The sequence below is a fragment of the Schistocerca piceifrons genome, chromosome 3, assembly GCF_021461385.2.
Source record: "Schistocerca piceifrons isolate TAMUIC-IGC-003096 chromosome 3, iqSchPice1.1, whole genome shotgun sequence".
NCBI lineage: Eukaryota > Metazoa > Arthropoda > Insecta > Orthoptera > Acrididae > Schistocerca > Schistocerca piceifrons.
The window spans coordinates 351299276-351443454 of record NC_060140.1 but is presented as its reverse complement, the minus strand read 5'-3'; positions in this window follow the sequence as shown (position 1 = coordinate 351443454).

Sequence of the window (144179 nt, the reverse complement as noted above, 5' to 3'; positions counted from 1 at the left end):
CAACAACCTTTAGAAGCATCGAGGCCTACGAGGAAGATAGGCCGTGGCGCGTACGACACAGCACATGACACCGCTGGTCTTAGGAGTATGAGTACCAGCAGCCGTCTACAGAAGGGGGCGAGTAACTATTCCAGACGAGTTTCACAACACTAGCCGACAACATTTTACTTTTTTTTGGAAACTGGCACGAAAACTGCGAATCTTTTTTTTTATCCAGTACACTGGTAACAAAAATGTTAATGATAATCCAAGATTAGCTCTCGTTTTAAGTTTATGACAACTTTACGTTATTGCCTATATAAGTTAATGCATGCGTTTACCTTGGCATTACCCTTGGAGGAAGCTAACGGGAAGTGCAGCTGCTTTTCCTGGCGTTTGAAGTTTTCTGCAGGTCCCCCCTTATATTTTCGCCTCACTAAGACGTAGCAATTTCTCGCGCAAATAGAGAAATCCTTTCCCGGTTACGCCCACGGCCTAAGCGCAGTAACATGAAGAGCAGGGAGAATTATGTGCTTGGATTCGTCAAGTGCTTCGTGCATAACATTGTGAGGTCCTGGTTCAAGTGGCTGACGCTGACCTGATTAATGTCCAGCAATAATCAGCCACCACTGATACACTCCACTTTCCATGTCGGAAATTTGCTAGTAGAAGCGTTCTCCGTGTTCGTCGGTTACAGCACCATAGTTGTCAGTAAAGAAGTCCAAGTGGGAATCTAGGAGATGTAACTTCAAGAACACGTTGCACTCGAGTGTACTGTAGCAGTGCAGAAGATTTTCCAGAAGATCCTTATAGTTTTCTATCCTTTTATTTTCCAGAAAGTTTGTTGACACTTGAACAAAGGCATCGCAAGCTGACTTTTCACCACGTGTCAGGACGGTGTTTTACAGTTTGCATATCTGGGGACCCACGAAAATCCCCCCTTATATTTTCGCCTCACTAAGACGTAGCAATTTCTCGCGCAAATAGAGAAATGCTTTCCCAGTTACGCCCACGGCCTAAACGAAGTAACATGAAGAGCAGGGAGAATTATGTGCTTGGATTCGACAAGTGCTTCGTGCACAACATTGTGAGGTCCTGGTTCAAGTGGCTGACGTTTAGGCCAATCTTACTTGTTATAATGAAGTGCTTTGGCGTGGCTACCCCGGAGGCACAGGAAGCAACAGAATTTAGTATAGATCTGGTGTAGCCCAAGTAATATGCCTATGACTTTCAGATCCCCGGAAATCCCCCGTTTAACTTATCATAGTTCAACAGCAACAACAACTATTGTTTCATGTTACCATGTGTTTGTTTCATGTAACGTGCATACCCAATCGGAATTGGTGGTAACACGTTGCCATTATGCAGTAGCACACACTTGAGACTTACTTTGCAGGAGTCAATGAACAACCTCCACTGATCACTTTTATAATCAGTCCCAATAGCTATCATTAATCCCTGTACTTCGATGCAAAATGCGAAGTTCTTTTAGCTTTCAAAAAATGAAGGGAATTGCATATGCCTGTTACGGAAAGGAGTCATATTTACCGTCTTATCAAGATAATAGCGCTGTTGTTTTGATGCCAACAGTTTAGCTTTACTTTTAGGCAATCTCAGATCTCTCACTAGATTGTTAAGTTCACATTGTTATTTGGTGAATCTCTGTACACTCATCGTTACAGACACAATCAGGATCTTTCGAAGAACTGGGTTTCGAAGACGATGGTGCACTACTACCGTCCTCATCACTCTCGCAATCAGGTGGGACAGAAACAGGCAGTCCGTCTCAGTGAGGGACTGACCGCATGGCCGACAGTATGTTAGGATATGTCAAAAAAGACTTTTCTTCTTGGAAGTACCATGTGTTAATGGAGTTGTCATACAAAAATTACACATGGTTCGATGATTCTCGCCAGATCATGGATATTTGCAGAGCCCGCGTAAAATCTTTTACGATTCAACAGCGAATGAAGACTCGAGACACAAGGTATGCAACATACATGAGGAACCCAGGGCTTGTCCTGGTCCTCGATTTCACAGCCAAAGTACAATCTGTACGCTTTCCTAATATATGGTGCTATTGGCCTCCTTTACGATTTCAATGCAGCCTGTCAGCAAATGTAGCAAAAATTGTCAGCATTGTCTACACATTTGCGAGGCATGTTAAATCACAGGAATTACGATGAGCACATGTGCTAACTACACCTCAGTAACACCTTCTTCCAGCTCCCGAATAGAAGACAACTTATAACGGACTGAAACTACGCCTAAATAAAACATGCTCCGCTCCTCCCTTCCTCTTCTCCTTCCCCGTGTAAGAACGAGCTCGCACTCTTCAGATTTACCAGATATATAATGCACTTTGCTTCTTTTGGCAGTATAATCGTATGAACTACTTCAGCTCCCTAAATACTAATTGGTAAGGTTCGCCTTTGGAAAATATTTAGAGATGAAAGTCGTTTAATACTGTTGTGATTCAAGATTTCTTTCCACTTCTGTATCGTAAATGTACTAATTTTGGCTCATCATCCTTCTGACTGGTTTGATGCGGCCCGCCACAAATTCCTCTCCTGTGAAAACCATTTCATCTAAGAGCAGCACATGCAACCTACGTCCTCAATTATTTGCTGGATCTATTCCAGTTTCTTCGTTCCGCTACAGTTTTTCGCTCCACAGCTGTCTCCAGTACCATGAAAGCTATTCCCTGAGTTTAGCACATATTCTACCATCCTGTCCCTTCTTGTTGTCAGTGTCTCCCACACATTCCTTTCCTCGACGATTCTGCGGAGAACTTCTTCACTGCATAACTTATCAGTCTATCTAATTTTTCAACATTCTTCTGTAACACCGCATCACAAATGCTTCGATTTTCTCACAGTCCACTTTTACTACCATACAATTCTGTGCTCCAAAAGTACTTTCTCAGAACTTTCTTCCTCAGATTAAGGCTCTGTTTGATATTAGTAGACTTCTCTCGGTCAGGAATGTCCTTTTTGGCAGCGTTGTTCTGTTTTTTATGGCCTCCTTGCTCCGTCCGTCATGGGTCATTTAGCTGCCTAGGAATCAGAATTCTTGACCTTCAGCTGCTTCGTATCAACCAGTCCTAATGTTAGGTTTCTCGATGTTCTCATTTCTGCTATTTTTCATTACTTTCTCCTTTCTTTGGTTTACTCTCAATCCATATTCTGTGCTCATTAGACTTCATTCCTTTCACCAGATCCTGTAATTCTTCCTCACTTTCGCTGAGGATAACAATGTCATCAACGAATCTTGTAATTGATATCATTTCACCTTGAATTTTAATTCCACTCTTGAACCTCTCTTTTATTTCCGCCCGCATCTCGTGGTCGTGCGGTAGCGTTCTCGCTTCCCACGCCCGGGTTCCCGGGTTCGATTCCCGGCGGGGTCAGGGATTTTCTCTGCCTCGTGATGGCTGGGTGTTGTGTGCTGTCCTTAGGTTAGTTAGGTTTAAGTAGTTCTAAGTTCTAGGGGACTTATGACCACAGCAGTTGAGTCCCATAGTGCTCAGAGCCATTTGAACCATTTTTTTTTATTTCCGTCATTGGTACTTTGATGTATCGGATTAACAGTAGGGGCGAAAGACTACATCCCTGTCTTACATCCTTTTTAATCCGAGCACTTCCTTCTTGGTCTTCCACTCTTATTTTTCCCCTTAGGTTATTGTATATATTGCATAGTACCCGTCTTTCCCTACAGCTTAAAGCTATTTTTCTCGGAATTTCGAACAACTTGCGCCATTTGACATTGTCGAACGCTTTTTCCAGGTCGACAAATCCTACGAATGTGTCTTGATTTTTCTTTATTCTTGCTTCCATTACCAACCGCAACGTCAGAATTGCCTCCCTGCTGCTTTTATCTTTCCTAAAGCCAAACTGATCGTCATCTAACACATCCTCAATTTTATTTTCCATTCTCCTGTACATTATTCTTGTCAGCAACATGGGTGCATGAGCTGTTAAGCTTATTGTGCGATAATTCTCGCACTCGTCGGCTATTACAATCTTCTGAATTGTGTGGATGAAGTTTTCCCGAAAGTCAGATGCTATATCGCTAGACTTGTGCATTCAACACACGAACGTGAATAGTCGTTTTGTTGCCACTTTCCCCAAACATTTCAGAAACTCTGATGGAATGTTATCTATTCCTCCTGCGATATTTGATTTGAAGTCTTCCAAAGCTCTTTTAAATTATGATTCTAATAATTGATATGCTATCTCTTCTCTATTGACTCCTGTTTCGTCTTCTATCGCATCATCAGACATATACTTCCCCTCATAAAGACCTACAGTGTTCCATTTACACCTAACCACTCTCCTTCTCTGAACTTAAAAATGAAATTCCCATTGCACTCTTAATGTAACTGCCCCCGATTTTAGTTTCTCCGAAGGCTTATTTCACTTTTATATACGCTGAGTCAATCCATCGACGATAATTTCCTTTTCGATTTCTTCACATTTTTCATGCAGCTATTTCGCCTTAGCTTCCACGCACTTCCTAATTAGTTTATTCCTAAGCAACTTGCATTTCTGTGTTCCTGAATTTCCCTGAAGATTTTTGTTGTTCCTCCTGTCATCGACGAATTTAAGTATTTTTTCTGTTAACCGTAGCTTCTTCGCAGTTGCTCTACCTACAGTTTTCTTTCCAACTTCTGTGACTGCTCTTTTTAGAAATGTCCTTTCCTCTTCAACTGAACTGCCTACTGAGCTATTCCCTATTGCACTTTCTATTGCCTAATAGAAATACAAGAGTATCTCTTCAGTCCTTAGTTCTTCCGTACCCCCTGCAGGCCGGGTGACCGAGTGGTTCTAGGCGCTTCAGTCTGGAACCGCGCGATCGCTACGGTCGCTGGTTCAAATCCTGCCTCGGGCATGGATGTGTGTGATGTCTTTAGGTTAGTTAGGTTCCAGTAGTTCTGAGTTCTAGGGGACTGATGACCTCACATGTTAAGTCCCATAGTGCTCAGAGCCATTTGAACCATCTTCTGTGACCCACTTATTTGTGCACTGATTTTTCTTTCCTGACTAGTTTTTTTAAACTTTAGCCTACCCTCTATCACTACTAAATTGTGACCTGAGTCATCTGCTTATGGGTATGCATTACAATCCAGTATCTGATTTCGGAATCTCTGCCTCACCGTAATAAAATGCAACTGAAATTTTCTCGTATCTCTCGTATTTTCATAGTGTACCTCCTCCTCTTGTGATTCGTGAACAGAGTGTCCGCTATTACTAGCTGAAATTTATTGCAGAAGTCAGATAACCTTTCTCCTCTTTCATTCCTAACGCCAGTCCCGTATTCTCCCATTACCTTTTCTTCTACTCCTTCCTCTACAACCGCATTCCATTCCCCCCTCACTATTATATTTTCGTCCCCCTTTACGCATATACTTTCTCTATCTCCTCCTCTTCATCTTGTGACGTCGGCATGTATACCTGAACTATTGTTGTTGGTGCTGGTTTGTGCCGATTTTGATAACAACCCTATCACTGAACTGTTCACAGTAACTCACTCTCTGCCCTACCTTCCTATTCATAACGAATCCTGTTCCCTATATATCATTATTGTTGCTGTTGTTACCCTCTACCCATCGGATCAGGAATCCCTGTCTTCTTTCCATTTTGCTTCACTGACCCAAAATATATCTAGACTAAGCCTTAGCATTTCCATTTTCAGATTTGCTAAGTTTTCTACCACGGACAAATTTCTGACATATTATGCGTCGAAGAAGAATATCTTTTCGTTGATTTTCAGTCTTTTTCTCATGGTCATCTCCACCTTGTCAGCCCCCTCCCGGAGATCTGAAAAGTGGTAGTCCGTAATCTTTCGCCAATGGAGAGATCATCATGTCACATTTTCAGTTACAGGCCACGTCGCCTGTGGAAACACATTATGTGCCGTTAATGCAGTGGTGTCCATTGCCTTCTGCATTCTCACGCCGTTGAGCATTGATGATTCTTTGCCTTTGGGGGCAGATTCCCTCCCGAAGGGCAAGAGAGTGCATTGAACTTCTGTCCGCTCCTCCGCCTCTTCGACAATGCCTTTGGCTGAATGTGGTGTGACCCCTTATGCTGGGAGTCTTAGGCTCCCACTGTTGATGATTTTTATTTGAAATTTAGACTGTAGTGGCGTTCGTACCCGGGACCGAGGACGTTTTGGTTACTAATCGAAAACGGTACCCCTAAAGAACGAATTCTTCCCTCTACGTTTCCTAAAGCCAAACTGACTGCCATATAACACATTCTCAGTTTTTTTCCATTCTTCTACACATTATTCTTGTCAGCAGCTTGGATGCACGAGCTGTTAAGCTGATTAAGCGATAATTCTCGCACTTGTAAGCTCTTGCAGTCTTCGGAACTGTGTAGATGATGTTTTTCCGAAAGCCAGATGTTATATCGCTAGACTCAAACAGTCTACACACCAACGTGAATAGGCGGTTTGCTGCCACTACCCCATTGATTTCAGAATTTCTGATGGAACGTAATGTATCCCTTCTGCCTTGTTTGCTGCTAAGTCTTCCAAAAATCTTTTAAGTTCTGATTCTAATATGGATCCCCTACCTCTTCTATTTTGACTCGTGTTTCTCCTTCTGTCACTCATCAGTCAAGTCTCCCCCTCATAGACGCCCTAACTGTACTCTTTTCGCTTATCTACTCTCTCGCCTAATTTAACAGTGGAATTTCCATTGCTTTCTCAATGTTACCACCCTTGTATTAAATTTCTTCTAAGGCTGTTTTGACTTTTCCCTATGCTGAGTCAGTCATTCCGAGAATCATTTCTTCTTCGATTTCTTCCCTTTTTCATGTACCAATTTCGCATTTGTGTCCCTACACTTCGTGTTTCTGTCAGTCCTAAGTGAACTGTACTTCTGTATACCTGAATTTCCCTGAACATTTTTGTGCTTTCTTCTTTTATCGATCAACTGCAGTATTTCTTCTGTTACCCATAGTTTCCTACCAATTACTTTCGTTGTACCTATGTTTCTCATTCCATCTTTTGCGATTGCTCTTTTTAGATATTTATAATGTTACTTAAAATCCGTCTTGATTGCAAACTTTTTTTATTATTCGTATGACCGGTTTCGGTTCATTCAGAACCATCTTCAGATCTGATATTTCAGTTACAGGAGTAACCCGTCCAAATCCAGCAACTTTCACATGTGACGTAGCATGTGAAAGTTGCTGGATTTGGACGGGTCACATGTGACGTAGCATGTGAAAGTTGCTGGATTTGGACGGGTTACTCCTGTAACTGAAATATCAGATCTGAAGATGGTTCTGAATGAACCGAAACCGGTCATATGAATAATAAAAAAAATTTGCAATCAAGACGGATTTTAAGTAACATTATAAAATCACTGATTGCTGTTATCCCATAAGACAATATGTCTGTTTTTGCAAACATTTTAGATATGTCCATTTCTCTTCAACTGAACTGCTTACCAAGCTTATCGCAATATATATAGCCACGTAGAACTTCAAATGTATATCTTCATTCCCTAATAATTTCATATCCCACTTCTTTGTACACTGACTCTTCTTGACTAGTTTTTCAAACTTCAGCCAATTCTGTATCACTATTTAATTGTGATATGAGTCCATATCTACTCATGGGTACGCCTTACAATCCAATATCTGATTTGGTATCTCTGCCTCACTATGATATAATCCAGCCGAAATTTTCCCGTATCTGCCGGCCTTCTCTTAGTATACCTCCTCCTCTCGTGATTCTTGAACAGAGTGTTCGCTATTATTAGCTGAAATTTATTGCATAACCCAACTAATCTCTCTCCTCTTTCGTTCCTAGCGCCAATCCATTATTCTCCCATAATCCTTTCTCCTACTCGTTCCCAGTATTACATTTTTGTCCCCCTTTACGTAGTGAATTACAAGAGCAATATCCTCATATACTTTCTGTATCTCTTCACCTTCAGCTTGAGACGCAGGCATGTACCCCTGAACTACTGTTACCGATGTTGGGTTGTTATCGATTCTGATGAGAACAACCCTACACTGAAATGTTCACAGTAACTCACTCTCTGCCCTGCTTTCCTGTTCCTAACAAATCCTACTCCCGTTAGACCATTTCCTGATGCTGTTGATATCACCCTCTACTCACCTGACCATAAATCCTTGTCTTCTATCCATTTTTCTTTACTGACCCCTCCTGTATCTAGATAGAGCCTATGAATTTCCCTTTCCAGGTTTTCTAGCTTTTCTACTACGTTAAAACTTCTCACATTCAGTGCTCCGACTCGTGAAACGTTCGCCCTTCATTGGTTATTGCAATTTTTTTCATGGTGTCCTCCTCTTGGCAGTCATCTCCTGGAGATTCGAATGATTGTCTAGTCCGTTATCTTAAGTCAATCATGACATTTTTCCAGTTACAAGCAACATCTCTTGTGGATACACATTATGTGTCTTTAATGCAGTAGTTTCCGTTGCCTTTATCATCCACGTGCCGTTGATCACTGCTGATTGTTCTGCCGTAATAGCAAGAGAGTACCCGAAACAATGTCCGCTCTTTCGCCTTCTTCGATAAGGCCGTTTGCTGAATGAAGGTGACTCCTTATGCCGGAAATCTTCGGCCGCCATTGCTGATGATTTTTATTAAAAATATAAGCACTGGCGTGGCTTGAATGCAGGACCAAGGACGTTTCAATTACTGATGAACGACGCTACCATTTTTTTATGGCCGTGGACCTATCTCCTTATCTAACTAAGTGTAATCTCCAAAAAGAAAAGGAATGAAAATCAAATCTAACCTACTTGGCACTGCCACTTTAACGCTCTCATAAAAGAAGGAAAGAACTATCCCTCTTCAGGCATGGCCCCTAACTGTTTCCAGAAATACTCTCAAGGCGATAGGTTCCACGGATCTACGTTTTACTTATTTCTTTATTTTTAATTACATGATTATAAGTAGCTAGTGAGTGCCAAAGAAAACGCTACAAAACCGAATGTTAGAATAAAAATATGATTCAAAATATCAACTAACTTGCAATTTAGGCTATTCTGCCTTTGACGTGATGCTCTATGATCCATCACACTGAGCCTGGCACTCCCCAACTACTGAGGGCGTGGGGGGGGGGGGGGGGGGGTATACGGTACCTCGGTATGAGCGTTTTGCAGATATCGCCAGTAATCAAGCTCCACTTTCTCCCCTTCGCCGAAGATGTAGTCGATTAGCCGATTGTCACTCCCCTGAATCATGTAAGCGCATTATATTTGACAAGGGGATATTAATAGTCATCCGCACGCAGAAGGGACTCAAGGTCAATCACGTCAGGTAATACACAGAGGTAAAGAGGTAACAAGCTAAGATCTTCTGCGTCAGTCGCCAAACGCTGGGCGACGACACACACGTAAAGTGATGTTTATTGGTGTCCAGGAGGCAACAGTCGGGACAAAGTGGGGAGTCCATTAATCCGATTGCGCGGAGCCGATGTCTTGTCGCATATTTTTTGTTGGTGACTTGATACCACATTGTGCGCGTGGTGGTTGGCAGAAAGTGGTGGTGTATCGTTTTCCACAACTGCCATTGGCAGTCGGTACTTACTTTATGCCATGTTATGCAGGGCTACCTGCAGAAAGGTAGTGTAAAAATCTTTTGCTTCAGCGGATGCGTTGCGGGGAGATCCGAGGCCACATAGCTGTATTCCGGAATGAATGTCGATACATTGGAGAGCCGCGTTGCGACTTGCAGCACCGACACCGGCGGGACGTGAGAGACCGGCATCAGGACCTCTATAGACGTGAGAGAGAAAAAATGGTTCAAATGGCTCTGAGCACTATGGGACTTAACAACCGAGGTCATCAGTCCCCTAGAACCTAGAACTACTTAAACCTAACAAACCTAAGGACATCACACATACCCATGCCCGAGGCAGGATTCTAACCTGCGACCGTAGCGCTCGCGAGGTTCCAGACTGAAGCGCCTAGAACCGCTCGACCACACCGGCCGGCTGAGAGAGACACATTGACTTGACTATCGTTTCCACATATTTCTCACACAAAGGGCAGCCGCCTGTGTTCGGACGTTAACCAGTTCCAGCCCTCCATCACGTAGGGGCCGGCGGAGGGTGTCATAATGTACTTTAAATACATGTCCTGTTGATAGGAAATAACCGAAGGCTGCCTGAAGTGTGCGACCTATCGCAGCTGGTAGGAGGAGGACATGTGCCACGTGATTGAATTTTGATGCGATGTTGAGTTTCAGGTATTCCACACGATGCAGCTGGTTTAAGTTCTGGAGCAGGTTCTGGGACATCATCGAGCGTACAATCTGTAGTAACCGTCGATAGTTTGCAGCGGCCGATCCGTGTACACCCTTTATAAACATGACTCCCAAATATCTGATTTCAGTTACTGTCTGGAGTGGGGCGACAGCACCCGACCTGAGATCACGCGCAGTATCCAGCACTGCAGACTTGTTGATCTGCATCGCTGTTTAGTACACTGCACACTTCATCAGCGGAAAGAATCAGCAGTAGCAGGTCGTCGGTGTACACCATATAGCAGAAGGTGATGTCCTGCAGGGTGATGCCAGACAGCCTGTGGTTGAGACCCCAGGGAATGGCTCGAGTGTGATTGCATAAAGGTATGTGCAAAGATAGCAATCTTGGCGTAGAAACCTCTTGATGGGTGCTGGGCCCATCATCCATCTGTTGACATGGATCTGAGAGCAGGCTGCTGGCAGAAGGCGCTGCAGATTGTCGTTGAGCCTGGGAGGAAATCTCATATTCTCCATCACCTGTAGGAAGAAGTTATGGTGCACTCTATCAAAGGCAGAATTGAAATCGATGGAGACGATCGTCGTTCGCAGGTGGCATGGCGAGGCATTCGCTATTAAGTCCCTCAAGCCACAGGTGTCCATTTGTATGCTGATGTCTCGCCCCTTGACGTCTATTCTGGGGCAAGAATCATTGGCAAAGTCGTCTTAACGTGGGCTGCCAAAAGCCTGGCGAAGATCCTGTAATCATAATTCAACATTATATGTGGCCAATAGTCACTAACTGATTGCCCTCCTGCTGGCATGTGTACTGGTATGAGAAGTCCTTCGATGAAGGATGGTGGTATTGTGTTTAGTCCAGGGACATTAGTTCTCAGAACACTATAATCCAGTGGGGCATCATGATGTCACAGAAGGTCCAGTAAAACTCAACTTGTAATCCATCAGGCCCTGGAGACTTACTGATGGCACCTTTGGCAAAGGAGTTCTCCATCTCCACAACGAGATTTCCTCGATTAATGCTATTGCAGTTGACCGGTCGCGAGTGTGTGACACCTACTGTAACGCTTCCACAGTGGCCTTGTCGTCTACGGCACTTCCCTGGTAAAGATGACGATAATTATCCTCCGTGGCTTTCATTATGGTTGCTTGGATCGTACAGGAGCGACCTTCTTGCTTTGTAAGGTACGTGGTTAACTGTAGGTGGTAGCAGTACACGTCCACCAAAATGTAGTGCACCATGGGGACCTCTGCATCTGTTTGGTCGTATCGTCATGAGCAGACTATGGCGCCTTCTAAGTGGCTCTTCGTCAACGATAATACGTGAGCCTTGACTTCGTGTCATTCTCATTGTCTGGCTAGCGATGGGAGTAGAGCATAGGGGTCCCTGAGCACCACATAGTAAAAGCCTAGGGTCTGCCGGTGCCACGCACCTTTGTCCTTGCCCAACAGTATAAGTGTCTTGCGGATTGCTGGTTTGGTGTAGAGAGCCACCACGCCAAATTCGAGTGGTATCGGACTTGCCAACGGCAGTCTGAGAAATGGAGGTATGTTGCATTAACCTTACAAAGGCTGTTACTATGCCAGGCTTTTTGAGGGTGGAGATGCAAATTTAGATGTAGCCAGGGGGTTAGAAAATGTCAGATGCCATCGTTCGCCCGCCAGCAATCCCTGTGTAAGAGTAAGACCTTGTGACCTCACCGAATGACTTGTAAGATGCGTTTGTCTAGAGCTGTCGCCATGTATCTTTCCTCAAACGTTACACAAGTGAAGATCGTGAACTATCATACCCAGTTCCGGAAAAGGCGTGTAGTGCGGAATTTGGTCCTTGGGAAGAAAAACGCCACTTAAATCGCCGGCGAAGACACTGTGTTCATATCACCCTAGAAAGAGGGGGACAGTGCCAGCGGAGTAGAACCTGGTCCAGTCACAATGTTTGGTGGTTCCTGACGGTACATAAACATTAATGATCGAATGTCAAGTAACGTGATCACTAATCCTCGTGGGAGGAGAAAGATGTGATGTCTGTGGCTTCGACACCATCAAGCACTAAAATCGCCACCCTGGTGTCTACGGGACCACCTGGTGTCACGTGTATTGCATAACCATAAACGTTCGGGAGTGCGGTCTTTCGCACTTCTTACAGGAACGCGAAATCGATTCCTGTGGATCGTATAGTTCCTCTCAGAAGTTGGATCTTGGCAGGAGAGTTAATCATGTTGATATTCATCGTGGCCGGGCCGTAAGCCAGGCGGTGTGGTGGTTGGGCAGCATTATCCATGATGATGGTGAAGAGAAACAGGTGTCGCGATTGACATCACACCCCACCGAACGCAAACCTCCCGGTGTTGTTCAGAGCTCAGCGGGTCCCAGATCGGGGTCCCGTCAGTCTTGACGTGAGCGCAGAAGTTCGTTCATGTTTCATAAGGTCGAGGTGGTTGCTAGAAACGGACTGAGCAGCTTCCCTGTCTGCTTTGGAACATTCGTGTTGATCACTGGTAAATAGATTACACCTGCCCAGCCGTGTGTTCTGTTGGGGTATAGCCAGTGACAACGGCGTCAGCCTAACGGGCTGCGTTCTGCAGGATCACTTCTTCTTCTTCCTGCGAGTGGGAACTTCCGTGTTTTGACGTGGTCCTATAGTATTGTTTGCGGAGTTTTGGAGAAAGCTGTTTTCGTGTGTGGCCCTCCATGTCAGACAATGGCATACTAATGCCTCAATGGCACAAAGGTTTCCATTGGGAGATAAGCGCATCGATTTCCACCCCACTGGCGGCGGTGTCTGCAGTGTCTGGTGGTACTGATAGCGTTGAATGGAGTTCTGTCACTGGCCAGTCTGACCTTTTAGCCCAGTGTCAGTCTGTGGATGGTGGTTCTGGTACTGCAACGTTTGTCTTTTGCCTCTGGATAGACAGAGAGGTCGTGAGCGCCACCGCGTAAGTTATTGGGAGGATTGTCGGCGTTGGTGGTGGTGCAACGTCCTGCGGTGGGAGTTGTGTGATCAGACGTTGAAGACACTCAGAACACAAGTGACCTCCTTTGCCGCATCCGGAGTATGTTTGAAGCTGGCCATCATAAATAGCTATGGCACGGCATCCTCATATTTGAAGGTATGAGGAGGGTAAGTGCCGTCAGAGTTCAGTACGCACCTGGCGTACCTAGTTGAGGACCAGACATGTCTTCAGTTGGGTCCACTTTTCTGTCACGTGTTTGTGTACTGTAGCTTAGGGAAGGAGCGCCGCCACGACGTCTGCCGCCAGAAGTTCGAAGGGTAGTTTGAATATGTTTGTAGTCCACAGTTCCAGTCAGGCGTGAGCAACCTCGTCATTGTCAACGTTGCCATCTGCATATCAGAAACATAGTTCTTGTTTCATGTCTCGTAGAATCCTGTTGCATGTAACACTGTTAATAAGTTTCACATGAATCATGTTACTTACTAGGAAAAAGTGGATGTTGGCAATGTCAGAAGCCGGGATCTTGGCCTCTTCCTTTAAAAAGGGCTCGACATCGAGTGCTTTTGGCCTAGCAAAGTCGTGACTTTCGGTATTGATTCACCATGATCTTGTCGGCTACAGAGTCACGTTTGTGCGGGCCGAAGAAAGTAAACACAGCGAACGTGCCTGTGCTGCAAGCAGAAACGCACAGCACGTCCACTTCCCTCATCCGCTAAAGCCATACTGCCCCTAGACCACAGGTTCTTTGAACTACTGTTATCGGAAGAATAGCTACAGGATTGGGAAACAGAGTGGTGTGCTCATCACATAGGTACATACAATGGCCTCGCTCAAAGCGGTACGGGTACCATACAGCTGCACATACTTCACACCTATTCTGCTGCGAGGCAACGGGCCCCAAGAGTCAATGGCCAAGACCTACAAAGGCCTAGTCGATAGATTAGGGTGCAATTCATCTTTCTTCTAAACATCTTAAGGTTCTGCATTTTGACAAATAAGACATGTTTTTTAAAGTATCTGTACCTTCTTTTGTACGTTGTTGAAATAACGATACTCAACTATCTTCTGAGCACACTTTATCACCCTAAAATGGCCCCAGGCATTTTTTGTGTACCATACGAGCCTATTTTTAGCCTCAGATGGTGTGCAAACACACCAAGCATCTGAATCTGTGTGCCTCCTGTAAAATAGAACACTGTTATGGATTTTGAAATGGCAACTGAACTTCAGAAGTGGTTGTCTTGTGATAATTGTGTAACTTTTATCCAGTCAGGGTCAAAATTTTGCATACTGACCATGTTTCAATATAGGTGCATTAAATAATGCCTCTTAGTTTCACCTTTCATGAATTACACCTTAACCCTTGCAATATCAGGAAGAAGAGATATTTTGAGCACGCCTGTCAAAAATGTTGAAATCTAGTCAGTTACTTTAGATTTTAAAATTTTGTAAAACATATTTACTGTCTTTAACTATGGTACATGATAGAAGAATTCATTATTTTAAATTTCTCAGTCCGACTTAAACCAAAAATTTATGTTTTAGTAGTGTATGTTACTTTCCCGGTGAATATCATGTTCAATATTTTTAGTTTCAGAATATTACTTATAAGTTAGGATCTCTTTGAATAGAAAATTTTGTGGGGAAGGCTAACTAAAGACTCCGTTTTATTATCTACTAAGGAGACTGCCAACACTACGCTTGTCCGTCCTCTTAGAATACTGCTGTGTGGCGTTTGATCCTTACCAGATAGGACTGACGGAGTACATCGAAAAAGTTCAAAGAAGGACAGCACGTTTTGTATTATCGCGAAATATGGGAGAGAGTGTCACTGAAATGATACAAGATTTGAGTTGGACTTCCTTTACAGAAAGGTGTTTTTCGTTGCGACGGAATCTTCTCACGAAATTCCAATCACCAACTTTCTCCACCGAATGCGAAAATATTTTGTTGACACCAACCTACATAGGGAGAAACGATCACCACGATAAATTAAGGGAAATCAGAGCTCGTACGGAAAGATATACACTAGGTGTTCATTCTTTCCGCGAGCTATACGAGTTTGGAATAATACAGAATTGCGAACCCTCTGCCAGGCACTTAAAAGTGATCTGCAGAGTATCCATGTAGATGTAGATTTTTGTGGGTAAAAGTCAACAACAATTATTGAAATCTGGATTTTTATATTTTTTTTAGAGTGAGCACAGCACGTCCACTTCGCTCAGCCGCTAAAGCCGCACTGTCCCTAGACTACAGGTTCTTTGTATTACCGTTATCAGAAGAATAGCTTCAGGGTTGCGAAACAGAAGGGTGTGCTCATCACATAGCTACATATAGCTATGGTAGTAGATAATAGTAGACATTATAAAAAGTACTTTGACATTGCTTCGAGTGTGCTAAAAGATATTTTCATGCTCAGGACACTACTAACACATCTGTACATATCTGAAAAGTATATTGGTAACATAGGTTAACAACTGTTAGCGAATTTTACATTTTTCATTTTTTTTAAATGGGCATAAAGTACCCCCCTCCCCCAAACTCAGTAATGCACACTGTGGAAGATGCTTTGGTATTGCTTCAGATAATGCCATCACATGGACGTATGTTATTCAGCCCTCCTGGAAAAACAAGGGACTGCATTGCCCAACACATTGTCCAGTCCCAGGACGTGAGTAATTTCAAAAGTATACTCATGTAATGCAAGTGACTATCACGTAAGTATAGTGTGTAATAGCATGTATATGAGCAAAAAACTTAGTGCTTTGTGGTCACAACATCCTTCATATGCTAAATAGTAGTGAAATCTTTTAAAGGTCCACACTACCTGTAGCACTTCCAGCTCCACAGTCATGTATGGCTTTTCGTAGCATATGGGGATTCTACTTCCAAAATAAATCTTTGAACTACATGGTTTACCATCTATTTACCATTTACCCTGTGTATCTGATGGAGAAATGCAACTAACCCAACATTTGAATCACCAGTGGCTAGACAAAAGTCTTGGCTCATGACAGGGTGATTTAGCAACTTAACCTTGCAAAGCGCTTGTTTAATGATTTCGAATTTACTCTTATACTCACCCAACCAATACCATTCATTGACCTACTTTATTGCTTCCTTTAGACTTGCTGTATCTATTTCACGCAACGTATTTTTAATATTGTTTGAAGTTTTTATGTTTTGATTGAGTACGAAGTTATTTCTCAGAGTAATAACACAAATAGTAGTTTCAATATCTAGCGTTAAAAGGTTTTGCTTTTCACATTTAACCAAATATAACATTCATGATGATAATTTATGGCAATGTTTGCCGACAAGATAAAGAATGCAACCTTTAACACTAGATTGCGTACTCACGACAGTTCTCCTTGGCCGTTTTTTTTTGGTACGACTTAGAAAGAGTGAAAAATTAATGAATGATCGCCGATGCGTCGGTTCTCGATTGTGTTCAGGAGACGTACAGATTGATTGCGCGAAAATAGTTTCTCAAATGACCTCTTAACCCGGATTGCTTTCACGCAATCAGACTCTTCAATGAAATTACCCAAGGGACCTATTTGAATAATAAAAAAATTGGAGATGAATGCAAAACAGTGAAATTTTGTAAAAAAAAGTTGTCAGATGGGAAATTGAACATATTAATGGTCTCCCAAATACAATCGAGACACCGCGATAAAGAGCGAACCTGTAACAAAGTTCATTTAAAGATAAACATTATTTGTGGTTAATTTAAAGAAAAGAATAAGCATAGATTTTCTGTACAGTGAAGCATCAATATATTCTCAAAGAACAAAGGCGTTAAACTATAAACATCAACAAATTTACAATGAATACAAACTTACATTTTTTTGTTTTTCTCATACATGGAGCAGTCCAACAATCGCTTCTTTTGTATGTGCGATATTTTGTAAAAATTAAATGTCCTGGCGCGCGCGTAAGTATTTTTTTATGATCAAAAGGTTTACAAAAGCGTTTTTTTTTTCTTGGTGATAACGTGGTTTTTCACACTAAATGAAATATAACTTGTAGCGGTTCTACACAACACGTCTTAACAACTCGGCGACCAAACATCGAAGGTAATGAAGTACATGATAACATATCGGCGACCAGAAGTACAACTAACTATAAAGACTCTAGAATTGTCATAACAAATGAAAAATTGTTCTTTCTTCTGTTTCGCAGCTTCTTGCTATCAAGCGCTGCGGCGATGATTTTAAATATCTGCGCCCAGCGAGTCATAGTGTTTAAAAGTACCTTTTAAACGCTGGCCGCGCGTCTTGGTATAGGCGCACGTTATAAACAGATTTCGTTTCTTTACTCTGGCGTTGTTATGCTTAGTATCATTACAAACTACAGCTCGATGGCTGTCCTTTTCTCATATGCAAAATGTCTGAAATCCAATAATATCACAAATAGTAATAATAAAGATGATGATGATGATGACAATGACGATAATGATCAGTGCTTGATTTGTGATGGTACACTGTACTAGTACATCTGATGAAAAACAAATCAGAACTGCAGATTCTGAGTTGTGTTAGAACCGAACTTTATTTTTTACCAAGACAGATGTATTCACATTCTTAAAATGCTCAGAAGAGTATTAACTAACGTTTTAAGAACTCTACATTTCAACAATACCTCCTGGGAGGTCACAGTAATTGAACCACTTTTTTTACAAATCAAGCACTGAGAATGATAAAGTGATAATAATAATAATTAAGTAATAGTTAAAAATGGAGTTATATATATTTGTAAATGTACTACGTCTCAGCAACGATGTTACTTGAGAGACTACATTCATTTGTATTGGCTAAAGAAAAGTTTAGTAAGAAGAATTAACGCTGGCTAGCCGATATTCAATAGTAAGAGGCATTTCAAACTGATTTCTAAAGGAGAGGGCTATGGGCACTGAAAGCTACCCTGATTTGGGACTGAAGTCGTACTGCAGGTTCTGCCTTGGGCGTCATTGTGATCCTGGTCACACATTCACATTCTGTAACACACTACTCGCATTCACATCTTCCGCAACAGGAGACACACTCGCTAGCACTTCGTTATTCACATTGACACTGCTGTGGTATTTCTGTTAAGAATGACCAATAGTTATGAGCATATTTTTTTCAGTAGCTGAGTAGCTGTAGCATCAGCATCTGCGAAATTTTGTAGTACTTTTTGAAGTGTGTGCATGTGTTCAAACCTGAAGACAGTGGCTGTTAATAAATCAACGAACATATAACTCACTCAAGGAGCTCAGCTCCTAACACTCTATCAAAAGTGCAGATAAATACTCCGGAACTCGCATTGGTAATGAAAGCATGTACCCAAAACTGGTTAACTCCATCCAGAAAATAAAAATGCTGTACATTTACAGGATTCCTCAGCTACTGCTCCCTGCCAATACAAGGGTTTGTGCTCTATACTGGACAACTATCTGATTGTGAAACACTTGGATTTTTTCATCAACAATTCTTATTGGAAACAGTGTTCGATTTATAGCTCATGCATCGAGCACAAGACATATGAGAGCATACTGAAAAAATAGTGCCTCCATTTTTTTAAAATGAAAAATCTCTTAAGGATTTTTAGATAAATAAAGGTTACTAACATCCTACCTCCTTGCTCTTTATGTCTACATATGTTCAGCTCTCTGTCGCTAGAGCTCTGAATCATATTGTGTAACATGGTGGTGTGTAACACAACTATGTCAGCATGTGAAAAACAGTGCGCTGTAGTCAAGTTTCGAATTCGAAGAGTCATTCACACATGGAGAACCCTCTCTTTCAGCGTTACAAATATAATCTCACACATGAATACTGTTATATCTGCAACAACGTCTTACGTTCACTATCACCGATCATCCTCAGTACAGTCCTGACTTCGCCCCATCTGATTTCCATCTATTTCCAAAATTTGAAGAACACCTTCAAGGACTTCAGCCTGATACTGATGAAGTGCTGAAAGCAGCAGTGAGGTTGTGACTCCGTCAACAAAGTGAAACATTCTAAAGTGACGGTATCGACAAACTGGTATCTTGTTGGGATAAACGTGTTCATTGCCAGGGGGACTATGACGAGAAATTAATATATAGACATGAATAATAAAAGTGGAGAAAGTTAATAACGTTTGTTTTATTTCACAAACTTTGAAAGTTTTATCATAAAAAATGTGCAGGCCTCACTTTCCAGTATGCTGTTGTACATTCTCTCCATGGTCCACTATTGCCACAAAAGGAGTACTGTAGGGATTCCTGGATAGTTCAATGATCCATTTAGTTTGTTGATTTGTTATAATCTAGACTGGTGTGTACCTCTACCGTGGTCACTCGACGATTGCAGTTTCTTGATCTGTGTTCATGCCTTTCGTTCTGACTGTCTTCCGAGCACCGATTTTATTGGCGATTGTCGTGGTAGTGACCTCATTTATTTCCTACATCACGACTGTGTGCCCATACCGCCTTTCATGGTGCTGACTGTGTCTATGTGAACGTGAACATTCATTCGACCTATGCCACTAGCAGCATTTTTGTGTGTTGTCCGAGCGCTCGGAAAGTCGATTGTAACTGTCTCAGGACTGAGTGTGACGGGCATGTGGAATTCGCTGCCCTTGCAGCCTCATGTATTAGATCTATGACATCTAAAAACATCTAAAAGCGATAAAAATGAGTCAAGGTCATCTTCAGGTACATTGATTGACTACTCAGTTATATCCATGGGCAACTTCGCCTTCAGTATTCTGAGAACATCGCAGTTGGAGACTGCCGAATATTTGGTGTTATTCAAGTACTTCTCCAAGCAGTTGTGTCAGCTGCCTTGTCTTTCGTTATGTGCCTTGGGGTTGAACGTCTCTTTGCGCTCATGCCCAGGACTTAGACAAGAAAGAGTTTTCAGATTCCTCATATGAGGGACAGATGCGAACAGCTTCTGTAGCGCAGAGAGTCATATAACATTGTACGAAAAACACTCACGTATTTTATTTTCTGGAACTCGTAACGCGAGCGTGGTAATATGCCGTGGAAGGCACGAATAAACGCGATCGGGTGAATTGTCTGCGTGTTCGGATTAAATATATTTAACCGATGATGTTTAATCAAGTTTTCTCCATTACCGCATTCGCCTTTAAAGGAATGGTGGATAAACTGTAGATTGCTTCACTTCCGCCTATAACAGCTGACAGCTGTTGCGATTTTTTCGATGAGATTCACGAAGCTACAAGACGATTCACATTAAATGAGTCATCATCAGACGCTTCTGATAAAGTGTCTAATTCTATGATCTGACGTATAAGGTTTCAAATGCTTCAGATGGTTCTGAGCACTATGGGACTTAACATCTATGGTCATCAGTCGTATAAGGTTTAACTCCTGCTTAAATGTGGTTAGAGTCTTTTTCCCACTCACTAAAACTAGATGTGAATGAAACTTTAATCTCTACTATTTGCTTACTTAGAGATTTTACTTGAGCATCTTGCTCTGTTTTAATAGTCTTTACTTGGTTGGTAACAATTTCACCAACACATTTGTCCGTTTCTACTCTTTGGGAACGCAACTCATGTTCGACAGTTTGCTTTACCTGTTTGTCTCTGTCGCCTAACCGTCAACCTGCATCAGTTTTAAAACATTGCTGATGCAGCTTAGATTGATCGGCAATAATTTACTTCTGATCAGGAGACATGTTTTCTGCTTTATCCGCAAGGTCTAATTGCGACTTACACTATCAACAGACGGCTTCTCTATTATTATTATTATTATTATTATTATTACTATTATTATTTTTACAACCATTCAGTTTGTCCTGCGCCGAATTAATTCTCTTCTGGTTTCGTCCAGAGCAGGAAGAACAGTTTTCATGGCTGCAATAAGCATAGTCACTTTCTTTAACATCTCACTAATCTGACTAACTGGATCTACGGAGGGATTTTCCTCGTTATCAGACTCCGTTTTGAATAAATATAGCCGCGCGGAATGGCTGCGCGGTTTAAGGCGCCATGCCACGGATTGGACTCCCCTCCCGCCGGAGGTTCGAGTCCTCCCTTGGGCATGGGTGTGTGTATTTTGTTCTTAGCATGGTTAGTTTCAGTTAGTTTAAGAAGTGTGTAAGTCTAGGGACCGAGGACCTCAGCAGTTTGGTCCCTTAGGAATTCACACACATTTGAATATTTTTGAATAAACACGAAAATTTAACTTCCCACGCTGAGTGATAATAGCCCAAAATGATGTTCTATCTATTTAAAAGGCACTATCTAGATTTAATACCTACTACCACATAATGACTGCCAAGATTTGAAGAGAGAAACTGCGAGCGCTTCGCACTCACAAGACTATACGTTGACAAATGACTGCCATCTCACAAATCACTAAGCTTTGTACACTCCTGGAAATGGAAAAAAGAACACATTGACACCGGTGTGTCAGACCCACCATACTTGCTCCGGACACTGCGAGAGGGCTGTACAAGCAATGATCACACGCACGGCACAGCGGACACACCAGGAACCGCGGTGTTGGCCGTCGAATGGCGCTAGCTGCGCAGCATTTGTGCACCGCCGCCGTCAGTGTCGGCCAGTTTGCCGTGGCATACGGAGCTCCATCGCAGTCTTTAACACTGGTAGCATGCCGCGACAGCGTGGACGTGAACCGTATGTGCAGCTGACGGACTTTGAGCGAGGGCGTATAGTGGGCATGCGGGAGGCCAGGTGGACGTACCGCCGAATTGCTCAACACGTGGGGCGATGTTGTCGCCAGTGGTCGGCGGAAGGTGCACGTGCCCGTCGACCTGGGACCGGACCGCAGCGACGCACGGATGCACGCCAAGACCGTAGGATCCTACGCAGTGCCGTAGGGGACCGCACCGCCACTTCCCAGCAAATTAGGGACACTGTTGCTCCTGGGGTATCGGCGAGGACCATTCGCAACCGTCTCCATGAAGCTGGGCTACGGTCCCGCACACCGTTAGGCCGTCTTCCGCTCACGCCCCAACATCGTGCAGCCCGCCTCCAGTGGTGTCGCGACAGGCGTGAATGGAGGGACGAATGGAGACGTGTCGTCTTCAGCGATGAGAGTCGCTTCTGCCTTGGTGCCAATGATGGTCGTATGCGTGTTTGGCGCCGTGCAGGTGAGCGCCACAATCAGGACTGCATACGACCGAGGCACACAGGGCCAACACCCGGCATCATGGTGTGGGGAGCGATCTCCTACACTGGCCGTACACCACTGGTGATCGTCGAGGGGACACTGAATAGTGCACGGTACATCCAAACCGTCATCGAACCCATCGTTCTACCATTCCTAGACCGGCAAGGGAACTTGCTGTTCCAACAGGACAATGCACGTCCGCATGTATCCCGTGCCACCCAACGTGCTCTAGAAGGTGTAAGTCAACTACCCTGGCCAGCAAGATCTCCGGATCTGTCCCCCACTGAGCATGTTTGGGACTGGATGAAGCGTCGTCTCACGCGGTCTGCACGTCCAGCACGAACGCTGGTCCAACTGAGGCGCCAGGTGGAAATGGCATGGCAAGCCGTTCCACAGGACTACATCCAGCATCTCTACGATCGTCTCCATGGGAGAATAGCAGCCTGCATTGCTGCGAAAGGTGGATATACACTGTACTAGTGCCGACATTGTGCATGCTCTGTTGCCTGTGTCTATGTGCCTGTGGTTCTGTCAGTGTGATCATGTGATGTATCTGACCCCAGGAATGTGTCAATAAAGTTTCCCCTTCCTGGGACAATGAATTCACGGTGTTCTTATTTCAATTTCCAGGAGTGTATTATGTGAACTGTAAACTTCCTGCACATTAAAATTTAGAGTTAATACTACCATATGCAGGGAACTAGCTATTGAAGAAAGGGAAAGCATACACTTTTTCTTTCTTTATCCACTGGCTCTGTCATGTGCGACCTGGATCTTCTTCACGTCCTAGTATATTCTGTGCCTCTTATTGAGGTGGTTTTCATGAAACAAAGGAAAACAGTAAAATTAAGTCTTTTAAACGGTCTCCATTATGGCCTCTCAATGACGGTAAAAATATCATTACGACTTCGGTTGGGCTCATGCTTAAAGGTGATGTGATACAACAGAGATAAAAATCTTATCTCTGCAAACATGCAGATATTTCGTGAAAGTAAAAATCTTAGTACTTCAGGACAACTAACCGCTTGTCGCTGCAAATATTATTATATCAAATAAATGACCGTGATCAGTTATATTGAGGTAGAAATTGCACGTAATACTTGCAACAACGCGGTCTACAGAGAAGTAACCGTACCTTTGTCTGTACTTGCAAGTCGGAGCTACTTAAATCGCAACACACGGGAAATGACGCCACAACCCTGCTTGTTAAGCATGGGTGCAATGATTAGTAATGATATACGTCATGTTAGCTACCACTGAATAGTTCTTAAATTAGTTTTTACATTTTTTGTAACTTCTTTAATTCAGCACAATACACTGTTAGTAGTCTACTACGGCTTCCTAACGCCTCCCCCAGCTTATATTCGCTTTAGCAGTGTAAACTGTTACAAGTTCCAAGCAGAAATCATTCGGAGCTGCGTGATCCACGTCTAACTCCTAATAGAGACGCCAGAACAAGAAGATCGAAAATGGCGTGGGAGGTCCCATGTTCTAGAATAACAGAGACCAATGAGAACACGTCTCTGATTATAGCTCATTAGGCTAATTGATTTTCATTTAGTATTTTTACAGATAGTATAACATTATCAATGTTGTGCACCTAAAATAGCGTTGATATACTTTTGTCTTACAGTCTTATACATCTGTTCTTTTTTCTTTAATCCAAAAGCAGATACCTGTTTCGTAGTAAGTCGGACGTTCATTTCTTAGAAAAATACCTTTTAACTCAGCACTGATAAACTCAACTTACTTTTGACCTTTTTCTGTCGGGGTTTATTATTTCAGCTCTATATTTCGGAATACTTTCGAGAGGTAAGGTTTCCATTCTAACAAAAAATGCGAAAACAATAGTTTACTTCGAAACGAAGTAGTGCGATACAGTACATGAGCTCAGTACCCCGTGATCTATTTCCTTACACTTATGTAAAAGAATAATGAATAAAGCCTTCCAAACACTTTGCCATCTATCCATGTCCACCCAAAATAAGTCAGTGTTTAACTATCTTATTTCTACTCTACCACTGTTAATCATCAACAAAATATATTATTCAGCTACAGTTTACTCCAGCGATCCAGAAAAAAATCACTTTAATCGTACATACACATTATCAAATTATATTTCAACTCCATTATGTATTAACCACCTAACAATGCTTCAGGTCATTACAGCAGCCTAACAAAACGAAGGGCCACCTATTCTTTCAATTATAACAACATTCAAATTATTACAAATACTGAAGTCTTTTTTAAAAAATGGGCTGACGAAATTCCGTTAATATCTTTTTTTCTCCTAAATACGCCCGTTTATCTATGATGGTGAAAGCTCCCGGCCCCTGCTAGTCATCAGAACACTTGCTAGAGCCCGGTCTCTCATTTCCTCCACGCACTCCGCATCGGAGATGAACGACCACATTTAAATTAACTGAAAAACACGTATTGTCAAGTAAACATGGACCTCGGAGTATTGGAAGAAATATGAGAAGGAACTTTTAATCACAGATCTTCCCAATACTTTTCACTAAAGGCACACGTTTCCGAGTAGGCTTCTTTGGAAAAGTATGACTTCACATACCCTTCACTTAATGTATATTTTCTCTTCAAATGATATTTATTAAACTGTAATAGATGAAGATCTTAGATGCTAGTTAACTATATGCTTCCTGGACAACTGATTCTCACGATGGTTACTGTAACTCATCGTCTTGTATCTAAGCAGAATGTCTGTTCATTAATATTTGTTGCACCTCTCATGTGGTAGGTAGAGGAAAGAGATGAGAACGCCCTGTTGACATCTGTACAACTGATACGAAGAAGTTAAAAGCTGCTTTGAAAGCTACGAGGAGCAGCAACACCTTTCTTGCGCAGAGAAAGTCATCAGTGCTGTTTTAAATCCTATATAAATCCTATGAAACTGTACGCTCTATACATTATTTAATTTATTTGCAAGAGAATAAAGTAGAATTTCGAATATAAGTTTGGTGGTGTCTCCCTTCAGGATGTAGATTACACTCTACTATTACCGCAAAGAAATAAAAAAATATCAAGCTCAATTTTGACAATATACTTCCATGCATACAATGGGCGAAATAAATGCATGACTGAAGCAGTAGTTATTAACGATGATCAGAAGGGTAGCATGTAACTTGAACATAAACAGTATTTTAACTTTTCGTGAGCCACAGTCGAAGTTCTCTCTCTTTATTGATGTGTACTGAACCGAAAATTGTTAACTTGTAAACCAAAGCATAGTATTCGGTTAGTCAATAACAAGCCACACTAAGCAATGAAACAAGATTTCTATTAAGGCCGTAGAATGTAATTTGGAACCAGAGAAGCAATTTTCTCCCATTTAATTCGAAGATCTCAATAAATGTTCCATGTATCGAAAATTTCGCACATCTGCGTATCAGCGGAAGAGAAGTACGACTCCGAAATCAGGCCGTACTTACAAAATACGAAGTTTCTCAGTTCTATTCTACGTACATTCGGAGATCTCCAACGGCCCCGAGCCGTAAGAAACTTCTCAGAACATTCCTTTCCAGAAGAAACTTTCAGTCACTAATACCAGTATTTCCCTATAAATCCGTGTTGCAAACTGTAGAAGGGAATTTTTCGAGAAAAGAAAAACTCCGCAGCTATAAAAGAATAAGGGCTGCATCTAAACGTACTGACAAGAAATATTTAACTGCTCTTGTAGAACCCTGAATGATTTAAGAAGGATAAAAGACAATCAATCGTGGAATGGCAATTTTAGTTATAATTAAAAGAGCTTTTGACGGAGTAAACCAAAATAATAAGTACATATTCGTGACAAAGATAAACGTACTGATCATAGAAAATGGCGATGAGGCCTTAATCAGGTTATTGTGTGGAGACATACAGATTGCTGCCTAATCTTTCGAGGTAATAAACAGAAATTTGTTTCACTTAGACACTATGCAAGATTTTAAAGTTTTCTTTTAAAGTTTTTATAGTTCTAGAGATGAATCACAAATACAGATAGTTCTTAACGAAAATAGTTGTAAATTTACAGAAGTGTCTTTCAAGAAGAAATTTCGTATGAAGTGTATGAAGTCAGTAAAGCTATGGAGAAAAAAAAGAGTAGAAAATTTAAATTGGAATAAATTAAATTCTTAAAAATAATATAAAAGGAAGTTGCAAAATTATATACATTCTATCTATGTAGGCAGTATAGTCTTCAACGTTAAAACCATGCTCAAATTTTTTTCTTGACACAAAAGAAAGTAGACAGCAAAATATGCAGCCCAGCCATATTTATGTGACCACCGCCTATGTTAAACGTCAGTATGCAATAACCGTTCACATATATCAGGTGGAGGTATACATAAACCATGTCGGAAGGACGCCGATAACAATGCAGTCATTGTTGCAATGCGGAAGTGGAGCGATCTGTTGACGTCCGAAAGAGAATCATCATAGGCTTTCGAGCGAAGGGTGCAAGCATTTCCAAAACGGCTAAGCTTGTAAACTGTTCGCCGTAGTTAACGTATACTATGTACAGCAAAATAGCGCTATCCAAACCCTGCGCCGGGGCAACTGTGATGCCTCAAGATCTGTAGATAACAGCTGCGGACATGTGTACGGTCGTAGAAACGCGCAAATGTTGAGCAACAATTGTTATTCAATTGTCTGTGAAATCTTATGGGACTTCAGAGCTAAGTTCATCAATCCCTAAGCTTACACACTACTTAACCTAAATTGGCCTAAGGACAAACACACACACCCATGCCCGGCGGAGCACTCAAACCTCCGCCGGAATCAGCCGCAGTCCATGACTGCAGCGCCTTTGACCGGTCGGCTAATCCCGCGCGGCTGTTGAGCAACAGGCCGTCCATGTGAACCATGGGACCACCGTCAGTGTCTGCTTAACGATCGTTCAGTGGAAGATGCTGCGCATGGGTCTCAGCAAGAGGTACCTATTTCATGCATCCCTGCTGACTGCTGTTCATCTGTGACGAAGGCTGTAATTTGCACGCCATTACCGCAACTGGACGTCATATGTGTGGTGACAGATGACCTTTTCAGATGATCACTTTTTATGCTCCATCGGATTCATCGGATTGAAAGCAAACATCCTGCAACTATCCTCGGACGAGTCTAAGCCGAAGGGGTGAGGGGAAGGCATTATGACCTGTGGAATATTTTCGTGAAATTCCTGAGTGATCTCGTCATTCTGGAAGACACAGTGGCTGAACCCAAGTACCAATCCATCCTATCCATCCTTGGGGAGCCGGTCCATCCTTACATGCAGTTTGTTTTTCCTCGGCACTATAGCACCTAGCAGCAGGACAATGGAACGCGTCCCACAGCTCGTAGTGTACGTGCATGGTTCGAAGAGCACCAGGATGAGTTTACAATACTACTGTGGACACGAAGAATCCCGGATTTAAACCTAATCGAGACTCCGTGGGACCACCTCGACTGGGCTGTTCGCGCCATGGATCTTCAGTTGTGAAACCTAGCTCGCTGGGGTTGGCATGGCTCTACATGCCTGCCGATACCTTCCTGAACCTCACTGACTCTCTCCCTGCACATCCCGCAGCGGAGACAGTTTAAGCTTTTCACAGTTGATGATATTATATGACTGGGCAGTACCTTGCGTTGCCACTTCTTTTAGTAGCAGAACTTCTTTGGTTGTCATCTGCAGCACCCTTACAGCACAGCGGTACGTCAAAGATATTCTACGTTCCGTTTTGCTGCACTTCATGGCAACCAATCCTGGGCTTAGGTTTTGACAAGAAAATGCCCACCCACACACATCAAGAGTTGCTGCTTGACGCACTAGGTCGCCGGATCTCTCCCCAATCGAGGACGTTTGGAACATTATGAGCTGACTCCTCCAAGTAGCTCGGGATTTTGACGATCTAAGGCACCAACGGGGCATAATATGGCAAATATCTCTCACGAGGACATCGGACAACCTAGTCAATAAATGCCAAGCCATATAACTGCCTGCATAAGGGCAGAGGTGGACCAACGTGTTATTTACTTGCTCAACTTGTGAAGCTCTTTCTCTTAGATAGTGCATGCCATTTTTCTGAAATGGTAATCATTTGTTTATCTGTAACGTTCCTCTTATCTACCGATGTCAGTCGCATTCTGATGATATCTTCGCTGCACATCGCTTCCTTGTCTAGGGGGTTATCAAAGCGCTTGGTGGGCTCTGTGTTTTCCTGCTAATTTATTCTGCTACTTTCACTATTTATCTCTTAAGGCGGCCAGTTGGTCTTTTGTTGTATTGCTTTGCCCCCATTTCAGTTCACCGCTACCTAATTCTCCCTTTGAAACTACTAACAACTCTTACGTTGTTTTTATTTATCTAGATCCCATCTCCTTAGTCTCCCAACATTTCGCAGTTTTTTCAGCTTTCGTCTGTAGTTAATAACTAATAAAATATTATCAGACTCCACATCTGCCCCTGGAAATATTTTGCAGCACGAAACCTGGTTTTGAAATAAATGATATGTTCTATGTGAAACCTTCCAGTGTCTCCCGGTCTCTTGCATGTATATAGTATTCTTTCACGATTCATAAATTAAATGTCTGCAATTGTCAAGTTGTGCTATTTGTAGAAGTCTGCCATGCTGTTTCCCCTATCAGTCATTTGCCTTAAGTCCGTATTCTCCCACTGGTTTTCCTTCTCTTCTCGCTCCACTTTCGAATTCGTGTCCACTGTCACGATTAAATGTTCATTTCTCGTAGCATACCAAGTCATTTTATTTTATTTCGTCACATATTTTTTAGTCTCTTCAGCATATCCTGAGCTGTAATAAAAGAACATTCGTGCTGTTGTGGTTGGCCCTGGTTTTACGTCTATGGCTCAAATGGCTCTGAGCACTATGGGACTTAACTTCTATGGTCATCAGTCTTTTACGTCTATCTTGGTTATGATAATCCGTTGATTATGTTGTTATAATAGTTCAGCCAAATACATGTTTGCCATTCCTACTTCTCTAGCCTACCATAACAATTAACGATTCTAATACTACATGCAAAAAAACCATAGAATGTCATTAGGTCCTTTTTTCTTCGGACAACATGTTAAATTAATTTTCTGTTTAGCAAATGACGTACGTTGTAATAGAAGATAATGTTTAGAACGTTTCTCATTTACTTTATAAACGCGTTTATGGAAATATTTGGGCTTCTCTTGAACATACTGCTACGGCATATTCTTTTACCATTAGTCACAGGAAGGATAAGTTTTCACTATCTGTACCTCTCTCTTTTTAACACTGTCGTGCTACGCTTATCACCAGTGGCAAGTGAAATATCGCATGCTATTCACAAAGCTTCGAACGATTAGGAACGGCAACGAGTCTGCCGATTTCTACTTCCTTTTCTATAAATGAAAAAGTCATTCTCGCATCTGCTTTGCTCGCATTTTTCCTTTTGTTATCTGTAGCTGCTTCCAGTACTGGCCTCTCTTCTCACGATATTCCCCTGTACTGTTTCCATGTGCCGCTGCCTTTGTTTGCGTTCTCTTTAACTTTCCCCCATCCCACTGCATTGGGAGGGCAGGCGTCAGCTCAACGGAACAGAGGGAACGAGCGGCCGTGTTTTTACGGCACACATCGGTTTAATTTAGTCATTCGCCTAAAAAACACCATTTGATTTGTATTTTCTCTCTGTGTGTGGGCGCTGGGTAGGGCACCCATTCTCATTCACGTGTATGCGTGTGAAAGAGACAGTGGGGCCATTAGCAAAGAGAGAATGTGAGAGATAGAAGGGGAGAGGGAGAGAGGGCGGGAGGGAGGGAGGAAGGGGGGGAGAGAGAGAGAGGGAGTGAGAGACAGAGAGTGGGAGAGAAAAAGAGAGAATATATGCGTTTGATCGTGCCAGTGGGTGTACGTTTGTTTAAGTATGTGAATAAGAGACTGCTGCACTCGCAAACACGCCGACACGCACGCCACACCTACACGCACGCTTGTATGCCCACACTCGATGAATTTTTTGGGCGGGCTTAGTACGAGGGAGGGGGAAAGCGCGCCTAGCCGCACACTAGGGAACGGTAGTGAACCCGAGACAAAAGCGCAGAGGCGGGCGCAACGGGAGTGCGCATCCAGCGCATCCACACCCCCTCCTCCTCCTACCCCACCACCCACCGTCCCACACACAGACAGACAGACAGACACACACACACACACACACACACACACGACGTGCACTGGGACACGGGGGCGGCAAATCCGCAGCCCTGGATGGCCTCTTTTCACACACGGGGGGTCTCCTGTCGAGCGGCCTCTGAATAAATCGACTTTCACTTCGACACGGCAAAAGCAGCACGCCAGAGGTGAGGCCGCCGAGTTGTGCCCCTGAACTTTGTAGGCGACTTTCATCCGCGCAGACTACACCACCGCCACACATCATCAAGTTTGGCGTCTAAACTTCACAATGCGATCGTAGTGCAAGGGTACAATGTTTCACTGCACTTTGTCGTTGTGCACCCAAGAAGTCGGAAGGTGGGCGATGTGTAGTCGTAACACGTAGTGTATCACGTGACCCCCCCCCCCAACCCACTGCGTCCGATAGTATCAAGCGCTTCAAAGTGGTCGTAGAACATTTAGTGTTGATTTTCATTTTAGCCCAGGCATGGTGAAAGTACTAAAAAAAAGGAATGTCCATTCTGGGCGCTATAGAACAAACACGACAATTACTACGTTAAGAAGGGACCACCATAGTTTTCCGCGTATGGAAGTTTTTGGGAGAGCCAGGCTGGAGACTGGGGTGTGTTCTAGAGAGACTACACTGCCAACACCGCAGTGTATGCACATTTGGGAAAAGATGTATACATTAGTTTTGCAAATGAACGCCAGCCACCCTAAGCTCTGCTTGTCTCAGTTTTAATTATGCCATAATAATGGCTTATCATTGTAGAAATCCTCATTAATTCCTCCCAGTTTTCCTCTTCTATCAAACATTTCTACCTTCTCAGGAGAAGTATTTTGATGCCTCGCCATTTGTATTTTTAAAAACAAATTTTGTTATTCCGTCTGAGATTCCTTCCATATCTACAGCATCTTCTATGAAGCAATGAAGAATAGTAAAATGTAACAATATTGTTCCTTTGCAGGCAAGACAAGTTAAAAAGTTTACAGGTTTGTTTGTACAGTGTCAACTATTAAAATAAGAAGATTAAAAAACGATGAAAACTATTCCTTTATATAGTTTACTATGAAAATACAGATGACGATGGTATGGCCGGTGTTAAGATGTTACGAGCAGTATCTTTCAGGTCACCTCCCAGTGTGGCCCATATGTCACACAAGGTGTCTGACACCAGTCTACAATTTGTCATTAGATGCCAAAGAGACCAGTGGCAGTGGTGTAAGTCGGTCTGTTGGTCCAATACTACAGATTCTTCTTCTAACCCTGTAACACCCTGGGGCAGTCTGTCGATACAGACAACCTCGGCCATCACATCAGTGCTTGTCCACTGACGATGTGCACCAGAATTGTCAGCTGCTTCCACAGCAGTGGCCCCCACACTGGACTCCACCTGATGTCAATTGCAGCTGACTCACGCCGTGCCAGGAACGATGACTCACGCTGTGCCAGGAAAGCTAGGAGTGACGCTATGACTGTACTTGAGCTGCTGCATGCAACTCTCTGTTTGGAATCGAATCTCAGATTTGCACATCTGCGACCTGGGTCGGCGGAAAGAGAATCTTGCAGTGAAATTCAACTCCACGTCACACTCTTGCCGCCCTCCTCCCCCTCTCAAACCTACTCCCACTAAACTGGAGGAAGTGACAGCCATAAATCAGTCTAAACAAGTATTAGATACACAACAAGAATAACGATCAATGCCCGCTGCTGAGGCATAAGTTAAAACTAACCACTTACTCAGAGAGAAAAGAGTCCTGCATTTCTTGTTGCCCATGGCAGTGACCGAACAACACCTCGTGCCACGCCCACGCTAGAAAAAAGTCCCACCAGTACACAGAAGGAAACAACCCATTAACACTGGGGCCTTTACTTCGCCCACCCCAAAACCATAACCCCTACTATAACACACAAATCCATCTTGCTGTCCTGCAAGGATGACGCTGACCATAAATCACTTACAACAACATATACTTGTACAGCCCTTCCTTGCAAAACATTTAATGTGTCCCTGCCTTTACTCTCTTTCACATCTGGCGTGGTATGTAAATGTTCGTAGACTGCAGCAATAATATCTCACCATTGGGCACGCTCCCGTAAGGATTGGCCAAAGACAGTCACTGCCAAGTACGTGCACGTATAATTAATATTTTCTACTACGCATTTGAAAAATCTTACTGTTGTTCTTAGGTCAGGTTGCAGATGGTTTTAGCTAGCACTATGGGTGCAACATCAGTCGTCAGGAAGAGTGGCAGTCCTGTCTCAACTGCGGTACACAAACAGGTACTGTGAGGAGAAAGCCTCATTCTGGAGGTACGTATGCGGGGTAAAAGAAACGTGTGTGCTGCTCAGCACTGGCCACAAGAAGCAGTGTATGAAGTGGGTAGCCAAAATTTACAAACGACTGCAAATCAATGGAGGGCCGTTCTCGTGATGGATAAGACTCAGTTTAGCTATGAAATTGACAAAAGACATTTTTAAAGGATTTGTTCCGAAGCCGCGACTTGTTTGCGCTGAACAAGCCAGTATGATCGTAAAAAAAGAAAAATAGAGACGCACTCTTGAGAGTTCCACGCAGACCTGTTTATGTACGTAGGTAGTTCATCCATCCCGGGAATCGAGACTCTCGACGATTTTTGCCTGTTGTTGATATAATAAATAAATGCCGTGTGACTGGAGCCTCCCCTCGAGAGGACCGTTCGCCGCGTGCAAGTCTTTCAATCTGACGCATCTTCGTTGACTTGCGCCTCGATAGGGATGAAATGATGATGATTAGGACAACAAAACACTAAGTCCCCGAGCGAATAAAATATCCGACCCAGCCGGAAATCGAACCCGGGCCATTAAGATTGACACTCTGTCGCGCTGACCTCCTTTTTTTTTTTTTTAAAGTTTCATTTTGTTCGTTTTCTTTCGATGCATCTGCTCGGGGCGGATGTCACAAGACATCCGTCCAAATTGATCGTTGGTTCCTTTACTCAGTTTCTTTTTTATTATTGCAGAGAGCACGCAGCCCTCTGACTGAACACGCTGAGCTGCCATGCCGGCAAACGACTCAGCTACCGTACTTGTTGATATCAATGTCTGACGCAGCACTTTTAAAAGTTCCGAGGATTGTAACTTTTAAGCTTAAATTTTCTGACAATTTCACATTTGCTATTGCAGTTCCTATCAAAAAGTGATCTTAACAGATGGACAGACAGTTGGATAACAAATGACATTTTTTTCCTTATGATGTAATTACATATTAACAAATTTAGGATTTTTTCCTTTACTTGTACTGTAAACCTGCTGCTTGCCAAGTTTCATGATTCTAGATCAACGGGAGGTGCCGTGTAGGTTTTGATGAGTCAGTTCGCGAGTGTCTAAATACGTGACAAACATGGCCGTATCTTTCGACCTCTGACTTACAAGCTTAAAGTTTTTGTGCAACTAGGGAACTGTAGAGCTTAGTATGTGATATGGTCGTATCTTTCGATCTCTGACTTACAAGCTTAAAGTTTTTGTGCAACTAGGGAACTGTAGAGCTTAGTATGTGATATGGCCGTATCTTTCGATCTCTGACTTACAAGCTTAAAGTTTTTGTGCAACTAGGGAACTGTAGAGCTTAGTATGTGATATGGCCGTATCTTTCGATCTCTAACTTACAAGCTTAAAGTTTTTGTGCAACTAGGGAACTGTAGAGCTTAGTATGTGATATGGCCGTATCTTTCGATCTCTGACTTACAAGCTTAAAGTTTTTGTGCAACTAGGGAACTGTAGAGCTTAGTATGTGATATGGCCGTATCTTTCGATCTCTGACTTACAAGCTTAAAGTTTTTGTGCAACTAGGGAACTGTAGAGCTTAGTATGTGATATGGCTGTATCTTTCGATCTCTGACTTACAAGCTTAAAGTTTTTGTGCAACTAGGGAACTGTAGAGCTTAGTATGTGATATGGCCGTATCTTTCGATCTCTGACTTACAAGCTTAAAGTTTTTGTGCAACTAGGGAACTGTAGAGCTTAGTATGTGATATGGCCGTATCTTTCGATCTCTGACTTACAAGCTTAAAGTTTTTGTGCAACTAGGGAACTGTAGAGCTTAGTATGTGATATGGCCGTATCTTTCGATCTCTGACTTACAAGCTTAAAGTTTTTGTGCAACTAGGGAACTGTAGAGCTTAGTATGTGATATGGCCGTATCTTTCGATCTCTGACTTACAAGCTTAAAGTTTTTGTGCAACTAGGGAACTGTAGAGCTTAGTATGTGATATGGCCGTATCTTTCGATCTCTGACTTACAAGCTTAAAGTTTTTGTGCAACTAGGGAACTGTAGAGCTTAGTATGTGATATGGCCGTATCTTTCGATCTCTGACTTACAAGCTTAAAGTTTTTGTGCAACTAGGGAACTGTAGAGCTTAGTATGTGATATGGCCGTATCTTTCGATCTCTGACTTACAAGCTTAAAGTTTTTGTGCAACTAGGGAACTGTAGAGCTTAGTATGTGATATGGCCGTATCTTTCGATCTCTGACTTACAAGCTTAAAGTTTTTGTGCAACTAGGGAACTGTAGAGCTTAGTATGTGATATGGCCGTATCTTTCGATCTCTGACTTACAAGCTTAAAGTTTTTGTGCAACTAGGGAACTGTAGAGCTTAGTATGTGATATGGCCGTATCTTTCGATCTCTGACTTACAAGCTTAAAGTTTTTGTGCAACTAGGGAACTGTAGAGCTTAGTATGTGATATGGCCGTATCTTTCGATCTCTGACTTACAAGCTTAAAGTTTTTGTGCAACTAGGGAACTGTAGAGCTTAGTATGTGATATGGCCGTATCTTTCGATCTCTGACTTACAAGCTTAAAGTTTTTGTGCAACTAGGGAACTGTAGAGCTTAGTATGTGGTATGGCCGTATCTTTCGATCTCTGACTTACAAGCTTAAAGTTTTTGTGCAACTAGGGAACTGTAGAGCTTAGTATGTGATATGGCCGTATCTTTCGATCTCTGACTTACAAGCTTAAAGTTTTTGTGCAACTAGGGAACTGTAGAGCTTAGTATGTGATATGGCCGTATCTTTCGATCTCTGACTTACAAGCTTAAAGTTTTTGTGCAACTAGGGAACTGTAGAGCTTAGTATGTGATATGGCCGTATCTTTCGATCTCTGACTTACAAGCTTAAAGTTTTCGTGCAACTAGGGAACTGTAGAGCTTAGTATGTGATATGGCCGTATCTTTCGATCTCTGACTTACAAGCTTAAAGTTTTCGTGCAACTAGGGAACTGTAGAGCTTAGTATGTGATATGGCCGTATCTTTCGATCTCTGACTTACAAGCTTAAAGTTTTCGTGCAACTAGGGAACTGTAGAGCTTAGTATGTGATATGGCCGTATCTTTCGATCTCTGACTTACAAGCTTAAAGTTTTTGTGCAACTAGGGAACTGTAGAGCTTAGTATGTGATATGGCCGTATCTTTCGATCTCTGACTTACAAGCTTAAAGTTTTTGTGCAACTAGGGAACTGTAGAGCTTAGTATGTGATATGGCCGTATCTTTCGATCTCTGACTTACAAGCTTAAAGTTTTTGTGCAACTAGGGAACTGTAGAGCTTAGTATGTGATATGGCCGTATCTTTCGATCTCTGACTTACAAGCTTAAAGTTTTTGTGCAACTAGGGAACTGTAGAGCTTAGTATGTGATATGGCCGTATCTTTCGATCTCTGACTTACAAGCTTAAAGTTTTTGTGCAACTAGGTAACTGTAGAGCTTAGTACGTGATATGGCCGTATCTTTCGATCTCTGACTTACAAGCTTAAAGTTTTTGTGCAACTAGGGAACTGTAGAGCTTAGTATGTGATATGGCCGTATCTTTCGATCTCTGACTTACAAGCTTAAAGTTTTTGTGCAACTAGGGAACTGTAGAGCTTAGTATGTGATATGGCCGTATCTTTCGATCTCTGACTTACAAGCTTAAAGTTTTTGTGCAACTAGGGAACTGTAGAGCTTAGTATGTGATATGGCCGTATCTTTCGATCTCTGACTTACAAGCTTAAAGTTTTTGTGCAACTAGGGAACTGTAGAGCTTAGTATGTGATATGGCCGTATCTTTCGATCTCTGACTTGCAAGCTTAAAGTTTTTGTGCAACTAGGGAACTGTAGAGCTTAGTATGTGATATGGCCGTATCTTTCGATCTCTGACTTACAAGCTTAAAGTTTTTGTGCAACTAGGGAACTGTAGAGCTTAGTATGTGATATGGCCGTATCTTTCGATCTCTGACTTACAAGCTTAAAGTTTTTGTGCAACTAGGGAACTGTAGAGCTTAGTATGTGATACGGCCGTATCTTTCGATCTCTGACTTACAAGCTTAAAGTTTTTGTGCAACTAGGGAACTGTAGAGCTTAGTATGTGATATGGCCGTATCTTTCGATCTCTGACTTACAAGCTTAAAGTTTTTGTGCAACTAGGGAACTGTAGAGCTTAGTATGTGATATGGCCGTATCTTTCGATCTCTGACTTACAAGCTTAAAGTTTTTGTGCAACTAGGGAACTGTAGAGCTTAGTATGTGATATGGCCGTATCTTTCGATCTCTGACTTACAAGCTTAAAGTTTTTGTGCAACTAGGGAACTGTAGAGCTTAGTATGTGACTGTGTAATGAAGTTGGACTTGATACGTCTAGCTGTTCGTGAGAAAAAGGGTTCTTAACAATTGGACAGACAGATGGATACTTAGGTGATTCTGTAAGGGTTCCGTTTCTGTCCAATGAGGTACTGAATAATGGAAAAGAAAGATTAGTGTTTAACGCACCGTCGACAACGAGGTCATTAGAGACAGAGCACAAGCTATAGTGTCTTCATTAACGACTGGGAAGGAAATTGGCCTTGCTCTTTCAAAGGAACCATTCTGGCATTTGTCTGGACAATTTATGGAAATCATAGGAAACCTAAGTCCGTCCTGATAGCTGAGTGGTCAGCGTGACGGACTGCCGTCCTGCGGGCCGTGGTGCGATTCCTGGCTGGGTCGGACGTTTTCTCCGCTCAGTGACTAGGTGTTGTGTTGTCTTCATCATCATTTGATCCCCATCCGGCGCGCAGGTCGCCCAATGTGGCGTCGAATGTAATAAGACCTGCACCAAGGTGGCCGGACCTGTCCCGCAAGGGGCGTCCCGGCCAATGACGCCAAACGCTCATTTCCATAGGAAACCTAAATCTGGATGGCTGGACATGGATTTTAAACACTGTACTCCCGAATGCCGGTCCAGTGCGTCAACCACTGCCTCACCTTGCTCGGTCAGTGTAGGCATGCGCGTGCTTTTGTACGAATTTAGTTGTGTTCTCAGACCTCCAGGTATTTCGAAGTGAATTTCTGAATACTATGGTCTACGAAGATATTATCCATGATTCTTATGTATGTGGACTAGCTTCTGATTTCTAATTACAAGGTAAAAATATGGAATACATGCGTCCTGTCCCATGAACATTTATCTACAGCAGCAAATAATACAGCGATCAGAACAGCAGCGTCCCCCTCCTGATTGATCTGAATTTCACGAGTTGCGTTTTTTATTCTCTTTATTCGCTCGCTGTTCCACCCGTGTCTCCTCTCCACACTCTTACCGTCCTGAGAGTAGTGCTGCCAGAAAAATTACAATTACTCCCTACAAACCACAAAAGCACCATCATTTGGAAGCACCACCACCGTTGCACGATATAGTTCTAGGTTGTTCGAGATAACAATATTCCCAGTATTGAGGATAGGCGTACTACATGTCAGACTCACAAACACGTTTTAATAAAAAGGTCTCGTGATTCCAGCTATGTCAAGCTATAGAAATGATGTACTCTAAACTTTATGAAAATAAGTACATTGCCGAAAACTGTGTATTGATGTTCCATTAACGCTACATCTTATTTACTTTCACTAAGTTTCATCACTGGTATTTCGGTTGCTTGCCTCAGTTAGACGAAGTCCGTTGATGTAGAATAAATACAGGAATTTTATATTTAAACTCAGTGAAAAAGTGCACATGGGCACACATTTCACAGGTTACAAATAATAACAATGAGTCTCAAATTTATTGAAAATCCATCACACATTATGCCGCGAAACTATATTTCTTTCGTTGGTACAGCATTATACGCCGTATTGTCGATCAACGTAAATACGAAATGAATTATTCTTCGGGAGCGCTTGAAGGACAGTCCCGATTTCTGGGATTTTCTGGGATTTTCGTAAAATAAAGCGTTATTACAGTTGATAAAACCTTTAATAATATTTTCACAACTTCCTTGATGAATGACTCCGGAAGGAAGGTAACGGAGAGCAGTTTTTAATGATATTGTGGTTCATACAATAACCAGTGGATAAGCAATATATAGACACGGCACATTTTCTAGGTTATGACAGTTGCTACACGCCGTTGATGCTGAAAGCACCAAAGTTATGTATCCTACGTAGTTTCTCCAATGTAACCTTATCATCTTTCTAGAACATTTATGAATGATGTTTCTCAATGCTACCGACAGATTTTGGATAGAAAGACATTCTACCCCAGGTCTCTCTCATCAATCTACTCTCTAAACAGATAATACATGTTACATCCTTCGATCACACGGCGTCTATCATTCAATAAAACTCATATACAAGTTGAGTCCATGACCTGATGACTGATACTTAACATTTTTCGTAAGTGCTTCCCAGTTAAGTGTGAGAAATAAAATGCTGCAGCTACAGTTTTCCATACAGTTAGAAGACAGTTTGAAGCTACGCAGCTGAAATTTCAGTATTACCAGTCGATCACATCTCTGTGAACTCTGAGAACTATCAGAACATACGATTAAGCGTGTAAATCAACGAAGTGCAGAACACACAAAGACCCTGCTTGATAACATTTTAAAGACTGTCCACAGGCTCAAACAGTATTAACGTGAGCCCAATTGTTATTGGGCCATTTGATCATGACGCATAATTAATGGAAATAATGTTGCGGCTTGTAGCTCTGACGCATTTTCACACGAAACAGTGAAGCTTATTAATGAGAATAGGCTAAAATGTTTTAATAATAAGTTTATAAAGGTTGTATGGGAAGAAGTGTACATAGAAACGGTTGCTAATGTGAAATTCAGTTCATTCCGTAGTAAATTTGTGGCAAAATTTGGAACTAGCTTTCCTAAAAAGTTATGCACGACATCCACTAAAAAACCAGTAAGCCACTGACAAATAAAGCGATTAAAATGTCGTGTAAGAGAAAGCGGCAAGTTTCTATAAAGTCCAGAATAACTGAAGATACGACTTTACTTGCATTCTACAAACCTACCATTATATGAGGAAACTAATTACAGTTTCCAGTTCTCCACTTGCTGACAAAAATTAATAACGTAGGCAGTAAGAGTAAAGCTGTGTGGGGTTTTATGAAACGGGCCAGAGGACAACCAGTTGCACTACGAGACACCATTACAGTTAAACTACATGACAATGCTGTGACTGATAATTCACAAGTTGCGAGTATTTTTAGTAATCACTTCCTAAATGTAGCAGCAAAAATAGGATTAAATGGTCCAGAGAATACGAGGTGTGTTCAAAAAGTAAGGTGACTTTATACTTTGATGAAGAAATATTTATTTATTCATCAATATTCATGTTGTCCCCTTCAAAGTAATGCCCCTCAGATACAATAAACTTGTGCCAACGCTTCTTCCAATCCTCGAAGCACTTCTCATAAACACTTTTTGGTACAGCCTTGAGAACTTCCAGCGATGCAGTTTTTATTTCCTCAATAGTCGAATATCTTTGTCCTTTCATAGGTCTCTTCAGTTTTGAGAACAGGAAAAAGTAGCATGGGGCCAAATCCGGTGAATATGGCGGCTGAGGCATGAATGTCGTGTTGTTACTGGAGAAAAAATCTCTCACAAACAACGATGAATGAACAGGTGCATTGTCGTGAAGCAAAAGCTATGAATTATTTTTCCACAATTTCAGACGTTTCTTGGGTACTGTTTCTCGCAAACAGCGCATAACGTCAAGGCAATACTCCTTATTAACCGTACGAACTTGCGAACTTGAGGCAAACATGCCTGACGCACTACACCACGGTAATTGAAACAAAAAAACAGTGAGCAAAACTTTGATATTTGATCGAACTTGGCATGGTTTTTTCGGTCTTTGTCTCTCCGGGATGCTTCCATTAAGACGACTGGGTCTTGGTTTCGACGTCATAACGGTAAAATTATGTTTCGTCATCAGTTACGACCCTTTTGAGCAAGTCAGGATCACCACTGATATCATTCAAGAGCTCCTAAGCGGCGCTCTGCGACGGTTCATCTGATCAAAATTGAGAAGCTTTGGAACAAACTTCGCTGACACACGTCTCATGCCCAAAACATCCGAAAAAATGCATGACAAGAGCCGAACGATATGCCAACATCCCCAGCAACATCTCTTACGGCAATTCGACGATTTTCCAAAAGAACTTTCGTCACAGCTTCGACGATATCATCTGCTGTTGATGTTTTGGGTGTCGAGAGCGAGGTTCGTCATTGGCATCTTCTCGGCCATCTTGGAAGAGCTTGTACCACCCGTAAACTTTTTTTTTAATAAGAGCAGACACACCGTATGCCACTGTCTACATCTGAAGTATTTTAGAGCTCTTGATTCCATTTTTCACATAAAATTTGATGTAAATTCTTTGCTCCATTTTTTATAATAGTCAAAGATCGCCGAGCACACGTCTAACCCTTCAATCTGTCAAAAACAAACGAAGTATGTTGTAAATTTGAAACTGTGAACCTAGGTTCGGGACATATGTACCAGCATAACAAAAAAAGGTCGATAATCGGATCTTCATTGCTTGCACAATTTGAAAAATCACCTTACTTTTTGAACATCACGTTTTAAGCAAGTAGAAATGTTAGCAACATCATTCACTGAACTTGACAGAACTATAAAAATTCTCAAAACAAATGCTCAAATAGTCTTGATGGTAGATCAAACAGAATTCTAGAAAGTTGTTCCAACTAAATAAGGAATGCATCACTGGCACAATAAATTTTTCCCAGCTAGAATAAAATTTGCCATTCTTAAAGCTCGTTGTAAGAAAAGAGAAAGAAAGACATAAATAATTATTGTCCAGTTTCATTACTGACGTATTTTTTCAGAAAAGTAATGTGGCCAAGAGTAGTCTCACATTTAAGTAGAAACAATTTACTTAGCGCATCACATTTTGGATTTCAGAATGCTGTTTATACATTAACTCACCAAATTTTAAAAGCCTTAAATAACAAAATATTGCCAGTTGGCATTTTTGTGATCTTTCCAAACGTTTGATTTTGTAGATCATGTTACTCTCTTATTTCTTAAATTTTCTAGAAACGACGGATTTACACACAGTTGGTTTAAATTATCTTTGACAAACAGAATGCAAGAAGGTGTGCTGAATAATTTACACAATGTTGGAAGGACAGCAAATTTTGGGGACTTGGGAAAAATCACAAAGGAAGTCCCTAAGAGCTCAATTTTGGATCCACCCTAATGTCTACTTGACATTTACCTAGTAGAATTTGTACTTTTTACAGAAGATAGTAGTGTTACAGCGAATTGAATTAAAGAGAAAGCAACATAAGAGATTGCTAACGATGTTTTTCAGAGAATTACTAATTAATTCGCTGAGATGGACAGTTCCTAAATTTTGAGAAAATACAGTATATTCTCATCTGTACAACAAATAGAGTCATCCCAGCAATTGATGTAGCACATAAACAGGAGTGAGTAGACAGTGTAGAATGCTCCAAATTTTTCGGTGTACGTACAAACGAAAATTGAACTGGACGAATCCCATTACTCAACTGTTCATGCAATGAATTTCAGCTGCCTTTGCTAGACTAGAGGAAAGAACGACCCATTTTACCCATTATTACAGCTGTCAGCGATTGAGAAAGATGTTCAACAGGCACAATTTTTTTTATTATTATTTGCGTAATAATCGGGAGCAAAGCAAGTTTTAAATCTAACTTAAAATGATTTCTCCTTGACATCTCCTTACGTTCTGTGAACTAACTTTTACTTGATGACTGGTAGCCTGTTAAAAAAAGAATCAGGCGCGGTTTTAAGTTTAGTTGCATGAATACGACCAAAAAGGTAACATGTTGATAAATTTTGACACTGTAGTGATTCGCCCCACATCATTTCGTCAACAGAATCATTCAAATGATGTGACTAATTGAGGTGCTGTACAGTGCTGGCGACTGCAAATCAAGGACCTAAAAAAAAGAGAGAACCAGCTCCGATGAAAGATCTAGGCAGCCTTGATCTCACTTACAGATAGTTCTAAAATTGAAGATCCCGTATTTTATCTTCCAGGTAGAACAGCAGGTCAGTCTTTAAATGCCATTCACTATTCGTGACGAAAGGAAGACAGCAAAAAGTTAGAATTTATACACACTCTCAGAGTCGAGGTTGCCAGGGGCTGAAGTTGGTGTGTGGACTCTATGAGATTGGGATTATGCCATCAGTCTTTCAGAATAATGATATACACACAGTCCCATAGATAGCAAGGACAAATAAGTGCAAGAACTGTAGCACAATCAGCTTAACAGCTTGTGCTATCGTCTCTTGAAATTTTATGATTTGTTTTGTTTTACATTGCCTCTTAATTTGACTAGCAGATAAATTAAGAGAGAGATGTAGGGGGTTTTAATAGAAAATTCTGAACTTATGCAGTCTGGCGTCAGTATTACTTTCTTTGTTAAAATCATACTTAATGTTTTAAAGTTACGGTGACTGCAATACGAAGTTGGAATCATTATTCCTGATAGATCTCGGGTAAACGGCCTTTCTCATGATGAATAAAACAATTTGAAAGTTAACTGTCCAAGCCACACGTACTGTTTGCGGTATTATAAAGGAGGACAACGTTATCAAAAGATGCAGGTTCGATTCTCAACATAAAAGTGGGTCGCGAGGGAGCGGCCATGGGCTGATTGCAGTGTCATCAGTTAGAACAAGAAATGAGTCGTTAGTAAAACATCAAGAAACTGATTTTTTTAAATAGGGAAAGCAAATTTTTGATCTTAGAATTATTATTCGAAATACGAATAATGGTGCAATTAGAATTACGATAGGTCGTCAACATATGCAAACGAAACTTACATGATTACTCTCAAGGCTATCGATAGGAAAATTCAATGAAAAGTCATCGGCACGACTGTTTAAAATGACCCAACTGAAATAAGCAAGGTACACTAGATACATCTAAATTCCCAATATTATCGCTGTAGTTGCAAGCTATACTAAAAGACCAGATACATAATCAATTCGGATATTGTAAACTTTTACAGCCAAGTAGCTGACAAAAACAATTTACAGGAAAATGGAAAAGAAACTCTGTTAAATGATGATTGGTTTGGCTTTCGGAAAGATAAAGACACCAGAGAGGCAGTTCTCACGTTGCTCCCGATAATGTAGCCAACGGCGGCGTAGAAACAGCGCTTGAGGATGTGATATGTTGCAAGTTGTGAGAAACATTGGTGTTAAGTTATAGCACAAGACTAGAGGGACGAATAGGAATGGAACACCATAAACGAAGTGCTCGGATCAAAAAGAGTGTGACAAAGGAATGCAGTATTTCGCCCTTAATGTTCAGTTTACACACCCAAGAAGAAATAATGGAAATAAAGGTTCAAGAGTGGTCTTAAAATGCAGGGAGCAAGGGTATTAATGATAAGATTCGCTGATGACGTAGCTATACTCAGTGAAAGTGAGTTACGGGACTTGATAAATGGAATGAACAGCGTAATAAGCATACAATACAGGTTTTGAGTAAGCCGAAAAAGCTCAATGAAATGAGGAGTAGTAGAAACAAGGTTAACAATAAACTTAACATCAAAATTGGAGACTACGAAACAGACGAAGTTAAAGAATTCTGCTACTTTAGAAGCACAATACCAAATGATAGACGGAGCAAAGAGGACATAAAAAGCAGACTAGGACAGGCAGAGAGGGATTTCCTGGTCAAAAGAAGCCTGTTAGTGAAAGTAGTCTTCTGTAGACGCACTTCACGTTATGTATTCAGAGATGTGTCGAGAAATACTAGTGTGTCTTGAAAAATCTATGGTCACTCTTCCGTCTGCTGGAGAAGCTTTATATCTGTTTGCGAAATGCAAAGGAAAGTCTTAAGCAAGTCGTTTAAACTTTGAGATAAGCCAGCCAATCGTATCGTTTGGCGAGGAGAACCATAGAGGGCGGCACGTCTTGTATACAAAGAAACACTCCTCTCTTCCACTTGCAGGCGTCAACATACGTGCTTTGAAATTACAATTAAATTAATACAATGAAATGAATACCCTTAACCGTATACAGGCGTTGATATACGTCACGGGGACAGTTGAAAGTGTGTGCTCCGACTGGGACTCGAAACCGGGATCTCCTGCTTACATGGCAGACGCTCTACCCATATGAGCCACCGAGGACACAGAGGAAACTGCGACTGCAGGGACTTATCTCTGGCACGCCTCCCGTGAGACCTTCGTAGTGCCCCTGCCCATTTCACTCATTACTGGCGGTTTTACCGATTCCCGTAAGAGTTCGGGCAATGTGTGTGCATCCGCTCGGAAGATGGTCAAATGACCGGTGAGCCTTAACTATATATATGAAGATGGTGTCTGTTCTCTTGGACATGTTCGAGAGAACAGACACCATCTTCATATATACTGTGCTTTGCACTCGCTGCTCCATTGACGTGCCGAAATTTTCAGAACAGACTGTGATATTCTTGGCTGTGGCCTCCAGTATTTTATCTTGCTAGAAACTCGCCTTGATACAACTTGATACACGTGAAGCAGCATATGGTACAAAAGTGGAGTGAGCTACAAGCCACAGATACATACTGTACCATTCCCGCAGAAGAATCCGCCAATTGTACTAAACTTGCTTGTGATTGGTCGGCCCATTAGGCTATTAGTCGCCAAAACGCCTAACGTCTCTAATTATTTATGTACTTTTCATTGTATTTAATCCACTTTTCAGTATGACAATCTCTCATGGTTACCCCAAGATTCTACCGTTTTTTTTATTACATTTCACTAGTTTTGAGAAACATAAGAGTAATGATACTACAATCGAAGTGCTTCGGACACCTTCGGGTCACTTTGGCGCGCCTGGGAGATGAAGTACTTCAGCTGCGCTAGTCACTCTGTTTCGGGTATTCTTCAGAGCTGGAGGTGTATCCCTGTTTCGTACGGATATGTCGTACCCTATATCGGAAGTTGTCAGAAAAGTTACCGTACTATTAAGAGAGCTATGTCGAGTGATGTAGAAGGCAGTGTAAAAAGATATTGTTCAAATGGCTCTAAGCACTATGGGACTTAACATCTGAGGTCATCAGTCCCCTAGACTTAAAACTACTTAAATAACCTAAGGACATCACACACACATCCATGCCCGAGGCAGGATTCGAACCTGTGACCGTAGCAGCAGCGCGGTTCCGGACAGAGGCGCCTAGAACCGTTCGTCCACAGCGGCCGGCAGCGATATTGTAAAATATAAACAAGACACATTAATGAGAGGTGTCGCCTACCATCATTGTCAGTACTACAGACCTCACCCTCTGTAGATATAGACACTAACCTGGGCAAGTGGCATCCCACAAAGAAAACACAAACATAGGTTCAACTTCGAGGTGACAGCGCAGCCGCCACAACAGAGCCACAGAACGGTCTCACTCAAAAGTAACTACGAGACGTGTTAAGACATTTATCTCACTAAGGAGACGAGACGATCGATTCCTGTTTCGCAAAACGCGGTCGGCCCCTGGCGGCTCCACAACTGCACCCACTCTTGGTTGCACTTACTCGTCCGAATAAAGCCGACATCCACACATGTCTCTCTTCAAGTCAGCAAATATGTGATCACACGGTGAAAGATCCAGATTGTACGGAGGATGTTGCAGTGTTTCTCAAACAAACCACTGAAGCGCAGTTTTCGTCCGATTGGCAGTGTGGTGGCAGGCTTTAACGTGCAAACAGAGTAATTCCATCCGACAGCATTCCGACAGCCCGAAGGCAAATAGCAAAGTCAATAGTAGAGACATTCCACAGCTTTCCCGCCAAAGAAAGAAATCCAAAGTTGTTCACACAAGTTCCGGTAAGGTCATGAAGACTTTCTTCTTCATCTGTAGCGGTCCTCTACCCGAGCGTGGAACCACAATCCATGCAAATCGTCATGAAGACTCTGCAGAAATTGCGACGCGCCACAAAGTCAAAATGTCCACGGAAAGGCCCGCCCCCACACTGCCAATCGGATGGAGGCTACGCATCAGCAATTCGGTTGCGAAACACTGAAACATCCTCCATAAAGCCTGGATCCTTCACGGTGTAATTTACACATCTATGGTGACTTGAAGCAAGACATGCATGGGCGTCGGGTTCAGTCGGACGAGGAAGTTCAAGAGTGGGTGAGGGTATGGATCCGACAGTGGTCGACCGCTTTCTGCGAAACAGGAATCGATTGTAACTCGTCTCCCAGTTCAATAAACGTCTTTAAAACTTGTGGTGATTACTTTTGAATGGAACCATTCAATGGTCTCGTTGTGGTGGCTGTTCGGTTTCCATTTGATTGCCCCTTATACAAGCTTATTCAGTATTCAGATAATTTGGAATTCCTGTGAGGTTATTTTTCATTATTCAGTTCTATACGCTAATCCTCACATGCACTCTTTTAAGAACTTCCTTTACGGATGTACTGCGTTCGGTTTCATTATATTGAAAGACAAAAGACAATAAACCGCCTTCAGCAGAGGTGATCATATTTTTAAATGTAATTTTTAGCCAGCGTGATAACTGCGAGTTGCAATAGAGTTTCAAGACACAGATATTTAACTCCAATACCAGCCCATTTCAATTTATTAACCGTTGTAGGATACAATGTACAAGTCCTGTACATTGCACAAATCACAGCTTTAAGCTGTGCTTCATTAACAAGTAATACAAACAGTGCGTCGCCACATTCTATCTGTTGAATGGATTAAGGTCTCAATTTATCTTAATTTATAGCCTATGTTCAATTCCACTTCCATTATTCTGTTGCATTATGAGAAAGTTCCTGGAAACTGAAGCATGAAATATAGTCAGATAGCGTTTTTGTTCACAATTTCATGTAATAAAAAAAACTGAGGTCACAGTAGAACTCACAGGGTAGTGACAGTTCGTTAGCATAAAAGTAGGACTTAATCTGAGGAAGAAAGTTCTGAAAACATATGTTTGGAAAACAGTATTGTATAGCAGTGAATCACAGACAGTAGGAAAACCAGAAAAGAAGACAAGAGAAAAGTTTTAGTTGTGGTATCATAAAAGAATATTAAAAATTAGGTGGATTTATAAGATAAAGAACGATGAGGGTTTCCACAGAACTGGCGAAGAAACGAACATGCAAAAAACACTCACAAGAATAAAAGGACAAGGTAACGGAGCATACGTTCAGGTATCAGGAAATAACTTCCATCGTAGTAGCGGGAAGTGTAACGGATAAAAACTGTAGAGGAAGAGACAAAGATTCAAATACATCCATCGAATAACTGAGAACGTAGGGTGCATTGGTACTCGGAGATGAAGGGTTCATAAAAAAGGATTTCGTGGTGATGCGCATCAAGCCAGTCAGGAGTTTGATAACACAAGGAAAGAAAAACCAAACTGAAACAAATTCATAGATGATATTTTTCAGTGTGTTCTCTCCTCAAACTCTCACTGTAAGATCTGTCCATAACATATCTTGTTGTTCCAGTTCCATTCGTTTTACGTTGTACTCGGATCTGTAAAACGTAAGGACGAAGGTAACTTTCGTATGATGTGTCACTGCCAAGTAACATAGCACCACGAAAGTTGGGCCCTACATAGAAAGAACTGCTACAGTATAATACAGTACACTGAATGACATACACAATGAGATGAAAAGAAACGACAATTATATTCAAAGGCAACAATTATATTAAAGTCAACACTATTTGTAATGGTCCTCTGGGCATTACAGACGACGGGACTGGGTCATACTAGGATGTGTGAACATCACGGAGAGCAAATCATGCAGGCCACACCGTTGGGAAGGAGTTCTTGTCTAGGGACGAACCATCCCTCCACCAGCGTGGTTGACACTGCTCGATGGTTGCTGATGCGTGTGGATGTGCTGTAATGCATACCACAACTTCTCGATGGAATTTAAGCCATAGGAACTGGCAGACTGGTCCACTCGCCGAAATTCCTCTCGTAGTCCTACACCGGCGCAATTGGATACGGTCAAGCATTTTCATCTATAAAAATGAAGTCAGAGCCGAATGCAGCCGTGAAAAGACTCACATGGAGAAGGAGTACTATAACATTGACCAGTGAGTGTACAGGGAGTTCAGTATGCGCGTACAACATCAAGCCTTCCCTTACCGTAGAACCTGCACCATAGAAATTATCACATTACATACCTTTATATGTTCAGAGGTGGGAACGCTCGACGCAGCTAAAAGACTACAACATGGCATCTGAATCTCCACAACTCTGGACGGCTGTTCATTATTGCGCGCCACCTAAGAACAAGTTACCTCTCACGATGGCGTGAAGAGTTGGTATGGACGTATCAGCTGTGGAATGGATCATGTATGTAATGTGGTCGATGTGGTCCTGAATGCTATTTCAGTGCTCAGCTTTGCTTTTCTGAGTGTCCACTAGGAGCTCTTTTCTGGTCTTTGTACAAGGTGTCAGATATGGGAAAGTGGTCGCAGGAGTGGAGACCATCTACCACTGTTCACTGAGCACATTATGCGAGATCAGGACGGAGAAAGACCCTGCTGCTATGCAAGATGAGTCATTTTTCCCTATATTCAGGATGTATATCTTTCCTGATCTTCATATTTCCAACCAATCGACCCCAGCTTGAATGTAAATATTTGTTTGCTTTAGCATTTTTTTACTCCAAACTAGATGTTTGTTGGACCAGTTAACGCACACTAGGGGAGATTTGCATCATTCTCACAGCTCATGAGCTTCATAGTCTTCATTTCCATAAGTAGTATAACCCTCACAATCAAATGGCAAAGTCTATGACACTTAAAAAATTGAAACGGAAACCAAATTAGTTTGTACAGATGACTATTTAAGCATTAGAAATCGACCTTAATGTTACTGCGTAAGAATGGCGGATTGAAAAGTAAATGACAGTAGTTGTTTTCTCAAGGCTTGCATTCACTCTTTTCATTATGGTCTGTAAACCAGCAAAACCTTCCTCTACCCATTCTTTTCGAAGTATCATAAGGTTTTCGTTTATTAATTCGTCACATGACACCACATCAAGGCTGTAAATTTGTGTTTTATACCGTTTAGCTATAGGGTGACAATTATTGACCTTTATAAAAAGAAAACTAAATTTGTTACAAACTACGGCGTGCACACACTTTATTCAACATGTAAACGTCACTACAGACATTCGGATTTAGGTTATGACATGTTCGATGTACCTGCCATCATTGCCGATGATGTGACGCAGACGAATAACGAAATTCGGCGTGACCCGCTGATGTGTCAGAACATCGATGCTGTCGGATGAACGCCTGAAAGGCTATTTTCAGCTCAGGAATGGTTTTGGGGTTATTACTGTACACCTTGTCTTTAATATAGCCTACAAAAAGGAGTCACATGTGTTCAGGTCCGGAGAATACGGCGGCCAATCGACGCCCATGCCAGTGCCCCTGGGTACTCTAGAGCCAGAATGAGGTCCCCAAAGTGCTCCTCCAGGACGTAAAACACCCTCCTGGTTCGATGGGGTCGAGTTCGGTCTTGCATGAACCACATCTTGTCGAACTTTCGATAACGGGGATGGAATCATCTTCCAAAACCTTCACGTACCGTTCGATAGCCACCGTGCCATCGAGGATATCGCCCCGATTATTCCGTGACTAGACACTGCACACCCCACAGCCACCCGCTGAGGGTGAAGACACATCTCGATCGCGAAATGCGGATTCCCAATACCCCAAATGCCCCAGTTTTGCTTATTGAGGAACCCATCCAAATGAAAGCTGGTTTCGTCGCTAAATCAAACCATAATGCGCATACTAATTCCCATCATGCACCGCGGCCAACCGTGCAGGTTGAACATTCTAATGCAAACCGTTCAGAAGTTATGACAATTTTATTTCATGTAGTTCAGTAATTGTCACCCTGTCCATTGGGGTACTCGCTAAGTTCATACACTACTGGCCATTAAAATTGCTACACGAAGAAGAAATGTAGATGATAAACGGGTGCTCATTGGACAAATATATTATACTACAATTGACACGTGATTACATTTTCACGAGATTTGGGTGCATGCAGCCTGAGAAATCAGAACCCAGAACAACGACCTGTGGCCGCAATAACGGCCTTGATCCTCCTGGGCATTGAGTCAAACAGAGCTTGGATGGCGTGTACAAGTACAGCTGCTCATGCAGCTTCAAAACGATACCACAGTTCATCAAGAGTAGTGACTGGCGTATTGTGACAAGTCAGTTGTTCGGCCACCATTGGCCAGACGTTTTCAATTGGTGAGAGATCTGGAGAATGTGCTGGCCAGGGCAGCAGTCGACCATTTTCTGTATCCAGAAAGGCCCGTACAGGACCTGCAACATGTGGTCGTGAATTATCCTGCTGAAATGTAGGGTTTCGCAGGGATCGAATGAAGGGTAGAGCCACGGGTCGTAACACATCTGAAATGTTACGTCCACTGTTCAAAGTGCCGTCAATGCGAACAAGAGGTGACCGAGACGTGTAACCAATGGCACCCCATACCATCACGCCGGGTGACACGCCAGTATGACGGTGACGAATACACGCTTCCAATGTGCGTTCACCGCGATGTCGCCAAACACGGATGCGACCATCATGATGCTGTAAACAGAACCTGGATTCATCCGACAAAATGACGTTTTGCCGTTCGTGAACCCAGGTTCGTCGTTGAGTACACCATCGTAGGTGCTCCTGTCTGTGATGCAGCGTCAAGGGTAACCGCAGCCATGGTCTCCGAGCTGATAGTCCATGCTGCTGCAAACGTCGTCGAACTGTTCGTGCAGATGGTTGTTGTCTTGCAAACGTCCATCTGTTGACTCATGGATCGAGGCGTGGCTGCACGATCCGCTACAGCCATGCGGATAAGATGCCTGTCATCTCTACTGCTAGTGATACGAGGCCGTTGGGATCCAGCACGGCGTTCCGTATTACCCTCCTGAACCAACCGATTCCATATTCTGCTAACAGTCATTGGATCTCGACCAACGCGAGCAGCAATGTCGCGATACGATAAACCGCAATCGCGATAGGCTACAATCCGACCTTTATCAAAGTCGGAATCGTAATGGTACGCATTTCTCCTCCTTACACGAGGCATCACAACAACGTTTCACCAGGCAACGCCGGTCAACTGCTTTTTGTGTATGAGAAATCGATTGGAAACTTTCCTCATGTCAGCACGTTGTAGGTGTCGCCACCGGCGCCAACCTTGTGTGAATGCTCTGAAAAGATAATAACTTGCATATCACAGCATCTTCTTCCTGTCGGGTAAATTTCGCGTCTGTAGCACGTCATCTTCGTGGTGTAGCAATTTTAATAGCCAGTAGTATAGATTTAATTTTGTTACCTGACAGTTTAGATCACCAATATAGTAGCATTTCAGAGTCTTTTCATTGATTATAGGCCACTGATAACGGCAACCAAAACCTTTTTACGTGTAAAATGGGGACATATTGGCGAAAATACCATGCTCCCTGTTAACAGTCGCGAAAATATTTTGATACGACTGTACCCTGTTACTACCACTGCTTCCTTTTGTTTTACTTGGCAGTTATGGGTGGCCATATGTATTAGCGTGCGGAAATTTTCCCTGAATTTACTAGTGACATGTATAGGTGAGTATGCTAATCGATGTGAGACCACAGTTATGTCTCTACCTTTCGTTGATACTGAGTCTTGCAGAAATGAGGTCAGATTTTCTATCTCGGTGATTCTGAGTTTCTTGTCTATTATGACCCCCATTTCTCATTAGTCTGCCCTCTTAAACCCATCCCAAAAGTCTCACTTCTATCAATTTCCGTTTTTAGTCATTTTTCTGTAGCGAGTAGCAGGTGAGTTCGATTCCTTTTCAGGAATTCTTCAAAGTCTGGCGTATGGTCGAAAATGTTTCGACCGATGATCACTAAGATTTTAATAGGCACGTTTGAGTAGATGTTTGTCTGGGGTTTACACTGGTACCTCCTCCTGATCTACTCCAGCTATCATTATCTTGACTGGGGGGAGAGTAGCCAACTCTAAAAAATATTTGCGTGAAATCAGCACATAGTGAGCCTGCATCTACAGTGCACTCATCAACCGTTATGAGGATCTCCCAAATCTCACCCTAACGGCCAAGTCCAAAAAGTCGTACCCTAGCTTGTCAAACTGGAAACTCTCTGCTTCAAGCCTTCTACTCCAAAAGGGGGCACTATTAGTTCTGGGGAGAATGCTGCAGAACGTGAGCTTTATTGATGTTGTAACGTATAAATGAGTCACAGCGCATTAGAGAGTGTGAATGCATACCCATCCATCTGTGCTCGAGGCAATGTTTTCGGGTGTGTATGTGTGTGTGTGTGTGTGTGTGTGTGTGTGTGTGTGTGCGTGCGTGCGCTCGGGTGCTTGCACGTGCGAGGGCCAGGTGTGCGAAGGACCGGGTGTGCGAATGACAGAATGAGCTTATTCACATCTCGTAGTACAACAGAACAACTGAGAATTTCTTTGATCTACCCACCACTGGGTAGCAGTGCGCATCATGATTCACAAGAAGTGGTATTAACCACTTCCAAAGATGTGTACACAATACTTAATTCTATTAAAAATGTAAAGTCGTATGGGATGAATGGTGGCGAGACCCGAAGGGCAAGTTAAGCAGCGTATTTGGAAAAGTTTGCCCAAGTTAAGCCGCGTATTTGGAAAAGTTTGCCCTATCCTTCACGCCTGTAGGCAACTTTCATTCTAGAAGAACGACAGCTGTGTACGTAAGTCTATGTTGAAGTGACTGTGATGGGTCTGTGTGTGTGTGTGTGTGTGTGTGTGTGTGTGTGTGTGTGTGTGTGCGTTGGAGATGAGGAGAGATAGTAGAGGGTGAAACCTAGTCCTCTCAAAGAGCAACAAGGAGGCCTCAGAGCTTAACATCCCAATCTAAGGACGGATTCCCATAAACAATGTCACATGTCCTCACACATAAGACACAGCGGAGAGTTTTGGAACGGAGTCCACGACATTTGGAGAAAACCGGTGGTGAGGGTCTTCGCACAACCACCCATCCTATTCTCTCTACCGTATACTCTTATTGTAAAGACAAAAGGCGTACCTGGACGGTCATCCATCCAAGTTCTCAACTTCTCTGAACTGCCAGGAAACAATGTATACACCACAGCATGGCCGTTGACTGTAATTGATTTAATTGTATGTAATGTGTTTTGTAAATTTCTGATGCAGTATATTTGTCCAAATCTCGCTAATTATCATTTGCATTATTTCTTTTTAACATGAGAGAATAAGCTTTCGTGAAATGTTTAATTTGTGTGAATTTACTAGTGATTTTCTCGTAGGTACAGCTGGCGAGACATAGCGCATAACTGGATAAATAAAGACTTTGAAGCATTTATGGTACGATGTATTACAGTTCTGAGTGTGAAGACAATGCGGCATAAGATGATAGTGCAACGTATTTTTAATGCGAAGTTCTATTCCTTGGAGGCAAAACAGCGTGAAGTAGGACTGCAATATACATTTTAATGCGATACGGATGTACCTATAGAGTAATGTGAGCGTTGTAACCTCCCCGTGAATATATAAAGTCAATCTTAGGTGAAATGTTGTCTTCCCACAAAACTGAATAATAAAAATGAGCTAAGTGTAACCTACCCGCAAAATTTTATAAGACAATAATTGAATAAAAATGCAAATAGTACCAAATGTTAGCTTCCCACAGTAATAAAACTCAATGACAATAAAAATGTGCAAAAAATTTTAAGTCCCCACAAAATTAACGTTAAGATGAACCTGATAAATTTTATAAGGGCAGCTGCGCTGACCTTCGGCCCTGTGAAATAAATGAACCTGAATAGAGAAACAAAAATTCTTACCTCAGTAAAAATGCATCTACATCTGCTCTTATTTTTCGGCACAGCTCCGTGCAATGCTGGCCCTTATTTAATTTTTATTCTTGGAGGGAATGCATGGGAAATATTATTTAACTTGAAATGAATCTTTTTGTTTAAAACAGTTACTTTAAAAGAAAATTATTATTGGGGCAATTCTTGATAATATGTTGTTGCTGATGTTCTTGCTGCTAAAAGATCGACTGTTATTAAATGTACACTGAAAAATTGTGCTCATTATTTTTACGTCTGTCGTGATAGTCATTCCTATACGGTGCATTGCGATAGGAATTGAAATACTGTGTTTTCTGTACGTAATTTCTTTGCTGCCGTGCGTTACTATTTGTAGTAGCTGGGACTATACGTGCACGCGGCGAAACATAAAAGCTTGGTCGACCTTGTAGACTACATTGTTGCTTAGGTATGCTAACCGGCTGGTTTTGTTGCTATTGCGGAGAAAAACCTCTATTGTACCAAAATGTGTTCGCTATTGCTGATAATTTTACACATACTGATGATTACAATTTTATCTGTTATTTAAGTTTCGGCGATAGTTGTCATTTCTTGAGTGCCTAAAGAGAACTGTCACTTTCGGTAAAAACTTGTCGTATCGGGTTTTCATTAGTCATTCTTAATACTAGGTAGAGCAATAGTTAAAGAGCTTTTTTGATAGATATAAAGGATAGTAGAAGAGAAGGCAGCAGTGCAGAAAACTAAAGATGAAACAGCACTACTACAGCTCGGGGCCCTATGCAAGCTACGGCACATATTCATTAAAGCGTAATGAATCCCCTGGGGTCTATTACGCGCTGCAAATACTTTTCAGCTTTTGCGTTACAGGCAATGGCGGTAAAAATTCAGAAATTAATTGCTGTCTCCATGCTAATTGTAGTTTCTTCATTACAGGCAATGCTATTGAAAGTACAAAAATAAATTGTCGTATACAGCTCAAATCGTGGATCTGTGCTCTGACATTATTAAATTCTTTAGATTTTCTTATAGATAAAAATTGCTCGTAATCTACGTTCTCGTCTCTGAATTTGAGAACACGTTCAGGTTTGTGTGAGAATCTGTTTGTCTGTGTCATTTCGTACTTCAAGTTGCGTAGTTTTTCAGATTTTAAGTCGCGTAGTTTTTCGGATTTTAAGTCGCGTAGTCTTTGTAAATTGCTTAAGTTACACTGGCTGTGTGAGTGTGACAAATGCTCGCAACGTGGCGGATTCTGTGACGTATTGCTGACTGAAATAGTTTTCATTTCTGTTACTTTAAAACTCTTGTCAATTTGGTTGTTCTGTCGTTCACTTTTATTATCGACTTCCGTATTCAGAGTATGTGAAACTTCTAGTGACTTTAAATTAAACTCGTCGCGTATCTGTGTTGCGTTTGCTGAACATTGTTCAGTGACTGCATTAATTTCATGTATCTGTGTTGCATTTGCTGAACATTGTTCAGTGACTGCATTAATTTCATCTTTATGTGATTCTGTTGTACGTGCATGTCTGTTACCTAATCCTTGTGCAACAGTTCCAATTTCGTTATTACTGTTACTAGCACAAGCCTTAGTATCCTCACGTAACTGTTCTTTAGTGTCCTGACATTGCACGGTAACAGCTGTAATCTGTTCACTAACTTGTTTATTCTGTTCGTTAAGGTTGTCTTCTTTTTCGTCCGTCAGGTTGAAACTTTCATTAATTTGTTCACTAAGTTGTTCGAAATGGTTGTCGAAACTTTCATTAAGTTGTTTGAAATGGTTGTCGAAACTTTCATTAAGTTGTTTGTAATCTTCACTAAGTTTGTCGTATTTTTCACCCCGTTGTATCAATATTGCCATAATTTGATCCAAGGTAACATTACCTACTCTATTCTCTGTACTGTTTGATTGTGTATCTGCAATTGTCGTGTTTTGTATGACCATTTGGTCATTCTGTAATTTACAAAAAGGTCTGCCAGTCGGATGTACACTGTCAGTCACTATTTCACAATTAAATAAATCCGTCCTACTTTGAGTATCCTGTTCATTTTCATTAGAAAAATTTGTCTGCTCATCATGTGAATTTAGCAAACCGGTTGTATTAAGCTGGGCAGCGCTCATTGCAACAGAACGCCCCGCGTCATCAATTGTCGTCAAATTAACAGATGACACAATTAAATTCGTCTGTTCATCACTAAGATCAAAATCATTATTAGTGGTCGGTACATACAGATTGGCAGTAAACAGAGGATTGTCATCATTAAATTGCGTGTCACAAGTACTATCGGTGAAGTTATTTAAGTCGGTTATTTCATTCATTATACTTCGCGATGCACTATTAACAGTCTTTCGCGGCATTTTCACACTAATCACAATTATTCACGAATGAGACAAAGACAATGGAAAATCAACAAATACAAATACAACAAAGAGCAACGAATTGCCGATGATCTGAGGAAAGAAAGTCACAAAATTAGAAAATGCTTTGCACCAAATGCTAATTATATTTATGTAAATAAGAGCAGATATCTGACTACTTATCAGAATATTCTCAAAGAAATACGATCCTGGTCCGGATGTCGCCAAGTGTAACCTCCCCGTGAAAATATAAAGTCAATTTTAGGTGAAATGTTGTCTTCCCACAAAACTGAATAATAAAAATGAGCTAAGTGTAACCTCCCCACCAAAATTTTAAAAGACAATAATTGAATAAAAATGCAAATAGTGCCAAATGTTAGCTTCCCACAGTAATAAAACTCAAAGATAATAAAAATGTGCAAAAAATGTTAAGTCCCCACAAAATTAACATTAAGGTGAACCTGATAAATTTTATAAGGGCAGCTGCGCTGACCTTCGGCCCTGTAAAATAATTGAACCTGAATAGAGAAACCAAAATTCTTACCTCAGTAAAACTGCATCTACATCTGCTCTTATTTTTCGGCACAGCTCCGTGCAATGCTGGCCCGTATTTAACTTTGATTCTTGGAGGGAATGCATGGGAAATATTATTTAACTTGAAATGAATCTTTTTGTTTAAAACAGTTACTTTAAAATAAAATTATTATTGGGGCAATTCTTGAACAAATTAATTACAATTAACATATGCTGAGCGCAATGCTGCTTCATTACCTTCGATAACAATATAACTCCTCCAGAACTGTGACCAGAGACCCATGTCGACACCCGCTCAGTACAACAGTCCATTCGCTACAGCTACTGCCAACTCCTCACACACAACTACTGTTCCTGCCGACTCGCTACACACAACTTCCCACTGAGTCCAACTCACAACTGAACACTCGCGCGGTCAAGCGCAGACTAGCAATGATAAATAACTCTCTGGTCAGAGATTTGTCATGCCTCACCATCGCTGTTAATGAACACACTGAATACATACGTGTTTCATAACCCTCCACTGGGGGGGCAAAAATTTGGCAGCAATGGTGAGTCATTTGGACTTGCCATGAGCAACAAATTTTTTCTTAACTGATTAACTTTACAAACAGATGTAGAACATGAAGTAAATATGGTGCACATGCACCGAGTACAAAACATATTAGGCAATAACAAAATGTGAGTACAAAACATATTAACAAATGACATAAGTGCACATGCACTGAAAAATTCTTCAAAGTCTTCACAACAAATAGACATAATGAGTACAAATCTCATTGACAAATGACATAAGTGCACATGTACTGTAGTTCAGAACATATCAGCAAATGAAAAAAATGTACGTACAATGAGTAGAAATCATGTTAGAAAAATGACAAAAGTGCACACGCACTATAATTCAGAATATATCGGCAAATCAAAAAAAAAAAGTATTGGTCATGAATACAAATCATATTAGCAAAAAATGATTTTCACTATGTTACAAGAATTAGGATAGGAAAGCGGAGGGTTGCATCGTGGTTGTAGCACTTTAGGTTGCACGCAGCTGCACTGAAAGTCCATATCTTTCTACTGTAGCACAACTCCAAGTGGAACAATCTGAAGATCTTTTCCCAGAAGTATTTATCAGCGTAGCCAAGACACTGAAATGTCGTAGTAATATTCCATGTTATCATTTTAGCAGTACATTAGGTACACCAAACAGTGGAACCATAATAACATCTCCATCGCTCAAGGTGGTGGACAGCATGTCGTGTCAACACCACGTTCTTGTAAGGTACACCAACGTAGAATTAGTACAAAAACCAAATATAGTGCTCCATGATCAAGAGGATATACAGGATAAACGGATATTGCAGTAATTCAAGGTAGTTAGGTCAGAAGGTGAAGGACATTAAGTCACATACTAGTCTTCACTGAGAATTACATTAGTAGTTTGCGGCATTCATTGCCCAGTTATTGAATATTTCTGTACCATGTATGTAGTATTACAGAATAATGTTCATAAATTGGCGTTTTACACAGAACATTGGCACTCATTGCCTAATTATAAATCATCAGAAGTCATAATATTCATAATGTGTTTTACAGAGAACATTGGTACTCATTTCCTAATTACAAAGTATTATTATACTATTTGCTAGCAATGCATTGCGTTGAGATCGATAACTAATTGCTGGGGGATAATAATAATGTTTGCATTTGACTTATTGCTGCAAAAGAAGATGTGTAACGTCATTCGTCATGAGTCAGCTGTAGCAAGGTTATGAAACAATTAGAGTATATGTGATCACATTCATAAATGACATAGACTTAATGAACAACTTCTTATAGCACATTAATTTCATGAATAATTTCTCCTGCAAAAAAATGCAAAAAAATGGATTATTTATCTGAAGGAAGAAACGCATTTTATGCTGAAAAGTAGTGACCTCGAATTAACAGGCAGTGAAATGTGTATAAAAATGTGTTCCATAGCTGTCCCTTCCAAAACCTTCATTCATCCTACTATGCAATATAACACATACTGTCAAAACGAACTGCAACAAATACTTAAATAACTACATAGCATAAATACATAACTTCAACATTATCCTCATCTGTAAAGAAAAAACTTCATTATCCATCACTTCATTATCCATATTATCATAACTCCATTATTATCATCACCTGTAAAGAAAAACTTCATTATCCATAGTAGCATATTCTTCATCATTATTCATCAGTATTCATTATCATCTGCAAAAAATCACTTCATTATTCATTATACAACTATTCCTTATTTCTACCATATTTCATCACTAAAACTAAGATTTGTAGTTCTGTCAGACAGCCTGCATCAATCGCCTTGTATTCTGAAAGAAAAAATTAGTTAAGACTGCTATTCTACGATGTGTATAGTATATTCTCGTTAATGCTTGTTAATCCTGATCCATTTACTCTTCATCACGAGGTTTGCATCTTCTTTCGTTCATTCCGAAGGTGAAATTCCCATTTCTGTTTAATTTATTTCTCTTACGCATCATTTCTTTCTGAAATTGATGAACAAAGATTATTGTCTTGCATTTACATCATATACTCACTAAATAATGATTGGTTTATGTAACATAATTAAGCATACAGCATAACATGACAGAAAACGTAATATGTGAAAAAACATAGACAGTGTTCAAATGCAAAAATGTAAACAGAATATCACAATGCAGCAGCAAAAAAATGTAAAACAGTCACGATGTTGAGATATCATAGGGCAAAAATGTCCAAGTCAACTGGTGTGTGTTATATCTTAACTATTTCACAGTGCATACAAACAAAATATGAAAACAATAGTACATACATAAAAAAATGATGACATGAAATGTGATCTTCTTTGTGTTCAGCCTGTATGTTGTGTAGTTAATAGAGGCGAGAATTAAAGACTTTAATGGAGAGAGAATTTAATAAAATTAATATGTCACTAGATAAAATTGCATAATTATTATAGCATACGTAATTTTATCTGGAAAAATGTGCACAGTCTGATAAGTAACGACAAGAAGAGCGACCTGCTAAACTTACCTTGCTGGGCACTTGCCAAGAAAAAATACGACAGTCATCAGTAAGTAGTCACATAAATATAATTGCATAAATGGTCATAAAATGTGTAAATTCATCTGGAAAAATATGCACGGTCTGATGTGTAACGACAAGAAAAGCGACCTGTTAACCTTACCTTGCCGGGCACTTGCCAAGAAAAATTACGATAATCATCAGTAAGTAGTCATGTGAATATAATTGCATAAGTGATCATAAAATTAGCAAATGGCATTATAGCATGTTAAATCATAAAGTATCTTCATTCAATAAAAGGTTTGATGTTTGGCCAGCGGTGGTTTCCTTTCGATTTTCTGGTTCTCAAAGTTTCGACGCGTACAACATTGGGGTGAGGAATGCTGCGAATCCGATATGGTCCTGCGTATAGAAGTTCAAATTTACTGCACCTACCTTTTCCTTTATTAGATAAATGGTGTGTACGTACTAATATCTTCTGTCCAATGTGTAAGTCACGGCGTATGCAAACCCTTTTTTGTTGTCTTCTCCGGCGCTCTGCGGCACGTTTGATGTTGATCAGCGCAATGTCAATTATTTCATGGTGTCGTAGTCGACGAGATGTAGGAAATGTTACTAATTCTTTAATTTTGCTAGGTGGTTCAACGTTTTTCAGTATAACAGACGGAGATAGCATAGTAGATTCATTTGGTATGGAATTAATTACATCCTGGAATGAGAGTATGTGTGTGTCCCAATCAATATGTCTTTTATGGCAGTATATTCTACACAGTTTACCAATTTCTTTCATTAATCGTTCACAGGGGTTCGAATAAGCATGGTACCTGGATATATAGATCGGAGAAATGTTTCTAACTCGTAACATTCGTGTCCATATAGCAGAACGAAATTGTGATCCATTGTCAGAAATTACTTTCATCACATGCCTTACATGAAATAGAAAATGTTTTACAAGTGCTTTCGAAACAGTTTTAGCAGTAGCTTTGTGTAACGGAGTGAAGGTAACAAATTTTGAAGTGAGTTCAACAGCGACAAAGATGTAGCAAAAACCTCTATTAGTTCTGGGAATCGGACCAAAAATGTCTACAGCGGCCATATGTCTCAATTTAACAGGTACAATGGGATATAATGGAGGAATATGGGAAGTTGTGTCTGACTTAGCTTTCTGGCAGATTTTACATGACGCTAAAACTCGTCGTATACGTTTCTCCATGTTATAGTCTTAGGTGGAGATTTCAATTTACCAGATATAGACTGGGACACTCAGATGTTTAGGACGGGTGGCAGGGACAGAGCATCGAGTGACATTGTACTGAGTGCACTATCCGAAAATTACCTCGAGCAATTAAACAGAGAACCGACTCGTGGAGATAACATCTTGGACCTACTGATAACAAAGAGACCCGAACTTTTCGACTCTGTATGTACAGAACAGGGAATCAGTGATCATAAGGCCGTTGCAGCATCCCTGAATATGGAAGTTAATAGGAATATAAAAAAAGGGAGGAAGGTTTATCTGTTTAGCAAGAGTAATAGAAGGCAGATTTCAGACTACCTAACAGATCAAAACGAAAATTTCTGTTCCGACACTGACAATGTTGAGTGTTTATGGAAAAAGTTCAAGGCAATCGTAAAATGCGTTTTAGACAGGTACGTCCCGAGTAAAACTGTGAGGGACGGGAAAAACCCACCGTGGTACAACAACAAAGTTAGGAAACTACTGCGAAAGCAAAGAGAGCTCCACTCCAAGTTTAAACGCAGCCAAAACCTCTCAGACAAACAGAAGCTAAACGATGTCAAAGTTAGCGTAAGGAGGGCTACGCGTGAAGCGTTCAGTGAATTCGAAAGTAAAATTCTATGTACCGACTTGACAGAAAATCCTAGGAAGTTCTGGTCTTACGTTAAATCAGTAAGTGGCTCGAATCAGCATATCCAGAAACATCGGGATGATGATGGCATTGACACAGAGGATGACACGCGTAAAGCTGAAATACTAAACACCTTTTCCCAAAGCTGTTTCACAGAGGAAGACCGCACTGCAGTTCCTTCTCTAAATCCTCGCACAAACGAAAAAATGGCTGACATCGAAATAAGTATCCAAGGAATAGAAAAGCAACTGGAATCACTCAATAGAGGAAAGTCCACTGGACCTGACAGGATACCAATTCGATTCTACACAGAGTACGCGAAAGAACTTGCCCCCCTTCTAACAGCCGTGTACCGCAAGTCTCTAGAGGAACGGAGGGTTCCAAATGATTGGAAGAGAGCACAGATAGTCCCAGTCTTCAAGAAGGGTCGTCGAGCAGTTGCGCAAAACTATAGACCTATATCTCTAACGTCGATCTGTTGTAGAATTTTAGAACATGTTTTTTGCTCGAGTATCATGTCGTTTTTGGAAACCCAGAATCTACTATGTAGGAATCAACATGGATTCCGGAAACAGCGATCGTGTGAGACCCAACTCGCTTTATTTGTTCATGAGACCCAGAAAATATTAGATACAGGCTCCCAGGTAGATGCTATTTTTCTTGACTTCCGGAAGGCGTTCGATACAGTTCCGGACTGTCGCCTGATAAACAAAGTAAGAGCCTACGGAATATCAGACCAGCTGTGTGGCTGGATTGAAGAGTTTTTAGCAAACAGAACACAGCATGTTGTTATCAATGGAGAGACGTCTACAGACGTTAAAGTAACCTCTGGCGTGCCACAGGGGAGTGTTATGGGACCATTGCTTTTCACAATATATACAAATGACCTAGTAGATAGTGTCGGAAGTTCCATGCGGCTTTTCGCGGATGATGCTGTAGTATACAGAGAAGTTGCAGCATTAGAAAATTGTAGCGAAATGCAGGAAGATCTGCAGCGGATAGGCACTTGGTGCAGAGAGCGGCAACTGACCCTTAACATAGACAAATGTAATGTATTGCGAGTACATAGAAAGAAGGATCCTTTATTGTATGATTATATGATAGCGGAACAAACACTTGTAGCAGTTACTTCTGTAAAATATCTGGGAGTATGCGTGCGGAACGATTTGAAGTGGAATGATCATATAAAATTAATTGTTGGTAAGGCGGGTACCAGGTTGAGATTCATTGGGAGAGTGCTTAGAAAATGTAGTCCATCAACAAAGAAGGTGGGTTACAAAACGCTCGTTCGACCTATACTTGAGTATTGCTCATCAGTGTGGGATCCGTACCAGATCGGTTTGACGGAGGAGATAGAGAAGATCCAAAGAAGAGCGGCGCGTTTCGTCACAGGGTTATTTGGTAACCGTGATAGCGTTACGGAGATGTTTAATAAACTCAAGTGGCAGACTCTGCAAGAGAGGCGCACTGCATCGCGGTGTAGCTTGCTCGCCAGGTTTCGAGAGGGTGCGTTTCTGGATGAGGTATCGAATATATTGCTTCCCCCTACTTATACCTCCCGAGGAGATCACGAATGTAAAATTAGAGAGATTAGAGCGCGCACGGAGGCTTTCAGACAGTCGTTCTTCCCGCGAACCATACGCGACTGGAACAGGAAAGGGAGGTAATGACAGTGGCACGTAAAGTGCCCTCCGCCACACACCGTTGGGTGGCTTATGGAGTATAAATGTAGATGTAGATGTAGATGTAGATGTTGGCAAAACAACAGTTCTGTCTCAGTACAAGAAAACATTTTCTAGCTCCGTAATGTGCGTAACTTAAATGAGTATACCAGATTAATTTGTTAACAAGCTCATTAGGAATGCATAATAACCAATTGTTGCTGTCAGGATGAGAGCGGCGATACAGAATGTTATTGCGTACAGTGTAATGGTTTCTAATTGTAACATTATTCCTATCTTGCCAAAGGTGTTTAATTTCTTTCCACACGTTGTCTTTACTCTGCTCTTGTGCTATGTCTTGTAATGACGACGAAATGAAATTTTCAAATGCAACTTGTTGAATGTACATGACGCTGAAATTTGCTTTGCAGAAGTTGGTTGCGATGTCTTGCTGATTGTTGCTGAGAGAACGGGATAGTGCATCTGCTACAATATTTTGTGTGCCGGGAATGTGAACAATTGTAAAATTAAAATCCTGTAAATAAAGTTTCCATCTGCTTAATCTGTCGTGAGTAAATTTAGCTGAAAGTAAAAATTGTATCGCTCTATGGTCTGTGTATACGGTGGTATGTCTTCCATACAGAAAATGCCTAAATCTTGTAAAAGCCCAAACGACACATAATGTTTCCAGTTCGGTATCGGAATAATTTCGTTCAGCAGGTGACAAAATGCGACTTGCAAATGTGATGTTTTTAATTATTGTAGAGCCATCTTCTTCAATTTCCTGAAAAATATGTACACCTAAAGCGGTGTTAGAACTGTCGGTGGCAATAGAAAAATTTCTGGTAAGATCTGGGTGCGATAAAAGTGGTGCATTTAATAAAGCATTTTTCAAATAACATTCTCGTGAACAAGATTCTGTGTGTCAAAAGTATTGCTTACGTTACTGGAAAATACAACCTATACTGTATCTGGTCAAATTCTATCTGACGTGTTATTATTTTCAGGAGGATGCTCTGGCAGTTCCACTATTTGTACCGTTCTGTTATTTCTTCCTGACGTCTTACGCTATGGATGACACCTATTCTCAGGTTCACTCATGATAATATGTTGTTGCTGATGTTCTTGCTGCTGAAAAGATCGACTGTTATTAAATGTACACTGAAAAATTGTGCTCATTATTTTTACGTCTGTCGTGATAGTCATTCCTATACGGTGCATTGCGATAGGAATTGAAATACTGTGTTTTCTGTACGTAGTTATTTTTTTGCTGCCGTGCGGTACTATTTGTAGTAGCTGGGACTATACGTGCACGCGGCGAAACATAAAAGCTTGGTTGACCTTGTAGACTACATTGTTGCTTAGGTATGCTAACCGGCTGGTTTTGTTGCTATTGCGGAGAAAAACCTCTATTGTACCAAAATGTGTTCGCTGTTGCTGATAATTTTACACATACTGATGATTACAATTTTATCTGTTATTAAAGTTACGGCGATAGTTGTCATTTCTTGAGTGCCTAAAGAGAACTGTCACTTTCGGTAAAAACTTGTCGTATCGGGTTTTCATTAGTCATTCTTAATACTAGGTAGAGCAATAGTTAAAGAGCTTTTTTGATAGATATAAAGGATAGTAGAAGAGAAGGCAGCAGTGCAAAAAACTAAAGATGAAACAGCACTATTACAGCTCGGGGCCCTATGCAAGCTACGGCACATATTCATTAAAGCGTAATGAATCCCCTTTGGTCTATTACGCGCTGCAAATACTTTTCAGCTTTTGCGTTACATGCAATAGCGGTAAAAAATCAGAAATTAATTGCTGTCTCCATGCTAATTGTAGTTTCTTCATTACAGGCAATGCTATTGAAAGTACAAAAATAAATTGTTGTATACAGTTCAAATCGTGGATCTGTGCTCTGTCATTATTATATTCCTTAGATTTTCTTATAGATAAAAATTGCTCGTAATCTACATTCTCGTCTCTGAATTTGAAAACACGTTCAGGTTTGTGTGAGAATCTGTTTGTCTGTGTCATTTCGTACTTCAAGTTGCGTAGTTTTTCAGATTTTAAGTCGCGTAGTTTTTCGGATTTTAAGTCACGTAGTCTTTGTAAATTGCTTAAGTTACACTGGCTGTGTGAGTGTGACAAATGCTCGCAACGTGGCGGATTCTGTGACGTATTGCTGACTGAAATAGTTTTCATTTCTGTTACTTTAAAACTCTCGTCAATTTGATTGTTCTGTCGTTCACTTTTATTATCGACTTCCGTATTCAGAGTATGTGAAACTTCTAGTGACTTTAAATTAAACTCGTCGCGTATCTGTGTTGCGTTTGCTGAACATTGTTCAGTGACTGCATTAATTTCATGTATCTGTGTTGCATTTGCTGAACATTGTTCAGTGACTGCATTAATTTCATCTTTATGTGATTCTGTTGTACGTGCATGTCTGTTACCTAATCCTTGTGCAACAGTTCCAATTTCTTTATTACTGTTAGTAGCACAAGCCTTAGTATCCTCATGTAATTGTTCTTTAGTGTCCTGACATTGCACGGTAACAGCTGTAATCTGTTCACTAACTTGTTTGTTCGGTTTGTTAAGGTTGTCTTGTTTTTCGTCCGTCAGTTTGAAACTTTCATTAATTTGTTCACTAAGTTGTTCGAAATGGTTGTCGAAACTTTCATTAAATTGTTTAAAATGGTTGTCGAAACTTTCATTAAGTTGTTTGAAATGGTTGTCGAAACTTTCATTAAGTTGTTTGTAATCTTCACTAAGTTTGTCGTATTTTTCACCCCGTTGTCTCAATATTGCCATAATTTGATCCAAGGTAACATTACCTACTCTATTCTCTGTACTGTTTGATGGTGTATCTGCAATTGTCGCGTTTTGTGTGACCATTTGGTCATTCTGTAATTTACAAAAAGGTTTGCCAGTCGGATGTACACTGTCAGTCAGTATTTCGGAATTAAATAAATCCGTCCTACTTTGAGTATCCTGTTCATTTTCATTAGAAAAATTTGTCTGCTCATCATGTGAATTTAGCAAACCGGTTGTATTAAGCTGGGCAGCGCTCAATGCAACAGAACGCCCCGCGTCATCAATGGTCGTCAAATTAACAGATGACACAATTAAATTCGTCTGTTCATCACTAAGAGCAAAATCATTATTAGTGGTCGGTACATACAGATTGTCAGTAAACGGAGGATTGTCATCATTATATTGCGTGTCACAAGTACTATCGGTGAAGTTATTTAAGTCGGTTATTTCATTCATTATACTTCGCGATGCACTATTAACAGTCTTTCGCGGCATTTTTACACTAATCACAATTATTCACAAATGAGACAAGACAATGCAAAATCCAACAAATACAAATACAACAAAGAGCAACGAATTGCCGATGATCTGAGGAAAGAAAGTCACAAAATTAGTAAAAGCTTTGCGCCAAATGCTAATTATATTTAAGTAAATAAGAGCAGATATCTGACTACTTATCAGAAGATTCTCAAAGAAATACGATCCTGGTCCGGATGTCGCCAAGTGTAACCTCCCTGTGAAAATATAAAGTCAATGTTAGGTGAAATGTTGTCTTCCCACAAAACTGAATAATAAAAATGAGCTAAGTGTAACCTCCCCACCAAAATTTTAAAAGACAATAATTGAATAAAAATGCAAATAGTGCCAAATGTTAGCTTCCCACAGTAATAAAACTCAAAGATAATAAAAATGTGCAAAAAATGTTAAGTCTCCACAAAATTAACGTTAAGATGAACCTGATAAATTTTATAAGGGCAGCTGCGCTGACCTTCGGCCCTGTAAAATAATTGAACCTGAATAGAGAAACCAAAATTCTTACCTCAGTAAAACTGCATTTACATCTGCTCTTATTTTTCGGCACAGCTCCGTGCAATGCTGGCCCGTATTTAATTTTGATTCTTGGAGGGAATGCATGGGAAATATCATTTAACTTGAAATGAATCTTTTGGTTTAAAACAGTTACTTTAAAATAAAATTATTATTGGGGCAATTCTTGAACAAATTAATTACAATTAATATATGTTATTAGCTGAGCGCAATGCTGCTTCATTACCTTCGATAACAATATAACTCGTCCAGAACCGTGACCAGAGACCCATGTCGACGCCCGCTCAGTACAACCGTCCATTCGCTACAGCTACTGCCGACTCCTCACACACAACTACTGTTCCTGCCGACTCACTACACGCAACTTCCCACTGAGTCCAACTCACAACTGAAAACTCGCGCGGTCAAGCGCAGACTAGCAACGATAAATAACTCTCTGGTCAGAGATTCTGTCATGCCTCGCCATCGCTGTTAATGAATACACTGAATAGATACGTGTTTCAGCGTATGTACATGAATTTTCGTCGAACTAAGTTGTCAGAAGTTCCTTGAAGAAACTTCAGGGCACATATTAAGATAATACCCATTAAAGCTCACAGGAAGGGAGTATTTAGCCAGCTCTGGAAAGAGACGTATAAGTGGTGTGCTAGACTTCACTGTAAGTGAAATACGCTCCAGTTATGCTTCATCTGAGAAATTCTGAAGTATTTAAAATTAATAGCTCTCCTTCCTCAATACCTAAGTCTAAAACTGTCCACGAAAATTGAATTTCAATCATTTTGGTGGACAAGGACTAAAGAACTGTTTCAGCTTGCCTGTACGATAAAAGAGAGTAATATTATTGTTAGTCATAAAATAAACTGCTTTCTTTTTTTAAGAGGAAATCATCAGTATTAGGTTATACACTTTGCACCAGATGTGTCAGTATCAGTATTTGTAAGAGCTGTGGACCAGGTAGTGAGGGCAAGAATTAGTCCATAATTAACCATGCATGCGGACAATCTACTAATCGTTATATTTCGATTAAAATTACTTAGTGGTTGATATATTGTACTGGAGGGTCCCAGTGTTTCCGGATTGCAGCCAGCCACTCTTCACAAGGCACTGGCACATATCTATAAACAGCAAGGACGTAACACTCAGGAAAGAACTACAACTAATCGGTGGCTGGACCCTACCTCTGGACTCACTGACATGTCAATCACAAAGTGATTTTAACTGGACTATACTAAATACTGAGGACCATAATGCGAGATTTTAGATGAAGCTCTTCAGGCTTTATACAAGTTACGTATTATTTTTAGACTGAATATGTCAGGATTTGTAAATATTGTATTGCCAATTTTGAGGTATATAATTTCTACTGGTGCGTTTACAAAGGCCCATAAAAAATTTAAAGCCATTCAAAAGTGCTCACTTCCCAGGAATAAGAGACAGTTAAATTGATGTTTAAGAATTTGTGGAGTTCATACAAAAGTTGTAAAAGTACAATGTTTCAACCACCTACATTTAACAATTATTTTACAGTCAAGAGTTGATCAAAAAAGCTTTCGAGGATTTAAAAGAAAAATTGTCGAGACATCAGGTTTTGAACTATCTTGATCTAAACTAACAATTTTGTTTGGGAACAAACAGCAGTATGTATGGGATTGGAATACAATTATTTCAAAACTCTGGAACTGATGAAAAGAAAGATTTTTGGGCGATTGTTTTCACCGGTAGAGTTTTCGGTATTTGGGAAGAAATACAGTATCTCAAAAACGAAGGCTCTTGAAGAAACCTGGGGATTTCAAAAGTTCAAAAATTACCTGTGGGAGCACAAAGAAAATGTCTATACTGACCATAGATCAGCAACTTTCCCAATAATCCGTAGGTCGCATGGGATTTTGGTTCTGATATTTTGCATCCGCTAATCCCAAATGTCACAGATGACCTACAGCAAAGGGGGACGCCCTATATGATAACGCAAATTAACAGTTTGCACACCGTAAGTCCTTACGTAATACGTTCTCGAAAACACAGTTCTTTCGACGGAACTCGTATGCCTTACCTTGCTACGTTTCCCACGCTTTTTGATACCACAAAACGTACGCTGTACATCTCTTCATTCAGACTGCATGCGTAGTTTATGTGCTTTCCAACACAATTTTGATGGTTCTTTCGGATGTGGATACTTATTACGAACTTCAGATGTATTTTGTGGAAGTTTCAACAGTTTAGGTAACAAATACAGGCTTATATTATTGAAAAATAGCGTTCAAATAACGTGAATGTAACTATAAAATCAAATACCGCATCAAAATATTTTGTACTGTTCTTTCAGCTGTTTAAATGTGTATTTATTTATTCACTGACAGATAAAAATGAGACTGCTAATACTGTTGCTTCTCCTGATACATCACAAAACGTGATTACTAATGTGAGCAGATGCTCCAGAGTTGACAACCGGTGTAACTGACCAGTGTCCAATTGCCCTAGCGGTGCAATATTGCAACTGGATGGAAACTGTACTGAATTTGAATGTTTCTCAGCATAATTCAATAATGAGATGCTAAAATCAATAGAAGTTGAAAGAAACAGGTATGCAGGACTAAAAATTCATGATATGAAAAATAAGTCTATGAAGAGGAATTCCATGTGGCATCGATGGTCAGTTTTAAAATACATGGAATATAATGGTTTTTCTCAGTATTTTGCAAATGAATGTAGTGAAGTTGCCAAAAATACTTCATGGACAAGCAGGTTAAATGAGTAGAGACATATTTACTTCCATTTAGTTTATGAAAACACGAAATTCATAAAGCTAGGTCAACCAGGAAATGATGCACTGCACAAAATTAGGCCTTTCTTCAGGTCTTTCATCATAAAGTGTATGAATAACTTCAAACCACACAAAAATCTTACAAATGATAAATGAATATGCCCTTCAGATGTATAATAGGATTTCGAATTTATATGAAAAACAAATCAAATCTATGCGCCATCAAACTTTATTTAATGTGAATCAATAACAGGTTATTTTTTTTTTAATTACGGAATATACATGGGTATAGCAAACAATGCAGATAACTCTGTCTTGTCCACAACTGGGAGGCTGTGCGGAGATTATTTTGGCAAAGCACACTGCTTTTACATGGACAGGTTCTACACAAACCCTGCTGTGTTGGATTGTCTGTGGCAGAATTAAACCTTGGTTGTAAGCACTTTAATGCAAAACAGGAAAGGTGTGCCCGATGAAATGAAGATTGTAAAGCTTAGAAAGAGGGAAATGATGTTTTGTAGGAAGAAACATTCACTTGTAAAACTGAAGTCAGCCAGTGATGTGTACAGTCTTTCAACCAGACATCGAGCAGATTCAAGTGTAACTACCACCAGAAGCAAAGAAGGACAAGCAGACAGACGTAAACCAGATGCTGCACTAGACAATAACAAGGTAAACCTGGAGTAGACAGAGTTAAACAGCTATCAAGTCATTATCCTTTCTGTCGGAAGACAATGAAGTGGTGCAAGATGGTTTTCTTTCATTTGTTTCTTTTAGCAGTAGTGAATAGATGGGTTGTGTAGAAACAAACAACAAAAAAGACATCAAGGCCTTAGGTAAACAGCTAGCCAGTCATGATGGTGTGGAGTTTCAGGATTCAACAGGTGGACCATCACCAAGTATAGACAGGGTGTTTGGTCGACACTTCGCAGGAAAGATTCCTGCTACAACATGTAAGCAGATAGAGGGAGAAAAGTAACATGAAAAGAGTAAGAAAATAAACACGATGGTTGTGTAGGCAGTGTGATGTGGGGCTCTGCATACAAGACTGTTTCAAAGAGTACCATACCCGCGTAAATTGTGCTTGATATAACAAAACCTGAACTTCTACACTGAATTTTTCTTGTTCGCATATGTTTCTTCCAATAAAATACGTTCTTTTGTACATGCTTATTTCGTGCAAACATTCAAAAGTTTGAGTTTTAGAAACTACCATCTGTTTTTTGTTTTGGAGAAGAAAATTCAATTTTCAAAATTGTAGAAAAAATACTAGTTTCGTTCAGGAAATAAATATATAACAGCATTAGAAAGAGGAAGTTTCTAACTTCAGTGGTAATAGGTTAGCAGCTCTATATTTTCTTCGTGATTCTTAAAAAAAAAAAAACTTAAAATCGACATAAAAGAATCAGTCCTCAGGGACAGAACCTGTGTAAATGGCTCAGCGTGGAAAGTGTCAATTAAATAAAATAATAATTTTGCATGACAGAAACGTCTCACTGAATGACAAGAATGACAATTAATAGGTGTGGCCCAGTCAAGCAAGTCAATACGCATATAGACATATTAATGAGAGAAGGGATCATCTAATCTATAACAGAAACGAGTGGTCATTATAACATATATTATTGAAAAGTGAGATAAGTAATCGAACATTAAATATGTGGATAATGGATTCTAACGACGAACTTTAGCTTTGGCGCAGATCGATGGATGATAAAGGCAAAGTTATGTGAATAATACGACCAATGACTGTAAGCATCGTTAGTAAATTACAGAAAGGACGCCGGCCGGGGTGGCCGAGCGGTTCTAGGCGCTACAGTCTGGAACCGCGCGAGTGCTACGGTCGCAGGTTCGAATCCTGCCTCGGGCATGGGTGTGTGTGATGTCCTTAGGTTAGTTAGGTTTAAGTAGTTCTAAGTTCTAGGGGACTGATGACCTCAGAAGTTAAGTCCCGTAGTGCTCAGAGCCATTTGAACCAACAGAAAGAACACGGAAAAATTCATTGCGAAAGAGAATTGAAGGCTTACTTTTTCAAAACCCCGTAACTGTTTCCATTCCGACGCACAAGCTTGAAATTTGACTCAAAGACGAATGCACACTTCCTGCAACGTCGCCCTCGGGCTCGACGACGCTTCAAACACCAAAAAAAGAAAAGGTCACTAATCAGGAACGCCATCATGAATGTCTTTCTAGTGGGTGGCTGAGGAAAATACTACCGTTCGGAATCGACATGAAAACGCCTTTGGAAGTGGCATGAAGCGCGTTGATTTCCATACATTCCGTGGTCAAAAACTACAGTTCGCAGTGCGACGATCAGCAGGACGACGTTCTTGACAAAGCTTGACACTGATACCAACCACTGGGTATTCCAACCATACTTTAAGGACGTCATGGAGCTGCAATCGCGTACAACGTGATCCTAACACTTTGGAGTGTAGCCTTCGAGTGGTGTGATAGCAGGGATTTGCAACATTAACTTGTGGATGAATGAAACGCCAAAGTGTTTCTCTAAGACCTCCCAAGTTCAGCAACAACCTCGGTGCTACCCACACTCCATCGTTGAGCACATAACGAATTTACATGTGAGAAACGTCGACACATATTCAGCCTCGTGTCTGCTCTAGCACCTGAAGACAGGCAGTCCCGACTTAAAGAGTGTAGAAGTGGTCGACTAACCCTCAGGTGCCAGCAGGTATCTCTTGCCTCGGGTGCTCTAACAGCAAAGCGTGTGCCCTCCAGGAGAGTCAGATCGGAGGAGAGACGAGCGTCTGGCTCTAGCCTTCAAACCACACTGAGGGGCGCGGTCATGTGGCCGGTTTAGGAGCCCCAGCAGGCAGCTACAAATGTAGTACATAGGCGCTAACGTAGCTGCAGTTGAGACTGGTAAACAGCCAATAGTTTACATAGCAACTTGATAAGAAACCTTGGCCACAACATTTATGTTGGTTAAGACACAACATAAGGTGAAAATTAGTAAAGGAAAATAAAAATTTGATAATTAACAGCCAGAACTAGCGTCACGTTTCGTACTGAAAAATGTAACTTTTACCGTTGAAACTGCTTAAAGTTTGTGCTTGTCGACTGCATGGTGTACAACTATTGTACTGCAACAATTCGAAGGTAAAACTGACATTGTATATAAAAAAACCTTACATATCGTCACAATGTGACATGGCCCCCAATAAGGGACAAATAAGGCCAGTGTTTCATCAAGAAGAAGTGATAAGTTATTAGTACGTCAATGTGAGTTGGAGACACGTGCCTTGACCCGTTTCATGTGATTATGTCAACACACATTTGAAGGTTACTTACTGTATCAACTTCCTTGTTGAGATATACCTCAAGCAGATGTGAACAATACTCACGTAGAAAACTGATTTTGACGCACATGTACTTAAATTTAGACGTAGCACACGGAAATGCATCTAACATCAGTCATGCTGTGTAGATAAATTCTAATCGCTAATAAAATGTTCAAAATCCTGCCGAAACGATTGTTTCAGACTTTAACAATTTCTTTGTGGCTATAGATACTATCGAAAAGTCTACTTTGCGTAAGTACTGGTATCTAGAAGTAAGAAAAATTTTAATCTACTCATGGTATCACAGTCAAATGTAGTAAAAATTTCTGTCTCTAATATATGAGTTTCAGTATACTATCAAAAGAGCAACATGCAATTACTTACAACAAATAAACATACTTTCGTTTTTTGAAGATTTCTTAAACAAAGTCTTCGGTAGCTTTAACTGCTGTTATTTTTGCTAATCCTTAATAAAGGATTGTGGTGCAGAAGTAACAAGTTAGTAGATGTACAGGAAGAATATTCAAAGTCAGCCAAAGCATTTCTTTTTTTTCACGTATTATTCGGTCGGCTTTCCGCTCAGCGGTGAAAATGCCTGATAAGCTCACCAGATAATTCCCGAAACGTAAAAACCGATACACAAATCGGAAAAAAAGACAAGACTTCGAGCCAGCAAGAGACCGATTTACCACTAGACTACAGTCGATGCCATATCTCCACGTACGAGCATTTTTCAGCAACGGTCTTTTTTTCGACAGTGAATTTTTTAATCCATTTGTTACGTTATCAGCAGAAGTGAACGCTCTCTTCTTCCATTTCTCTGTTTCTCTCTCTCTCTCTCTCTCTCTCTCTCTCTCTCTCTCTCTTTCTCTCTCTCTCTTTTTCCCTCACTCTCGAACCTCTCTCCACACCACACCACACCATACACACACACACACACACACACACACACACACACACATACTCACACATGTCTGTATACAAACCCACGCATTCGCACGCAAGTACTGGCACTAAGGGAGAGTTGGTAGGACTTCTATGTTTGCTGTGGGCAGCGGTGGTCCCAGAAGCCCCGATATTTTATCGTACCCACAGCGAGAGATAAGGGCAATAACTGACGTAGTTTTTACGACTTGCCGACTCATAAACAATGGCAACGCGCCGGTCGGGGCACGGATTTTCATAATGCGGACACACATTGCTCATAAACAATAAACTGGTTGTAGTGCGTGTGGGCTTGTGGCCTGCCTCGTGTTGGACGGGAAAAAGTAAAAAAAAGAGAAAGGGATGAGAAAAATGCTCGGCAAAACGCGTCAGACTCACACACGAAGGACACTAGAGGCGTCGGCGGCAGCGGCGGTTGGAGCGTAATTGCAGCACACTCGTCTCTCTCCCGACTGGAGGCCATTCTGCCCACCCGCACTGCGCAATGATCCACAATTTTTCACTTGTAGTAGTACGAATGTAAAGCAGCACTGTCCCTGTTCTGCGGCAGCAGACAGCAGCGGAGAACCAGCCTCTTGGGTCTTTGACCTGTCACTCGTTGGCATCACTTAAGAAAAACAATAAAGGTAAATAAAGAAAGGTTAGCTGCACAAACTTGCCTAACACAAAATTAGTTCGATTTCAGTGGCAGTATATACAAACAGTTCGATGGTCTAGCTATGGGATACCTCCTCACTCCAGCCCTTGCTGGAATCTTCATGGACAATTTTGAAGAACGGTTTTTGGAAAGTAGCCCGTTCTCTTCCAAGGTTTTATATTGGTCTGGGTATTTTGAAGACGTGTTGTGGTTACGGACAAAAACCACCAGACAACTTAAAAAATTCCTCAAGCAGCTAAATTCTCAACACAGCAGTATAAAATTCGCAACTGGGTTTGGGGGTAACTGCACAAATTACTCAATCCAACGATGGACATCAATCATCATATTCATACTTTCAAGATTTATAGGAAAGTTACCACCACAAATATTGCAATACTTGCCAGTTCTCAACACTCGGTGCTCCTAAATATACTGCCTTCCATTCAATGATACATCCCCTAATATCCAACCCATGAGTGAAGACAGATTCCAAATGGAATCGAATGTAGTCAAACAAGCAGTGTCAAAAAAAGGTTACTTTCCTACCTTGTTGGTCTCCATAACGTACAAAAAGCAGGAACAATAAGTATACTCTCTTCTTTACACTGTTCTCGACCCACCACCTCAAAGAATGCAATACATTGTGCACAATCTTATATTTCAGAAAAGTCTAACTGAATGTAGTCAGGATGCTTAAATCTAGGAACTTTAAAAGATAATTTTGTTGCACGACACTGTTGGACACTCTTTTCCCAATGGTAGACAGCACTCCAGCTTTGGAAAAAAATTAAATATGCAAAAATCGCTTGCAATTGTGGCAAATTCTATAAAGGTCAGTCTGGCAGAGCAATATGCACCAGTCTGAAGGAACGCCATAAAAGGTGGAAACTTAGAAAAGGAGACTATTTTTGCAGACCAACTGCTTAAAGAAGGCCATAGTTACAACATGAAATGTTACAAGATATCCCTAAAGGAGGGTGGATGAACTACCTTGAAATAATTGAAATTAGTAAACGTATGTGCATCTGCCCGAGCTTAATACCGAATGACTAGACACGGTTCTCTTGCTCACTACTTCTAATTGCAGATAATACTCATAATCCCACCCAGACCATGTCGTAAATTATCCCTCTTACTGACATGCTCCATTTTTCCTTTATTTCAATTATTATAATTTTTCTTGTCCTGTTACAAAAAATTACTTTTTATAATCACAGCTGCTCCACTTACGTGCTTCATCTCACTAGTATATCCTATTTGTTGGTAATTTATGACCTGTTAAAGAGGAGATTATTTTGTTAAGCTACATCATTGGAATCTGTCACGAAAGTTCATTGTACAATTTATTTTCTTCTAAGAACAATTGTTGTAATTTGTTGTACAGTTCATTAGTTGATATGCCACATATTTTATCTTACATCGCATTTTGAAGAACATAATTCCTCTTCTTTATTCCTAACACTAACATATTTCATCTCTGGAAACAGAGGTACTCTGTAGATGTACTAGTTTAAAACCTTTGATCACACAAAAATTTCACTTTGTACGTGACGATGGCGTAACAGCCGAATATTACACCAATTTCGCACTTGTTTTCATTCATAACGGTAAACAAATACTTCTAATGTAATACGACGTGTTATAATTTGCACGAGATATTTTCAGCTATCACGGGTAATTTCTTAATAGTTTATTTAACAATACTGACAAATATTGAGTCAATAAGTAGTGAAAACAACTTTAGATATTGCTCTCATTTCTCGCTGCGGATAGGACAAATTATCGGGGTTTCTGGGACAACCGTTGGCCACAGCAAAACTGACAAAACTGTCCTCAAATCGAAGGTTTCTGGGAACATCATAGTACTTGAGTAATCATGAATGTGTTGGGCGTAGTGTGCCCTTGCTTTCACCCAATTTCTGTATCGATTAACACAGTTATAGATAGACCTGCAGTGTGACACGTAATCCCAACTGCAATTTGCGATTTTTGACATTTTAAATCACTGCCAAAGGTGAAAGACCAGATAGGTAAAGGAAATGAATCCTAAGACGGACACGACTAAACCATGGAACTTACTATGCCACCGAGTTACACAATATTTATTTTCGCAGCCGTAACGTCCTAATCTGACAGGGCCTATAAAAATGTCAAATCAAAACACCTTCAACCGTCTAAATTTCCAGTTTTATTTTATTTTGCTACCAGTTTCAGCGTTACACAACGCCATCCACAGGCCTCCAGGCCGACTTGTAAAGAAGACTCCCACCTCCTGTATAATCAAAAGAGGGGCCAGCATACATTAATAGTCACACAATCAGAACTGGAGCCAGGGACAGAGACTCTTGTGACATTATCCTGACTGCCTTGTCCGAGAATTACTTCGAGCAGATAGTTAGAGAACCAACTCGTGAAGCTAACGTTTTAGACCTCATAGCAACAAATAGACCGGAACTTTTCGACTCCGTGAATGTAGAAGAGGGTATCAGTGATCATAAGTCAGTGGTTGCATCAATGACTACAAGTGTAATAAGAAATGCCAAGAAAGGAAGGAAAATATATTTGCTTAACAAGAGTGATAGGGCACAAATCGCAGAATATCTGAGTGACCACCATCAAACGTTCATTTCTGAGGAAGAGGATGTGGAACAAAAATGGAAAAAATTCAGAAACATCGTCCAGTACGCCTTAGATAAGTTCGTACCGACTAAGGTCCAAAGCGAGGGGAAAGATCCACCGTGGTATAACAATCATGTACGAAAGGTACTACGGAAACAAAGAAAGCTTCATCATAGGTTTAAGAGTAGTCGAATCATAGCTGATAAGGAAAAGCTGAACGAAGCGAAAAAGAGCGTAAAGAGAGCAATGAGAGAAGCATTCAACGAATTCGAACATAAAACATTGGCAAACAATCTAAACAAGAACCCTAAAAAGTTTTGGTCATATGTAAAATCGGTAAGCGGATCTAAATCCCCTATTCAGTCACTCGTTGACCACGATGGCACCGAAACAGAGGACGACCAAAGAAAGGCAGAAATACTGAATTCAGTGTTCCGAAACTGTTTCACTGCGGAAAATCGTAACACGGTCCCTGACTTCAGCCGTCGCACGGACGCCAAAATGGAAAATATTGAAATAAACGATATCGGAATTGAAAATCAACTGCTATCACTTAGTAGCGGAAAAGCATCCGGACCAGACGAGATACCCTTAAGATTCTACAGTGATTATGCTAAAGAACTTGCCCCCTTTCTATCAGCAATTTATCGTAGATCGCTGGAAGAACGTAAAGTACCTAGCGACTGGAAGAAAGCGCAGGTCGTTCCCATTTTCAAGAAGGGTCATAAATCAGATGCGAATAATTATAGGCCTATTTCGCTTACGTCAATCTGTTGTAGAATAATGGAACATGTTTTGTGTTCTCGTATTATGACGTTCTTAGATAATACAAATCTCCTTCATCATAACCAACATGGATTCCGCAAACAGAGATCATGTGAAACTCAGCTCGCCCTATTTGTCCAAGAAATTCACAGTGCCGTAGACACTGGCGAGCAGATTGATGCCGTATTCCTGGACTTCAGGAAGGCATTTGATACGGTTCCGCACTTACGTTTAGTGAAAAAAATACGAGCTTACGGAATATCGGACCAGGTTTGTGATTGGATTCAGGATTTCCTAGAAGAAAGAACACAACATGTCATTCTTAACGGTTCAAAATCTGCAGATGTAGAGGTAATTTCGGGAGTACCGCAGGGAAGCGTGATAGGACCTTTATTGTTTACAATATACATAAATGACTTAGTTGACAACATCGGTAGCTCCGTGAGGCTATTTGCAGATGACACGGTTGTCTACAAGAAAGTAGCAACATCAGAAGACTCGTACGTACTCCAGGAGGACCTGCAGAGGATTAATGCATGGTGCGACAGCTGGCAGCTTTCCCTAAACGTAGATAAATGTAATATAATGCGCATACATAGGGGCAGAAATCCATTCCAGTACGATTATGCCATAGGTGGTAAATCATTGGAAGCGGTAACGACCGTAAAATACTTAGGAGTTACTATCCGGAGCGATCTGAAGTGGAATGATCACATAAAACAAATAGTGGGAAAAGCAGGCGCCAGGTTGAGATTCATAGGAAGAATTCTAAGAAAATGTGACTCATCGACGAAAGAAGTAGCTTACAAAACGCTTGTTCGTCCGATTCTTGAGTATTGCTCATCAGTATGGGACCCTTACCAGGTTGGATTAATAGAAGAGATAGACATGATCCAGCGAAAAGCAGCGCGATTCGTCATGGGGACATTTAGTCAGCGCGAGAGCGTTACGGAGATGCTGAACAAGCTCCAGTGGCGGACACTTCAAGAAAGGCGTTACGCAATACGGAGAGGTTTATTATCGAAATTACGAGAGAGCACATTCCGGGAAGAGATGGGCAACATATTACTACCGCCCACATATATCTCGCGTAATGATCACAACGAAAAGATCCGAGAAATTAGAGCAAATACGGAGACTTACAAGCAGTCGTTCTTCCCACGCACAATTCGTGAATGGAACAGGGAAGGGGGGATCAGATAGTGGTACAATAAGTACCCTCCGCCACACACCGTAAGGTGGCTCGCGGAGTATAGATGTAGATGTAGATGTAGATGTATATGTAGACTTCTTTTTAACAAAGCTATCCCTTCGATCATTACCTGCAGACAAACAATCAGTGACGTTCTTACAGCACGTCGGTCAGGGGCCAAAAGATGACGCAGTGTAAAGCTCAAATTGGTAGTTAAAAAATGAAACAAAACTGGAAATTTCGATGGCTGAAAGTGTTTTGATTTTACGAGGGTCGTTCAATAAATAATGCCCCACATTTTTTCTCAGAACATATTTATTGTTAAGAGTCAGATTTTGGTGACAATATACATGTCTCATCCATGTCCTATTTTTCTACATAGTCTCCATGACGTTCAATAGCGGTACGCAAACGTTGTGGAAGAGGATGTGTTCATTCCCTGCTGATAAAAGCTCTTGTCCTGTAGGTGTAGCCATGTTTTCACTGCATGACTGAAACTCTCGTCATCTCCAAAGTGTGTTATACATAGAGAATCTTTAAGCGGCCCAAAGAGATGGAAATTCGAGGGTGCCAGGTCTGGACTGCAGGATTGATGAGGCTATGATGTACAACCCAATTTGGCAATGTCTTCCCGGGTTCTCAGGCTTGTGTGTGGCGTGCATTATCGTGTCGGAGCAAGATTTCTGCCGGATTCTTATCCGATCGAACACGTCGGAAAGGGCCTCTAGTTTATTCAGAGTCTTCACGTATGCCTCTGAATTGATGGTTGCTCCTATCGCCACCACATGATGCCATCACAGTCCCAGAAGACTGTCACCATGACTTTTCTGGCAGAGGCGGTTATCTCGAATTTCTTTTTTTGTGGTGAATGAGGATGATGCCACTCCATGGGCTACTTTTTTGTTTCCGGCGCAAAGTGATGCACCCAACTTTCGTCCCCCGTAACGATCCGTGACGGAAAGACTTCTCCGTCGCTCTCAAAACACTCCGACAATGCAGATGAAATGGCCTTTCTATGAATCTTATGGTCAGCTGTGAGCATTCGTGGAACCAATCGTGAGCATCTCTTTGAATATCCAAGAGTCTCGATCATTGCAGACGCACTTCCAATGCTGACCTACATCTGCAGAGCCAATTGTCGATTTGCGATGCGCCCGTTGGCACGAATAGTGGCATCCGCACGATTCAGCATGTCTGGAGCAGTGGCTGTGACAGGACGTCCCAAGCGTGGCTGATCATGGAGCTCTGTTTCTGCATTTCCTGAGGCTGTAACTTTCTTTACCCATCGCCCAACTGTACTCGTATCAACTGCTGCATCGCCGTACACTGCTCACAAACGTTTATGGATGTTCACCACGATTTCTTTTTATGCACACAGGAATTCAATAACAGCACGCTGCTTGTAACATGAGTCGTATGTAGACGCCATTTGACGCTGTACTATGGCTCTGCATCTGCCAGAACGATTCGAAACTTCACCGGCGCACAGAACAGACATCAAATGTGAAGCACCAGTAAGAACGTTTGTCTATGTATATCAATGGCTTTTTAAAAGCATGTGGGGCATTACTTATTGAACGACCGTCGTACATTTTATATTGAACAGCGGAGGTCCTTCAGCCACCCAGTATAGACATGGACTTAGAGGGACTATAAAAAGTCGAAAGTTGTCACCAAATTTGTAATATAAATGCACTGTAATCCTCTTCTTTAAAACCGTCTATTCTTTGAAAACGTGCTGTCGATCGATGTTTGTATGGATCTAAGACATTTTAGATGCAAGAAATGAACCGTCAACAACCTAGGATCCGATTGCAATTTCTCGGACTTGCGAGCTGTTTGCGTATAAAATTCGCGTCTTAAGTAGCGATACTGTTTTTTTTTTTTTTCAGCGTAATACGCATTTTTGATATCAGAATAAGAATGCTAATCAGAATCTAATAAGTTCTGGAGGTTTTGATACCACTCCCTACATTATACCTTTTCTAGCCATTGTTAACTTCAACACTTTATCTCACGTGTTAGGTTATTATGAACATTACAAACTTACATTGAAGGTCTTTGAACGACTTTGGAGGTTTCTGCATCTTTAGGTTAAGTTTCCAAGCTATGGCGATATCCTGTTTCTCCAATATTTTCCTATCGAGCGAGGTGGCGCGGTGGTTAGCACACTGGACTCGCATTGGGGAAGACGACGGTTCAACCCCACCTCCGGCCATCGTGATTTCCCTAAATCGTTTCAGGAAAATGGTACCTTTGGAAAGGTACGGCTGACTTCCTTCCCCATCCTTCCCTGATTCGATTGGGCCTACGACTTCGCTGTTTGGTCCCTTCCCCCAAATCAACCAACCAATATCTTTCCTACGCGGTCAGGAAAGTCTCTAATGAACCGTGGGAAAAACCTCGGATTTCGCCAACGGCGGCGGTCTCAACAGTCTTTTTATTCGAGTCGAGGAATATTCATTCATCAGAAAGGCCATTGAGAGATATTCCAATTCCGAGTCGAACAGTCCCGGTTCATAGATGTTCCTAAACTGTTGAAAAAAGTAGAAATTCACAGGATACCAAGTATCTGTGTGTACGTGGGTGCTGGAAAAGGAATTTCGACTAAACATGAGCCACTCAGGTCTTGGTTGCCATAAGTGAATACCATGATACGCTATACAAAGAGGGGATACAGATTATTAACAACGATACTAATTTAAATCGAAAGGAGAAGGCCGAGACCAGCCGCTGTGGACGAGAAGCTCTAGCCGCTTCAGTCTGGAACCGCGCGACCGCAACGGTCGCGGTTTCGAATCCTGCCTCGGGCATGGATGTATGTAACGCCCTTAGGTTAGTTAGGTTTAAGTAGTTATAAGTTCTAGGAGACTGATGACCTCAGATGTTAAGTCCCATAGTGTTCTTAGCCATTTTTGAACCAAGGAGAAGGCCGACTAGTCTTCCATCGTGAGACGATTGCAATAGTGGGTGACAGCAACCGACAACTGCCAACTATGTACGAGGTTTGAAAACGTGTCCCATCACGAGTCTGCACACGAGGACGCGGAAATGAAATTTTGCTTCAGTCAGTAACGAGCAAGGTTGTGAACCAGACCTGCGTGGAAGCTATAAACCCGTTTGAAAATATTCCCAGTGAATCGGGACGAAACTTAAGAGTTTCTCTAAGAAATTCGTACCACCGCGGCTAATAGGCAAGAAAATTTTAACAAACGTGCTATTTACGGTTATGAAAATGTAAATTTATAATTCAGTTTTATTTCCACGGCGCACAGTTTCGTCTTTGGCAACCATGATTAAATAGGTCGCTGCAAAAGCGTGAAATAAAGATTGCCGTCATCCCTCTACAAGTAAGAGACACATGTTCCGACGGAAGGATCGATAGTTCGGTGCTGTTTGGCACAGAAATCATACAAACGATCTCCGCCAAATATCATGGCGTTCTAATGGGCAGCTAGGTGACCTAACAAAGCCAAACAGCGGAAATCAGACAGAAAGTCAATCAAACATTAGGGGCACTGAACCCTAACAGTAATAAAAATACAGAAGCCTCTATTAGGGAGAGACTACCTACCTACAGAACTTTTGTCAGGTCCGTTCAGTCTAGGACAGCTCAGCTTGGGACAGTGCACCGCCGACGCATCTGCAACGTCTGCAGGCTCTGAAGAGTAAGGCAATTGAAAGGATCTTCCGTGTACCAGCAAACTTCTAGGTGAAATGCCTCCACAAAGCAGCAGAGGACCAAGTCCTGTAGAGATTCAAAAAGGCAACGAGGAAGCTATACCAAAATCTAAAGCATCAGATGTAAAGAAAATAATTAAAATCTGATTCCTTCACGATGACCGAGAGCGCTATAACCATCCGACACCGGGATTGGATAAAATTATAGCAACACATAAAACATAACAGATTACCATTCCTAATATAGTGTGTGGAACCCGGTGGGATTCAAAATACCTTCCAGTCGTCTTGAAACGGATAAATACAGGTCCTGTATGGTTTTTGGTTTTCAACGAAGTCTCGTACCAGTTTTCCAGCAAAATAGTAGCCAGTTCAGATAACGATGATGGAGGTGGATAGCGATCACGGACCCTTCTCTCCAAAGTAGACCCCAAAGGCTCCATAAAGCTCAGCTCTGGTGGTCACAGGAGGTGCAACAACTAATTCTCGTGCTCTGAAACCAGTCCTGGGCGATGCGAGATGTGTGATGAGGAGTCCCATCGTGTCGGAATTTGGCATCACCATTGGGGATAAACATTGTAGCACAGGATCGAGGTGATCAGTCAAAATAGTTACTTGTCTCACAACAGTAGGCATATATTGACAAAATTTGTAAGAATCAAATGCTATTAATTTGCACTGTTTTATCTCAGCCAATTTAACTGAATGAATAATTTACTGAAAGGGAGAGAGGAAACATCAAATATGTCCAATATATTAACCTGCCCACAAAGAATATTTTGGTGTGTGAAAATGGCGATGAGAGTCAGGAGGATGGGGGAGGTACCTAACCTACTTTTTTTTTTAAGAAAAATTTCGTTGATTGATCTGTGTGCCAGTGTATTCGTTGATTGAACTTTGTGCCAGTGTTATAGCCGTTAAATATGTTTGTGCGCACGTATGCATCTCAAGATGTTAAGACCTTTCGCCATATACGTATAACAGGTGACCTGGAACAATTTGTGAACAACAAAATGGTTCAAATAGCTCTAAGCACCATCGGACTTAACATCTGCGGTCATCAGACCCCTAGACTTAGAACTACTTTAACCTAACTAACCTAAGGACATCACACACATCCATGCCCGAGGCAGGATTAGAACCTGCGACCGTAGCAGCATCACGGTTCCGGACTGAAGTGCCTAGAACCGCTCGGCCACAGAGGCTGGCTTTGAACGACCTTTTTCTGTCGTGTTGTATAACTTCCGAGATGAACACATTGTACTTGAGGAGAAGATAACTTTCACTTGCATACTGTCCATCGTGGACAATTTAAAATGTATTTTTTTAATATAGGTGTTAACGGTACCGAGTTAACCCACAATATGCATTTTTAATACGTGTGATTACTTCAGATACTATAAATGTCATTCGTACAAGTAAACAGGGATACAGCAATCATCAAGTGGTACGCTCACAAAGAAGCTATTGAATGAAGAATGCAAATCGAAAAAGTTCTATGAAGAATGGAAATCGGAAAAGTTCTAAGTGCCACATTTGACATTTGCCAGGAGACTGAAAATAAATGTATCTTTGTTTATACATTACTGATTTGTATCCAGAAAACTGAGAAGGTATTCTGGTGCCACAGAAGCATTTTGCTTACAGCAACTTCACAAAAATATAATGAGACAAATTAGCACTTAAATACGTTATTAAGAACACTCTAAGGGCTATATGTGGAAACTGACTGGTTCTAATGCTAATAAGACCGTTTTCAAAAGATGACTTTAACAACCACCAACCAGCCACAGTTAATAACGCTATTTTTTTCACAAGCAGTGCCGTTACCGGTTTGGAACCGATAGGTCCATTTTCAGACGGCTGATCACCTATATAATACATTTGTTATTGTTTGCATTAGTTGTTGGCTGTTCTTGTCCAATAGCTAATGTAAACAACAACAAATGTAATATAAATGGCAAAAGCCGTGTGAAGATAAAGCTGTCGGTTAGAAACCGCTAACGGCGCTATTTCCGTAAAGAAAGAACATTATTAATGGTTGCTGTTTTCTTCTTTGCAAGAATCATAATGTAAATTGTTCATAGCCTCGGACTCATAAAGGACACTTTTCAATAAAATAGCACGAGGAAAGCATTTGTTCAGAGTGCAATTGGTACTGAGGCACTACGTATTATTTATGAAAGCACAAATAGAGAAATACAGCATTAAGTTTTTAACTACTACCATTTCTCGTACCTTTTAAATTTTGGACCTCCAGCAGGAAGCATAGCTTGGTAAAAAGACCACGCGCCATCTACTAAACGCATGTTTGAAAGACTTCTTCCACAGTTTGGTACCTAGATCAAGTGTATAGCTGAATCGGCGTAAGTTGATTCCTGGCATTTACACTGTGCTGGGCGTGCAAGCTTCGCGCTCCTGCCACAGCCAGTAATGTAATGCAGTTTTGTAAGCGCCTCCACGGTAACGCCCCAGTGTTGTCTATACATGAGTATTGTTTTCGCCTGCAGCCGTTTGCGTTTCGCATTTGGAAGTGACAACAGCGCTTTGAGCTGTGAGGGATCTTCTAATGCCATCACGAATATAGGAACAGGCAGCAGACTATCGGGAATAAACAACACAGAAAATGCGTTTTGTGAAAAAGTGGCACTTATACCGTTTTCCATTTCCATTCTTCCTAATGACCTTTTTTGGCAGTAGAAGCAGTTTGAGTGGTGAAATTTAATAATGGATGATAATGACTGAAATATGATAGACTGGTATCCAAAATACTAATTTTCTGCTTTAAGCCTGTATTGGCAAATACTCAGCCAGCAGAAAGATTCTCCTATCGGAGCACAAGAAAGGTGAATACGTTCCTTTTCATCAAAAGACTCTGACCGAAAAATGGGGTGCCAGCTGCTTCATTCTACCCTTCTCAGCACCTTTAAAAACTTTTGCAAAGATACTGACATGTGAACGCTTCGTGCTCTATTTAAGATGCAGCTCACCCTCAATCCTACAAGCTATCCTAACTGTAACTCGCTCACACTCATTAGTCCATCGCTGTCTCTCACGCTCATTCACTCCCAATTGCCCATTCTCACTCACTCAATCGCTCCAATACATTATCATTATCTCCCTGTGTCTCTCCAACTGTCACTGCCTCCTGTCTCACAGCCGCAATCGCCTTCGTTCGATATGTCCTTCTCTTCCTCCTTGTCATTTACATAGATTCTGTTTATCATTATCATTGGCTCTTACCCACTTTCACTTCTTCCTTCCCTTTACTCCCTCTCCCACTAGCACTGTCTCCTTCACTCTTTTTGTAGCACTCTTCTCTCATTATCTACTATGTTCCACTGCCACTGTTTCCCTCTCTTGCTCTATGACTGCCTTGTCTTCTTTACCCTTTCTTTACCACAGCCACTGTCTACTTTCTTCCAGTGTTTATTACATCCAACCACATCCATATTCCGCAAGCCACCTTGCGGTGTGTGACGGAGGATACTTTGTGTACCACTTTCCTGTTCCAGTCACGAACAGTTTGTGGGAGGAAACATTCGTGTGGGCTCTGATCTCTCTAATTTTGTCTTCATGGTGTTTTTGCAATATGTACTTAGGAGGAAGCAATATATTGTCCCAGTCTTTTAGGAATGTACGCTCTGGGAATTTTAACAACAAACCGGGCCGTGATGCAGAACGCCTCTCTTGCAGCACCTGCCACTGGATCATCTATCTAACACTTTCGTGCTTACTAAAAGAAACCTCTAACGAAACGTCCCGCTCTTCTTTTGATCTTCTCTATTTCCTTTATCAGTCCAACCTGGTACGCAATCCATACTGACGAGCAATATTCCAGTGTTGTTCGAATGAGTGTTTTCTAAACTACTTTCTTTGTTGACGGACTACATTTCCTAAGAATTCTTCCACTGAATCTCTGTCTGTCACCTGCCTAACTTCCGAATAACTTTATGTGATCGTTCCACTACAAATCGCGCCGTAGGCACACTCCTAGATATTTTACTGAAGTAACTGCTTCCCGTGACTGTTCAGCAATTGTGTAGTCGTACAATAGAGGGTCTTTCTGGGCATGTATTCGTGTTAGGTTACATTTGGTTATGTAGAGAGTCAGTTGTCTCTCCATACAGCAAGCGTCGATCCTCCATATATTTCAGCAGTTCGCTACAGTTTCCTAGCGTCGCGATTTCTCTGTATACAATAGCATCATCTACAAAAAGCCTCAAGGAACTTCAGACGTTGTGTGTTAAGTCATTTACATATATTGTGAAATGTAATGGTAGTATAACATCCTGTCCCCCGCCCCCTCACTCTGGGGCCCGCCCGAAGTCACTTCTACTTCTGAAGACCTCTTCTCCGTTCGGAATTACCTTTCCATCTCTTACTCTTGGCACTGTCTCCTTCTCTCTCAGCATAAAAAAGTGCGAATATGTTCGCATTCCATTAGTTCTTCGAAAATTTTTAAAGGTACAATAAGTTAGCTGATGCACCATTGTTGTGCTCAGGTAGGAGCATTTTTTCGCTGTGTAACGTTATGCATAATAGGCGAGCTAATGCACCACCTAGAATTGCTATGAGGAAGGTGTATTTGATGCACAGCTGAACGATAGGGAGCGCAGGGCTCAGGGAAGGCCGCAGCAGGAGGACAGACTATACTACGGAGGAAATGGCGGCGTGTAAGACAGTCTTACAGATGGCTACGTTTCAGCCCTCTGGACTTCGACAATAAGTAAGCGAATATTGAAGCGAATCTGAATACATCTGCGATCTCAGAGAAACGAGGTGCATCCAATGAAACAACAACGTTTCTATATCTCTGAAACTACAGAAGTTAATATTTCACAGTGAATAAATATTTTCACACTCAACCTTGAAATAAGCAATTTCTAATTGCTTCATGCAGTTTCAAAAAACGATATCTCAGTTGATGGCATTGCACTGTAGCTGTCTTCCCTGAAAGCTCATATCTGCATCTATTTTACTTGATTTATTATGTCTTTTATATCTTTTTCATTTTGATATGTTTGTAAGAGCATTCAACACATTTACTGAACGGTTTACTCTTCGCTTGAAGATGATGGGTACGAAACCCTTCGAAACGTTGCGAGAAGACGACGCCTTTACTCGGCTGATCACCCGAGAAGATTTCACGAATGGAATACGCCGAGAAAGTCTCAAATCACATTGAACGGTTTACTATTTTGTCAGTACCTTCATTTAAATGTTGACTGCAAGTGCTATTAAAGAACTGTGGTAATTTGAAGTGGTCAGTCCTATGTGTTAGCGGACACTACAATTCAACAGAGAATCAAGAGAAGCTTCCGTCAATCATACCTAAATAATTGTTTAAGCAATATGTAGGGATAATCTGTTGTCATTTATCTTGAGCGCTCTTGTGCATGAATACTGGCTTATTTATTTACGGACAGACATTTATTTATAATTCTCGTAAATTACCAGAGTTTGACAGAATTTTTTGTAACATTTCTTTATTTAAATGTTGTTTTAATATTATCTTAGTGTGGGAAAGTGTTCAAGACAGGTGAAATCATGGCTGTACAGTTTAAGGGTGATGTATCTTTGGTCAGGATGCCTTGAGCCACCGGAGAAGCAGGCAGCAGCGGAACACTACGGGAGTGGAGACGGATTTTTGGGGTGACGAGCTCAAGGGAGAGATTCTGAACACCTTGTGTCGACTGCTGGAAGAAGACAGACCTGCCTGTGGTAAAGTGCGTGATTTGGATTTATTCGTGATAGATTCTGAGCGGTGATCAGCCACTATCGTAATTATAAAGGGACTTTTATATTTTGAGAGGTCTACGTGCGCCACAGAGTAGAATTCTAACTTCTTCCACTTCTATCATCGAATTGAGAATACAGAGATTATGAGTTACTATTCTTTGAACCACGTGCGTTAACCAATGAATCAAGTTGGATTTTGAACTGTTTTGAGCTGATGAATGTTGTGATCATAAAATAGACATTTTTCACGTATTCTTGGTGATTGTTTAATTTGGGTATTTTGCTACAATTCTAGTAACGCTCTCAATGAAAATTTACTGCATTTGATAAGGGTATTTTCTGTCTCTATTGTAACTGAATATCATAGGGTCACTTCCCGTTTATTTGACATGTTTTTTCTTGAATAAACATTATTCAACATAATTCTCTGTCAACATAATTCAGACTCTGTAGTAGAACACTTTGTATTAAATTATTCATCCTTAATTTTATATTTCTGTGTATTTTATTAATTCAAAATTCTAACCAATGCATAGACTGACTGCAGGCTCACAGCTTCAGGTTATTATTTGCAGCGAATTAGCTGTGGGGCATGAAAGCAGACGTGCAGTCTCAACCCTACGACTATAGAGCTGTTCCTTTAAACAGAGTCGTACAAAGCCCAAGTGCCTAGAGTACCAGTAACCATAGTTAAAGACGCACACACACTCTGCAGTAACCGTTAGGTACCGTCGCAGCTGGTTCCTTTCCTTTCCCTGTCACAGGGCGGCATGCCGCTCATATGAGAAGAACTTAATGTGTCATTAAAATTTTTATTTTACTTATGTGAAATTGAAATAACGCAAAACTAATTTTACGCCTCGCACCGCATTTTACCTGGAGAAAAGTTCTGTATGTGCTTCAGTGATCTTGCATGGAGTTCCCCGAACACTTCTGGTGATAAAGGAAACACTTTACGTTCATTTCCCCGTGCCACGTCACTTTATAAACTACGTTTTCGCCTCACAATCTATTTCACATAGTTATTTTGCATGGGTATATGATAACTTCGAACCTATATATTTCGGAAACGGATAAAGATATTTAGAAAATTTTCTGGGTTGTTTGAGACCGAAATCATATGAATATATTGTAAAAATTACAACCGTTTGGTGTGGAAAGTAGTCTTGGAATCCGCGACTGGCGTTTGGTCAGCCACTGACTGCGAAAAAATGGTGGAAAACATACTTTTTTCTGAAAGGGGGGGGGGGGGGGGTTGGGTTCTCAGGAACTGCCCATGAGTTGACACAGTTGCATCATTCATTCACTCATTCATAACCCGGCAATTTAATTAAGTCAAGGGTTTATCATAGGTATACCCGTTATCAACAATTTACTTAATTTTTCCGTGCATGATTTGCGTGTACGAGTATGGTAACTGTGAGTCTCTGTATCTGGGAAAGGGATATATAATTTTGAAAGTTGTTAGAGATCGTGATCTTAGCACATATCGTAGAAAGTTACGTCGTTTGTGGAGCATAGCCATCTTGGAATCCGTGGCTGGAATGTGGCACCAAAGAAATCATGTTTTCAACAATTGTTTAAGCCTACAGGTAATACAATTTTGACGGAATGTACCGGTAACATTTACACCATCCATTCATTCATTCATTCATGACGGGTATATCAGTCAATTTAAATCAGAGGTATCACGAATATATCCGCCGTCGTCAATCAGTTTATTGAATAATTTTTACGTGCGTATTTTACTTATACAAGTAGTGTAACTTCGAACTTCTGTGTCTTGGAAACGGATAAATATATCAAGAAAATGTTCAAGAAAGTTCGAGATCGGAACCTTAGGTATATATTGTAAAACTACCAGCCATTTTCTGTGCATAGCCGTCTTGGAATCCACGGCTTGCGTTTGTTCCGCTGCTGATGGCGAAACATAGTAAAAAAAAAAGTTTTTAAGGTTTTCCGTGAACTACACCAAGGCTACCGTTCACCACATCAAATGCAAATAGAACCAACTGATTTGCTACATTTGTCTAATCTGGAGGTAATGTGTAATAGCCGGCCGGAGTGGCCGAGCGGTTAAAGGCGTTACAGTCTGGAACCGCACGACCGCTATGGTCGCGGGTTCGAATCCTGCCTCGGGCATGGATGTGTGTGATGTTCTTAGGTTAGTTAGGTTTACGTAGTTCTAAGTTCTAGGGGACTTATGAGCACAGCAGTTAAGTCCCATAGTGCTCAGAGCCATTTGAACCAATGTGTAATAATCATACTTTGACCGTGAACTCCAGGACAGTAACACTAAGACGATCCTTCCGCTGGGTAAATAAATTATCCCTACGCCAAGACCTATCCAAAACACTAGATCCTACCTTTTTGTCACCAACAGAACCCGAGGTATGAGCAACGGGAAATCCCCTTTTCATGCACAGCGTTTTGGAAGAAATTGGTAAGCACGCTATCGCATGATACCAATAACTTTTTGTAATATAGGTTCTCAGCATCAATATTTTTAAATGACGTCGTTTATAATTGGTTTTATTCCGCTATTGTAATTTCGTTTTTCCTTTCACTTTCAAGCATCTACAAAGAGATTGTACAACGTATAAAGAAAAACATAATATGAGAATAACTGGACAATAAATTTGCAATCCTTTAACATTCATCTACTAACAAGATTTGATGTTATGTACAAACAGGTTGAAGTCAACCAACCGTGGGCCAGAGATAATAACGTAGCCTGCATTTACGTCAAAGAGTAACTATTTTACAGTACGTTATGGAGCTTGATATTCGGTTTTATGTAGTGTAATATTGAATGGACCGTGTACGCCACAACGGGTGTTTTCATAGCTCAAAATGTGTACTTACAGTACATTAGAGTAAATGCCTAAAACATTCTAACAAAATAATCTCTTACTCTTGACGCCCTTTTGTTCACTGCATATATGTTTCGGTTGACATTTGAAGGCGCTATAAATATCAGTTTCCTCCAGAGCGTCTATTAATCTATCATTGTCTACCTCATGCAGTACCTTCAAAGAATCATGAGTGCTGCTTGCGTTATGATTGTAATTACACAGTAATCTATCATTGTCTACTTCATGCAGTACCTTCAAAGAATCATGAGTGCTGCTTGCGCTATGATTGTAATTACACAGATATACACTAAATAAGCGTTTAAAATTCTTGTTCGTGTTTTTGTGCCTTCTCAGTTAGCTCCACATTGAAAGTTTTAATTCTCGCCTCATTCTAAAATTCGTGATTAGTTACTGTCTTTCATGGGCGGTGCGTCTCGTTGTTTGTTGTCCCTGCAGAACTTGACTCGCACGTAAGTTTTACGAAAATTGGAGGCTGCTCTATCTGATGCATCACAATAATAAGGGAAATCGTTGCATCCCTTTTTCCCATTTTTTTCTTGGCCGTTTCCTCGGACCTATATGGTTTCCTTATTAGTTAAGCCGTTCTTATTCTGTAATTCTGTATTATACATTTTCCCTATAATATCAGCATTTTAGCCGTTATTATATGCTATTTGTCGTAGTGCACACAACTCTACGGTAATTTGGCGTTTGGAAAGCGTAGTTAATTTTTCTTCCATTATGAAGTGAAAAACGGCTTTCTTATCTACTCGTATCTGTGGGTGACACTATCTGTTACGGATTAGGCAGTCAGTGCAGACTGGTTGCCGGCAAACCTAAAAAAATTAATGGAATTGGGTTTCTCTGGTTACATAGCATAAGCAACACTCGGATGTGTGCTGTTAAATTTTAATAGCGTACTCTCGATTTGAACAAAAATGGTTCAAATGGCTCTGAGCACTATGGGACTTAACCTCTGAGGTCATCAGTCCCCTAGAACTTAGAACTACTTAAATTTAACTAACCTAAGGACATCACACACATCCATACCCGAGGCGGGACTCGAACCTGCGACCGTAGCGGTCGCGCGTTTCCAGACGGTAGCGCCTAGAACCGCTCGGCCACTCCGGGGACTCGATTTCAACAGCTGTACCATTAAAAAGAAAAAGAGTGTCGTCAAAATACGTCTTGTAATAAAAAATCTCGGCGGGCCGTAATAACAATTTTTTTAAAAGACCCGTTTCTCATTATGGCATTGCTATTTCAGGCAAGAAATGAGAAGTTTCTCCGCAGAATCAGCGAGCAAAGCAGTATTTGGGAAAGAGTGACTAAAAGGAGGTCCCAAATGATAGAATATTTATTAAGATATCAGAAAATACGCTGTCCAGGCACATCAATGTGACCACGGCTCAAAAGCCTGAATAACCAGCTTTTGCAGCGCACACCGCTGGGGGACGGGCAGGAAGAGCGTCAGTGATGTTCTGGAAAGTACGGAAACGCAAGTGCAGCCATACTGACTCCAGTGCCGTTTCTCGGTTGAGGATCCATAGCGTGAACAGCCCGGTCGAGGAGGTCCCACAGATTCTCGATACGGTCCTGGTTTACAAGGGGGTACGACAAACTCAGTCTGGTGCTCGTAGTACAGTGTGACCTGTGTGGCACGTTGCATTGTCATGCTGGTAGATGCCATCGTGCCAAAGAAAAACGAACTGCATGTAGGAGTGGAGGAGGTCTCCAAGGATAGGTGCATATTTGTGTTGATCCATTTTGCTTTCCAGAATGACGAGATCGCCCAGAGAATGTCATGAAAACATCCCCTCCTCTAGCCTGATCCCTTCCGACGGTTGTTGCAGGGTGTTTGCTTTCAGATGTTTCGAGCCGTACAGGTCAACGGCCATCTGTGCGATGGAGCATAAAACGTGATTCATCTGAGAAGGCTATTCGTCACCAATCAGTGGATGTCTAGTTGCGGTACTGGCGTGCAAATTCCAGCTTTCGTCGCAGATGTGCCGCAGTGAGCATGGGTGCGTAAACAGGCGCCTGCTGCGATGGCACATATACAGCGAGGTTCGCTGAACGATCGTCGGGGAGACACTGTTGGTAGCTCCTTGGTGCATCTAAGAGGTCAGTTGGTCTACAATTGCATATCTATTCTCCCGTACATATATCTGCATTGCCGTTCAGCCGTGTCATGTATGGTCCGTGCTGCACCACAGTTGCTTCAGTGCCGGTTTTGAATTACGCCATTTTTCCATGTACTGTATACTTTAACTACGGCGAACAGTTAACAAACTTAGCCGTTTCAGAAATGCTTCAACCCTTTGGCCGAAGGCCAACTATCAAGTCGTCTTGGACGTAAGATAAACAGCTCCGTTTCCGAATTTCGACAATGATTGTACTGTTTACCGTTTCTCTCCCCCCTCTCCCCGACACGCTTTATATACCCACTATAGAGAGCCTGTATAGGGAGAGAGTGGCCATCCGGACGATACGGCGGCCATTTTTCTGCCAAACTGCGGGCGGGACTTTTGAATGGCCAGTAGTAGAGTTGTGGAGTATACACTCACCGAATCAAAAGCACAAGACTATACGGCGAAATAATTCGTTAAATGCCTTTCTTTAGAACTATATTATACTCATAGTAGCCTACTACGTACAGCACAGGAAAATTTTGTACAGTGGCTGTAAAAATTATTCGTTACTTGCATTTATCTCCTTTAAAGTTCGTTTATTAGACATATTGCAATAAAAGTAACGCAAATAAAAAAATATAGTGTATAGCATTTGTTTTGTATCGGAAGTGCATAAGATTTAACGTACCTGTATTACGTCAGATGAATGAAAGTCGTAAGCAGTTGTTTAGTTGTGACATGCAAAAAGTGTGAGACGTATTAGTACGTCTTGTCACGTCTTCAAACTTTTTGCATGTCAGAAGTAAACAACTGCTTACGACTTTCTTTCATATATATACTGAATACTGTTGTGTTGGCTGAAGAGCCAACACCGTGTTACTAGAGGAGGCCGAAATGCACGCGTTTTAGCTCACGCAGGCTGGCGTGAGGAGGGAAGAACTATACTGACGTGAGGTCTGGAACATGACAAGGGATTAGAATTCAGAAAGCGGACGTAATTAGTTTGATACTTAACTTTAATCCGTTAATGATGAACGTCGCTCTTGACTGTACATGAGTCACAATATTTTCTGTTCAGAACACATAGTAACTGAATATGGCGCCTTGCTAGGTCGTAGCAAATGACGTAGCTGAAGGCTATGCAAAACTGTCGTCTCTGCAAATGAGAGCGTATGTAGTCAGTGAACCATCGCTAGCAATGTCGGCTGTACAACTGGGGCGAATGCTAGGGAGTCTCTCTAGACTAGACCTGCCGTGTGGCGGCGTTCGGTCTGCAATCACTGATAGTGGCGACACGCGAGTCCGACGTATACTAACGGACCGCGGCCGATTTAAAGGCTACCACCTAGCAAGTGTGGTGTCTGGCGGTGACACCACAAATACCTCTCGTAGACAACAAACGAAAAAGATTACAAAAATCAGGTAATGTTAAATGTAGGCTACTGTAATAACGACCAAAAATAACAAGAAAACTACCGTATCCCTTCTACCCCACAGTAAGTAGGCCTATTAAAAACTGTCTCCAAGAGTACAAACAATTATTTATTACGAATAATGTTTCAGCAACCACGACAACTGCGGAAAACGTGCTAACAACTTGCCTGCGTCAACAGTCAGGCGATAATACTGAAACCAAAACAATGCCTCTATTGGAACAACCAAATGCAGCACAACGTGGCATCGTTTACGAACGTCTCCAGAACGAATTACAGATGCCAAAAACAATACTGTACAATTACTAACATGTTTGCTTCAAACATGAAGGCGTACCGATTTCATCACAAAACGCTTCATTATTTCAACTAGTATTTAATATCGCAAACACCAATTACGTACTAAAAACGATATACAACTAGAATGAGATTTTCACTCTGCAACGGAGTGTGCGCTGGTATTAAACTTCCTGTCAGGTTAAAACTGTGTGCCGGACCGAGACTCGAACTCGGAACTTTTGCCTTTCGCGGGCAAGTGCTCTACCGTCTGAGCTACCAAAGCACGAATCACGGACCGCTCCTCACAGCTTTACATCTGCCAGTATCTCGTCTCCTACCTTCCAAACTTTACAGAAGTTCTCCTGCGAACCTGCACAACTAGCACTCCTGAAAGAAAGAATACTGCGGATACATGGCTTAGCCACAGCCTTGGGGATGTTTCCAGAATGAGAATTTCACTCTGCAGCGGAGTGTGCGCTGATATGAAACTTCCTGGCAGATTAAAACTGTGTGCCCGACCGAGACTCGAACTCGAAACCTTTGCCTTTCGCGGGCAAGTGCTCTACCATCTGAGCTAGCTAAGCACGACTCACGGACTGTATCTCGTCTCCTACCTTCCAAACTTTACAGAAGCTCTCCTGCGAACCTGCAGAACTAGCACTCCTCAAAGAAAGAATACTGCGGAGACATGGCTTAACCACAGCCTGGGGGATGTTTCCAGAATGAGATTTTCACTCTCCAGCGGAGTGTGCGCTGATATGAAACTTCCTGGCAGATTAAAACTGTGTGCCGGACCGAGACTCGAACTCGGAACCTTTGCCTTTCGCGGGCAAGTGCTCTACCATCTGAGCTACCGAAGCACGACTCACGGACCGGTCCTCACAGCTTTACATCTGCCTGTATCTCGTCTCCTATCTTCCAGACTTTACAGAAGCTCTCCTGCGAACCTGGAGAACTAGCACTCCTGAAAGAAAGAATACTGCGGATACATGGCTTAGCCACAGCCTGGGGGATGTTTCCAGAATGAGATTTTCACTCTGCAGCGGAGTGTGCGCTGATATAAAACTTCCTGGCAGATTAAAACTGTGTGCCCGACCGAGACTCGAACTCGGAACCTTTGCCTTTCGCGGGCAAGTACTCTACAATCTGAGCTACCGAAGCACAACTAAATCGTACATGCATGCACAACACATAACAAGTCTCTCAATAATTCAAATACCTTTTAATCATTTCCAAAAGTCCTCTGATCTTCAAGTCAACTCAAAAGCACGGCGAACATAGGAAGCGCGAGAGACGTTTGGCAGAAAAATGGCGCCAAAGCTAATCAACCAGTCACGGGCAACTTCACCTACGGCCACTCTCTCAGTATACAGGCTCTCTAACCCACTACTGGTAGTGTTGCCACCTGCCGTCTGTCAGTGGTTACTGCACGTTGACGTCGAGCATAGGTGGTTGTCACATTAAACTGACTAGACGTTGCAGCTTACATGTCACTACAGGAAGCCTTAGTATGGAAAAAGCTGCAGTGCAGCAGTTCGACGTGGTATGGTCTCAGCAAATAGTTGGAAGTTCCATGTAGAAATACTGAACCATGCGGCCATGCGACCTGTATATACGTCCGTAACTGCAGAAGTATTGCCGGTGCAGGATTTTGTGTACGAACTGACCTATCGATTACGTCGCGTAAATGTCCGATGGGATTCATGTCGGGCGATCTGGGTAGCCAAACCATTCGCTCGAATTTTCCAGAATATTCTCAAATCAATGGTGAACATTGTGGCTCGGTGATATAGTGTAGTGCCATCAATAAAAATTTCATCTTTGTGTGGGAACATAAGACCATAAAGGCTGCAAATGTCACCAAGTAACCGAAAATCACCATTTCGAGTCAGTAATCGGTTCAGTTGGACCAGTCTCTTCAGTTGTACCTGTCCATTCCGTGTAAATATAGCTCACGCCATTATGGAGGACCAACCAGCTTGCACAATGCCTTGTTAACAACTTGGGTCAGTTGCTTCGTGGGGTCGGCGCCTTACTCGAACCCTACCAACAGCTCTTACCAAATGAAATTGTGACTCATTTAACGAGGCCATGATTTTACACTCGGCTAGTGTCCAACCGATGTGGTAACGAACCCAGGAGAAGCACTGCTGGCGATGTCGTGCTACTAGCGAAGGTACTCATGTCGATTGTCTGCCGTTATTGCCCATTAACACTACACTGTCCTAACGGGTACGTTCGCCGTACGTCTCACAATGATTTCTGCGCTTATTTCACGCAGTGTTGCTTGTCTGTTAGCACCGACGCCGCTGCTCTCGGTCGCTAAGTGAAAGCTGTCGGCCACTGCATTGCCCGTGGTGAGAGGTAATACCTGAAATTTCGTGTTCTGGGCACACTCTTGACACGGTGGATATCAGAATATTGAATTCCCTAACGATTTCCGAAATTGAATGTCCCGTGCATCTAGCTCCAAATGTCATGCCGCGTTCGAAGCCTGTTAATCCCTGACGTGATTACAGAATCACTTAGTGATCGCGAAAGCGTTACGGAGATGACAGATAAATTCCAGTGGAAGACTTTGTAGGAGAGACGCTCAGTAGCTCGGTACGGGCTTTTGTTGAAGTTTCGAGAACATACCTTCACTAAGGAGTCAAGCAGTATATTGCTCCCTCCTACGTATATCTCGCAAAGAGATCATGAGGATAAAATCAGAGATATTAGAGCCCACACAGAGGCATACCAACAATCTTTCTTTCCACGAACTATACGAGACTGGAATAGAAGGGAGAACCGATATAGGTACTCAAAGTACCCTCCGCCACACACCGTCAGGTGGCTTGCAGAGTATGGATGTAGATGTAGATGTAGACGTGCTGGCATAATCAAATCGGAAACCTCTTCACATGAATCACCACAGTACAAATGACGGTTCGGCAAATGCACTGCCATTTTATACCTTGTGTACGCGATACTACCTTTATCTGTATATGTACACATAACGATCCGATGACTTTTACCATTTCGTTGTGCTTTAACCACGGCCGCACGTGAGTAGTTTATAAACCTAGCGTTTGTGGAAGTGCGTCCATCCTTAGTCCGAAAGCCAATGGTCATGCTCTTCTCATCGTCAGACACATCACTCTCTTTCCGCATTACGGCAACGACTGCACCGTTTTCCGTGTCTCCCCCGCATGCTTCATACACCCTCCACTCATAGTGCTGCTACCTGCCATCTGTGAGTGGTTATTGCACGTTGACGTCGAACATAGGCGGTGGTTCCATTAATGTGACTGGACGGTGCAGCGTAGGTGCTCAGTAGGTCAAAAGATGCAGGGGAAGGCAGAGATTTGGGTACCGTATATTCCACAAATAATTGTGAACGTTGTACGTAAACGCTACTCTGATTTGAACAGGTTAACCCAAGAGAACACATTATGGTAAGTAGCATCAGACGAGTCTAACAGAAAAATAATGAATCCTCTTTCGTGACCAGACATGAAATACGCCACCTGCAGGTCATGCCAAGTCGCTAGCTGTTGTATTCTCAGCCACTGACTGACCGCAGCTCGCATTTCAATACTTTTCGTATTGAGACCACGGGAATGTAAAATGGCGCATGGTTTTCCAGGATGTGTTGGACTCTACAAATGTAGTTGTAACTTTAACCTGCGCTACATTATCCCTGTACAGATATTCCCCTGTCTCCTCGCTTAAAAATAAATTTCATCGATATGGCACTTACTTCCCCTCCAGTTTCGCTCTTTAAATACTCCGATCTAAGAGCTACAGTTACGGTAAATCCATGAATGAAAATTTCAGCCAATAATAATGCTCGGGGCTGACAAATAAGCAATTTTTTTTGTTTGTAACGCTAAGAAAGCCCACTACACATTTTATTACACATTCGCGCAATCTAACGCAGTGAAATTAAAAACTTGGAGGGACGGCGACGCGTGACAGGTGGAGGCTGCGCGGCACATGTGACAAACAGCGCCGGCGACGGCCGGCTGCGCGCCCGCATTAATATTCCAGCCGCGCCAGCGCGAAACCCTCTGTAAAGATTTATTCTCCGTATGTTGCCGCCCCCTGGTCACTTGCTCGCTACAATCCGTCAACCAGAATTGCGCTAGCCGACGTGTTCACATTTCGAATCGGACTGCGATTACGTCACATGCGGGTTGATAGATGCCTGTAGGTGGAGAACCTCAATATGACCAAACATGCGTGCTATGATATTTTTACCTTGCTTGCTTCTTGGACATCTCGTTTCAACAGTATATAAAGAGCTTGCTATAGTCGTGAATCAGATAGTACGTAGATATAATTTCGCTGCCTGAGCCGTGGCGAGCTGGCGCCAGTGATATTTTGTTCATATATCGTTGAGATCGATTGTGGTTGAGCTAAGTTATCTTTGCTTTTCGCATATCTTATCTTCCGGGTTGGCGGGCGAAGCGAGTGGGTTGTGAGACAAGTAACCCTCGAGATCTGGTGACATTCGCGGGGAGACGAGTGTCAACGGCTGCCGAACGAGCGTGATGACCGTCACAGTTGTGGTGTGAAATTAGTTGGGCGTTTTGCCGACATGGGCAGCTAGGAGATACAAGTTCTGTGACGTCGCTGGGAACAAAATTTGAAGGGAAACGGTGAAGCTGTGGAACCCGCTCCATCGTATTGTGCACCTGATATACTGTAAGTCGTCGTAATTGTCGTTGTTCATCGACGCACTCAGAGAATTTAAACTTTATTATCATGGTGAGACTTTCATAGTCGAACCTTAAGACGGTGTGAAAGAGTTCAGTTGGCCTAGTTAAATGGTGGCCGTTACTGAAAATTTTCTCAGAAGTTTTACTAGTGCTTTGTGTCTTTTACAAATCAAATTATTGTGTGTTGCCATTTTTAAAGCCTGATCCGAGGTCTAGGCCTGGCAGTGTTTAGGAACCTGGGCACAACCAGAGTTGTTCACATATCGCCTTCCAAAGTTTAATATTTATCTTCCTTCCGTCAAGGACTGGATTGTTTGGAGGAGGAGACCAGACAGCGAGGTCATCGGTCTCATCGGATAAGGGAAGGATGTGGAAGGAAATCGGCCGTGCCCTTTCAAAGGAACCATCCCGGCATTTGCCTGGAGTAATTTAGGGAAATCACGAAAAACCTAAATCAGGATGGTCGGACGCGGTATTAAACCGTCGTCCTCCCGAATGCGAGTCCAGTGTGCTAGCCTTCCGTCCAGGCGGGTTAAACTGGCAGATATATATATTGTATGTAACCTTGCTTTCTTAAGTATTAGGGACTGGTAACTGGCTAAGCCTTAAACTGCATAGCATCTGCTGAGTTCCTTGTGCAGCCTTTTCTAGTAATTTTTTATTAACACGTCTCAGCATATGAACATTTATTTTACTGTTGTAGTTTTTTTTATTTAGGTGGTTCTATCATGTTACGTAATGGCATCTTAGCTTGGCACTAGTGTTCAGGTGTTATTAAGTCACCCATTACCTGTAATTGTTTTCATTATATCTATTTTGAGAGAAGTCCTATATGGGAGTTTGAAATTCTCAAGTTTGTCTGTAACCCTATTTTCTTAATTAGGAATTGTATGTTAGAGTACTGAGTACGTTGGGTTCTAACTGTATTTGCAAAGTTTTATCTAGTGACTTGTCCACAAATTGTAATTGTCAATTTTTTAAAGGGGTAATGTCAATAAACTGTCTTAGTTATAAATTGTGACTACCAACCATGATTCCATCGCGCTTCCTCTTTTGTGGTATTTAAGATATGGTGTGTAAGTGTGGTACGATTAAGGAATTACGTATCACTGCCCTTCCTCAAACAAGTTTCGACGGGGTTCATTTGTAAGAGTTCTAGGGAATTGTAGTCCAGCGCACATTAATATATTTATAAAAATCATTGACTGTATGTATTTATGTTCCACACCTCTTCCTAACCCACCGCATCTGTTCTGTTTCAACCAAGTCTGGCGCACGTACTACTTACTATCTGTAAAAAAAAATTAAAAAAAATTAAAAAAAATAAAGCGCTGTGGAAATAAATACCATCAACTTCCTTTAGGGGCGGGAGCTCAGGAGCATCTGAAGCTATTTCATACAAATTTTACTTACAGGGTCTTCGGATATTACCCCTACAACCTTCTAGGACTTCTAGAGGGTAGTGAGTACATAATATTTTGAATAGTAAAAAAAAATGGTTCAAATGGCTCTGAGCACTATGGGACTCAATTTCTGAGGTCATTAGTCCCCTAGAACTTAGAACTAGTTAAACCTAACTAACCTAAGGACATCACAAACATCCATGCCCGAGGCAGGATTCGAACCTGCGACCGTAGCGGTCTTGCGGTTCCAGACTGCAGCGCCTTTAACCGCACGGTTTTGAATAGTAACCCATGTCCGTAAACATACCGTTTCCGTTCTAAGACGGTTTCAATTCAGATGTTTCACTAATCCACTTCTGCTTGAGGAACAGAATCAGACGTGAAGCGGTACAACTATTACGTAACAATTCGAAACGAAACATACCGGAATCCCACTTATCAGTTAAGCACATTTGTATTAACACTTAAACGTTACGTGTTTACATTATTCCAAAACAAAAAAGAACCCAGCATACTGTACGTATGGAACAGTACTGAATCATTACATCAGGTGAACGGCTAACATAGAATTTATCTTCGCGTCTACCCTACTGCATACCAGGACAAGCACCTTTGAGAGTTATCTCTTTGCCTCAGCACACGTGGACGCGTTACACATCTGAATTAAAACCATGGTAGAAAAGAAACGAACGTTTCACCCGGACTAGGTTCGTATTCAAAATATTAGGTATTCAGTCCCCTCTGCAAGTCCTAGAAGTTTATAAAGGGAATTTTCGAACACCCTTTCCATAGACTCATTATCTGTATGCAAAAAAATACTGTGGACGTTAACACCTACAACCACCACTTATATGGGTAGGTGTGGGTGTGGGAGTGAGAAGTCCTTACGTATAAAAACACGATAGCGAGCGGTATAAGTATCGAATCCATAGTTTCATGGTTAGGTGGAGGGAAGGGGGGAGCAAAGACAGTCATACCAACCATCTGTGAAACACCTAAAGCAGTTTCTACCAAACTTGGCGCATGTGTCAATTGTTATCTGGAAAATAGGAAAGAAAAGACATATCGTGGTTTAACAACGAAATTCGGAAAAGGTAAACAGAGTCTGTTGCACTCTAGATTCAAAAGAGAACCCGCAAATGATGACTGCAAAAGTTAGGAGAAATTCTTGCGGCTGTAAAAAAATCGATGTGCGAAGCATACAACTACCACCGTCATAACCCAGCAAAAGATCTTGCTGAGAACCCGAGAAAATTCTGTTCCTAGATAAAATCACTGACCATGTCGATGGCTTCTGTCCATTAACTTGTCGATCAGCCTGTTGTACCAATAGGAGATATCAAAACGAGAGCTCAGGTTTTAATTCTCCCAAATCATTCACGTAGCAGGAAGCTACAAACAAACCGTCGATTGACCGTCGCACAGACTTGCCTATGGGGTACATAGTAATACGCATCCTTTGCGTAGAAAGCAACTGAAAGCGCTGAAAACATACAAGTTGGCAGGAATACCATTTCAGCTTAACAAAAAATGGTTCAAATGGCTTTGAGCACTATGGGACTTAACTTCTGAGGTCATCAGTCCCCTAGAACTTAGAACTACTTAAACCTAACTAACCTAAGGACACCACACACATCCATGCTCGTGGCAAGATTCGAACCTGCGACCGTATCGGTCGCGCGGTTCCAGACTGTAGCGCCTAGAACCGCTCGGCCACTCCGGCCGGCTCGGCTTAACAAATAGTACACTGCGTCAATGCCCCTTACCTACAGAGGAGACTGAGTACGTAATATTTTGAATAGGAATACAGTCCGGGTGAAACGTTCCGTTTCTTTTCTACCATGGTTTCAATTCAGATGTGTAACGCGTCCACGTGTGCTGAGGCAAAGAGATAAGTCTCAAAGGAGCTTGTCCTGGTATGCAGTAGGGTAGACGGGAAGATAAGTTCTATGTTAGCTGGTCACCTGATGTAATGATGCAGTACTGTTCCATACGTACAGAATGCTGGGTTCTTTTTTGTTTTGGAATAATGTAATCATGTAATGCTTAAGTATTAATACAAATGTGCATGACTGATAAGTGGATATTCCGGTATGTTCCGCTTCGAATTGTTACGTAATAGTTGTACTGCTTCACGTCTGACTCAGTTCCTCAAGCAGAAGTGGATTAGTCAAACATCTAAGTGAAATCGTCTTAGAACGGAAACGGTATATTTACGTACATGGGTTCCTATTCAAAATATTATGTTCTCACTACCCTCCACAAGTACTAGAAGTTTGTAACGGTAATTTCCGAACACCCTGTAAATAAAATTTGTCTGAAATAGCTTCAGACGTTCCTGAGGTATAGTTCTATGTTACCTCCATTTCACTACCCCTCCCCCGCCCCTATAGTAGGTTGATAGTAATTATTCCCACAGCGTTTTATTTTATTTTTTTTTAACAGATAGTAAGTAGTACGTGCACCAGACTTGGTTGAAACAGATACGGTGGCTTAGGAGGATGCGTGGAACATGCCAAGTCCCAAGCGACTGGATAAAAGAGCAGGTGACTCCAGTGTATAAGAAGGGCAAAACCATAAGCAGTACCCCAGGGAAGTGTGGTAGGACAGCTGGTGTTTTCTATGTACATCGGTTTGCTACAAAATTCTTGAACATATTCTCAATTCGAATGTAACAAATTTGCTTCAGACGGAAAACCTACTGTCCACGAATCAGCACGGTTTTAGAAAGTATCGCTCGTACGAAACTCTGCTTAGCCTATGCTCACTCGATACCTTGCGAGCAGTGGATGAAGGACAACAGGTCGATTCCATCGTCCTAGATTTACGAAAAGTATCTGAAGCGGCATTAACGAAGGCACGAAACTATGTAACAGATTCCCAGATATTTGGGTGGCTCGAAGACTTTTTAAGTAACAGAACCCAATACGTTGTCCTCGACGGCGAGTGTTCATCACAGACAAGGGTATCGTCAGAAGCGCCCCAGAAAAGTGTGATAGGACCGCTGTTGCTTTCTGTATTCATAAATGATCTGGTGGACGAGACGAGCAGCGATATGCAGCTGTTTGATGCTGCTGCTGAGGTATACGGGAAGATGTCGTCACTGAGTGACCGTAGGACGACGCAGGACAAATTAGACAAAATTTGTAGTTGGTGTGGTGCGATATGTGCGATATGTTCTGATGCCTGTTAAATAACAACTGCAGAACGGTCACAGAGGAAAATTATTTTGCTGAGAACCTTATCTTCAACATTCTCTTTAGGATGTCACGGCATTATTGCTATCAGCCATGGCGGAAAGTTTTGTGTTCGCCAGTTTCATTTATTCTGAGTGATAACACATACTGATAATGGTCTCGTAGCACGATAACGGTTGAATATTGTGTTTCCTCTTTATCAACAGCTTCGCTTTGAAATTCTTTTAGTAAAATTGTTGTTTGTTGTTCCTATCGGGAGTGTCAAAGCAGAATATTCAGGTTGGTTATAATTAAACTTTCGCTACTTGAGAGAGCCCCCGTGAAAAACGAGTGACAACGAAATTTTGTGGCAACATTTATAAGGACACGTGGAAGTGAATTAATCAATGAGCCATCGGAATAAACACATTTTAATTTCCACATGAGAGGGCAACATTTGTTAATTGCATAGTATGCTTACGTTCCAGGTTACAAACGTTGCTCACTATGACGACTGTCTGCATTTACGAAAACCTGAAATTGCGCTATAGATTGCTCTACTGCTGATCGAAATATCTCAAGTGGGAAAACGCGTCCATCTCTATGCTTATCTTCACCCTCCAGTGTGTATGAATATTCCACTGACTAACCCTGTCCTTCAGGTAACCCCTCAGCCATAAATCACACGGGTACAAATCTGGCGATCTTTGTGGCCACGCTGTTTGGAACGATCGGCCAATGATAGGGTTTTCTCCAAATGAATTACGGAGTAACCTAGTCATCTCCCGAGCAATGCGAGGCGGAGCTCCATCGTGCATCCAACACTTGCATCCAAAACACCTCTCTCCCGTGGTGCAGGGATCACATATTGGTGATATAGATCACACTAACGGCGTGCTGCTCATGTCCTTGGGTCCCGGGCCCGAGTTTCTCAAAGAAAAATGGTCCAGTAACGGCTCCCAGAGGCACGTCCTGACACTAACACTATTAAAAACGCAAATACTGCAGCGCACAGTGTGAACATAATTTCTATAAAGTTGGGTAACCATATGCTGAATAGTTTCCCGTCTAAAGTGACTCGAGAACGTAGTTAATTCGATAAAGTCCGTGTAAAAAAATGGTAAGTACCCTATCACTGTATTGAAGAAAAGTATGCCTTTCCAAATGAGAAATAATTTATTTATCAAAAGAAGTTGTAATAAAAGCGTTTACAATGGAGTAATGTTCATCATTGCCTACGTAAAATTAACACATAAAATTAGAACATCTCCCGAGTCATCTCCGTGATGGCTCGCTAGCTCCCGGCATGAACCTTTACGGAAGGAGGGTAGTTAAACGATCGTAAACAAAGTTATTGATGGCCGTATTTGCTTTCCCAGCTCCGCAGGAAGGAAGGCTCTCAGATTTATTAAATCTGTCTGGAAAGTTTGCGCTAGTCCAGGGGCAGCATGTCTCTGAAAGCTAAGTCCCACTTCGCCAACGAGTTTCTGGCGAATGATCGATTCGGCTGTTCTCTGGGGTTCCATGGGGCATGTGGAAATATTGGTGAGGTTCCTGGTGGCAAGCTATGTGCGCAAGGGCTTTTGTACTAGGCTTTATGCACATGAGTCTGGGCGCGGGCTAGTATGAACAACAAGGAAATATCAAGTGTTTCTGTCAACTGTACTGTAATAAACAATATACAAAAACTTTTGTTTGAAGAAAATTACTTCAACTTTCTAAGATGAAGTACACAATTATGCAGAACACGCTTTAAAATCTTAATTCAGAGGGTTTTAACCTCCCCGCTATACTCGTTTCTGTGTGAAATTTAGCCCAAATTTACCTCCTACTCTATAAAAGTCTACATATTACCAAAACTATGTACCGACAAACTATTATCCAACTTAGACTCGTATGCTAACCTCTGACTAAAACGGAACCTGATCTGAATGCAGCTTGTCTTCATACGAGGCGTGTTTTTTAAGTAAGTACCGTTTTGAAATTTAAAAAAAGACATGCTAAGATATCTCAATAATTTTTTTTTTTTTTTTACATGAAAGCCTGTACCTTAATCTACGCACTGACGCCATTACAGTCTGATTCTTCCTTGTTTACGTTGTCTACTGAGTGTTTAAGATGCCTCCGATAACTGTGAGTCCCGCCGACTGTGAAGTAAGGGGTGTTATAAGACTTCTTAGTGCTAAAGGCCTAAAAGCGATCGATATTCATCGTGAGATCTGTGCAGTTTACGGAGAAAACATTATGAGTGATGGAATGGTAAGAAAGTGGGTGAGAGCATTTAAAGATGGCCGCACAAATGTGCGTGATGAACAACGGAGTGGGCGTCCTTCGGTCGTTAATGGAAGTTTGATGTAGGAAGTGGACAATAAGGTGAGAGAAAACAGACGCCTTACGATTTCCTCCTTGCGGGAGGCAAGGACTGTGCCATGACAAGACCAAAGATTGTTTAACAGTAACGTAACTTCCTATCCTTCTCTGATGTGCACATCAATGACGTACAAAAACCAAGTGACGTGACCACATTACAGAGTTACTTGCAGTACTGAAATAACTTTTTTTCTCGTAGTGTTTTGCATGGCACTGTGACCGAGCACTTGAATTACCAAAAATTATGCGCACGTTGGGTACCAAAAATGTTGACGGATGTGCGCAAAACCAAACGTTTAGACTGTGCATTGGCTTTTCTTGAGCGGCACCACTACGACGGTGATGATTTCTTAAGCCAAATTGTTACGGGCGTTAAAACATGAATGGCCTACGTCAGACCAGAATCAAAGTAACAATCCATGGAAGTTGAGCAAGGGCATCGTTTTGCTGCAAGACAATTCCCGTCCGCAAGTGGCGAATCGGACCAAAGATCCCATCACATCTTTTCGATGGGAAACTCTATATCATCCTCCGTACAGCCCCGATCTTGCGCCTAGCGACTATCATCTGTTCCTGCACTTGAAGAAACACCTGGGCGGTCAGCGTCTTCAAGACGATGACGACGTCAAAACAGTGGTGATGCAGTGGTTAACAAGTCAGGAGGCAGACTTCTATGAGGACGGTACTCAAAAACTGGTACAACGTTATGACAAGTGCCTCAATATTAACGGAAATTATGTAGAAAAGTAGATTAAGGTACAAGCTTTCATGTAAAAATAAAATTATTGAGATATCTTAGCACGTCTTTTTTTAATTTCAAAACGGTACTTACTTAAAAACCTCGCCTCGTATTAAATGCGCAACTGAAATAAAACAATTATCTGGCCCTAGTCAAAATTTCTACTTACCTGACGCCTTGACAACATTGTTGTAGATTTCTCTAAAGCACAACAGCTAACAGCAACCAGGCAGCGGCTACGCTAGATTTCTGTTTCTAAATACGTATTCGAACTGTTCCATGTGGTAGTGCGTAATGACTAACAGTGGGTTCAAAAATGGTTCATATGGCTCTTAGCACTATGGGACTTAACTTCTGAGGTCCTAAATAACCTAAGGACATCACACACATCCATTCCCGAGGCAGGATTCGAACCTGCGACCGTAGCGGTCGCGCGGTTCCAGATTGAAGCGCCTAGAACCGCTCGGCCACAAGCGGCCGGCTATGGCCGGAGTGACTTCGTAGGGATCTTCGAAGTGAATTTCAGCTGATGTAAAAATGTTGTCATTGTTTTCTCGCCTGAAGTTGGACAGGATGCTACGCGAACCACTGTCGTTACTCGTGCCACTGCTGCTACAAGGTGCTGCTGAATCTGGGTATTCCGACCACCTTGAGCAACAATATCGCAGAACGATAAACTGCAGTCTTGAAGTAGTTTTTGTTCTTACGCGAGGCATAATACGATATTTTCACATACAAACAACATTCATATCTGATTTCTGATTGAGAAACGCTCTTCGTGATCTTTCTTTATATACAAAATGTAAAGGACGACACTCCTACCTACTTTATGCGGCCGCTCTGAGACGCTTATAATTTGTAACACCAAACATGTAGTGCACTTAATGTGTTTTATTTAATCCTAACGTCCCCATTCTGATCGGCAACCTGTGCTTCATGAGCACTCCCTGTCTTGCATTAAATCCATTTTATTAGTTTGGCTGTGAGCTAAGTCGAATTTTCCGCTCTCTGAGCTTAGAAACGGGGGCTGAAGGGTTCGAATGCGCAGGACAATAGCGGAGGGAGGAGGGGGGAAGAGAGATCGAAGAACAAGGAGACAAATGGTGGAAGACGACCCAGATTTCTCTGCCTTGGAGTATGTAACTTGAGCACGTAGGTGGAACGATGTTTCCTGCCGTATTATTTGTGCGAGTTTTTCCATTGGTTGAAGTTCGTAGCAGAAGCTTCGAGATCAGTCTAGATAATATTCCAGTTAAAACGGGCGAACAAGGTATCCGCAGCGAGTGCTTTTGACGCGAGCCGACTGGACCGTTGCGTTGGGCAGGCGGAAGCTACTCCTGTGAATGGCCAGAATGTGCGCCAAAAAGTGCATCCTCTTTGGGGTGCTGAAGAGCGAACGTTGGGCAGTTGAAGACAAGACAAGCTGCAGTATGGACGCGTTTGAGATGCTGTTGGCCCATTGAGACACGTTATGCAGCTGTACCGCTATGCAATGATGGTGACATGCCATGCAAGTGTTTGCTGGAGTACTGTTAGATATCGATCAGGGCTTGTAAGCACTCACAACTCCGAATTTTTACGCGTGTCGCAAGCTACATTATTTACACCACCCTCTTTAAGGTGACGAGTATGTTCGTTCTCCTTCTTTAACAACTGTAACTAACATCAATTTCTCTCTCTCTCTCTCTCTCTCTCTGCTCTTGGTTTGTGCAAATCGGTTAACGAAATCGTTAGCTGATCAGCACCGCGAATCTCTGTGAATGAGTAATAACAACTTTCTCTCTTGGTCTTTGCTCTCGGCAACACTTATCTCTGATGCACCATGTTGGATCACGCCTGCGCTTATAAAACCCTTTCCGTTCCCATACTGGCACTCCCTCACCCCCACCATGCTGATCACTTTGTCTGCTAAGTTAGCTTCAAGCCTTCATTTCGTAAGGGGCAGTAGCATTGAATGGTATTGTTTGATACGAAATTCAAACTTCCTTCATGCAAAAGTAACTTAATAAATCCAAAGGCTTGAATCCAGTCTTTTACTTCAGGCTTCTCATCTTCAGATGCATTATGAAATACCCTAAGAATATGAAGTACCGCTAAATATTTTCTCCATAAGGCCATACTGTCTTACTTGGATCCGTTGCGTTATATTAAAGAAATTGTTACTGAAGTATCCTGAGCTCTGAACACTTCTACAAGAAACACCCTAGCGTGTAGTTCATCCTCTATTCTTAAGAACACAATGAATTCACTCAAATGGTCTTCGTTGACCGTCAGAAGAAGCAAGTAACCAACTTAGTAGCTCTTTCCTAACAGGGAAATAAGTTCACAACTTAACGCAAGTACGTGGAACAACAAAAGGAAGGCTTTCACAGTCAGAGTCCGTTCTCGACTAGTTGACTATCAGATGCTTAAATCCTCGCTCTCCTTGAGCGGAGCACATTTGAACAGACTAACTCCTAAGCTACAGTTTCTGCGGGTTCACAGTTCCTACAATGTTTTCAACTGGCTCTGACAGAATACTAACAGGTCTGCGAGCCGTTTCCGAGGTCCCTTGGCGGCGACGAAGGTATGAGGTCGGCGGTGCTGAATCCGGAGCAGACTTCCTCTCTTGGCTGGCTGCGTCATAACTACCGTGATCGTCGCCGACGCGAGCCTAAATACCCACACGTTGGAGGTACTCTTCTTCCTGATTGGCTGCCTCTAACATTGGCGGATGCAGCAAAAGGTCTGTGGTATGAGCGACCTCTCTTGCTGATCTACACGTCCTCTGCACTGTAGCGCTGGTAGCCCTGCACAAGGCCGCACGTACGGAGACAAAGCTCTCGTGAAAGATAAGTAATTTAGGTTGTAATTAATTGTAGCTGAACACTTTTAACTAATTAAATACGTTCTTTACTGTACTCTTCAAGCTCACCATTTAAAGTTTTTCTTTTATTTGCGAAGTGTTCCAGTAATCGCGAAAAGTTCGTTTGTTTACTTACTGCTGCTTAGGCCTAATTCTTCGAGTGTGCATATTTAGCGCTATACCACAATTGTATGTGCATTTGCTATAGTTTAACTGACTAAATACGTTCATTAGTGTGCTCTTCAAGCTTGCCATTAAAGATTTTTCTTTTATTTGCGTATTCTTCCAGTAATCGCAAAAAGTTCGTTTTGGTTACATTCGGCTGTTTAGGCCTAATTTTTGAACGTGCATATTTAGCGTTATGCCCCAAATTTAAGTGCATTTGCTAATAGTTTACTTACATATTAGTTTCCAAAACATATTTAGTGTCCTTTTAGATCTGTATTTAATATATTACCATTATCACTTAATAACTCTCTTAACTAATTTCCAAACTACCGTGGATACTAAGTGTGAGAGCTGCAGTAGGGAAGTTAGTTCAGGAGTTTTGTTCTGCTGTTGTGACAGGTTGGTTCGTTGGAGAAATTGTAGCGGCGTGGGAATTGGGAAAGCAAACGAGATTCTTCTATTCTTTTGCAGGTTTTGCTCAAGAGATAGGATTATAGCGGAACAGGAGGAGAAAATTAGAGCTCTTCACGCTGCTTTGGACAGAGCGAGGGAGGAACTGAAGAGGTTAAGGGGGAGGAGGGTAAACAGTGGTGGGAAATGGTAGCTGGAAACAGGGGCTACAGAAAGAAAACAGTGTCTGACAGTTTCCCAATTGGCACAACCAACAGATTTGCCTTGCTACCACAGTTAAGTAAGAAGAGGCTCCAGTAGAAGTATATGTAGTTAAGATGCAACAGAATCTCACTAGGAAACCAACTGTTTCAAAAAAAGTAGAAAGTAAGAGGAAAGTTCTGTTGCTAGGTAGCAGCCATGGAAGAGGTGTCGGCCAGATTTTGCAGCAAAAGTTAGGTGACAGGTACCAGGTCACAAACTCTTTCAAGCCAAGTGCATGTCTTAGCCAGGTGGTAGAGCATATAGGTTCCTTGTGCAAGGGTTTCTCAAAGCAGGATCATGTGATGATAGTGGGTGGAGTGGGAAACAGTACTGATAGGGATCAGGGCTACAGCATTGAGTGTGACCTGGTGAAAATAGCCTCGGCAGCGACCCATACAAATGTTGGGCTGGTGCCTGCTTTCGTGCGGCATGATCAGCCCAGTTGAACTGCTCTGTCAGGAGGGTAAAATGGAGTTGGATCAGTTGCGTATGGCGGCCACTCTGTCAGACATTGGATTGGTTCCTGTCGAGGATATTGATAGGGGGGATTTCACAAGGCATGTCCTACACCTCAACAGGAAAGGGAAGGGTAAACTGGCAGGGTTGTTAGCGAAATCCATAAGGGGGGACACTTGTACTCATGGATGTTCCTCTTTTTTAGACTAATATCAGTGTCCAATGAGAAGTTCTGGCAGGCAGGTGCTAAAGAGGTCCAAACCTCACAAGATTCTCACAACAGTAAATAAAATAATAATGTTACCATATTTAACCAAAATATTGATGGATTAAAGAAAAAATTAGATTCTCACAAAAGTAAAATATAATGTTACTATTTTTCACCAAAATATTCTGGGATTGAAGAATAAAGTACATGAGCTCCTGGTTTGTTTAGATGACATTGAATCTGATGATGTAATAGAATTACTATGACTGTCTGAGCATCACATTGTGTTTGATATGGAAAAGGTAAATATCAGTGATTATAAACTAGCTGCACTTATAACTAGAGAGAATAAGGCGAGAGGAGGAGTTGCCATATACAGGGTGTTACAAAAAGGTACGGCCAAACTTTCAGGAAACATTCCTCACACACAAATAAAGAAAAGATGTTATGTGGACATGTGTCCAGAAACGCTTAATTTCCATGTTAGAGCTCATTTTATTACTTCTCTTCAAATCACATTAATCGTGATACACTTGTAAGAGAATTTGAAAACTGTTTCCCCAATAAAGTAGGTAAATCTAATAATAAGAAACCATGCAAAAAACCTTGAGTTACTAAAGGAATCAAAATGTCTTGTAAACACAAAAGGGAACTGTATCCAACAACAAGAAAGAGTAATGACCCAGAAACAGCCAAATATTGTAAAAACTACTGTGCTACATTGAAAAAGGTTATTAAAAAGTCCAGAAGCATGTGCATCGTGTCTAAGATTAATACCTCCGATAATAAAATCAAAACAATTTGGAATATTATTACAAGGGAGACAGGGCAACCAACAGTACAGGATGACGGCATTATCATCAAAGCGAATGGAAACTTGACAAGCAACAAGCCGGAAGTTGAAAACATTTTGAATAATCATTTTTAAATGTTGTAGAGAAAATAGGATTAAAATGTTCATTAGAAGAAGCAAGGCAGTTAATGGAAGAGGCCTTACCAACACAATTTCATACAATTGAAATTCCACCCACCTCTGCTTCTGAAATTAGGAAGATAATAAATTCTCTCAAGAATAAAGGCTCACATATAATTGATGGCATTTCCAGCAGAATAATAAAAGCTTGTTCCCAAGAGATAAGTGGGATTCTCAGCCACATATCTAATAGCTCTCTAAAGTAGGGTACTTTCCCAGATAGACTCAAGTATGCCATTGTTAAACGACTGCATAAAAAAGGGGATACGTCTGATGTCAACAACTACCTCCCAATCTCTCTTCTGACTGCCTTATCCAAAATTCTTGTAAAGGTAATGTATTGTACAGTAGCTTCACACCTTTGTAAAAATAAAGTTTTAACAAAATGTCAGTTTGGTTTCCAGAAAGGTTTTTCAACGGAAAATGCTATATACATTTTCCTAATGAAATATTAAATGCTCTGAGTAACCGGAAGTCACCCATTGGGATTTTTTGTGATATCTCAAAGGCTTTTGATTGTGTAAATCATGGAACACTTCTAGATAAGCTCAAGTACTGTGGTATTAATGGGACAACGCTCAAATGGTTTAAATCATACCGAACTGGAAGAGTGCAAAAAGTTGAAATAAGCAGTTCACATAATATGTAAAAAACTGGTGATTTCTCAAACTGGGGAACAATCAATGATGGGGTGCCGCAAGCCTCGGTCTTGGGTCCTCTGCTGTTCTTAATATATATTAATGACTTGCCATTCTATATTGACGAAGATGCAAATCCGGTGCTTTTTGCCGATGATACAAGTATAGCTATCACACCCAACAGACAAGAATTAACTGATGAAATTGTAAATGATGTTTTTCAGAAAATCATTAAGTTGTTCTCTGTAAATGGGCTCTCATTAAACTTTGACAAAAAACAGTATATACAGTTCCACACAGTAAATGGAATGACACCATTAATAAATGTAGACTTCGACCAGAAATTGGTAGCTAAGGTAAAATATTCAAAATTTCTAGGTGTATGCATTGATGAGGAGTTGAACTGGAAAAAACACACTGAGGATCTGCTGAAACGTTTGAGTTCATTTACTTATGCTATTAGGGTCATTGCAAATTTTGGCGATATACATCTCAGTAAATTAGCTTACCACACCTATTTTCATTCTCTGCTTTCGTATGGCATCATATTCTGGTGTAACTCATCATTGAGTAAAAGAGTGTTCATTGCACAAAAGCGTGTAATCGGAATAATTGCTGGAGGTCATCCAAGATCATCCTGCAGACACATATTTAAAGAGTTAGGGATCTTCACTGTAGCCTCACAATATATATATTCGCTTATGAAATTTGTTATTAACAATCCGAACGAATTCAAAAGTAATAGCAGTTTACATGGCTACAACACTAGGGGAAAGGATGATATTCACTACTCAAGGTTAAATCTAACTTCGGCTCAGAAGGGGGTAAATTATGCTGGCACAAAAGTCTTTGGTCACTGACCTAACAGCATCAAAAGTCTGACAGATAGCCATATAGCATTTAAAAGGAAATTAAAAGAATTTCTGAATGGCAACTCCTTCTACTCATTAGATGAATTTTTGGATATAGTAAGTGGGTAATTCCCCCCCCCCCCCAAAAAAAATAAAAATATTAAGTGTCCTGTAATATTTTGTGTAATTTAATATCTTGTATAGACACCTTTTATTAACCTGACACCTTCCACATCATTACGAAGTGTCGTATTCATGATCTATGGTACAAGTACTTATCTAATCTAATCTAATCTAATCTGTGGTCCCGTGTACCTGAAGACCCTCTGCTGGTCGCGCTGCAAATGACAGAGTCGGGGCGCCGTGCAGTCGCAGAGGTTGAGCTGGCAACCAACCCGACGGCGGTGTGTTGCCGTGTGGCGTCAGAGCCAGTTACACCTGTTTTCAGTGCAGAAATTCATCCTGCTTTAATTAAACACAATTTGGGCATTGCACTTATGGTGTACACTTCAGTGGGTGTGTTTGAAAGACAACATGAATTAGTGATTAACTGTCTTACTGGTACCTCAGAACTACGTTTGGAATAGCCTTAAGGGAAAAACATGGAAGGTGGGACCATATATTTTTTCATTTGTTGTTTCGTGTAATGGACTATTACTTAATGACAACATTAAAATTACAATTTAAAAACATATTAAAGGAATCAGAACTCTGACCATAACTTCAACAGGGTAAAATCGTTTAAAAAACAATTGTGCCATTAATGACACTACATGAAAATCGGAAGTATAGAATTCTCAAAAAAAAAAAAAAAAAAAAAAAAAGTTCACATCAACTAGGTGTGGCTACAAGCAGATTCCATAAACAATTTTATCAACCAATTGAATTGCAATAACAGCAGTTAAATGTACTAATAATTGCTCAATTCCTTAAGAAAACTTTAACAGCTATACCATTAAGAGCAGGATGGACGGATGGATGAATGGATATGTCGGTGTGGGCGCATGACAGCAAGGTCTTCAGCGGCCGTGCGAAAACAGATTGAGACGAGTGTCGGTAAAATACACAAAACAGGAAGGTTCAAACGGTTCAAATGGCTCTGAGCACTATGGGACTTAACTACTGTGGTCATCAGTCCCCTAGAACTTAGAACTACTTAAACCTAACTAACCTAAGGACATCACACACATCCATGCCCGAGGCAGGATTCGAACCTGCGACCGTAGCGGTCACGCGGTTCCAGACTGTAGTGCCTATAACCGCACGGCCACTGCGGCCGGCACAAAACAGGAAGGTAAAAGAGCACATAAAACAAAGGTAGCAAAAGTTTGAAGTTCGAAAACTGTGTGTGTAAAACATTAACTACACAGGAATAAAGTGGTATAACGAGCTAAAGCAATATAGCACATAGATGTGGCTGGCTGAGAGCAAAAATAAAAAAGGAGGAGCCAGCCAGTCTGCAACACACTGAAACCTCCAGCCTAAAAGTTTAGGCCAGGGTCCAGACACATCACAAAACTTTGACCCACCAATATTTGCTTCTGCCCTTACACCACAGTATGAAATGCACTATGTTAAAATATTGAATAGAAATGAGCACGCCACAAGCTTCACAAAACTGATGATCCTCTCACCGTAGAAAAAAGCGATGCGAGAGAGGACAGTTCCGAATTCTAAGACGTGTGGGTGTCACTTCATCTCGCCTGAGCAACTGGCAGGAGCAACGCCACAGCCGGGTAGTTGACTTCACCAACCGCATCTTATTGTCCGTCACCAGCAGCCATTCCTCATTCCACGACTGCGTGCACTTCTTGTGTAGTGCTAAAACGACAGCCTGCAAGGGAATAGGACACTGTGCCACATCCTGTCCTCTTCAGGCCTCCTTGGTAGCCCGATCGGCTTGTTCATTTCCCCATATCCCCACATGACCTGGCACCCAGCAGAATGACACCTGGTTACCCCGCCGCTGGAGCAAGTATATAGTTGGTCATATATCAGCTGGGCCAACTTTTCAGCTGGGTACATGTTCTGCAACGATTTTAAGGCACTAAGGGAATCAGAGCAGATGAGAAACCGTTTGCCCCGAATAGGACGCATCTGCCCCAGTGCCTACAGGATCGCGTGGATCTCCGCTGCGTGATCGATATGCTCGTTAGGGAGGCGAATGCTGGTGACATGATCAGGGAACACTACAGGGCAGCCATGGAAATTCTCTTGTTTGAAGACATCAGTGTAAACTACTATGAAACCGTGATGCATATCTAAAGTGTTAAAAACAGAGATTGAAATGTAAAATCTGGTATACTTCCCTAAAATTAGTGAAGTCTACAATAAGTCTGGATCTATGGAGGAGCCAAGATGGAAATCTGTTCCAACCTCAATGTAAAACATTAAGACCGGCCACACCGATCGCTAAAAGGCAATCCCGTGCGTGAATCCCATAGAGCCTCGTTGCTCATTCCCGGTTACAAAAGAGTCGTGCCAGTTGAGGCCGAGCAACGGTATGGTATGCAGGTGTGTACGTCGTGGACAGTGTTTCATACGCATGGCGCACCGTAAGTAGCCGTCGCCTCATGTGAAATGGTAGATCACCAGCCTCCGCACATAGGCTGGGTATGGGGCTTATCCTGAATGGCCCAGTGGCCAACCAAATCTTTTTATGACGCACCACATCCAACATCTTTAAATAAGAGAGTCTCGCAGACCAATACCCCCTGCATCCACAATCGAGCCGAGATAGCGTAAATGCCCAGTAAAACCAGAGCAGACAAGCTCTGTCTACTCCCCATGTACTGTGGCTAAGACATTTTAAAATACTTTAAGCTTTAAGAGAACGGTTTTTCAGTTCTTTAAGATGTGGTAAATATGAGGCCCAGAAATCTCACTCTGTCTTTAAAATTAAGAACAGTGTGCATCATTCTGAGCTCAGGAAAGTTTAAAATGGAACGAAAACGGTTAAAAGGAGCATACATAGACTCGTCGATTGAAAACTTAAAACTAGTCTTCTGCGCCCATGCATCCAAACATCGAAGAGCTAGTTGCAATTGGCTTGTTGTCGTTGCGAGGCTTGAAGAAGAGCAAAGCACAGAGAAGTCATCCACAAACAAAAGAAGAGTGGACAGGACTTTTCACTATGCATGTAATGCTATTAATAGCTATGGCAAAGACAGACACACTTAAAACGCTACCTTGAGGGACACCGTTCTCCTGCTCAAAACAGTCAGACAGGACGTCACCAACTCGGTATCGAAAATTCTGTTGCGACAGGGAGGACTGAATAAAAATGGGAAGACAACCACGAAGACCCTATTCATGAAGCTGCTCGAGGATAAGATGCCTCCAAGTAGTATCGTAGGCCTTCGCGATATCAAAAAAGATACCCAGAAGGCGATGCCGGCGCAAGAAAGCCTGTTACATAGCCGCCTCCAGTAGGGGCAGGTTATCAAAGGTGGAGCGATACCTCCTGAACCCACGCTGAAAGCAACTAAAGAGATGCCTTGACTCTAAAATCCATACAAGGGGGCGGTTGGCCATCCGCTCCAAGGTCTTTCCCGAGCAGCTAGTAAGGGCAACACTACGGTAACTACTCAGTCATGCACGGTCTTTCCCAGGTTTTGAAAGATGAATTAAAATTGCCCCACGCTAGGTGTCAGAAAAGAGACCCAACGCCCAAATGGCATTAAAAAGTGCGAGGATGATATTTTTATTTGCCTTGTGAGGTGCCGCAGCTTACTGTAGTTAGTCACCGGAGTACTGGAAAGCCTAAAGAGAAATAGGAATAATGGAAGCCGAAATGGGTCATTGGTCTAAAATTCCAAGACAGGGACGAAAAAGAAGAATGTTTAAGATATTTATAAATATTTAAGAACTTACAATCAGTAATAAAACGCTCAACTTTCTCTCTGAATTGGTTTAGCTCACATACCACACATTTCAGAAGTTATATTCCGTCCGTAAGTGGGGTTAGGGGAAAAATTTAAATTACTCACAGTCATTCATAATAGAGATCTCACCACTGTCAATATTGTGGAACCAGATGCCAAAATATAACAAAATATTGTTAGCACTGACATATGTCGACAATGCATTCATGGAAATAATCTCAATAGTTCACCTAAATGTACTTGAAGATGGAAGAGACCTTCCGAATAAATCAAGTCAGTGGCCAAGGTGAAAGATTTTATTACTGCTTATCCAGGTTGCCACGTTCGTTATCAATCCAGCTATTCGTATGGATAAGTTTATTTTGTTCAGCGATATCACGAACTGCTAATCGTGCGGTAAAAAAATTTTGCATGGTGCTATACCCTCATTCCTACAGTTTACCTCTGAGGCCAAAAGAAACAAGAATCCATAGTGAGTCTGTACTCAAAACCTGATTTCAACGCTATCGCAAATTCTTAATCAACTTTGTGTGCGTGATATTAATGAGCTGATGAGAATTAAGCACGAGATGGGAAGCACTCACTATAATTGAGTTCTCCTTACTTCTTCCACTTCACTGCCGTATTCGTCTTTCCTTCGGCATCTTCCCTTCCGTACTAACAAGATATGCGGGCTCTAATTTCAGTCTGAGAGCCACTTCTGCTTCGGCAGATGTTAATCGGATCTTCCCTTCCAGAACGAGAGGTTAGCGGGCCAGTATTTCTGCCAAACATCCAAGAGGAAAGTTCGTTGTCTGGGAGTATCGAAAAGGCGACCGTCTCTGTAAAGGATTAAATCATATTCGAGATAATTTGGCAATCCTTCACACAGAATTTGATGCAATTTTTCCTTGTCACATTCTCTGCAAATATATTTAATAATCTGGAGAAAATCATACGTCTGTCATGCGATAGTGCAGAGTTAAGTCTTTTAAATATAACACAAAATCCCTTCAATTACTTTCAAAATCATAATAGAAGGGTCAAATACCTCACTGGAAAGGTATTATTTATTTGTCCGTGTCGTCAACTTCTCTCCACGCAACATAACCGTGGTACATGTAAAATGCATATACTTGTTGTGACAATGGCAATAGTGCTATGGTTGTGATCGTGCTGCTGATTGTAATGAGACAGTAAATGCTAGGTGAAAATACGCTTTTAAAAAATAGACACATTCCATACAGTGGTATGGAACACATTTTTCTTCCTTTCCCCTACGGTGACAAAGACATTCTTTATCTTACAAATTTCCAGTAGCAATTACAGTAGTATGTGGCAAGACAGCAATGTGTGCTTGGAATGTTGTGATATGAAAACGTGATATCTAGAAGAAATTGCGGTAGGATGAAGACATTTATTGACCTGTATGATGATATGTGAACGGGTCACAGACACGAAATTAAAATACGGACGTCCACGTCAGCAATGCGTCGTACCAGCTAACTTTATCAAGAAATTTGTTGTAATGTGCAGTTTCTCAGTGATTACTTCCATACTTCTTTCAACATAAATTCATTAAAAGACAGTGCAGTGAACTCGCTTTCTTTTATTTTATAGCCTATAACCATAAAGCAGTAGCAAGTGTGGCACTTACAGTCGTGTGAAGTCGCTTCACGAAAATATTTTAGCCGCTGCAGTAACACAGTACATTTCATTTAGCTGCACAGCGCCATTTACTATAGTAGCAGCGTTGCCAATGCATGATTAGTTATACAGACTGAACGCATGTGTGCATGAATGGATTATTACTATTATTATTATTATTACTATTTGCCATGTGATTAAATTTTACCATATTGTTATGTTTTGTGGGAGGAAAACGTATTAAAAGAATTGCCTTCGTCGACCATAAGTTTATCACGTCAATAAGTATCTATTTTACTCTGTTTCAAAACTCCGACTTCAGACATCTACATGCAGCCAAAAGTGAGATTCATAATTGTGTGTGCTTGAGCAGTTTCGTTGTAACATGGCGTTGGGTAGTCCGGTGCACTCACAGTCACATTTCTTAATTAAATAGGATAATTAAACGTAAGATCCCGAAGGCCGCGGTACATGATGACGTAGTATGTAGACGTTTTATCCAACACAATCTTGAGCGTTTCCTTTATTTCCGTCATTGCTCATTCGATATACAGATTGAACAGTACGGGTGAAAGACTACATACTTGTCTTTCACCCTTTTTAATCCGAGCATTTTGTTCTTGGTCCTGTAAATATTGTATATTATCCGTCTTTTCTTATAGTTTATCCCTCTTTTTCTCAGAATTTCGAACATATTGCACCATTTTACGTTGTCGAACGCTTTTTCCCGGTCGACAAATCCTGTGAACGTGTCTTGATCTTTCCTTAGTCTTGCCTCCATCATCAAAGGCAACGTCAGACTGTCGTCTCTGGTGCCTTTACCTTTCCTAAAGTCAAACTGATCGTCATCTAACACATCCTCAACTTTCTTTTCCATTATTCTGTATATTATTCTTGTCAACAACTTGGATGCATGAGCTTCAAGCGGATTGTGCGATAATCTCACACCTGTCAGCTCTCGCTGTCTTCGGAATTGTGTGAATGACATTTTTCCGAAAGTCAGATGGTATGTCACCAGACTCTTACATTCTACACACCAACGTGAATAGTCGTTTTGTTGTCACTTACCCAATGATTTTATAAATTCTGGTGGAATGATATCAATCGCTTCCGCCTTATTTGATCTTAAATCCTCCAAAGCTCTTTTAAATTGTGATTCTAATACTAAATCGACTCCTGATTCTTCTTCTATCACATCAGACAAATCTTCCCCTTCATAGAGGCCTCAACGTACTCTTTCCACCCACCCGCTCTCTTAATGTTACCACCCTTGCTTTCAATTTCACCGATGGTTGTTTTTATTTTTCTGTCTGCTGAGTCAGTCCTTCCAAAAATCATTTCTTTTTCGATTTCTCCACTTTTTCATGCAGCCACTTCGTCTTAGCTTCCCTACAGGTCCTATGTATTTCATTCCTCAGCGACTTGTATTTTTGCATTCCTGAATTTCACTGAACATTTTTGCGCTTCCATCTTTCATTGATCAACTGAAGTATTTCTGCTGTCAGCCATGGTTTCTTCGCAGTTACCTTCTTTGTACCTATGCTTTTATTTCCTAATTCTGTGATTGTCCTTTTTAAAGATGTACATTCCTCTTCAACGGTAATGTTTACTGGGCTATTCTTTATTGCTATATCTACAGCCTTAGATAACTCAAGAGTACCTCGTCATTCTTTAGTGCTTCAGTATCCCACTTCTCTACGTATTGCTTTTTCGTGACTAATCTCTTAAACTTCAGCCTACTCACATCAGATCACATGTGTTAGCATCATGTTTTTGTCGTAATAGGGTACACAGCACACGATACGGGAAGTGTTGACTTACACTTGAGATGTTGTTGTCTCCTAAGATTATCAGACTGACAGAAGGTCAGAGACAGTTTCGTTCATTTTCTAACCAGCAAGTAACCGAAAAATCTCCTAAGATTATCAGACTGACAGAAGGTCAGAGACAGTTTCGTTCAGTTTCTAACCAGCAAGTAACCGAAAAATCTTGTGGGAACATGTTTATAAAAGGGCTCGTGGGTGTCTGTCATGGTAAGACCAATTTCAATGCCATCAGCCAGCGGCCGCTTCATGCTGATCGGGCTTAGAGCCTATGATCTCCAGCGGACTTTTCTGCGCTCGAATTAGCAAGTATAACATTATAAACGTTGCGTATGATCTAATGGTATGTTTCAGCTTGTTCCGTGGTGATTTTGAGTGTTATGTTGCTATAAGCGAATTTAAATGTGGTCTTATTTGGAATAAGTTTTTTTGCGTTATGAGGAGCATCCTTTATGCATTAGAAAACGGAGTCTTAAAAGGAGTAAAGTCTAACATTTGTAACATTGTGGTCTGTTTGTGTTAAACAAAAGGGTGAAAGCAGTGGAAGCAATCCGAAACACTTGCGCCTTGTATAGAGTGAGCTGACGTCAAGTTGTGTTGTTTCAAGTACGATCACTTGGAGATAAATTAATCAACACGTACAGGAAGACAAACAGGTGCTGATGAAGGTCGTTCCTGCGATTCACTACAATAGTCAATGACAGCATATCCGATAATTGACAAGTGTGACTACCAATTAACTTTTGTACGACATTTGCCTTCAATAGTCACATTGAGATTTAAAAAAAGTAAGGAGTGTTACGGTACAAATACTCTTCGAAAAAGAGAGGAGGGTGGGGGAAGAAAGTCGTCTGTGCCCTTTGAAACGATTGATCCTGGCATTTGCCATAATATATATAACACACGCAACCTGACGGCGATTTGAAGTCCGTGTTCTAACTTCATAAGGAGAAAAAAGTGGGTAAGCCACAACAAACATTATCGCAAACTATAGTCTGTATTCGTGCACAAAATGTATTGTTATTGATGTACATCTGGTGGAAAAAAGAAGAACTGTTTCACAGGGATGTGTCTTTCGCAGTTGACAATTGTTGCAACGAGAGAGATGGCTTGTAGTCGCAGAGTAACAGCTGCGACCTGGAAGACAGCATAAAGTAGCCTGGCTGACAAACACACGTCTCCCACGTCTTCTCATCTGGCACCCACTTACGTGTGTGGTATCGAAAACCTACCTGCACATCATCAGGCGGTCTTCAGTAACAAGGTGGAATATATTGCTGACAATTCCTCTGACATTTGTGTCTATTTTGTTCAATAACTTAATAAGAAACGCTGTTAATATTAACTATATTAATACAACTGGTATCTTATCATAATACCATACAACAAATGGCTGTCTTTATTAAACATGAAGTATTCTGTCGTACTCAATTAACTTTACCAGCCTGCAACGTAAATACGACAATAAGGCTATGAGAGTAAGTACCGAATGAAACACAGTTAACAGAGTATTCAATGATTGGATTTCATTAATAGTATTTTATGTTTCTTACGTCTAGATCTACTGGTTACTGAACTTAGCGAGACGTCTTATGACGACAAAATTTCTAAAGACGTCGTTCTAAGTTCGATATAGCTGTTTGTAGCTCTGTCACAGAAGAGGTGCGATGTTACTCTCGCACCAGTTTGGAACTGAGTCCTACTGTCACTTACTCTTTAGAGTGCGTCAGCATTTTCATGGAGCAAGCGCCCAACTGCAGCGTTCGTCGCCTCCTCATTGCCCTTGTGATGGCTGATGCAGGTAATTCGCAATGTAGACAACGAAATTGGTTATAGTTGCTGAGTGAAAGTAATCTCCTCTGGTTGTAAGCATACGTTTGACGAGCCGATGGCGTACGAAAGTGGAATTCATTCTGAACCTTTGATTGGTATACCACGAATATATCGAGCGAATCTTGCAAGATAATTCTCCATTATTCCAGGAAGTAACTACACTATCACAGCGCTACCAGACGTGTTCCACTATGTTTCATGACACCATGATAGTTGTAGCAGAACGATTATGTTTCTTCAGACAAAGCTATCCTGAGTGGGCTAACAATTTAGCATTTCACCTTGTGCATCAAGGATGCAAAAGCTTAATTACGTTTACACAACGTCATGAGGAGTTGCGCAGACCACCGCAATACATACGAAAGAAAATAAACGTAATCAGTATTATCAACATTGACAAGTAGCAGGAAGTGTGAACAAATACTTTGTTCTGGCGTCATGAAGTACCCCAAAACATATTACCTAATGATATCAAACCAGCATGGATTTGGAAAGCATCATGCGGTTAAAGGCGCTGCAGTCTGGAACCGCAAGACCGCTACGGTCGCAGGTTCGAATCCTGCCTGGGGCATGGATGTTTGTGATGTCCTTAGGTTAGTTAGGTTTAACTAGTTCTAAGTTCTAGGGGACTAATGACCTCAGCAGTTGAGTCCCATAGTGCTCAGAGCCATTTGAACCATTTTTTTGAAAGCATCAGTCTTGTGAGACACAGCTGACACTATTCACACGACGTATTGCGTACACACGTTCTCAAACTGATTCCGTATTTATACAGTTCCAAAAAGGCTTTTGACATCATTCCTTATAAGCGTCTTCGAACAACATTGCTTTCCTATGGACTATCGTCTCAGTTGTGCGAGTGGATTCGTGACTTCCGGTCTGAAAGTTCAAAGTTCGCAGTAACTGACGGGACGTCACCTAGTGAAACGGAAGTGATGAGTGTGACTCCACAAGTAAAGTGATGTAAACCTCCTGCTATTTCTAATGTATATGAACAATTCAGTAGACACTCAGAATATTTCTCTTATATTTGTGGCAGATAGTGCAGTCGTCTAGGTAACTCCTCACAAGAGCAAAGCGAATTGCAAAACCATGTTGAAAATACATCTTCATGGTGCAAAACTTGACAGTTGACCCTAAACTATAAAATATTTGAGGTTCTCCACATCATTACTAAGAATTTTCCGTCAAGTTGCGAAAAATCGATAAGTAAAACGAACTTGAGGGTTATAGATCTAACGAAAGTCCTAGGGCAACATATATAAACAACGTAACTCGGAAACATCACATGCTTTGGCGAAGGTGAAACAAATGTTGGGTTAGTGACACAACGCTTAGACGACCCAAGTAGTTTACTAAGGGGACTGCCAGAACTACAGTTGTTCAACCTCCTCTAGAACACTGCTGAGCACTGTTCTACCATTACCTGGCGAAATTGACGGAGCACATCGAAAAAGTTGAAAGATGGCATCTGATTTTTTAGTATAGCGAATTAGTAGAGAGAGCGTAGCAGATGTTTTTCTGTTTCTTCTTTGAGGTTGGAGGGGGGAGGGAGGAGGTGACGTGTTAAAATAGACCTTTTATTAAGTCTGGAATCTAATACTTAGACCCGTGTGGAACTGCTAGTCTCTCATCAGGTGCCTCCCCAGGTGGCGGATAGCGGCATGCTGACCAGAATTGGTGGGTATCGGGGAAATAAAATACCCTGGGTGGACCAAAACTAGCGACTGCTGCCTTGTAGCATGAGGTTGGCTTATCAAAGGCTAAAGGAAGAATACCTTGAGAACAAATTACCTGGTCCTCCAGGTTTGGGGGTTATGCAATGGGCCAGCTCCTCATTCACCTGAAAAAATAAAAATGTTAAAAAAACCTACTAATATGCCTCTGAAAAACTGGGATCATGGACGACGAACTGGCAAAAAAAAGGAAAATGTCGTTTGGATGCTGTTAATGTATAAGGTGTCTCCACAGAACCGATTACCAAGAGAACTTGACACTTTCAAAATCGATGTTGTCGTGCTCTCTGAGACCAAGAGGAGGCAAAGGAGAAGAATAACTCGGCAACTATGCACATATCTGGAGTGGGGTGTCCAAAGTAGTAAGAAGCAAAGCTGGAGTCTCCATTATGATAAGAAAAGCACGGAAAAAGATAATCACAAATTGGAAATTTGTTTCAACTTCCTAGCAGATTTAAAGTGTGTGCCGGACTGAGACACGAACTCGGGAACCCCCAGGCTGTAGCTAAGCCACGTCTGCACAAAATCCTTTCTTCCGGGAACACTGCTAGGTTCGCAGAAGAGCTTCTATGAAGTTTGGAAGGTAGGAGACGAGGTACTGGTAGAGCTGTAGCTGTGAGGATGGGTCATGAGTCGTGCTTGAGTACCTCAGTTGGTAGAGCACTTGCCCGCAAAAGGCAAAGTTCCCGAGTTTGTGTCTTGGTCCAGCTCACTGTTTTAATCTGTCAGGAAGGTTCATAACAGTGTATATTCCGCTGCGGAGTGAAACTATCATTCTGGAAATTTATTAATGAACGTATTACCGTGGTAGACATGACTCTATTTGCCAGGGAAGTTGTAATTTTTGTGTTTATGCACCCATGAATGATGCAAGAGGCCAGAAAAACGATACTTTCATGACAGTCCGCAGGGAGATTATAGAAAAAATCCCAAGGAGGAAGGAACTTATTATCATGGGGGATATGAACGCAAGAGTAGGAATTAGATAATCATGTCCGATAGTGGGACTACATGGAGAGACAGAATATAATGACAATGGAGAACGATTGATTTAAATTTGTGAACAGTTTTATCTGAAAATTACCTACACATATTTTAAACCAAGGATATTGCTAAATATACCTGACAACAGAACACTAGAGAACTTCGTTCAATAATACATTATATTATCATTAGACAGACAAGCAGTTTTCTATTCAGCAGATGTTATATCTTATAGAGGGGCCCAGTGTGGATCAGACCATTATTTAGTAAAAATGTTTGGTCATGGAAGAATGCAAAGAATGATTCTAACAATATTAAAACGAGTTGTGCTGAGAAAACTCAAAATCTACACTTCAATATTGACAGCCTACAAGATGAAAATATAGGAACATCCTTTGCAGCCAGAATGAGAAAAAAATTGGAAACATAATTTTAAAGAAGTATAGAGGAAATAAATAGTATATTAAATCCAGTGTTATAAGTATAGCAACGGAGATGCAGGACAAAGGGGAAACAACCACAACCATACAGCAGAATGGTGGTCGGAGGAAATAGAGGTGGCAGTTAAAGAAAAGAGGAACGTATTCAACCCGTGTTTGAGTGATAATCGAAAGTAACAAGAACAATCCACAAAGAAAAGAAGAATGAAGAGATAAAAAAGAAATAAGCATAGAAAAAATGAAGCGTGGGAAAGGACGTGTGCTAATGTCAATAGCAAACTAGGATTTGGGAGAGCGGAAGAAGCGTTGTCAGTACTTAAAGGACTTCGCCAAGATAGGAAAGCCAAAAACAGTCTTCAACTAATAACACCAAAAGAATGGGAAGAATATTTCCAGGAATTATTAAATGAGGTTAGAGAAAAGTATCTGGAAGAAGGAACAGTGGAAGAAAAGGAACAGGAAGCGGAGGAGATCCACATTTTAGAAAGCGTGGTGAATAAGGTATTAAGAACAGAGAAGAATGGTAAATCACCTGAACCAGGTAGTATAAAACTAGAGCTCTTAAAATATGGAGGCGACACAATTGTGAAACTAATAACACGGTTAGTCAATAAAACGTTACATGGAGATTCAAGGAAATGAAGCTGGCCTCTATTAATATTATATTCAAGAAAGGGCATCGCAAAAGCTGCTCGAACTGACGAGGAAGTTTTGGGAAAATAATTGAAAATAAGCTGGAAGTAAATTTTAAAACCCAGGAACAACAATCTGGCTTCACACCTGGTAGATCATGCGTAGACCATATTTCACATCACAACAGATCTCGGAGAAATATACGCAAAGTCAAAAAATATAGGATTAATTTTCATAGAGTTAGAAAAAGCGTATGATACTGTCCCGAGAAAACTACTTTGGAGAGGAAGAGCATTATATATGTCAGACATAAAGGATCCTTCATTTAAAATAATACAAGAAATATATAAAGATAAATGCCAAGTGAAAATTAGTGGCACACTTTCACAAAAATTTAGAAGAAGCAAGGGTCTGTTACAAGGCTGCCCCATGTCACCAAAAATATTTAAAATCTATATAGTCATCAGTCTTAAGACATGGTCTCGTAAATGCAGTGGGATGGAGCTAGAAATGAAAGATGGAGTTTATATACATCATCTACTACGTATTTGCTGAGGATCAAGTAGTTATAGTACAAGAAGGGGAGGATGCAAATTATATATGTAACCGATTAGCAATGGAATACAGAAACTGGGGATTGAAGATTAATTACCAGAAAATAGAATACATCACTAATGATACAGATGACTTATACATAGAGGGTAAGAAAATTAAGAAGTCAAAACTTTCTGTTATTTGGGATCCATTTTAGAGGCAGAAATTAACAAAAGAATTAGCAGTGGAAGGAAAGTCATTGGGATGCTAAACTCAATCATATGGAGCAGAAATGTAGTAAATCGATCCAAAAAAATCATATATAAACAGACACTAGAGAGCATAGTTATGTATGGATAGGAGTTGGACTGCTAATATGAAACATATAAAAAAACTGTAAGCAGTGGAAATGGACTTCTGGAGACGATCAGCAAAAATTTCTACAAAAGAGAAAGTATAAATCGACGAAATAATAAAGAGAATGGAAGTAAGAGAAAGAATACATAACGTGATGGATAGAAGGAAGTTACAATGATATGGGCATGTAATCAGAATGGAGGGAGCCGGAATTCCGAAAATGATCCTGGAATGGGAGAAGGAGGGAGTGAAGAGAAGAGGACGCTCTGACCACCTGGCTCCAAAACGTACGACTAACAATGAGAAGACTTGTGCGCACAGGAAGAAGATATACAACATCGGAACACCTGGAGGGACGTCCTGAGGAGATAAATTAAGATCTTATGAAACAGGTGTAATGATTTACGGGTATTTGTTATGTGGTGAAAAACCTATTTGTAGAGGAAAATCACAATAAATAAAAAACCTAACACTTAGCAACAATAATGAAGGAAATAATAGATTTAGTAATGTCTATAGCAGAATAAATCAATGTTTGCATTTTTTGTGAAGAGTAAAATACTAGAACTAATTTGCAGGCTGGTTACAGACTGCGACCTGTGGAAGTAACGGACATGGAGGAAGAAAAGGGTTACGGGAACAAAGTGGAATGTAGGAGGGTGGTGTGACATGAGAAGTGAACTGCTATACAAGTAATAGATGTTATTTACCGAGAAACGAAAAAAGAAAGAAGAGTAACTGAAAGAAGAAATGAGTATATATTTCACCATTTGACAGAGAGAAATCAACACATGCGTTAAGACTTTTGGGTAAAGTTATAAAGACGAAATAAGGAAGAGCTTCAGCTCTTTTTAATGTAACAGGGAGTCGAATCGTGCGTAGAGTGCAGGCTAACTATTTCCTGAAGCGGACGGCAAAAATCAAAACGGAGTTTTAAAATATGTTTCTTTTCTGGATGGGTCCATCTGGAAAGTGATAAAAGATTTTGTGTTGCGATTTAGACGAAATAGCAGGGACTTAGCCAGTGATGCGAGATACTGAGCTAAAGATCTTTCTGAAATTATGTAAGTCTACAGACTTGGGTGACAAATGTCACTGAAAATCAAAAGCACCTCATTCTCTGATCAGAAACCAGAAGGCTCCCAAAATACATAACTGCGAAGAGAGCGGAAGTTTGGATGAGTATGATACGACCTAACCACACGTAAGATTTTCTTCTGAGATTATTATTCCAGTTTGTAGATGCAGTATTCATCTAAACCTAGTGAATAAATGCAGTATTCAATTTAGACCCTTGAACAGAGTGATAGGGGCCATTATGAGAGAAAGTCTAAACAAATTTTTCATGGAAGAAAATCTACATAGTAATTAGATTGACCTATTCGTGAGTAGTTGTCGACGTGGCTGTTGATGGTATTCCATAGAATACAATGTGCTCGGTTATTGGAAGAGGTCGATCTTAAGGAAAATTATTGTTCATGACGCTGCTTGGGCATATATTCTACTACTATAATATCGCAAAAATCAATCCAATAGAACCTCATGCAGCCAGTTATAATAGTACTTTAATATGGTGTCAGCATCACAGTACAGATAATGACTTCACAGAGCAACGCTAAATGTGATGCTGGAGGCAAACTAATACGCCTAACAAGCATACCGCTTACGTTATAAACAACGCTACAACCTCTAAATTTCTAATTTTCATTAATATCCTTCGGATTTTCCTGCTCCAAGTCACTTGCTCTATTATCAGCTTAGTTCTAGCCGTAACTCTAAATTATGTCGATACGAAAGTTTTCCATGTGTCGAGCACTATATTTATACCAAACACTCGGCACATTAATAGCGCTGCTATCACAGAACCGAGCAGCGAGACTACTCTCGATCGCTACAAGCACTCTGAGGTAAGGCGAGGAAGTTTCCCTCCGCTCTACCGTCACTTCTCCGTTCGGGAGCAACAGCCATCTCTGACAGCAATTGGAGCAACTACTTGGGAAGTACGCAGACGTCGAATTAGAGCCGCGTTCGATAACAGGAAATTTCCGCGTGCTCAATGGCTCTTCGCATAAATCACGAACAGGAAACGAAGCTAATCAGGCCCTGGGGCGTCCGCGAAACAAGGCGCGCGTGTCCGCTGGGCGCTCGCTTCTCCCTTCCCCTCTCACCCCCCTCCCGCAACTCCCCTCAACCATCCCACTCCGTTTCCCTGGGGATTCCCCCTCAGAGATTTATGAAGTCGGACGGCGACAGAGACAAATGAACAGCGCGCTGGCCGGCGCGGGGCCGCGTAAATTCCGCAGATTTCGTTCACCGATACCTCGGGGACGATGCGCTTTCGCAATTAAGTTAGAATTAATTGACTGATAAATTAACCAGCATCGCCGATCTGAAGAAATCGAAACAGCGCGTTAATTACTTGCTAACAGCTTTACAATAAGTCCCTTACTCTTGTTTGCCCGTTTACACGTATGTGCGCTCCACTCACCCAATCGTGCTTCATTACATTCGTAGCTACAACGAAGCACGCACCGTTATTGCAGTATTCAAGATATCTGCTATGCTAGCAACAATTATCACACTGCTCCGCAGTAGATATTTTGCAGAAACCAGAGAAGGCAGTTTTTTATATATTTCGATGCACTGAACACTTATATCATGACTAAAACTGTTTCCCAGCTCAGGGTTACAAGTAAGGTTGGACTTCACTTCTCACATTTATTACAACCATCCACATTAGGATGTATACATTAGTTGAGTTTATCCAGTTTATTCGCGCCTTTCTTTGCTTTCTTTTTGTTGATGGTATCTGGGGCATCTCTGTGTAACATCCACCAGAAATTAGCCAACATAGCAGTGGTCCGCCGTCTTGTTTACCGCAGTTCCATTAGAGAAACGCCCTGATGGAACCGCACTCCGTGCCCATCTCTGGATGGACCACATTTCTCTAGGAACACGTCGAGGTGGGAATAATAGAAGCGCGTCTTCAGGGTCATGTTGCAGCCAATGACCTTATACGCATGAATGAGTTCGTTCACAAGGTCCCTTTAATTTTCGGCTCTCCTGTCAACCAACAACAATGTTGTCAAGTTGTGAAAACGATGCTACCAATGTACCTGATCAGGGGTTAGTGCGGACACGAAGTCTATCTGTGGAAGAATGAATATCGACTTTGTGATTCTCTCTGTTCTGAGTCGTGAGAACTAGTTAAAAAATGGTACAAATGGCTCTGAGCACTATGGGACTTAACATCTGAGGTCATCAGTCCCAACTTAGAACTACTTAAACCTAACTAATCTACGGACATTACACACATCCATGCGCGAAGCAGGATTCGAACCTGCGACCGTAGTGGTCGCGCGGTTCCAGTATGAAGCGCCTAGAACCGCTCGGCCACAGCGGTCGGCTGGGAACTTGTTACAAAAAGGCTGAAATACTGCTTCGTTCCTGTGCATAGCCTTAACAAATGCTGTCATGAGGCCCAACTTAATGTGCAGTGGTGAGAGAACAATTTTTCCTGGAATCAGTTGAGATTCTTCGGCAATATGTTTTGACCCAGGCACCAGAGCTTTTCGTGGAATCCAGTGGCTATGAGTGTACTGTTTTTCTCTTGCGCGACTGTCCCGCTCATACAGGTAGCACCAGTGCTTAGTGTAACGATTTTGCAAACCCAACACCATCGCAAAGACTTTGAGATCTACAGATATCAACCATTCGTGCTTACTGTAATTAACACCGTTTACAATGGATTTCAACTTGACATAACTTTCTTTTGCTAAGGGAGCATATGCGACAGGGATGGATGGTCTTTCATTCCTGTTGTGTAAGGGTACTGCCTTCAGGCTTGCTTTTGAGCCATCTCTAAAGAGTCTCCACTCGTCTGGTTTGTATGAAATGTTCAGGTCTTCCAGTAAACCGTCAATGTCCCTGCAGAATGTAATGTCGCCTTCAATATTGAAATGGCAGTAAAGTTTTCTCTGGCGCTCCCGAAACAAAGACAGATGTACTGTGTCAGCGAGAATATTTCACTGCTGCAATCGTGAGGCCTAGATTTCGGCTTTACGCTATGGAATATATAAATCCCTAACCAGATCATTTAGTTCATGCTGTATGATTTTCTGTGGTTCTCCTGATGACAATGTTGGTATAAATGAAGGGTCAGTTCACTGGCGGATGATCGCACTTTTTCGCCTGTGTGTGTCGGTCCAGCATTGTCATTATCACTGCTTGACGGTGGTCCATGTGGGGGAACAGTAACTGGCAGTCCTTCGCCATGAGCCTAAGGGTGAATAACGGATGGCCTCTCAGGGTACTGAATATTCCGCTTCCGCTTAGTATTGACTCCTTTCCTCAAGGGAGGTACTATAGAAACACCAACTTCTTGGAGACGTTTTTACCACACCGGTATAGACGAACACGAGGTGCAATGCACGTATGGAGCCCACGATTTATCCTGATCCCCAACTCGGCACCCGAAATACAAGGCGTATGCTTGTTGCACTGATTTAGCCAACGGTCGCCTTTTTTAACAACAAGTAACGTCTGCACAAATGTAACAAAATTTGTCAGGTTTGTTAGTGCAGGTGGCGGGCATTTTTGTGAAAGTATACACGCATACAATAACACAGATTTTGACAATTCATTTCACATACATCGACTGCCAATTGCACTCGTTCCAGTAAGAAGTGAACTAACACATCACAAGAGCACCCAGCAATGACAAATGACAAAATCGCTCCCGGTTATACGTTCGCCGACGTTCATGTGACTGGATGGTGCGCATAAGCGTCATGGTGTAAAGCAGTGTTGGTAAATTGTACTGGAAGCGTCCACCACACTCATTTAAGGCAGAGGAACACTTATCACAATGCATCCTGCATGTAGCTCTTATGTCCCATAAGTGGGACTGTGAAACGTAAATACCTCATCTGTTTGTAACCCTGAGATAGGAGACTATTTTAACCTTGATATTGTGTTCAGCGGCTCTAAATCTACATAGTACGGGTGATTTCATCTCTGCAAAAGTAAAAAGCAAAGATTTGTGGACCAGTTTTATTTAGTTTAATGGCTCACGACTTCGAGTTAGCCTTTCATATGGCATCTTTTTGGCACCTAATTTACATTGACGGTTTACGAGAAATTTTCATCTCTGGAAACGCATTTAAACAGCCGTATATAGCTACACAGAAACATGATGAACTCTTAAAGATCAACACGTAATGAGGGCTGGCTCTGATATCCGAGACTACAAATACTTCTGACATTCATGAAGCACATTTCCTCTGTTCAGTTAAAATAATCAGCACCTACCTCGTGCAATAATATCCACTAGATCCCTTTATCGCCGGTAAAAAAGGCAAAGATTGAGTTGGATATCTGGCAGTGCTATCAAGTGAGCCCATAATTTTCCTCTCTTTTCGCCCCCCCCCCCTTTCCCTCCAAAAAAATGAAAGCGAATACAAGAAGCAAGTAAAACAAAGCATAAAGGACCACAAATGCACAGTGACTCTCACCTCGAGGCTGGAGAATTCCTTTGCACTGCAGCTAAGGCCGTATTCTCAGTCCGCTCACCTGTCAGAAACATGCAGAGAAACAATTAAACTTGCTTCAGGAAGAGCGCCTGTAAACTCATCCCGCAGACCTCTTGTAATTACACCGCCTGTGTCTCCGCCTTTTCCTTTAGCTCGCAATTTTCCTCTCTTGCTGCATTCAAGGGGAACGCAAGAGAGATACCCAGAAGAAACGTTAAGAAACGGGCCCTTGGCTTCAAGGGGTGAAAGGGAAAAGAAATTCAATTACGTTTTACAGTAGCCGCGCCCATGTGTAGCGTTGTATGTCAAAGAACTATCGAGAAGACGCCATTCGGTTAATTGTCTCGTCTAACATTAGAGTGTTCAAAGCTGCTCTGCTTCTGTTATTGTCGCTTTTAAAACTATTAATACATTTGCTATTATTTTTAATATAAATTTATACCAGCTGATGTCCCACTGTCCTCCATTTCAACCATGGATCTACGAAGATTTCCTATTATGTTTCTCTAGTCGACAGATTGCATTCTTAACATGCATCCTGTAATACTTGTTTCTAAGCAATCGAAAACTGACGCACTGATACATTTGAATCTTACGACCAGACCGTTTTTTTCGATTAATTACTTTAGAAAAAACATTATATTCTTACAAATTATTCTTACAAACATCTAAGAAGCGCTTAAAGAGTAATTGGTTGAACAATGTCCTTGTAACACTGTATCCACACTGATCAACGAAGTAGGAAACTCTTTTTACGAAATATTCCAGTAGCTACCGATTGTTTCAGTAAATTGTTGATGCTCATTTCTCATTGTCAGGCGAAAATAAAATAATGCTCTATAACTTTCACTTGGGTGTTTAACGTATATAATATTGCTTGTCTTCGTTTTCTGTCTTCTCCTTCTTCAAAATCAATAGGTGGAAGAACTATTCTCGCCATCGTATGTTGGATCATTCCAAGCCTCGTCGTTCTGTCAGTATGTAGTGGAATACTCGCAGTAGTAGTTTCGCAGGGACATTCTCATTTGGAAGTAGGCCATTTCTGTAAGGGCTGTTTCGTAGCTTCACTAGGCTAAACATCAAACGATTTCCGATTTTAACAACTGTAGTTTGGTCAACTTAACTTACGAGTGATAGAGATCTTAGATTCCTCAATTCAGCTGCTTCTCTTATTCTTTCACCACTTTCTCCCACAATTTATGTTTCACCAGCATATAGTAACTCAGGTTTTAACGCCACATGAATCTTATTGTCAGCATTTTTGTCACATTTCCAACTCCCAATCACATTTTTTCTTGTTACTAATCAATTTATCCTATGGTATTTTTCATGTTTTCCTCTGAACGAAGGTTTTAAAGTAACTTCGTGTTTCACACATCAGATACGTCAATATGTTCTTTTATTTGATTATCTACAACAATTTTAACGTTTTTGATTATTTTCCCATCACTGAAATGGTTTCTGCTTATACAGCAGCTTCATTAATTTTGTTACATTTTCTTGCAGTTAATGTTCTGGATCAGCTAACAGTACTTGATCTTAAACAGTAAGATATTTTTTGTTGTTGCATAGATTTATAATTTGTGGTTGCGCTATTTCTATTCCTGTTCGATTTCTTTCCATAAATCCTCAAAGGATAGTAGAACCCGATTAATTTTTAGGTTCTTATTGTTAATGACTGTCATTGTATTATGAAAAAGTAATTTAATTACATTTATTAAATTTCTTGAAGTATCATGTTGCTCCATTATTTACCAGTAATTTTACTCTGTTGGCTCTATCATAGCTCTTCTCGTTAGCCAAAATAACATGAGAAGAAGATGACTGCATTCTCTCTTTTCTCCGTTAATTGTCCAACAAGAAAGGTTACATCACTGTAGTACCTTCCTGAATTCTCAGTCCTGGTTCTCTGCTGTCTTTCTTCCTTTCGATTTAATTGTGAAAGTATCTATATGACATAACATTGTGAAAAGCCAAAGGCTGAACGAGGTTTAAAAAAACATCAGAAATTTCAACGGTAGCATGCGCCGTATTGTAAATACAGGGCAGGAACCAAGACAGGCAAAAGACAGCTGTAATTACCAATTTATTTACCTTCAGAAAATAGTAAGTGCACCACTTTCACCGGCCGCGGTGACCATGCGGTTCTAGGCACTTCAGTCCGGAACCGCGTGACTGCTACGGTCTCAGGTTCGAATCCTCCCTCGGGCATGGATGTGTGTGATGTCCTTAGGTTAGTTAGGTTTAAGTAGTTCTAAGTTCTAGGGGTCTGATGACCTCAGATGTTGAGTCCCATAGTGCTCAGAGCCATTCGAACCACTTTCAGTTCACGATTAATGTATGTAGAAGAACAAAAGGCTACACTACATCCCCCACCAAAAATGCTTTTCGTATAAAAGGCGAAATGTGTCTGAGACAATAGAAACCAATATTTGCTCCCAAAAAAATTCATTATGTTAGTACAAGGTTGTTCGCATATCTGCTGTGAAAAATGACCACTCTAACAAACTTGGTATATTTACTTGTGAACTATGAACTGTCAACTCAAGAAATTCATCACAAGGCTGTGAGTAAGCTAAACTCCAGGTGAAACTGTATAAAATGTAATATGATATTTGACAACATGTTATCTAAATACCCGTGCGTGATTGGGGTGAAAGTTTGGCGATGCCTGTGTTCAGTACAATATACATTTCTCAACCATTCATATACTTCTACAGAAGAGCTGTCTAGTGTGCTCAAATCGTTTGGCTTTCATCCGTCTGGTACATAGTTAGAATTTCGTAGGAAGAGGAAGTTTTTATTGCTAATATTCTGCTGAGAAAGAGAGATAGTGCTGTACGGTTCCTGATCGCCAGACTGTACCTCAGTATTACGAATTACATCTCAAACTTCTCCGCTTTGTATCATACAGCGACCGTCTGTGACACTACTGACGGTGATTTTAGTGAAGGATGCCTGGCTGCCCTCTCGACGCAGTTGCAGTGGATTAAGCTATGTGGTGGCATCCTGTTTCATCCTCCACATTTTCTGTCATCGACATCAACATCAATATGTTTTCAGTGGTAAAACACTGCAGCAGTTACGTATTTTTCCATACAGGCACGACGCGTTGCGAGAATTAATTCTCATTATCAACTGCAAGTGCTCGCAGCGCGTCGTGCTATACATGAAAATTACGTAACTGCTGAGTGTTTAATTATTTAGGTAATGAAAGAAACAGACGCAGGCTTCCCTTGATATTCCCATGTAGTCTAACAACAGGGTACTTTCACATCAGAATGCACCACAAGTCTTGTCCAACGATTCGACCAAACAGAGATCCACTATAAGGCCCCTTTCAAACTCTTTAAGGTGCTGATAAAGCTGAATCACACAAGTACGTAGCCTCTCCGTGTCCTCCACAGCAATCACTCAACGTCTGAGGCTGTTCACGCCCCTTGTATACCCTATCGGGCCTAGTAACACAGTAAACATGAAAACACTAATGCACTGTTGTAGCGGTTCCACTTGTGACACATACTTGCAACTCTAATCATTTACATAGCCACTAACGATGTGTACGTGTACGAAGTTCCTCTGACATCAGATAATGTCGTCTGGAAGTGATTCACCTTTTTTGTCAGACATTGTACGATGAGAAGCTTTCTACATACCCTGGAGAAGGTGATACGTGAAAACCTAGCATCTAGACAATCAAGGAAGTGGAGTGTCCCAGCGCCATGCAGTCACGATCTAGTTATCATCAAAACCGCTGCGCATCTTTCTAATCTCATGCCTGTCTGTAACGACGATGACCAGTTCAAGGTGTGATGGAATCTTAGTTGACCTTGATATCTTGAACCTTTCATGAAATACAATTTGGCGGTGTCTGTATTTTACAGTGTCTGTATAATTCGATGCAATGTTCCTCACTATATACATGCATGTTCGAAGAAACGTACACTGCGTTTTATTGGCAGGACACTTAGAAAATGTAACAGACCTACTTAGGAGACTGCCTACACTACGTTTGTCCGTCCTCTTTTAGAATACTGCTGCGCGGTGTGGGATCCTCGCCAGATAGGACTGACGAAGTACATCGAAAAAGTTCAAACAAAGGCAGCATGTTTTGTATTATCGCGAAATATTGGAGAGAAATGATACAGGATTTGGGCTGGATATCATCAAAAGAAAGGCGTTTTTCGTTGCGACGGAATCTTCTCACGAAATTCCAATCACCAACTTTCTCCTCCGGATGCGAAATTATTTTGTTGACACCGACTTACATAGAGAGGAACGATCACCAAGATAAAGTAAGGGAAATCAGAGCTCGTGCGGAAAGACATAGGTGTTCATTGTTTCCGCGCGCTGTACGAGATTGGAATAATAGAGAATTGTGAAGGTGGTTCGAAGAACCCTCTGCCAGACACTTAAATGTGCAGAGCATCCATGTAGATGTAGACTGCTAACGATTGACAGGAGTATTAAATCATTGAATGCGTTCGTAAATTGTGAATACGATTGTTCAACAACTATGCGGTTTCCTAGTAACAAATGAAAATTTGTGCCGCACTGGAATTCGAACCCAGATTTCCCACTTTACATGAACTTTCGTCTTAACCGCCTCGGCCATCAAGGCACATTTGCGGCACGAACACAGACTTTCATATGGCCTAGAGCCTGCGTCCCATTAGGTCACATGCAAATGGTAAGATTCCCACACAGGGAGAGACATTGTTTTGCTCGTCAGACTGTCTTACTTTGGCATCGATTAGAGTAGGATAGTGTCGGCATTTTACAGTGTCTGAATAATTGTTCGATGCCATATTCCTTCGCACATTCACGTATGCCCGTAGGAACGTTGCATCGAAGGAATATTATAGACACTGCAAAATCAGACTCTGCCCTAGTGTATTTAACGCCAAAGTAAGGCACTGCAACGACAAAACAATGCCTCTCCCTGTGTGGGGGTAACGCGATTTTTTTGCGAGCACTAGGGAACGTAGTCACTAGGCCATATGTAAGTCTGTGTCGATCCTGCAAGTGTGCCTTAATGTTCGAAGCGGTCAAGGCGAAAGCACGCGTAAGTCGGGAAATTCGAGTCTGAATCCCGCAGAACAGAAATTTTCATGACACTAGTAAATCGTCTAGGTATTTAGAATCTTATTCACTGTTTCCAAATGCAATTCAAGAGCTTTTATGAAATATTGATTGTGTCCACGATAGATATGATACATCTCCTCGTGTGCATAGTGCATCTAAGGGTACGAGTAGGCATCATGTGAGTAATATTTTCCAACTACAAATGTAAGACTATTGCTGCAGAAACAAACATTTGAAACAGTGACTTTCAAGTTTATATGCCTACTCAAAGAACGCTGTGATGATTTGATATAACAGGCCATAAAGTTCCTTCCTATATGACAAATCAAATGCACAGTACTGATATGTTACCGTGACGGCTACATTAGTACCTTGTTTGTAGGTTTTCACGTTATCGAATGCCGAAACAGTTTGTGAACCAAGACTTCGTAATAGACAAAGCCCGCTTCGTCGGTTTCTAACGGGAAAATCTGACGATGGTCGCAGAAGAGGCTTCAGATCTATCTCAGGGGAATGTTATGGAGTCTCTACCGATCACAATCTGTAGGGTGAGGCAGCTAACACAGGCCATCCCAAAACACTGCATGGCAAAAAACGTGAGGCACGCAGGAGACCTGGTCGGATTTCAATGTACTTCGTACATGTACGCACCATCGGTGGGTGTGTAAATGATTCGAGTTGCAAATTTATGTCACAGGTGGAGTGTCGTTCGTGTTTAGTGTTGTTACCAGGCCTGTTAGTTTATATACGGAGCGTGAAGAGCGTCAGATGTGGAATAATCTCTGTGATGGACTCGGAGATGCCGCGTAATCGTACGAGAAAGCGTTATCAGCACAAGGAAAAGTTTCAAAGTACCGGTACTTCAAAAAATGTTCCAATGTGTGTGAATTCCTAAGGGACCAAAGTGCTTAGGTCATCGGTCCCTAGACTAACACACTACTTAAACTATCTTATGTTAAGAACAACACACACACACACACACGCCCGAGGGAGGACTCGAACCTCCGGCGGGAGGGGCCGCGCAGTCTGTGACATTACGCCTCAAACGGCGCGGCCACTACGCGCGGCTCAAAGTACTTCATTGTAGGTCTTTTGGCCAGTTGTTCGAGTAATACAGCATCCAGGTTTGTGCGGCGTTTGTGTGTGACACTGGCCTGATTTTGATTTGGTTAAGAACGTGAGAGCAGGCATCCTCTTCGTCAAGGCATCACAAGGGGAGACCGCCTTATTGTGCGCCAAGTGCATTGTAAACCCTTCACATGTGGCCCTGCCATGTGAGAACAAATAATGCACATCCTGTAACATTCCGTATCATACTAAACCAGCGCTCAGAGACTAGCAGCAGCCAGATAACGCAACTACTGTCCTACACGTAGGCTACCATTAACAATACAACACAAAAGGCAGCGTTCGGAGTATGCATTGACCGGGCGCATTGACTGCTAATGAGCTGATGAATGACATTGCATTGTGTTCCCCACCACCTCAGTATGACAATCATCGGCGAGTATGGCGGCGACCTGCGAATAGGTCCCATACTTCCAATGATCTGTAGTTGAACAGCGGTATTATTCCTGGCGTGAACTTGTGGTCAACCGTCAGGTATGACTTCAGGTCACAGCTGGTACTGACTGAAGGAATTCTGACAGCATAACGGTAAGTCACGGACATCCCCCGTCATCATGTGTCCCTTCTCATGCGACAGTATCTTTGTGTCTTTTTTTCAACTGGACAATGCTCATCTACATACGTCCCGCGTCTCTATGAATTGTGTTTGTGAAGTTGAGGTACTCCTGCGGTCAACAAGATTCCCAGATCTGTCCCCGACAGAACATGTATGGGACCAGTTCGGATATTAATTCCGTCCCCAGTGCCAGTATCCAAGATACCTAGTGCCAGACGAAGAAAGCACCTGAAACATTCGCGTCGATACTGCAGTGTGTTCAAATGGTTCAAATGGCCCTGAGCACTATGGGACTCAACATCTGAGGTCATCAGTCCCCTAGAACTTAGAACTACTTAAACCTAACTAACCTAAGGACATCACACACATCCATGCCCGAGGCAGGATTCGAACCTGCGACCGTAGCAGTCACGCGGTTTCGGACTGAAGTGCCTAGAACCGCACGGCCACCGCGGCCGGCACTGCAATGTGTCCTAGCAAGCTTATATTTACTTCTAGAGGAGGTCGAGTGGACACTACGACACACTCAAAGTATTAGATCACTTTATTAAAACTTGAACAATCTGAAATACGTAACTTGGAAACACTCCATGTCCGCAGGATTGTCACTTATGTATTTGTTACTGTCGCTGTGTTCTATAACTTATCACTTGCCGCGAGACAGAAAGGCAGTATGTGCAACTAACGATAAACCTCGATACAGTTCTGGCTTTCGTGGCTGGATCTGATGTAAGAAGATACTTTGATGTAAATACTCTTCCAGCAATGGCGTTATATGGAACCTCTTTAGGACGTGTCTATGCCAACGTCTCTCTTCGTTGCTGCATCAGGCAGTGACTGTCTTTAATTGAGGTTCCTTCGTGAAGTACAAACTTTGACATAGGATCTCGTACTTTGGACGACACCACATCTACAACAGAATCAGTTACATTTGTGGTGGACCAGCTTATATCAGGAGAGGATAAAACAGCTTTGTGACACACATCCCAACCGAACCAGCGCATGCATCCAATCCACAGGGAGTGCACAGTTATATTGATAACTGGTCTCATATTATCAAGTTCTTTGTAAATTTGGCTCGACTTTTAATCACTGTAATAACATCACACAGCCTCTTAACCCCTGTACTTTCAGTTTCCTTCTCTCCTTTTGCGTCTTTCACATTTTTGTCAGGTAGTCCATATGAGCAACGAATCAATAATCGGGGTGTAATTATTGCTATCTTCTAACGGACAAGAAGCCGAATTTTCTGAGATGCACGAGTAATTTTTCTTTTTATACCTGCTGAATTACTATGACACTGATATCATTTTCTTTTTCTTCTTTCTGTTGCGCTAGACGGATCTTTCGTGGAACTAGATCAAATAATACCAGAAAGCACTTTTATACATGCCTGCCGCTTTGAGTAAAAAGCTGGATGGAATTGGGTGTTATCACTTTTCATTTTACAGCTTACGTTTCTTTTTAAAGAAATTTGACTTGTCTCAACTCTTGATTGATCTACTCTGAATATCAGCATTAAGTGTTCCAACTAGTTATCATTGGAGACTAAGTGTAACCGATACTGTTAAAAAAATATTTTTTAAAAAATTTATACATTTTCGATACCTCTCATGATGATATGTCATCCATAACGAAAGAAGATGAGGAAAGAAATATTCCGTACTTTCAGGAAAACAAAAAATGTGGTGGTGGATTGGACTTCAGTGCTGTTAAAAGGTAGAGGAGGCAACGCAGGAGGAAAGTATAAACTTCAAAAAAACAATAAGAGTGAATGCCACTTAGGACAAGCTTGAAAAGGGCACGATTTAATCTTTGCAAAGTATGACAGACTGCTATACATGTCGATGAGGCCTGAAGGAACTGGAAGGTTTCAGACAGTTTTCATGATCGTAGTACAAAGATTTAGAAACCGGTTTTTAAATTTCAAAAGATTTACACGAGCGGATGTGTACTGCGATAATGTATTCGCCATAAAATGCAAATTAAAGCCAAAGAAACTGTACCAAGTTAGGACAATAAGAAGATAGGACATGGATAAGTTGAAATTAAAGATAGTTGGTGACATTTTCTTAGTGAGAATTAGAGACTGAGGCAGACGTAAAAAACACAATACAAAATAATTAACACAGAGAGATGAAATAGCGAAGGCTCACGAAAATACCTGCGTGATTTCCGCTAGAATAGTGGAAAGAACGTAGTAGGAATATAGTAGTAGTCTGCATGCAAGGCTGAGATTTATTTTTCAGTTTACCGTCGTATGGTAGTTGAATAATTAGTTACAATGAATTAGTCCTGTTGTGAATCTTAAAAGTAGACGTGGTTATGGTGAGTAGGTACTCAGCTTCTTTTCGGCAGTAGGCTGGGGATCTTATGTCAGCCACGCGAGTCCGCTGCCTGAGCGGCAAGCTGGCGGTTGGATTACAAAGTAAGCGGCTCTCCGACTCGGAAGCCAAAAGCATAACAAAGAGTTCATTATGCCGGTCGGGGCCCTACAGCAACGGCATTAGCATTATCTGGCACCACGAACGCACCACACGGTTGCTCCAAAATCGATACTGGCAGTGCGTTTGATACTTGCGGCATACTTCGTGAAAATTGTAACACCAAAATGATAAACG